The 118,854-nt window shown below is 33.1% G+C and overlaps 5 protein-coding genes and 1 long non-coding RNA gene across 11 annotated transcripts; 3 read left to right on the top strand and 3 right to left on the bottom strand.

Annotated features, from left to right (window-relative positions):
• Positions 1 to 15,353: 15,353 nt before the first annotated feature.
• LOC148620039 (putative E3 ubiquitin-protein ligase MGRN1) lies at positions 15,354 to 36,255 on the bottom strand. The gene is made up of 14 exons (XM_088580616.1): positions 36,078 to 36,255; positions 32,362 to 32,480; positions 30,883 to 30,971; positions 30,171 to 30,308; positions 28,547 to 28,664; positions 27,454 to 27,517; positions 25,862 to 26,025; positions 24,705 to 24,926; positions 23,954 to 24,068; positions 23,151 to 23,223; positions 22,014 to 22,169; positions 20,493 to 20,577; positions 19,443 to 19,647; positions 15,354 to 18,382 (listed from the first exon to the last, which is right to left on the bottom strand). The coding sequence occupies exons 1-14, from the start codon at positions 36,163 to 36,165 to the stop codon at positions 18,084 to 18,086; spliced, it is 1,935 nt and encodes a 644-aa protein (XP_088436742.1). The 5' UTR covers positions 36,166 to 36,255; the 3' UTR covers positions 15,354 to 18,083.
• Positions 36,256 to 37,698: 1,443 nt separating this feature from the next.
• On the top strand, positions 37,699 to 45,783 carry LOC148620038 (UBA-like domain-containing protein 2-A). The gene is made up of 3 exons (XM_088580615.1): positions 37,699 to 37,886; positions 38,016 to 38,102; positions 44,672 to 45,783. Exons 1-3 carry the CDS (start codon positions 37,779 to 37,781, stop codon positions 44,825 to 44,827), a joined length of 351 nt encoding a protein of 116 aa, XP_088436741.1. The 5' UTR covers positions 37,699 to 37,778; the 3' UTR covers positions 44,828 to 45,783.
• An 8,859-nt stretch (positions 45,784 to 54,642) lies between these two features.
• On the bottom strand, positions 54,643 to 65,979 carry LOC148620037 (large ribosomal subunit protein eL38). The gene is made up of 5 exons (XM_088580614.1): positions 65,935 to 65,979; positions 65,524 to 65,556; positions 63,515 to 63,575; positions 55,209 to 55,331; positions 54,643 to 54,695 (listed from the first exon to the last, which is right to left on the bottom strand). Exons 2-5 carry the CDS (start codon positions 65,524 to 65,526, stop codon positions 54,670 to 54,672), a joined length of 213 nt encoding a protein of 70 aa, XP_088436740.1. The 5' UTR covers positions 65,527 to 65,556; positions 65,935 to 65,979; the 3' UTR covers positions 54,643 to 54,669.
• A 6,334-nt stretch (positions 65,980 to 72,313) lies between these two features.
• Positions 72,314 to 73,664, top strand: LOC148620036 (uncharacterized). The gene is made up of 3 exons (XM_088576978.1): positions 72,314 to 72,518; positions 72,885 to 72,952; positions 73,463 to 73,664. The coding sequence occupies exons 1-3, from the start codon at positions 72,424 to 72,426 to the stop codon at positions 73,630 to 73,632; spliced, it is 333 nt and encodes a 110-aa protein (XP_088433104.1). The 5' UTR covers positions 72,314 to 72,423; the 3' UTR covers positions 73,633 to 73,664.
• An 8,834-nt stretch (positions 73,665 to 82,498) lies between these two features.
• LOC148620035 (folliculin-interacting protein 1-like) lies at positions 82,499 to 106,173 on the top strand. Of its 6 annotated transcripts, XM_088580607.1 has the most exons (21): positions 82,569 to 82,655; positions 83,088 to 83,202; positions 83,614 to 83,667; positions 85,404 to 85,521; positions 90,827 to 90,922; positions 91,617 to 91,720; positions 92,164 to 92,244; positions 93,149 to 93,252; positions 93,870 to 93,956; positions 94,273 to 94,534; positions 95,055 to 95,175; positions 95,852 to 96,024; positions 96,484 to 96,601; positions 97,718 to 97,770; positions 98,482 to 99,735; positions 100,451 to 100,561; positions 101,832 to 102,000; positions 102,625 to 102,686; positions 103,030 to 103,156; positions 104,508 to 104,629; positions 105,005 to 106,173. In XM_088580607.1, exons 2-21 carry the CDS (start codon positions 83,153 to 83,155, stop codon positions 105,081 to 105,083), a joined length of 3,345 nt encoding a protein of 1,114 aa, XP_088436733.1. In that variant the 5' UTR covers positions 82,569 to 82,655; positions 83,088 to 83,152; the 3' UTR covers positions 105,084 to 106,173. The 6 variants fall into 6 exon arrangements, with proteins under 6 accessions (XP_088436734.1, XP_088436731.1, XP_088436733.1 ...); XM_088580605.1 differs by lacking the exon at positions 83,088 to 83,202 and having other exon boundaries at positions 82,537 to 82,655; XM_088580610.1 differs by lacking the exon at positions 83,614 to 83,667.
• A 285-nt stretch (positions 106,174 to 106,458) lies between these two features.
• Positions 106,459 to 114,203, bottom strand: LOC148620034 (uncharacterized). The gene is made up of 2 exons (XR_015921691.1): positions 114,148 to 114,203; positions 106,459 to 106,670 (listed from the first exon to the last, which is right to left on the bottom strand). It is a non-coding gene; the product is annotated as an uncharacterized LOC148620034 (long non-coding RNA).
• Positions 114,204 to 118,854: the final 4,651 nt, after the last annotated feature.

Genomic DNA, 118,854 nt, shown 5'->3' with positions numbered 1-118,854 from the left:
TTCCAATATAGACCTTATATACCTAGAAACGATGTTTTTTTACTAAAGAAATCAAGATAAACAAATGTCAACATATTTTAACAAATCTTAGCTAATGGGTTTTGACCCCCTAGAGTGGCTAGATGAGAAGTTTTAGTTTATTCACACTCAAATAAACACAAATTTGAATTTATACCTTGATTAATTAACCAAGTACGATAATAACTATAAAATAGCAAGTTTTTCAATAAAATAAGATATTTATGAATCATATTGTGTCATTGAGAGAAACCACATGTGATTTGCAAACCTTGGAACTGAGTTTGATAAACATACAAGGTCGAACAAGATCTCATGTGACCCCCTTGTCTGAAAGATATATTCAAGGTTCCTTAATAACTTCAGAACAGCTCCAGTGTGTGACCGCACGCTCCTCCAATTGTACTGTATAGCATGTGAAATGGCAAAGAAAAGCCGACATGGAATAGACCACTCAGTTGTGGATCTGTGAGTCTGAACCCCCTTTCTTGTTGAAAAATCATGCTTTGTAAATTTTGTACAGAATTTGAGAAAGTATTAGACTGGAATCCCCATTAGATCCATCCCACTTTCAAAATCGCTGGACATACCACTGTCAAAATCTTAGGTTTGGGTCCCTTTGAGTATAATCTTGATTCTAAAGGCCTGTAACATAAAATGCCTACCAGATAGCAAGGCTGATTTTTATATTGATTTCATATACATGTACTAGTAGTCATGATTGGATATATCGAAAACATATTATAGTGATAACAATCATTAAAGTACTTTTTTTTATGAACTCACATCTTTGCATGGAATCAATTAATATCGTAATTACATCTTGAAAGTGAAATTCGAAGTCGTTAAAATTGACGGACCAATTATATGCAGAAGTAAAGTAGATTACATTAATATCCGACTGGCTTCATTGTTAAATCAATAGATGCCATTTTACTACTCGTGGCGATTTATAAATCATGCAGAAAATAGAACCACCCAAGAGACCGTTATGACACAGTAAATAGTCACATTGCATGACGGTTCTAATTTGGAATGGACAGAGATTTCCTGGCAAATCACATAACAAACAATGGCACTGGTATGTGACAATTTCTCCTTATTTGAAGCTGTCAGCATGAGATGTAATACTATAGTTAAAACATATTGAGAGATGTATTAGCGTAATGGGTTGAAACGGGATAATTGATATGCACGAAGTCTGAAAAAGAGCAACGAACTACGGAGATAGACAAAAACATAGTTTAAAGTAAAATAAGAAGGTTTTCTAGGTATTATATGAAAGAGAATGGTGTGATTTTTTAGATTAATACCATGTAATCCATATTTTTGATACAATATGCACTCGGGAATATGTCTTTAATTTTCGGTGCAGGTATCAGGACATTGATGGACTCTGAAGTGACTGGCGGTGACTGATGTTAAAGGTGAAGGGTGCCACTCAAGTGAGGTCTTGTTTTTTAGGTGGTGTTTTTTTTTTCTTTTTTCTCTAATCAACGAAACTTTCCGAGCATAAGAGGGGTCCCCCATCCCCTATTTCTGTCTGCCTCCTATGAAGGTGAAAATGAATTGTAAATTATACCTTAAGGCAATAGCGTTTAAAACTGTGTAGCTAAGCGCATTAAAAATCCAGCTCAACGTATCAAACAAATACCAAGAAAGTTACAAAAACCAGGATTCGAATGGTAACCAAAATTAAATATATTATCCAAGGATAACGACTTGACTAAGAAAAATAGACAGACACAACCATGAAATAACCAAATTAACAGACACATCGAAACAAAATTGAATGAGCGACCCGGACTCTGATAATGACTGAGAGCTAAGTATGGACCATGCAGGTGCATCGGTACGGTTAGCGTCTTCTGCTTTTCTAGAAACATCCGCCGAGATCTAAAGCGGGATCTGTTCGATTGAACAAACGTTTTCGTCCTGAAATGCAAGGAAAATTTGTTATAAGACTTATAAATATGCTAGGTTCTGCGTATACTTGTTAGTTGATGACCACCGGGTGTTGTTGGCAAAACCCAGCCTTCAGAAATTTGGTCTGAGTATGTCTTACTAGCGGCTTAGCTGCTGCAATCAACCATGACAACAGTCTTAATACCGGCTTCACTGCGGAAGCTATTTTCTTTGTTTACTCAATTTTTTTTTAATAAATAACGGCTTTAGTTCTCAATTAATGATTGACTGGGATTAACCTAATTTATATTTCACAATTATGTGTACTGACTTCCTTCTTTGCAGCGTAATGTCAGCTTTCCCTGACCGAGAACTCATATATTTCGATCATGTTTTTTTTACGGTCAAAGATTATTGTATTACATTTTGTTTACCGAAATGAAATTACATTTACTTTCTACAAACCTAGCAAGTTGTTTTTTAGTCTTCTTATTCATGAAATGTACCTATAAACTCATCAAATATCAAATCGATGTAAAATCATTAAGTTTGGCGTATAAATATTTCACAGAATGTCCATGTCTTGAAAAACAGGAAAAGAGATTGATAGCAGGCAATTTATACAAACTACGTCATTTTTTTTCTCAGAAAATCTTATAAATTACTTGTCAATATCATTCCATCTCGGTTATAAAAAATATGTACAACCGTACGGTGTATGTACTTAAACCAAAGACAGCAGTCTTGCATCAGTATAATCTCCACTTAGATCTTCGGCAATCCATCTTTAATATCAGATTATAAAAGAAAATTGGTCACTTTATAGTGAATGGTAAGGGCAAGCGAACCTTATTTCTTTAGAAATTTAAATAATGAAACCGGAAGCGTCGTATATCATTTTTATTCCATATAGGATTTCGGAACATTTCAGGAGTTTCTAGATTCATTCAATTATGAGTATGATTTTCATGGAATTTTTGTTGTTTGTTATTTATAAGACAGGAAAACCAAACACAAGGGTTGATGGCCTGGCGACTATGTCTAAAGACATTTTGACGCAAACATCACCGAACTAGGGAAAAAAGACTATATATTCAAGTATGCTTTCATTTTATTTCACAAAAATTAAGATTTTGAGTTTGTTTTTTTTTATATTTTTTGCCATTCACAGTTTTTTAGGGGTTTTTGTTTGTTTTTGTTTTGTTTTGTTTTGTTTTGTTTGTTTGTTGTTGTGTTTTGTGTTTTGTTTTTTTTGTTTTTGTATTTTTTTAATTTATCAGTTGGAAATAAATGTTACTTACAATACGGTTACAAAACCCGTACATAAATTTTCGTGAAAAAAAAGAAATATTTAATGTGATACAAAATATTTCTCTCACGGATTTAAGCTATTTGGGGCTCATTAAAAACTTTGAAATCACAAGATTTCATTGTGGATACTCCTTATTAATGTCACAAAACTTTATTGCTTACATTTTTGCTAAATAAGATACCGTTTTAACCAGGAATCAGAAGATTCTCCAAATATGCTGTTCATTAATTTGTGGTTTTGAATGTCCCTAGTTGTCATACTTGGTGGGTCCAATTATTTTTTGCATTATCAGATATCATTTATGATTAGATTTTTTCCTAAGTAAGTGCTTCCGGTTGTCCGACTGTTGTACTCGAGCATCATGTTAAATGACGTCATTTCCCAATTTGACGACGTCATAATAATCAGTCCGACGCTCTGGAAAAATAGTCATCAAGTTCTGAAAATGCGTCTACTGGAACTTTTTGTTATTTTCTATGTAGTTATTGGATCTAATTTGTGTACAATGGACCTCAACTTTAAGGAACTTCAGTATATTGCTAGTGAACTCACACATAAGGAGTGCAGAAAACTTGCCGAAGCACTTCACAGTACGGACCTGTTTATGCTGCACAACAGAAACTTCACGGGTAGTCATGAACCGAAGAAGACATGCATGTTTTTACTTCTGAAGTATGATCGGAAAGAAGGTAAAGGAGAGTCTTTCATAGAGCTTGATATTCGGCTTCGGGAAATAGGACGTAATGACTTGGCTGAAAAACTGTCAAAACTTGTTTACCATGAAAAAGCATTGGCATTAAAAGAAAACTTTCTTGATGACCCTTTCAAGAAATTAACTAAGAAAAATTCTTTCCTTCTAGAGGACGAAAAGTCAAAAACAGTACTAGTAAAGGAAGAAACTAGTAATTCCAACGAAACGCTTTGGATTTGTATGGCAATTTTATCGATGTTGATTTTAGCTTGTGTCGGTTTGAGATTCTTTTGTCCTGACTTCGCAACATCGCTGTGGCAACGTATAGGTTCAAAGGTTGCCGTTGACCTCTGTGATTCTTGTGATGCCGAGTTCTCCAGGTGTTGGAAGAAATTCAAAATAAACTACCAGAGACATGTCATAGGCCTTGATGTCGAAGAATTCAAGGAAGACGAAGAGGCGTTAATGAAAGAGGCAGGATTAAAAGAAAGTGACCTTAACGAAATAAACCGAGATCTTATTCGGAAATACAGTCATCTCTACGTACCAACTACGGGAATTCAAACTTGATCAAATGTGTGGTCATTGTGTTTTAATAGAACGTTTTTGTAAATGCCACCAGCTCAATAGATAAAATATAATCGTACACATTAACCTTGTTTTTACTGTAACATTGTGTTGCATGTAAAGTGGCTAAGAGGCAATCATTTGACTTTCATTTGGTCTTGGATAAAACTTTTAAAAAAAGCAGGACTATGGTGTTGCTACAAGATTAAATTCATCACTACAAAAAGTTTAATGGTCGTCATACGGAATTCGTGGATCGTTATGGTTTATCTATCTGCACTGTATCGAAGTTTTCCACTTTCTTCTTCCCGGGACGTGACATTTTATGAGCAACTTGCCGGATGTTAATAGAAAAGCAGAGAACGCATCTGGTCCGTGCTCCATTTTTTTAAATGGAGTCCAGTTTACTCATTAACATTTTTTCGTTGTGCATATTATTTTGAATATTTTATGTACTTTGTTGTTTGTGTCTATTTTCTTTGTCTAGTCCCTGGATTATATTCGTTTTTATTACCGTTCGGATACTAGTTCACTTGATTGCCTTCCCTTACCAGCCGATGGTAAAAACTGTAGTTTTTTTTTAACCACAACCCCAATAAAACTAGGAGTTTAAACTGTTTTTGTTGTCTTTATTTTTCTTTGTTTTGTGGTCTTTCGTTTTTCTTTGTTAATCTTTTGTTTGTTCGTTTGTTTGTTTTTGCTTTGTTATGGTTTTTTAATTTTGTGGCTTAGGCTACATGTTATGATGTCATAATTACAATTTCACATACGAAAAACTATGTAATAATGAATGTACTCACTAAATATAAAAAAAATTACGGAGAGAACTCAATGAAGTTGTGAAACTTGTGTCTTATCCTTTTGTTCCTATTTGAACAATTGAATATGTTTAAAATAAACTAAATTTGCTTCAAACATATTTTAAGGAATGTGCATGATACATAGGATGTCTTTATGACGTCTTAACTTGAGACATGTCTGAGATAGCTTCGAGACACAACCTAACATTGTCATAAGATGATTCTAACTCCATCCTAAAGTTGGTCTTTGGACGAGAATTAGGACATATCTTAGGATAGCTTCGAGAACCCCACCCCAGGTCAATAAGAGTCGCTGATGCCGATTCTCCTTTTTTTTTTTTGTATCACCGTCAATATAAGACCTGTCTAATTTTGATTCTTCTGTTTTCTTATTTCTATGGATTCAAGTCTCCTAATTCACAATGCTGTCATCAGCACTTGATTAATTTTCAGTTGTATTTCAGCGGTGGATTTCTCGAGGCTACCTTAGGAATAAGCCGTGTTCTAAGACTATCTAAGTAAAGACGAGTCGCAACTTTCATTCTACTTTTGGCCACTTATTATACAGTACATGTGAATCGTCAATAAACGTTAAAAGTTTCCTGAGAGAGGGAAAAGTGCTTAAAAAACCTTAAAAGTTTAAAAATACAGGAGAAATAAGAAATTATTACTCTAAAATATATAGTCCAATTTCATAAAGATCTGTCAAGAAACCTGAAAACACATCTCCCAAAATCTGAACTTTAAAGTAAGGAAAAATTTCTCAGAGATCCATATTTCTATATTTTTGATGAAATTCTTTTTGGTTCTTAATTCCTTATAAACGGTTAACCCTAGATATGTATTCAAATGGATATGAAACTTTGAAAAATTTGTCCAGATCCTACCAATTATATCCAACGTATGTCAGTAAAAACCAAGTGCCTACGGACGAAAACAGTCGCATACCTTCATTCGATTAACAAAAAAAGATACGGTCGTATAAAAACTACATTCGAATGGTATAGTGTTACGCTAAAAGAGCAATGTTACTTGTCTAAACCGAACCCCACTAGGAGCGAATACTAGTAATCTGTTCTGTTATAGCAGTTTTTCGGTTTACAAAGGTTCCAAATCCGAATTTAAATGAGTGGACATGATCAGATGTCTGGTTTAGAGATATTTCTGGTTTATTCAGGGTTTGGTTAAGACAGGTTTCACTGTATAACAAATAATGAACGCGAGAAAAAGCTTTTTTAAATAATATAGAAGGAAAGCAGACAAGAAGTATATCCGACGGTAAAATTGTCTTAAGGTATCTGATAGAAAACGGGTTGAAAGTTGCCTACTCTTAAATTGGCGAGGAATTTTACAAAGGCCGAAAGAGTTTGTAGTTTCAAAGATTTTAGAATAATTCGCCACCAGATAAAAGAGATGGTGTACAAGATTTTACACAGAAACATCATCAGGGCCTTTTTACTGTTTAGTTCATCGATAAAGTTGATAGAAAACACAAAATATGACAGCTTTATAGACATTAAGATTAAGAGAACAAATAAACTTTGCGAAAGGCAAGACAAAATTGATTTTAAATACTTTAATTTGTTAACTTAAATTTTCACGCGAAAGCTAACAAATATACTGCACAATTCGTCAAGATGCACTGAAAGTTACTCATATTTGTACTTAGTTTTTACAATCATTTAAGAGTACTGTATCTTGTTATACAAAACCGTTTGTCATTTAAAGAAATTGTTGAGGAACGGTATGAAAAATACTAGATTTTCTAGCTTACATCCGTTCTAACAAATCAGGGCACTCATAATCATTTTGTATGGCCTAAAACATGAACTAAATAAATTAAAAAAATAACTGGTTTGCACTAATTTGATACCTTTTCGTAACTGTCGATTAGCAGTTTACTTCAAGCGAGATGAAACTCTGTTAAATTATAATTTGAATTAAAATTTTCATTTTTTTTCTCGCAATAAAATTAGGAAAGTTATGCTTATGGTGATGATTTTTTTCCGCTGGCTTGCAGATGCACTAAGTGAAAGGGTAAATCGAACGCTCATTTTTGCTGATGACTGATGTATATCTTCTAGTACTACAACATAAATTAGTAAGCAATGCAAGGAGTGTTTTAGATACATTCCTGCGACTAGTCTATATTTTAAAAATGACGTTTCTTCCTCCCATTGTTTATAGTCCTGCATTCGGAAATTCCCCTGAATTATTTTTGATATATCCTGCTAAAAGGTTACTGTCCGTTTGCTTCCGAGATAGAATGGAGCTTTCGGTGCATGTTCTTGCATTTTGGTTCCGTAAACGACTTTTTATCTTTAAGATCGACTTTTCCTTTAAAAGATTTCAGGAGGTTCCTGGCAGCCATGTTGTTTTCAAGTAATTCCAGCTCGTCCGTTGAATTTATTTTGTATCCTTTTCTATCAAAATCGTATGGATTTATGTTGATTTTACTTGCGCGGACCTGGTACACGACTTGCATTTCAAAAGGACGGGGTTTTTTTCGCCTTCTTTCCAATTCGGTTTTCCTTTCTACAAACTTTTGATATTGGGGCGACCCGAATTTAGGAGCGAATCCGTATTTAAGAGAAATGAAAAAGCTATCATCACCTGCTTTTTTTCTCGGTTGTAATAATGCGTCTGGATCTCTTAAAAGTTGGTTTGCTGGCAAGAAGCTTTCTTCATCGTAAAGCGAGTTCACACCAAGTACACGAGTCATCTGAATAGATGCTGGGAGTTCCTCTAAGTCGGCGCTGTTAGTTGAACTGCAGCTGCCCATTGCATCACACTTTATTTTTTATACGATTAAGCATAATGCGTAACTGCGACCCCAGCACACGCACACCCTTCCTCCCCCGGTTTTACTGCACTAACGTTGCCATAGTGTAAATTCACGCCGTTGACGAACAATGCAGGTACCAAAGCTACAAACATCTTCTGACGTTCGAAACGTGGGTCTGACGTGACCTGGTATCCTGGATCTGATATCTTCCGTTCGGTTAGATACTTAAAAAATGTGTACGTAAGGCAACTGGCCGCCTATGATATTGAGGTTTCCAGATAACGTCGACCTAACCAGACGAGCATGGTACCGTGAAAGTCATTGCTAGAAACGTTTTATCAAAATCGCTTAGCCCCAATACATACGCCTTGAGAGATAAGAAGTTCAGACAGTTAATGATTTCCAAAAAGGGTGTAAATAATTTAGCGTGTGCTGATTTGCAAGAAGGGCGTAAATAATTTAGCGTGTGCTTAGTTTACTCCTTAGGGTTATATTACCGATTGTTACTGAGTAGAGGTTTGTCGTTGAAATCTCTTAAAATCCCCCAGAGACCCATTGTTGCTTGTTTGTGCATGCATTTGAAATGACAACAGAACAGAAACGAAGTGGAATGTCATGTTTTGCACTTTTATAGTAATTTTGATCATTTCGCGGCAATAAAGTCTAGTACTGTATTGTAGTTTATCGTTTGAAATTAATGTTTGCGTTTACAAGGATGTAAAATTCTTTCTAATGCATTTTTACCGTTCATTATCTGTACATGAAAGAACAAAATTACCAATTCTGTAATGGAGCACTGTACCACGCGTGATGGAAAGTGGGGCTCATCGAAAAAAAATCCTTCTCTATTCACAAAATAGACATAAATTCGGTATTTATTTCCATATGCAAAGATAGATGACTTTTATATAGTCTCTGTTGATGATAGGTTTACTGGCAAAAGAGTTTATCGACAAAGTTACTAAATAGCTCTAAAATAGCTCTTAGTGTCCATGCAGAATGAATGTTAAGAAATAAATGTCCATTCTAAAATACAAAAAAAATCACAAAAAGCAATAAGCAAAATGCCACTTATTTTTTATTACTGAAACGTTTATTTATGGTCTTTCGCCATCTAAAATGTTTTCTTGCTGCTCCTTTGAGTAAACAATGGAACTGATTACCATAATAGATTTCATTGATGTATGAAATGACTTGTTGTATATTTCAATTCTTGTTATTGTACCGTAGGGAAGACTTCAGTATTGGCTGTAGATTATTGGGGTAATGGACTTTTATTAACACAGATAAATCTTAGTTGGTTTGAAACGCCTTTTCTGTGCAGTGACCGAGTTTGAATGATGATATCGCTCATCATATTTTCTTATTCAATATGCAAATTTAAATTCTTCCGGTTTTAAAAGCTATAAAGAATATAAGAACAGAAATAAAAATATATTCTTTTCTGTAGAATTGCACTTCCTATCACAAAAACTAATAAAGAACATTAAGAACCACATTTCCCATTATAATTCATAATTTCACAACCTTCTACAAGAAGAGTTTCGAGTTGCTAAGCTGTTTGGTACAACTTAAAAAACACGTGCTATAGAGCTCTGATCGGAACATGCAAAGAAAAATAATATTCTGATGATGGTAGTGAACGCATTTCATTAAGAATTCAATTTTGTAGGCAATTGGATATCAACTATCTACTATGTACTTCTTATTGGTAAATTACATTAAAGATGTGGATCTCTCTGATGTCATATTTTGTTTTTATTTCGATAAACTATATAAAAATGACCAAATGATCGTGAAGGGGGTGGTTAAGCAATTTTTAAATCGTGAACCATTTATTTGATATAGTGTGAAACTACAAAAAGATACATTGGCTTCTGTGTACTTTAGTTAATTAACATATTTTATCGTGAATACAACAGTTCCAATTGAATCAAACGCAGGTAATAAGACCTAAAACTCGATTACATTACATAAGTTATATTCCAACATATTTTACATAATATATACAGCTTTTACACTTGACCGTTCACATAATTACTATCCATGTCGTGGAGCATATTTTTGTTAGGTTTCTGCTTCTTGATATTATCATCAGTACATGTTTTTCTCAAACTAGTACTGATTGTGTTGGACAGCAACACAGATGTTTTCCAAACGCCAGTGGCTTGTCCAGAGGGGTGCAAGGGGTTGGCACTCCCCTTTTTATTGGAAAATTTGTCATTTTCATGTGTAAAATTGACAAAAAATCAATAACCGATATTTAGTGACCTGGTTGAAAATATTTACATTTGTTTGGTACCACTGGGAAAAGTAGAAATGGATACTAAAAATTTGGTAAATTGACTCGACTATGATCCCATAAAAGTCTCCATTAATTCGGACCAGTCTTTGTCTTTGTTAATCATTAAATGAACTTGGTCGCTACAGTGAAAAAAGAATTCATTGTGTACGATCGAATCTCTATCTAAGGGAGGACCTTGAACTTTAATTCTTAAAGGAGTCTGACCACAGGGGCTTGTTCCCACTATCAAATATGCAGCCCACCTAGTATAAACCCCCACTGGTGGGTTGCATATTTGATAGTGGGAGCAAGCCCTTGTGCTCTGACCCAGAAAAAAAATGTTAAAAGAAAGGTTTCTAGATACAATTAGCTAGGTTTTGCCCAAATTTTGCACAAAACTTTTCCAACAAAATACACCCCCGGACCACACACACACATCGGGATTCCCCATTGTATCCTTCACTGATATCTCAAGCTCCGAAACAGCGTCTGACGTTCGAAATTCACTCTAGACGCTGCAGCCCAAACGGTACATCCTCGGCCAATCCCGGTAATGCTCGGAATCAACGTTCACGTGTATATTTGTTAGTGGGAGCAAGCTCCCGGTTTTTTTTTACAATTAATTTTGGGAAGGCATACAAAACTTGTTATGAAAACAGATATATTTTTTTCATTATGTTACCATGGCTGCAGATTTTCAAGACAAAGTAGAAAAGAATATTTATCTTTTGTTCATGGATCGCCATATTGTAAGGTTTTGCTGTTTAAATGTTTTAATATGGCATTATTTTCACAAATTGTCATAAAGTGGAACCTCAGACGGAACATAATTGTTGTATATTACATAACAAAAACTGATATTTTGATTACAACTTTCTACACTCTGGAGCAAGGCACCAAATGGCACTGGATATCAAGTTTAACCCACGACTCCAAATTTAATTAAAGATTAGATTAACCAAAATACATTCATTGACTTACTTTGCAAGCGAATGTAAGCTATATTTTGGGTCATGGATAAAAGTAGTATCTCGGTCCCGCTTAGTATCAAGTAAAACAGCGGATGGTGATAAAAGTTTACGCATATAGTTTAAGAAGTATACAATAAATTTAAAGATCGAGTTGTCTTTCAGGATAGGAAACTCACTCAAATTCTAGCCAGTCCTGAATACAATTTTTCAATAAATTTACTATATCGCTATATAAATTTTTGCTAAAATTGGCCAGTCCTGCCCAAAAATGGCCAGTCACGGGCTGGCGGGCGGGTTACTATTTCTAACTCTGGTATTTTTGAACAAATCAAACTCAATGATAAAAAAAACGTACCCTTTTAAAAGGTTATTTAATCAAGAACTCGGACTTTTTTTGTGTGTGGGAGCCCCTTTTTTAAGTTTTTTTTTTTTGGCTTTGTCTTGTTTGTTTGTTTGTTTGTTTTTTATTTGTTAATATAATTATTATTATTATTTTTTTTTTTGCTTTATTTGTTTTTTTTTTTAATTATTATAAATGTATTTGCTTGTTAAATCGGGCTTTAACAACTATGATACCTAAAGTGTAAGTCAGCACGGAAGTGACATACTAAGAAAGATAATTAGAAGTTTTTCAAATACATAAATATTGCATATGATTTTGACTGAAAATATCTCCTTTTTAAAGTTTGTTGTTAAGTAAATTATTCAGTTCAATTAAGTAATTACCGGTAGCTAAGAGATACATTCAAAATTAGAGGTAATCAGGGGTTTATCACTGAACACTCTTTTTGGAAACAATAATCCTTTATCAACATAAATCAAATGTTTCGCAGGGCACAGCTTGATACAACAACCGAGTTGAACCCCGTACAGATAGGACAAGTATGAACACATAACAAAAGGCTTTCAGGAGCCTTAATTGCTCACCTTGTTCATTTTTTGCCTTTCAAGGGCAATAACTCTAACAAGGAGTTGTCCAACAATTTTGACTCAAAAGAAGACCCAGGAAGGACATATCATAAGGATCATTTCATCACTTAAAAGTTTCTTTTTATCTATTATAGTGTTCAAGATATTTCAATCACTAACCACTTCTAACGTTTCCATTACTTTACATGTTAAAAAAGTAATTTTCAAAGTTTCACTGTGAATTCCCAGGAAATATCACATCTTATAGTTGCATACCATTGCAAAGCTTGGAAAATAAGGCTTTCAAAATCATTATGCCAATTGTATGATGATAGTAGAAATTCTTCACAGAATTTACTTAAATGAATAATACTGAAAATCCACATTTTTACCTTTTCTGCTAACTGACAGCATGGAGGCAAATTACTCACACATGTAAACAAGTCATACACTTTTGTAGTAAATTACAAATATGATTTTAAAGTACACTTTCTCAGCTTTATTTTGACTACTTTTGATCAGAATACACACAAATAATGCACTAACAATGGATAGATCTAGGTTCAGTGTGTTTTGGTACTACACGGGGTCGCCATTTGACCCGGAAGTGGTTGGTGAGACCTTAAGAACATTTAATGAGTTTTTATTTTTTTATTTTTTTTTTTTTACATTTTATGAAAGCTTGTGGTATTGCGAGTCTAATGAGACCAAAACTATTAAAATCAGACATGGGACTACAAAGAAATCATGCCCCTCCGTGATATTTTCCCTAAATTATTTAAAATGACAATTTTAGCTAACTTGGCATACCAATTGATATCTATGATATTTCAAGAAGTTGCAGTTAATAGTAAACATCATTGATCATTATGAAAAAAAGGGACAGATTTTAACAATTAATATCATGCCTATTTCATCACTGTGTGATTCTTAGTCTGTGCTGTATGACCATTTGAGTACTTTGAATATCCAAAGCACTGACATTAGGTATTTCAGGGATGATGTCAAGTTATGAGTCAGTTTTACTGATAAAAATCTTGTTTCTATGTTTTTTACAATATCTTGCACAATGCACCTCTTAAAGTATAGCCAGATTACCAATATCACTATACTGATATTATGTGAAAATGGAAATAATGACCAGGAAAGGCTCTTTCATCAAATTATGCATTTCTCTGAAATATGTCATAATTTAGCTTATCAGATTAAAACGAAAATATGACCACTGACAGATCTCATCATGCTGAACACTTTTGCCCATTTGGCTGAACCTAATGGTTTTTGTCTGACCCCTAAGTTCTTTTATTTTAGTAACAGCAGCCATGTTTTTTGATGGATCAAAAATCCCTACACAAGTTCTATGCAGAATATCCCAAGAAACATTTATACCAAGTTTGGTTCTTATTGGTCTTGTAGTTTCAGAGGAGAGGAGTTTAGAAAAATTAAGGATGACGACTGACGCCAAGTGTTTGCAATAGCTCACATGACCAATGGCCAGGTGAGCTAAAAATTTGACCAAAATCTAACTGGTCTCTTTTGCCTCCTCATCCCTAAATAGTTCAACTCATAACCTTCAAAACCAATCTCTGCTTATGAGTATGGCAACTTGTGGTACTATTTCAAGCAGATCCATTATTATTGTCCAGACATTATGAAAGTGCTAGATTCTGGTCTTACTTACACTGAATCGTAAGTCATAAATAGTCAACAATTTTCAAATTTCATTGTATTTTAATGGCAACAAAATCTTGCATTCATAATCAATGAATGCTTAAATACAGACAACAAAACATTTAAAAATTATAACAATAATTGACATCACATCTTAACAATTAAAATATTTGTATTGGGTTATATAATTTTAACTTACTATAATAATATAATTATAATATATAATAATAATACACAATTCATTACCTTTCTTCAAATATAAGTAAGGTATACATTAGATACCATTTATAAGATAATAGCAAAAAAAATCCAGATTAGAGTACTGTCAAAGTGACCATCGTGAATTACATTTTGAAGTCTGTTATTAAAGAGGCTTGTTCATCACTCTCAGCGTATGTTTTCCTCATCTAGAAACTTGTTTTGACATCCTCACAGAAAAAAATAAGAAATAATGCCTGAACACCAAAAATGTCCTAACACTGCATAAAAGTTCATGAGAATCCAGCCAGTAAAACAGAAGGAGTTAAAGACAATGTCATGTTGGACAAAGGCTGCAAAGCCAAATTTTTAATATGTATCTTTGTTAAAACCAAAACTCTTGACACAAAGCACTTCTCCATATAGCAATCTAATACTGTATAAAGTGTCCAGAATCCAAAAAGTTATGGAAAAGGATTGGCAGAAAAAGTTTTATTTAAATCCAGAAAGTTATGATAAAGGATTTGCTGAAAACGTTTTATTAGACAAATAGATGGATAGATGGACAAACAGAATGAAACCAGTAAATTGAATTTGTTATTTCACAGAGTGTATTTTGGTATGATCTACTTCAAGAGTACAAAAAAATGGCACACAGACCTGTTAATGCTATTTTAAGACCATCCATATTATTGACTGCATTTTATGAAAATGATCAGCAATACACTGACCTCTGTATTTTTAACACGGATACTAAGGAGAGATTCACAATTCTGCAGAGGGTAACTTGCATTCGAAATTCGTAGAAACTATGGTTACAATTAACACAGTCTGTTTTCTATATTTTGCAACTTGACCTTTTTGTGTATATTATAACAGGACAAACTACCAAGTGCTATAGATAAACCTGGAGATGTTGTCATAGAAAAACTGAGGGCAAAGGTCAATGACTCTGTAAAGAACACATACATTAAATTCAAATAAATAAAAACCTTAATAATGAAATCAAGGGAAATTATGATCAATAATAATACAATGTACAAAATTACAAATCATATTGCACAAGATCAATTTACATTAATTATAATTACATGTAATGCTTATGTACAACCATAATAAAAACAATCAACAGTCATATTAATTTGTACAAATGCCAGTATACAGTTTCTGATTATTAAATATAGTAAATTCAGAAATTATTGTGTGTTTGGCCTTTAAAAAAAAGAACTCACATTAGTTACCTTTTCTGTTGTTTTTTTTTTTTTTTGCTTTTATGTTGGGCACACCTTTTGGCAATATGAATAAAAACATTGCAAGATTTTGAATTTTCAGTACAGCAAAAAAACTTTAACACATCCTGAAATGTTTTCATACAAACAGCCAGACCAAAAACATTCAGTCCTTAAGGAGGTAGACCTAAGGTAAGGGAAACATGTCTTGAAATCAATGATATGTTTGTATCATATTCAATTTCACAAAAGCCTATCAAGCTTTCATTTGAATGAAATCAAAGTTACTTTGATGCTTACATGAGATTGATGTAAAATGCTGAATACAAACATTCCAAGGATCTTTAAGAGTTGTGTCCCTTACCCTAGTTCTACCTCCTTAAGTAATTTCAGGAGTGATATATCTTATGAACATAGGTTTGTGGTAATTTTTAATGGTGAATGCAAATAGAACTTCTATTATTTTGTTGAGTAATCACTCATTCCACATTTTTTAATAGTCCTTTTTTCACATTCACGACTTTGGTTTCATTTTTTAAGACTTTAATCAAAGGGGAGTAACCTTCTACAAATTTGACATCCAACAAACTGGTTTACTGTCGAATTGCAGCAACAAACAGCAAAATACTTGTACTTCAAACTTAAATATTCAATTTATTAGAGCTGACGTTAGTATTTGAATATTTCTAAATAACTTATTTCAAACCATTCAGGTACTTACTGAAGTGAAAATATTTAAAGTCCTCAAGAAAATTATTTACTGTTCTTCCTTTCCCCGAGATTGCCAACCAGGATGTTGTGTGGTGGTGGGTTACATCCCTTTGAAAAACTTTGAAAATACGTAAATATGAAAAATGACTATTGGTATTACATACTTTTGTTCCAATTCGAAATATTGTCATTATTCATTTTGATTAAAATTGTTAACAACTTGCCTCTGTAAAGATTAATTACAGCTACTAATATAATTAACTTCATGGAATAGAGTTGGTCCTCCCTTGACAATCATCTAATAAACTTCCTTCAGTTGTTTAATTGACAACTGATAAAGTGAATGAAAACATTCTTTAAAATTTATTATTAAAATACCTGTGAATAAGAGTAAAAACACTATTCTGGATGACAGAAAGTCCAGGTAATTATCTGAGACATTTAAACCATCAGGTTATGATGATTTCATCAAGGGAAGACCAACTAAATTCCATGAAGTTAACTATATTACTTGCTGTAAAATTAATGCAGAAACTAAGAACTTGTCTTCTTGGGATATTTGGTTTGAAAATAGAGAAAAAAAAATACAATAATAGCACCAGATTCTACTCCTCTATACAAAAGGCCTTTCACAAATAAATATGTACATGTGTGTAAATAATCCATATAAACTAAGGGATGTTTACATTAACAACCATTGAAATATTAAAGAATCAGGGCTAATACATGAGTCTTAGAGCTGACTACAAACATTCTAGAGCTAGTAAAAAAATATGTTCATGTGAAAGACTACTCATCCTTCAAACAGAATGCCACTGGGTTTAGGAAAAAATGAATTTAAATTATTAATTTTGTTTTTATAATTTCCTCAATTGTTGGAAGTATGAACGAAATGAAAGCAAATTTTTTTTTCTGATTGCCTGTTGTTAACATCATACCTGTCGAATTTTAATATAATCGTACGTTTATGGTTTCAACGGAAAAAATCTACATGATAGTCAAAACATTTTCAGCGTCAGGCACAAATAAAACGTACCTTCTCGTAGTGGCCAATGCATTTCCGCAACTCTTGTATTACTATGATTTATAAGCTTGATGACAGTATGCTGGGGTTCAAATAAGTGGTGGCCCAAGCCCTTTTAACTGACACTTTGTTCAGTTTTTTTTTTTATTTTCCTATAAGTGGAAAAATAATTTGAAACTTAGAAAAGTCATGGACCCTCTGGCCACACTACTGAAAGTAAATATAGACCACTGGGTATGAAAATACAGCTACCATATATACATTTGTATTTGTAACTCATGTTTGTTGTTTGAGTAAATCCTACTCAAAATGAGACTATGAGTGTCAATCAAATGCCCATTTATCACAGGTATTAGGTACAAGTCTCTGTAAGAATTAGGCAAAATTGGAAAAACCTGAAATATGTATGTCAAAATCTCACTGATCTGGCAATATAATTTCACTTAAAGAGGTCTTCATTTTTTAAATGATTAATATTTGATCTTGTCATCACCAGATACGTTGGAAATTTAGAATAATAGAAAATTAAGGTTTTTGACAGTTATCTGCCTTTGAAATGTTCATTTGCAATGCATTTCAATGAAATTATAGCACTATTTACCAAAATGATATGGCACATTTTGTCGGTAAATTAAATCAAAATTGTCAAATAGATGGTTAATTTCATACCATGTTTTGTTTTCCAACTGCATGATTCTTACAGAGACTGAAACTAAAAAGACAATGTCACTACTTTGACTAAAAGTATGTCTGTCAGGTTGATTCTAATTAAAGCTAGCACATTGACAAAAGAGATCTATTTCCATAGATACAAAACACTTAGACGAACTTGTTCCCTCCACAAAGTAGGATTCAGAAGTCAGAAACAATTCAATGGTTACTTGAAAAATGTGTAATTTCATCTCTTTTTGACTCCTGATAATCTGTAATCTAATTCTATGACTTAGCAATATGAAAGATTTCCCAATACTTGGGATAATTCGAATATGTAGGTAACTCCATTCAGATTCATGATTTGTCATCATCAGAAACTGTTCCTGGTGGTAACAAAGCACCTGAGCTATGGTTACTACTAAAACTGGATCCCTCAGTACTGGAACCAGTTCCAGGTAAAGATAGGTCACTTCCAAGCTTTAGTGGTTCATAATCACATGTGTTTATGTTCACAGCACCCTCACTTTTACTCAATCCTTTGACATATGTAATTTTTGCTTTAGCTTCTACTGGTTCCTCTTCTGGTACAGAACCAACAGGATAACAGTCAGTAGAAACATATCCATCACTATCTGCCAATCTTTCAGGCTTGGCTAAAAGGATATAAAATGAAGATCATAATTCAGTAGAAGGAGACAAACATTGGTTTGTGTACAGACAAAACTTGAGTACTGAAATACTATAGATTTAAAGTGTTTTAAACACAATGTTAAAAAAGAAACTCTGAAAATGCACTGCTGAGTCAGTGTTAAGTCTAACGAACTCCATAATGTCAGTAGTAAAAAAAATTATATTTCAGACATAACGTTCTGTCAAAGTATTATTGTTCGTGGGGTACCAATTTTCGTGGATTTTGTGGGTAAGTTAAAACACAAAATTGTATTCCCAAGGAAAAGGATTATCTACTATGAATAGTATGACAGGATCATCAAAACCATGAATCAACGAATCCACGATATTGAGCTTTTCCCCTAAACCATGAAAATTGATATCCACGAATACAAGTACTTTCACAGTAGTACATATCAGTTATTGACATGATGTCCGTTACCAGCATGAAGGGTTGAAAAAACAACACAAAATATACAACAACAATTGGTTGTGGTTATTGTTTTAAGTAGCACTCCTACTAAGAATCATGCAAAATGTGATTCATGGGAGTAAATCCCACATATTTTTATTTTTGATATTTTATTTGAATTGCCATAGAAAACAGAAATTAACATTAGGTTTTCCATATAACCTGTGTTCTTAGGAGATAAAAATTATATAGAATGCATTGTAGATTTCAAAATTAAGGGAGATAACTCTGTAAAAGACACTCAAATACAATAGAAACTATTGGATTTTCAATGTCGATTATCTTCTAAGAGCAGACAGATTTGAATGAATAATTACACATTTCATAATATAGACCCATCAAACAACTTAATTACATAAAATGAAAATATGGGTTGTATCACATTTTTACAGATTTTACATGATTCTTACAAAGACTACTACTTAATCATTATGAGGAAGGCAACAGTTTTAAATGTCTGGGAAGCATCGAAATTCAAATAAAATTCCTTCTTTGAGAGGGTTAAAAACGATTACTACAAATTTCTGTGCAATTAAGACCTTTGTTTCCCTTGCCCATTAACTTTCACATACCCGTTGGCTCATCATCGTCATCATCATAATCAGGTTCAGGTTCTTGTTCTGCCTCAGATGTATCCTCACGTTCATCGTCAGCCAGATCTTCCGTTGAACACCTTGTGGTGGTTCCAGCAATATATTGAGGTTTAATATCATAGTCGCTGTCTGCTTCCGATTCATTCAGATCATATACTCTTAAGTTTGTTACATTTGGGGTATCCTGCAAAATAAACCAAACAGGTTGTATTTGTCAATGTTTTTTTTTGTTTGCTACAGTCTGTATGTAGATGGTCTCTGTTTCTTGTTTTAATGTTTAGGCCATTAACTCAGTATTTGTCTTATTTTTTTACTGTACAGAATTTTTGTTGATATTCTTAAGGCTTATCATTCATGCACATTTACGTCATACGACCTCATTGTGATATGAATTGCAAACTTGTGATACATTTATGGATCATTTTTAACTTTTGAACAATTTATGCCAAATAACCAACTTAGTGGCAGTTTATACATCATGAACCCAAAAGTGGTTTATGAACAAGTGTAAACTTTCCTCAAGTTGGTTATGCAAGCATAACTTTGGCCAAAAATTAAAAACATTTCTGATACTAAAAACACTAAAAATTAAGATACATTCCTTCATCAAATATATGATTGATTGATTGTTGGGTTTTAATGTCCGAACAGCAATATTTCAGCTATATTCAGATGATCATCAAATATAAGGTAATCAACAAGTAAGTTGTAAGATGTGAGCAAAACAGCCATGATACAACCAGCATAGCATATACAAAGAAAAAGAGAGTACCCTCTTCTACCTAGTTCATGGTGAGGAGCTAACACTACACAACTGAGAGGTATTTTTATAAACCTGGATACAATGCATGAATTTTATTGAAGGCACTTTGAAAGTTAATACAGGTAGTCCTGTCTGATCACCACAAACATGTACCAAAAATATATGAAAATGTACTCTCAAAATTATGAGTCCCATTGTGATTTTGACTCATATGTTCACATAAGACACTGACTTAATAAAATGACAGAGACTAGTAGAGAACCCACCTTGCTGTCCAGGGTATCAGAACTGTAGTCGTTCGACACATTTACAACCTTTGATTCATCTGTACTGTCAGGGTCCTCTGAAAATCTGCAGAAAAATGTGAGAAAAAATGTGAAATCATCTTAACTCATCATTAAATTCAGGCATCAGTTTTCCAGAAAGTAACAACGTCTTTGTAACATGGAATTTCATTGGATAAGAACAAAAATTTCATTATATCACTTTCCACAATTGACTGTCTCCAGTTTTAAACTTATGCACAAAAGTCATTTTTAAAGATCTTTCATTGTTATTTTCACAGAAATATTTGATAGTTGCATTAGAATGGAAATAATCATATTGCATTTGATGATCTGTCATCATCAATCTAGATTTGACAGTGGAAAATATGCATTTACTGGCAGTGCTTGTGTGTTGCTAGTAAACTCAATTTGCCGCAATCAAATCTACATTTAACTTCTGCAAATCTACAGGTCTCACTAACCACTTCCGGGTCAAATGGCCACCCCCCAATGTAGTACCAAAAACACACTGAACCTAGACATATACATTTTAAGTGCATTATTTGTGTGTATTATGATTAAAAGTAGTCAAAATGAAGCTGAGAATGTGTACTTTAAAATCATATATATAAATAACTACAAAAGTGTATGAATATTGTTTACATGAGTGAGTAATTTGCCTCCATGCTGTCAATTAGCAGAACAGGTAAAACTGTGGATTTTCAGTATTATTTATTCAAGTAAATTTTGTGAAGAATTTCTACTATCATCGTACCATTAGCATAATGATTTTGGAAGGCTTATTTTCCAAGCTTCGCAACGGTATGCAACTTTAAGATGTCATTTGTCCTGGGAATTCACAGTGAGACTTTGAAAATTACTTTTTTAACATGTAAAGTAATGGAAACGTTAGAAGTGGTTGGTGAGACCACAACACAATACAGTTGTCTCCCATTGTGACAAAATATAGTACACTTTTTTTCATTAAAAACACTGTTTCTAAGAAAGCCGTTTTAAAGTCAAGATTTTTAATTTTCTGCAAATCTAACTTCAAATTCCAGTTAATTATTTAATACAGCTACAGATTAATTTTATAAACAAATTAACACAGCTCTTCAAATATGATAAATCAGATTTGTATTTTAACATAACATTCTTCTTCAATTATTATTATTACGTTTTCACACAAAAAACAACCTTTTAATTGTACATTTACTAAAATTTATAAGTATAAGCCATGATAATTATTAGAAGTTAAGGAAGTAGACCTAGGGTAAGGGACATAACACATGAAATCAGTGATATGTTTGTATCATATTTAATTTCACCAAAGCCTCTCAAGCTTTCGTTTTATGCAGAATAAAATGAATCCAAGTTAATTAGATGCTTACATAAGATTGATGTAAAATGCCAAATACAAACGTTCAAATGATTCTTAAGGGTTGTGTCATACATAAGTATAAACAAGTTTGTAAGTTCAACTTTACAAATTTTGTGACAATTCATTCTAACTACACTTACATTTTTGGAACATGTGGTTTAAGTTTGTCTTTTGTTTTGACAACTTCCACAGTATCTTTCGTGCCTTTGATCTCCTCTGTTCCCAGTAACTTCTTATCATCTAACTTCAGATTAGCTGTAACTACTGGATCCTTAGAATCATTCTGTAGTGTTTGTCTGAAAAAGAAAATTAAACAATATTCCTCATTTGTTTTAACAAATTCCTCATAAAAAAAAAAATTACATAAAAAAAACAGTTACTGTAAGTACAGAAATTACTGGGACATAGTTATCTTTGCAAGCAATGAACCTATGTAGAAGTAAAAGGCGTGCTACCAAACTTGAACACACTTTTCTGACACAGAGCTAACCAGTTGTTACTCTATCTCCTAAATATTGTGTGTTTGGCAAAGGAGTAGTGATCACCAATACAAAAGTGTTTTGGGTGTCTCCTCCTGGGATCAAACCCATGACCTCCTGCACTCAAGGTCAGCAGGCTTACCCAGCAGACCACCAATGCAGTTTGTATGTTTGATGACAATGATGGATGTCAAAAAGTTGTCTAAAGCTACAAGATATCAAACTGTACAGTGAAACCTGTTTAAAAAGAACCCATTTTGGACTTAAAAAGACTTGTTCAGTTTATACAGATGTTTGGTTTACACGTTAAGTACTTCTCCATCTAAGAATCAGGCAAAATGTGTATAAGGTGTGGCACATGAAGTAAAAATACACAGAGATTTTATTGCGTTACCCAAGTATTTATACCTCATAACCTCCTCAAGAAATTACAGTCAAAGCGTTTGTAAAGTTTGCCTTTTTAAGTTATTGATATGTCAAATTTAGTTGAAATGCACTGTGGAAAACTTTCCCAAACTTTTTCCTTATATAAGCAGTCAAAAAATATCTACATCACCAATGCTTCAGGATAAAGTTAAATAGCTGTTCAGTTGTTTTCTAGATGTATTGAATGTATTTGAGGCAAGAAAAGACCAAATTGAGAAATATGATGTGTCATCCATTGCCTGATTCTTACATTGAATGGTACTTAAAATCTTAAGAAAATGATATCAACTTTAGTGTATGTCTAATTTAACAGGTTAGGGAATATAAAAGGATTATTCTAGACAGGTTTACTGTATAAACACATCAGCTTACCTTTTCCTCTTCTTCTCCCTGTGATGAGAATCTTTTTCATTTGATGGTACAATCCTGACAGATGGGTAATAATCTAAAAAGAATCATTTCATTAATTCTCCAATGTTAAAATATCCTGGGATTAAAGGGGCCTTGTACCATTTATCAAATTCTAGACAAAAAATTCCCTTTAAGTCATACATTTTTACTAAAATTGTCAAAAAATGGCCAATTGAAATAGACGATAATGGCAGTCAAAATAGAAAATATCACTGTGCGCTTAATAGGGTGAGATGTGATGTTCTGTCAAGATGTTCAAAACTGTGCTGTCTTTTTTCAACAGTATAATGAATTTGGTATTTTTGCAACAAAAATTTATGAGGCAGTCAAACACATTAAAATTTTCAAAATTTCCACCAATGCCAAATGTTGCAACTTCTATAAAAATTCTATGAAAGTGTGCAATAGATAATCTTTCAAATTCAGAAAAAAAAAAACTCATTGATTTAGACTTTTCCCCACTTCCTGTAAAGATTATTTTGGGGAAAGGGGCAGGTCACACAGTGAACAGCAAGGGAGATATTTACACAGGAAATTATTGATAACGATTTTTTTTCAGCAGACCAACAATGTTTCAGACAAAACTTTTGTTCTATGAGTATATTTATTTTGGTACCAGTTTTTGTCCAACAGGGCTGCATAATTCTGAAACAATTCTGAATTTCCCAATTTGGCAGGTCTGTTTCATTTTCAAAATTCATCCAAGTTTAAATTTTACAAACCTGATGAAATTTTGATAACATGTTCCATAATTATAACCTTACCATCACCCATGAGATTCTGATTACATGGACCATTCAGAGCTTCAATCAGAGAGACAGCATAGTAACCACCTGGTACACCATCTTGATTAACTGGATTCTCTTCATTATTGTCTCCCTACAAAATAACCACAACAGTACAGTATTTGCTAGTCTTTTCTTGGTATTTACATGTATCATCTTAAAAACTTAACCCAAGTATCTAAATGAAATTTAAGAAGAGTTTGTATGTGAATCAGGCTGAGTTTACAAGTCGATAAATTCAAGGAAAATTGTATCCCATACTTATAATTCCTAACTAGTCAGAAAACAAAATTCCTGGGTATCAATTGTAAACAAGCCTCCAATACAAGTACATGTACATGAAGTATTCTCAAGATGTCTTTTTCTTAATTTTAATTTGTAAGAAGGGTTTATTATTTTATTGACTTAAAAGTGTTGCCATTTACAGCTACTTGATCATAGGTTTGAATTATATGTAAATAATCATTTAAGTTGGTTTATCATCATCATTTATTTGCAGTGTAAATAATCTCTGAAATTGTATAGAGCTACTGCTTATCTGATATTTGTTGTTTTCTTGTAGTAAGGCAGTTACATTTCCAGAATAATTTTTGCTTTATTGTCTTGAGTATGTCTTTCTTCAATGCCTATGACATAAGCTAGATTTTATTGTGATTTTTTAGCTTTTAAGAAGTAAGAGAGTGTCATACCAGTTAACAATGGCCCACCATGCATTTGTTCCTGAAATTACCTGTACAAGCATAGCCTGCTTCCTCCTCATTGCCCTGATCTGTAGCAATGCTCTGAATGGTGACCTACATATTGGACAGTTGCTGGCCTGGTATCTAAGTGACTCAGCACAGGAGGAGCACAAACACAGGTGACGGCATGGTAATATCAGAGTATCCCTCATGTCAGACATACAGATAACACACTCAGCTCCGCTATCATCTGGTTCATCGTCTGGGTCAATCTGAAAAGAAAATGAAGATTGTAAAATTTTTACACTACTCAACTAATAGTCACTTTCAAATTTGGTCAAAATCTATCATTAAAGTGTACAGTAACTTAAATCTTGTAAATAAAAAGACTTTCAAAAAGATATATTAGTTGTTACCTATCAAATATTTATAACAGTGATTAAAGGGGCATAATCACCAAGCATGTTTGTGCAGTCTATGATACACCATGAAGTCTTTTATAAATTTATAATTACAGTTTTTGCAATATCAAGAAAATCTAAAATCTCAATCCAATAATTTAAAAAGTTCAATATAACAAATTTTGATAATTGTGAATACAGCTCACTTAAATTTTTTACAATAAAAACACCAAAAAAATCTTAATATGTAACAAAGTAAATCAAAAATAATTTTGCAGTGATTTTTTCCACACTTTTTTATTCATCCTACATGGTGCAATCTTAAATTTGTTATTGTCTGCCATATCAAATATTACAATATTTTGTTAAGAATATTTGTGACATTTTATTTTCACATTACAAGAAATTAGGGGAAATTTCCTTTGTCTATAAACAATCAGCCCTTTATCTTAGACCTGTCGACCTGTTTACTCCCTGCCTACAATATCTATAAACAATCAGCCCTTTACCTTAGACCTGTCGACCTGTTTACTCCCTGTCTACAATATCTATAAATAATCAGCCCTTTACCTTAGACCTGTCGACCTGTTTACTCCCTGCCTACACTATCTATAAACAATCAGCCCTTTACCTGAGACCTGTCGACCTGTTTACTCCCTGTCTACAATATCTATAAACAATCAGCCCTTTACCTGAGACCTGTTTACTCCCTGCCTACAATATCTATAAACAATCAGCCCTTTACCTGACACCTCTCGACCTGTTTACTCCCTGCCTACAATATCTATAAACAATCAGCCCTTTACCTTAGACCTGTCGACCTGTTTATTCTCTATACCATAGATCTCCTGGAGTAGGTAAGACAGTCCATCTACAAACTGTTTCTGTTTCAATGGCTTCAGTATATATCCACTGTCTGCAGAACTTTTCTCTACTATACCAAAGGTCAAATGTGCGTGGTTTGGATGCTCTGAAAAAATACAAAATAAATTAGGTCAAATGTGCATGGTTTGCATGCTCTGATAAAATACAAAATAAATTAAGTTCAAAATTGAATTAAGGAAATCCAATTAAAGCTATGCAATAACACACTGAAGGAGGTAGACCTAGAGTAAGGGACATAACTCTTGAATTCAGGGACATGTTTGGATCATATTCAACTTCACCAAAGCCTATCAAGCCTTCACTTGAAACAGAATGAAATCAATCCAATTTACTTTGATGCTTACAAGAGATTGATGCTCAATGCTGAATACAAATGTACAAATAATTTGTAAGAGTTGTGTCCCTTACCATAGGTCTAACCATAGGTGTTTCTAGAAAAGCAGAGGATGCTTACCGGTACCCTCCCGGTGCACCTGGTCCATGCTCCCAGTTTTTAGTGGAGTCCGGGTTGCTCATTTACTTTTGTTACTTTGTATGTATGATTATAGTTACTTTATATTCTTTGTTGTGTATGTCTGTTTTCCATGTCTGGTCTTTGTCCCTGGATTACATTCTTTTGATTACCGCTATAACCTTGGTTCCCTTGATTACTCCTTAACTTGTCTTAAATAACCAAACATGAAGAAACCAATTAAAGAAATACTCTATAGCTGGTAATTTTCATGTGGTGCTAATTTTGGCATATTTTAGTGGTCTAAATAAATTCTGCAAAATATTTACTTTGGGGTTCAGTACTCAGTGCATAAAAGAGCATCGGGCAAATTTTTTCTTATATGTTTTTGCCACTAAATTGCAAAATTTTCACCTCACAAAAATAATCTGCCATATGGTATTATCTGTGGGGTATGCATTTGTGGTTTTAAAGAGTTATGTCAACCATAAAATTAAAATTCCTAATACAATGGAAAAATTTTCATTAAAAACTGTGATGCTAATGTGAAATCCATGAGTTAAAAGGATGATAAACTAACAGAGTTTTTTAAACTATGAAAATAAAAATTACCTTTACAGAAATAAGTCATTGTTCATGCAATGTTATATATACATGTAATCACTTACAAAAATTATCACACTTATTGAAAAAATACATTAAACATAGGAGCCATCATAGCACAACAAAGCAGCGAAAATTTGGTCAATTATCAGCTTGTTTACAGCACATAGAATAATGATCATTATGGGTTAGAGTTGGCCTTCCTGAGGTTATATAACAATATACTGATGAACTGCTTCAAGTAGACAACAGGACAGCTGAAAAGGATATATATTTTTTTTTTATTTTTCTATCAGACAGATTCAAATACTTATTGAATTCATAAACAGGTGAAATAAGTATCATTTTCTACTTCTTAATTGGCTAGTTTGTCATCATTTTAAAATTGGAAGACAAAATCTATCCCATGAACATCATCATTGTATGCACTGTAACATCAGCAGAGGGAAAAATTGATACCTTCATCTTCAACGACACAGTGTATAATAACTGGAATAACATCCTTGGCTGGATCATACTGCCACTGTAATAGGAAAATATATTACCTTTCAGAAGTAACAAGCTTTCTGATTGGCTAAAAACAAATTGTCTATCATCCCATAGACCAAGTTTTATTGTGCGACTGTGACATCATCTACCTTTTTTGAATGTCTACTCTTTAAATTTTGTACTATTTAAAGTAATGACTTTTTTGTCTATTTGAAATAACCTCATCACCCATGGTGCACACTTGGAAATGAGATACTTTGCAGGTTATTTCACAAGTAACACAAGCACCACATACCAGTTTCTGGTGCACAGATCGTTACATTGTCAGTAATTTCTCGGTTGTCAATTCAACCATCAATTTTTATATTAATTTTGTCCTATGTTGTAAAAACTATTTAAGAAGTTTTGTTTTCTTTTTTGAATGTGTATTCTTGGGGCTTTTGCTAAAAATAATTCAAGATAACAACTGCAGACTATTATAATTGACCAGTTCCAGCATTCTTCTTTAAAAAAAAAATGATTTCTAGGGAACATATAAAAAATCTTTTTTCCCTACAAAAGTAACACATGTAAAAACTTCATGTTGTGTTTTAAAAATATTTCAGTCTTCATATTTGATAAAATTTTTCTGTAATGATCTTGTTTAAAATATATAAGAAATGTATTAATGTGACAGTCACTGTTTGAATGCAAGACATTGTTACATCCACTCACAGTTGCAAATTAGACACTAAAAGAATCAAATACTTCTATATTTTTCTCGATTTAAAATCCTTCAAGGCCAAAAGAAGGACCTCACTGTCACTACTCAGTGTTCTAGGATTTTTCAGAAATTGATGTTTCCTCGGGAAAAATCCATATAAAATCAACTTTCCCACAGTCAATGACTGCTTTCCTGACAAAACAAATTCTTACAGCATATGAAGTTTTCAACTTGCCACGGGAAAGTGTAACTAAGTACCAAACTTTCCCTGACCCAAATTTCACTCGCCCCAGGTAACGGGAAATAGGAATCCTTGAACATCGACTACTCCTTTAGACTATCCATAACTTCTACACATACCTCCTCATCAGAGTATACAGATGGGTCTACAACATGCCCAGCTTGTGAGAACAGCTGATTTGCTCCCTTCTTAAAGTGGAAGGTCTCTGACTTAGATCCAGGGTATTTTGATGAAATTCTGAAATACAAAAAAGAATCATTATCAACTGTATTGGTGCCTTATCCCCATGCTGGAATTACTGATCAAGTAAAACAACAAAATTTACTTAGGATTTCCATTTTTGTTGGGGGAATTTGAACAAGTCAGAAGTACATGTACATGTATATTGCATGCATGAGAAAGGTAGTTTTCTTGACATTCTGTTAAATGCAATTGTGATCTATGCAATAACAGTAAAAGTGGAACACATCAATATGTTTATGTTTGAAACATGTGTATAGCATATTGAAATTTGCAATATTTATGATTGTTATTTTTGTCACAAATTGTAACCTATAACTACTTCGATGCTATTGCTGATGGGCCTAAGGTCAACGTGGGTATTCACCAACCCAGTAGTCCGACTCCAAATTATAAAAAATTTAATTTAATCATATTTATCAAAATTTGCACTATTATAAATTTCAAAATAAATAAAACACTGAGAAAAAAATGTGCTACAACACATAATACAAAACACATTATATATGATACCATTATACTAATTCTTTAAAATGATAATTTTTAAACCAATGAAAAGAGAAAAAAAGGAGCTTCCTTCCACGAAAAAAACACTGTACCAAAAATTCATTCAAATCAGCCACAATGTTGAGTTATATTAATCATTCTATAGACCTACTTATGTTCACATATTATGATGTACATTAAAATTTGCTACTGTTTATTTTAACGACTTTAATTTGAAATAACATCTAATTCATAGTAGAGGGAGTTATTCCTGGAAATACATTTTCATGATTTGTTCTTTGTATACTGTAAAGTGGGAATGAATGGACACTTGTAGATCATAAAAAAGACAGGTGTATAAAAATTTATTACTGGATTTCTACATTGAATCAGCCAAAAACCTACCTCCACTATTTCAGTTTGTATACGTAACATATTGCAATTAGGGTTTGTAAATCTTGATTTAGTTTCATTTTCCTTGCCGTTATTTCCAATTTAAATCATAATGAAACCCGAAGACCGATCTGCATTTCATTGTTTACTGCTGGGCTCTCAAACTGCTACATTACAATGCAAAATCTTCTATTTATTGCTTTTCTTATCACTTGTATCATGTAGAAATAGATTTAGGTCATTTTTATCAATATTTTTACACAGAAAGTTGTTTCACTTTCAATACTGACCTTCATGCTCTGTTAATGACAAATCTCCATGAGTTTGAATGGTAGAATAAGACCCATTCTTGTGAAACCACGGAGTCATGTGATGTGGCTTATATATCCTATACACAGGAAAGATTTTACGAGGTTGTCAAACAAAACGGAAATTGGTAAAACCGGAAATAAATAAACAGTATAAAAAAAGGATCATAATAGTAAAATCCGGATTTCAATTAGCAAAATTCCACTAAAAAGTGGAAAAAAAATTGTCCCTGTATACAATAACATTATGTTACAATATAACAAGGTTTCAGCAACCATACATAAATAGAATTCAACTTATTTTGTGAAATCTTACACAAGCTGTCCATTGTTAAACTCCTCCATAGCAAAGTAGTAGACAGTAATACCACATTTGACATCACTATCAAAGACAAACTCTACATTGTATCTCTGCGTGTTCTTCTGGTCCCCCTGAACCTCAGCTTCATCAGCTCTGAAAAAAAAAATAGATGAGATTGCAAATGACAAAGTCCCTCAAAGCAGGAATTGATATCAGACAGCTCACAAGGTATATTCCATCTATATAAAACCACACACCAATTTTGAAATCAATCCTTCAATTTGATGTCAAGATAATTTCAACAAAATTCAAATGGACGGACAGACAGACAGACTGATGGACAAAGTGATTCCATTTACAAAACCACTAGTTGAATAGAGGTACATGTATAACAATCTGGTCTTAAATTTAAGGATCAATGCATGTGATTATTTGCTTAAATAACTCATTGTGCACGTGTATTTCAAGTAATATGTGATGATGTATGAGGAATAAACCATCTCATTATAAATAAAGAGTTGAAAATGAAGTAACCCTTAGAGTAATATATCTTATTTCAATAGAAAGCATTACATGTAGCGATGCCCTAGAAATAATCCCTTATTCAATATAGAAACATACTTTCAGAACCTTTTTTTTTCAGATTAAATGGTAATTTCAAAAGATCAAATTTTTATTCATATGCTTGAGCAAGCTCACTGTATAATTAATAACTAATAAAACTTACTTTACAAAGCGAAGAGAATCTTTCCTAATATTGACCAGACTCTTCAGTGTTTTAGTTGGTTCGTTTCCTGACGAAGTAGGATAAGGGTACTGAAAGACGAAATTATAGCACTGTTCGATTTTGTACAGGTAAAGGGAAATCAGTGATATGTTTGTATCATATTCAATTTCACCAAAGTCTATCAAGCTTTCATTTGAAACAGAATAAAATCATTCCAAGTTACTTTGATGCTTACAAGAGATTGATGTAAAATACTGAATACAAATATTCCAATGATTTGTAAGAGTTTGATTTTTCTTTACAGCATTTTTACTGATTATTTTAGACAGATCTGAAATATCTTTTTTTTCTCAATGTATGACAAATCTTAATTTAATTTTTTTTTATTAAAGTCTGGAGTGTAATATTTGATAAGAATTGTGACATTGGCTTCTTGATTTTTCTCCAAATATACATTCATCCCGGTGGGGTTGTTGTCTCTTTGACATATTCACCAAATTCATTCTCAGGGATGAGTCCAGGTGAGGGCATAATGGGCGTATACCCCCACTTTTAAAAGAAAAAAAATATATCCTAATCTTTTAAATATTGTATTGAATATGACAATTTATCATCAGGGATGATTTTACAAGGGCAACAAACAAAGTGGAAATCAGCAAAATCGAAATACGATAAAAAAAAGAATCATAATGGTAAAATCTGGATTTAATATAGCGGAAATCTGCTAAAAAAAGGAAGAAAATCGACCCTGTATCATATTCATTTTTTAAACACGTCATAATCTGGTTTCCTTTTGTTCTGATTCTTCCCTACATAAAAGCCTGGATCCACCCCTGATTATCATTATATACATATCTTCATTAGTAAAATGTTATGATTCAATACAATATAAGAGAGGATTCATTTGTTTGGACAAGGATATTACATGTACATCAGATTTGTTATAGAAGAAGTTAGGAATTTACATATGTACCTGTATGTATTTCAAGTAAAATTGATACAGAACTTAAAAAAAATATGACACAGACAGATTATGATCCACAGCACTAATTTTTTATATATGAATCAGAGCCGAAATAAGGCTGTTTTCCAATGCTAAAAGCATGATTACTCCCCTAAATTTCCCCCAAAAATTCCCAAATGCTGTTAGTGTTTTTTTTTTCAATATGACATTTCACTTCAGGGCTAACCAAATGAGGTGGAAAATTTTCTATTTTAACTCCAAAATAATTTCCCACTTTTTGCTAGGGAATATGTCAATTTTGGGACTAATGTAACCTGTATGACAAAATATAATTTTCTTACAAATTTTCCAGTTTGTTGCATATTTCGATATTTCTTCCCATATTAAAAGCACAGGCACCTTTAAAAAACAGTTGTAAAAATCACTGGACTCAAGGATAAAAAAGTAAAAACAATTCTGATCCTTTTAAAATGGTATGCATGACTTTTAAAACATAATTGATAAAAGCAACCTACAGCAACTGGCTTTGATCCGAGAAAATTAAGGTCTAAATTTTCTCCAAAGAGATAGGCCTCAGGTTGGCTCATATCAAACCTTTCTCCTCCCATGATGAAATGACTTCCAAAATAATTCCCTGCAAAAGACAAAATGCAAACATTTTTACAATGTACCGGTAATTCGGTATATGATAAATTTGTTCCTACGTGTGTTGTATGTGTGCATTAAATTTATGTAATTCATTTTTGTATTTGCTAAAGAAGAAAAAAAAGTACTTTCTCAATTGATTTGTTATTGACAATGTTCAGGATATAAACTTCGTGGAGCAATATCAAGGATAATAGGGTTTATTTTTCTTTTGTGCAATACATATAAACATGTTTACAAGATTGGTTGATTGATTGTTGGGGTTTAACGCCCAAGCAGCAATATTTCAGCTATATTCAGGCAAGTTTACAAGATAGGAAAAGAAGTAGTTTGTATAAATTAGGAATAACTTATTTTAATAATAAGGAAAGGTTGTGCTACTACCAGTATATTTTTTTTCTGGACTTTAAGTATTCCAATATTACATGTACATGTACATTCTAAAACTTATGTAGCACTCCACATAAGAATCATGGAAAAATGTGATTCATGGTTGGAAATCCTACATATTTATATTTCTGATATTTTGTTTAAAATGTCATAGTAAACAGAAATTTACATGTGGCTTTTTATATAAACCTTGTTCTTAGGAGATAAAAAAATATATAGAATGCATTGTAGAATTCAAAATCAGGGGAAATAATTCTGTCAATGTCACTAAAATCCAATTGAAACTGTTGGATTTTCAATGTGGATTATCTCCTAAGAGCAGACTGACTAGAATGAATAATTACACATTCCATCATGTAGACCTACATGTATAAAGCAACTTGATTTTAATCTTACAGCTACAAATGTTCAATGTACATTATACATATAGAAACTATACAAAAATATGCTTGGTCATACAAAGAAGATAAGTTATGTGCAGTTGGGACCAAAATGATGGATGAAATTTTCATTGTAAGATTTTGAGAAACTTCAACCCAATACCCATACTTGTTAACTGTAACCACATTAGGGTGAGACTCCCATAAAATCAATGAAAATTCAGTACATGTATATCTCCCACATAAAAATGTAAGAGTTGTGAGATGTTTTTGGTTAAAATTACCATATTTTCTTTGAAACATACTAAATAATGAAATTTTGAAATCAAAAATTTGTTTTTTTACATTAAAGCCTCTTACAGGAGACAGTATTAATGCGGAAGAATCTCCCACATTAACTGTTTCAAAGGTAAACAGGTATGAATACCTGCTTATCCACCCATATTTTCAGTGAGAAGACATTTGCGCTCTACTTCCCAGAGTGTGTTTCCTGTGTGGGAGACTAATCAAAGTGCTGATAGCACTGGTGGTTTTTGATTCTTGTGAAAATTGTAGCATGAACAAAATTTCAAAGATTATATGATGTTAAATAAAATTGTGACCATACATTGCATTTAAAATACTATTAAGAACTGTCCTTTTTTAATATGTATAATCTGAAAGTCAATCTATACTACTGATCCAACTTTATACACATTTACAAATTTTTGTTCCATTTCACCTTTTTCCTGCAATTTTAAATCTATCCAAAAGTTAATGTGCATTTACATTCAAAAGCTATATGTAACAGAGTATTTATCCTACATAACAATTATACTGAAATTAAACCAATATCAGCTTAAGAAAATAATTTCTTAACACAAGATTTTCAAAATCTAGACACTTTAATCAATTTTAATTTTCCTGCCAAATTTACTTAAAAATCACTGCTCTTCACTTCCTGTTTATAAATGGTAAAATATTAATGATAGGATGGACAATTCGACTTTTAAGTGTGCTAGAATGAAAATATTAAACACATTTTATCCTTCCAGACACATTACTAAATATTTTTCAAGGCCAAAAAGGAGTCCCTTAAATCTTGAGTTGATATGAAGATTAGATCTTAATTTTATTTACATAAATAATACTTTTTTGAGCAGATATATGTAAATTGCAAGAAACTTATTTACTTGTTATAAAAAAGGTATTCAATGATATAAAAGGAATTACATTTGGACTATATATTTGTGTAGTGTTCAGCAATAGTAGGGAAGTTCCTGTGATAGACTGGTGACATAAGGTATTTTGATCCTGAAGGATCAAAAACCAAAAAACTCCCACTCCTCAAGATTTCTCAATCATTATATAACTGCCATTGAAAATTTTAAAAATCCCCCAACTGAAGACCATTTGAACATCCCTCAAATGTGCATCCATTCATGAAGGTTTTGAGTCTTTTCGTCTCAATTATCTGTTCACCCTAGATTAAAGCAATTAGGATTATACATTATTTTGCATAAATAGCAAGTGTTCCTTTTTACATTTTGATGTGTGAATTCAGTAGTGTTTTTCATAGAAAAATAAATTAATAATTTTTTATAATATACATGTACATGCACTTATAACTTATTTAAATAGTACTGTTCAAAGTAATACTTACAATATTTCAAAATATTTGCAATGTCAAAGATTGTTGTGATCCCAAACAAACAGGATATTTTCTGATCAGTTGATCAGTTCCAGTATTTGAAGAAAAAGTAACTAGTTGAATAAATTGCAATTAAATAGTGAGGTAACTGATTAAAATAATAATCAGTGTCAAACTCAAGAATTAGTCTAACAAGTCTATTCAAGGTGGAAAGACTCAGAGCAAATTGGAAAAGGGGCGGAACGATTCAGTTAGGGAGCTTTGAACTTAGTTTTCTTTATTTTGTTATATGTTTTTTTTTTAAATCTTAGTTTTTACCCCAAAAAATTGTGATCATTTAAAGTAAAGTTGTCAGACGATTAAGTAAGTACGAGATCTCATTCCCCACCATATGATAATGTGAGGTTTCAGTTAGTTGCAAATCTCTTTAATTATAGGTCTGTACACATACTCGTTGAGATCCTAGGTTAACTCAGGTACTTTATATTACATATGAATACACATACATCTAATTCACACAAATTTTACTCCAACAACTTTGGGTATAATTTTATATGTTTCTTCGTGAGCATTTCAGGTTGCACTTGTCTCGGTCATATTAGATTTTCACATTGTAAAAGCCCCGTGCAGGTCCAGGTGTTAAAAGAATAGGCCTGCAGCAGCGCTAAGCTTGTCGTAAAAGGCGACTAAATAGTGCTCAGAAACCTAGCCGGGGGCTAGGCGCTCTGCCCACAGAGCAACTGGGATGTGTGCCCCAGGTGGTGGAATGGGGTACCCCTGGCGTGTTACATGCCGGGGTTGTCAGGCTGTATTACGGAAAACCTGACCGCAAACCATAGTGGTGCACCGTGTTGGGAAAGATGCCACGTTCCTCGCACGTTAAAGAACCCTGCTGTGGTATTCGATAGGAGTAGAAACCTTTGCGCTCCGCCACAGGAGGCTAAATTGCCCGACCTTGCCCATCCCTCCTTTTTCCAGTGGCAATCAAAATTTGTCGATCCTATTATCCTTGTGTCCCACCCTTTTTTTCATTTTATGTTCATTTAATCATCCATTTCATGTTGTTCATCGTCTGAATATAGCTGAAATATTGCTGCTCGGACGTTAAACCCCAACAAACAAACACATTGTAAAAGGGCAATCAACAATGGTGGAATCGGTGTTCGGACATGATTGGGAAATTTACCAGCTTTTGGGGGATACCGGTACACATTATTACATCCAGCATCCACATCTTCGCTGCCATCAGTCTGGCGACTAGCAAAAGTTCCCATAGTTTGACAGAAACCCAAACGTTTTAACCAAACTTCCTAGATCCAGGGAGAAAGAAGTGACGTAAATAATACTTCTGAATTAAAGTGTAGATTTTATTTTCGGGACACTGTGTGGATGCCACTGAAATAAACAGTTACATGTGTCAACCTGTCAAATAAAATTGCGGAAAAGAATAAGCGTGTAAAACATAAAATGAATAAGCATGTATAACATAAATAGACTATCATAATTTATATTACAAAATTTCAACCAGACAATATTTTTACAAATTCATACAGTGACTATCTTATCTCATACAGGTTCACCACAGAAATAATTTTGGTTTTAATTGATGCATGAAGTGTATATTAGAGGGAGTAATCGGCAAACTCGAGTGACTCCGCTACTCTACCTCAATCCCTCGGATGTGATGCAAGATTTGATATGTGTCTACGCGCTACATTTATTCGCCGGAAGTTGACCGGTTCACCTATGACCATTAGAAATATGGCTCGCTTGACCTAGCCTTAAAATGAACATTAAATACCTCTACATAGAAGATTTCCGAAAGTAGTTTCAATGGCAGCTGACGTAATACAGACGAGGTATGAGGAGGGTACGGACTCGGCCGAAGTTGCGACGAGTGTTAGATGGAGGGAAAAATCTTTCTTTTTTATGACAATTTCATAAGAATCATTATTATGCTCACAAAGGGAGCTAAATTTTTGGTAAAGAGCAATAAAAATGGTGAAATTTGGAGGTCTCATCTTTAAAAAGCCCAAAAGTACAAAATGTCTTAATTAAGTCTGGCTTAAAAAAACGTGCTTACCCTACCAGCATATCTGGTCTATGCTGTATTAAAAAGATAAAGAAAGAAGAAAAGAATGAGAAAATAGACACACACAACATAGAACATAAAATAACCAAAATAACATGTGCAAAGAAACAAGAGGAAATGAGCTACCCAGACTCTTTTAGAACCTGCAGGGAGCATGGACTCAGAACTCAACTTAAATCTCGGTTTCCTTGATAACTTTATCATTAAATACAACTGAACATTTAGGACATAGGCAGCCTCTAGTAAACAGTTAGTTTAATTATAACTATTTTTTTACCAAAACGTCTGCATTATTCGTTTTTATAAGGAAAAAATTATGTCATGAGTTGAGTACATAGTGGATAAAATATACACTTCATCGAAATCTAATAATATGCGACTGGATCCCTAAATGTCCTTTGTTCTTTGTAAGAAACCAGTAGAAACAAAGTTAAGACAGTTTTTACAAAATGTGAATGAACCATGCAGTGTTTATATATTACAACATGAAAAAACTCAAAAAACAATAATATGACATTGCAGATTTGATGATTGTCAAATGTTTTTGCTCATATTTTCAAAATTTAATAGATACTCGGGAGTTTTCTTGGGTTTTGTCTATTTAGAAGAATAACGTCCCGGAAGTATCGCTTCCGAATACTGTTTTCATTATAATGTCCCGCCCATTTTACGTACTGTCGACCAATTGGTGATCGTATATTGGATTACGCACTTGTCAATATCATTGATTACCCACACTCCTCTATCACAACATCAACACAAACAACGATAGGGTCGACTTTTGTCGAAATAATCATGGACAACTTACGAGAGCATGTCATGGTGAACCATTTTGTCTCAGCGACAGGGTGTCATGCAGAACAAGCTAAACAGTGTCTGGCAGCTTCAAATTGGCAGTTTCAGGTAAATTGTTTTGAAGAAATTTTGATATCAACATGGCGCTTGTGTTTACTTTCATGAAACCGGCGTGCTTCACTTCTTCTTTCGATTTGATACTTGTTTGTGTACATTTTCCCTTTATTTCTATTTCAGACTGCCTTAAGTTTATTTTTTCAAGAATCATCCATACCCACATGCAGAACGTGCAATGGAAACCACACACAAAACGCAAATTATCCCGTAAGTAATCAGGCCACCATTTTGATGACATCATTATTGTTTACAAAGAATCGAAACAAAAAACAAACCCAAATATTGCCTGTTAACTGTCAAGTGTTTTTTGTTTTAACCTCTTTTATGTTAAGACATTATTTTATTTGCTAACACTCGAGATTTCTAATCATGCTTTTTTTGTATTTTATCTTCTTTGTTATGTTCTGACTTGTGTCGATTTTGTTATTGATTCCTAGGTCATGCATTTATTTAGTGATGACCTAATTTCTGGATAAGCAGGGCAGACAGTGTAAAAACAATAATTTTCCCCATGACAACTTTTATTCAACATGGCTTTTGTTTATGAAATTGATTCACTATCTTTTGGAGGAATTTTTATCACTTATACTAAATTGAGTGCAGAAAGTTTTGTTAACAACTATAAACAAATATTATGCTATCTGTTTATCTTCTTCACCTGAGGTCACACCCACCTACTATTTATCATTTGAAAACATTTGATATGCAAGTAAAAATAGATTCTCATGAATATGGAAGTACATGTATGGAGACTGTGAAAGAGCTAGTCTTGTCAGAAACTTTCAAGCTATCAAAATACACCGCCTTGCTTTAATTGACATATTTCTTTAGAATAGTTTTGTCTTCATCTGAATGGTTGGCTGGTCATGTGAACTAAAGTTAAACATAATGTAGAGATTGCTCAACAGTTACGATGAATTATGTACTTGTTATTTGGTTGCCATCTTTTGAATGTGTTCATTAATACTTTATTAGTCCAAAATTTGCTTGTCTGGGCGCCGTGCTGTTTGAATCCATGACTTCAATGATGTAAACCTATGTTAAATACACATGTACATATACCATGAGTTACTGGGAAGGAGTTATTCAGCCGAGTTATGTAGTTTTCTTTAAAGTTTGCATGAATTCAGGAATATATGTAGTTCACTCTATCAAGGTTACATTGTTTTTTCAAAGTGATAGGTCAGGACAGTTCAGTTTGATAGAAATAAAATAAATACCTTTCCATCCATAGATGAAATGCAGAAAAGAAGGTTGCCTGTTAACAGCCATCTCATAATAGCTTATCAAATTGAGGGGTTTAATTTTGATAAAGAACAATCATGACAAGAAATCAATTGTCAGAGAAAAAGGATTGTTTGTCCTTGATCTGAAATGTCATGACCAACTACTGTGTGCTTTCTCAAATGATACCTAATGTGTAATGAAGTTTTGAGAAGCCACTGACATGGGATTTACATGTCCATGACATTTGAAATTTTTAAAGATCGAAGTGGAACATACATGTAAAAAGAAGAAAAAAATTAACTTCAGTTTGCACAACGTGACAAGTCTTACTCAAATATAGTAGGAAGTAGAAACATGTATGAGAAGTGTTGTTTTTCCGACACATTCAATATAGTTTCGTTTTTTACCCGTTGACCTTAAAGACACTCTTCCATGGAAACGCAAGTCACTTGATGGCAATTCTGTTTCCCGATTGGCCAAATACTGATAACTTAGTGGCGTTCGAAAAAAAAAATTGTATCATGATTACATGCCATGTGTTACTTTCTTGAATGAAATGTAGAAAATTATAAGTAAAAAGAACAAGATTTTACTGTGTCGGCTATCATTTTTAAAGATGATACTTATTTTTAATATGGAGGAATATTCTTTGAAACTTGTTAATAATCAACTACCAACATAACTTCCCTGTTGTTAGTTGACGTTCTACTGCTTTTAATGTACAAGTGTACTTAGTGGTATTGTTACACAAATATCCTATTTATACCTTAGTTAATCATTTCAAAATCAATAGAAATTTTCAAGACCTGGAATTATTGCATTGTCAAAGGTCATTTTTAAACATTTAAATTTAAAATCACTATGACAATACTGTAATGCGAATATTTTCTTTGTTGTCATTGATCAATGCAAGTAGTTTCATAGTGTTTACCAATAAAGAAAGGTTTAAATATAACTGACATATTTGGCTTTGAGCCATACTGGAAATATATCAATATTTGAAGGATGTTTATTACAACTAACAACAACACCGGCAATCTGTTCTCAGGTGATTCATTAGACTTATTTTCATGTTTCAATGTATTGATTCAGAAATCGTTCTGTTAAAGAGGGTATTAGTTTAGTAAACAGCTTAATTAAACAGAATTTCTGTTAATTGCCTGATTCAATTGGTAAACAAGAGGTTTGACCTTTTCATCCAGGATGAAGAAGCAGATGGTATTAGTTATTTTTGTTCAAAATTAAGAGGCAGTAACAAGGTGATAAAAAATATTCTATACCAAAGATTATATTGGTGTTGTATCTTAATTCAGCCTCGCAGATGGTTTCATTTTAATTTAGTTGGTAACTGATTTGGTTGGAACCAAGCCCCCATTACTGTTTCTTGGGTTGGTGCCACCCCTTTTCTTTAGCAATTTGGTAAATTTGTGCCTTTGATAAAAATTGACAACTAACAGCCTGGAACATCACCCCTTCCCCCACTACATGTATATGTTAAAAATCTCTTGGTCTGCATCTAACCAGGTATTTAGGGCTGATGAAGGTCCTGTTGTTAAATTTGTTGTGCTTGTGTTTGTTTGGTGTTGAACTAACTTTTATTGTATCATGGGCCTTTCTATAATATTATGAAAAAGGTTCCATGCTCTAACATGTTTTGAAAACTAATTCATCGGAAAATTTAGAAGTAATACACATACCAGGACATGTTAGTGACTTTAAGAAGTCTTGTCAAGCATTAATGATCATACATTAACAATAAACATGTCCCTTTATGTACAGTCTAAAGTTTAAGTCCAGTGAAAATTATGTCACATTGTATGTACGCAAAAGTTCAACATAAATTACATCAGTGCTGAAACAGATGTTGGGTTTCTGTTGAAGAAAAGTACATGTACATGTATTTTTAGGAGCCTGATCTATGACAATTTTTCAAAAATAGTCATAAAGTGATAATTTCATAAGTTTTGATATCACAATTTGTTTCTCCATTGCACAGCCACTGCTAGACAATAACTATTTTATACTGAAGGTTGGGTATGAAATAAACCACAAATTTTGACTTTGAAGCAGTCCTGTAAATCAAATGGTCTATTATATGCAGTGTTCTCCCCAGGGTCTTTTTATAACTTTTTGATTTGAGGTGATGCTATCTGAACTGAATTTCCTGTAGATAATGTTACAAATGCCATGCTATAATTTCAAATGAAAAGGTGCCATCCAAACTTTCTAGTTCACCAGGATGCTTTTTGAATTTTCTAATGAGAACACTAACATGACTTATGATTAAGGCAAAAAGATTACCAAATTTGAAAATAACAAATGCGCCTCAGTCATCTGGGTTGCATTTTCCTTGTATCATAACTATGATTTGTTTTCTATGAGATAGTTTGATTAAAAAATTTTCAAATCATATCCATGCTTGATGCTAAGGGGCAAAACTGACTCCCTTTATTTTAGGCCATTGGACAATGGTGGTTTTTATATAATTAACATTCAATAGGTAGCTGATTATGTCTAAATAAAAGAATTAAGTACTGACCTCAATATGCCCTTCAAAGTTCATATTAGTTCATGGTAAGAACTTTGTTGAGATCAAGTCATGTAAATTCTTAGATTAATTTTATGTACATGTTTGTCTTGGAGCATTCCTTTTTGTTTACATTGCTTTCAAATTTAGAAACAAAATAGTTTTGTAATGATTTGCAATGTAAAAAAGTTTAGAATAAGAGAGAAAAGTGATTCTTTTGCATGGCTTCGATAATATGCTCAAAAGATAAACATATAAGTGGAATTCACTGGAGACATAGTTAGTCTACCCAAGTGCAGATGGTGCAATAAACTGTCATGTAAAATTCATGGAAGGTGGAAATTGTTTGAATATTTAATAATCTTCTGGCTTCTTTTTGCAAGATTAGTGCACACAATAGAAATTGCCTTTGTTCATCAGTGACTTTGCACTTAAATGTACATGCATTGAATAGAAAATTCTAAAGCGGACATAAGTACATGTATTTGTACACAAAAAGGGTTTGGTCTAGAAAAACTTAAATGTAAATTGACAATTTGTACATGTACATGTAAGTACTACATTAAAAAGATATACTTTTTCCGAGTAATGGGCGTTCTTTCTAGCCATAACAATATGACTAACTACAATTATGTCTATACTGAATATACATGTAGTACTTTGGCAAAAACATGTTTTTTACTGTATCTTAATTGAGATCTGTTAAAACATGTTTTAAGTCTAGACTTGAGCAGTTAGAATGTGAAAAAAGATCATTGATATATAAAAACAAAAGCATACTCAAAGCTAGATGGTAAACCACCCCCTAAATAATAAAATTGAAAGCATTAAAAACTGTTAGAGAGCTTACAATTGGTGTTTAGCATTATGATATTTTGTTAAAATAAACCCCCTCACCCCTCCAAAAAACATACCCATCCTACTACCATGAACTAAAATGAATATGATTGCTCACTGTTGTCAGTGCAGGACTACAGCAACTAGCATTGATATTGGATGCAGTCTTCCAGAATGTTAGAAAAAAAAACTCTACTTGGTAATGAGTGGTAGTTCTGGGTTGATACATTTTTTATTTCATCATCTTTTGAAACCCACAGGTGATTACATCGCTAGCTTTTATTAAAAAAGATACAAAGCATATAATATACCCCGGTAATCGACTGTGAGTTTTACAGAAAGACTGAGCTCTTACATTTTATCTTAATATATGTAGTTTTTGGTTTTCTCTCAGAAGATTACTTGCATCGCTAGTTTTAGAACATGGTTGGTCCTATCGGTTTAAGTAAGCACTACTCTCCTCCTTTAAGTGCAGATAGTGTGTATGTACATTTGCTAAGTTATTTTACGTAGAAATCTGGAAACCTGGTGAACTGTGCTATATTTATAGTACTTAAGGATAACATGTGAGTAAGCTTTGGATGCATGCCCTGAGAAAACAATAACATTTGAAAATGTTTGCACCTCAGTGCTAATTTTATTCCACAGCACTCTCATACTGAACATTTCATGTTTTATGCAATGGAAGACAGGGTATAGGGAAAGTATGCCTAGTTTTTTTCCGTTTATTCATTATAAATTTAACCAAATGAATATAGAGAGAGTTTATATGCACCATGCTGTGAATTGATTATTCTACAGATTTTTTTAATCTAGTTCATTGCCTTAGTTGCCCTAGAAATCAGACAAAGTAAATGCTGTTTTGTTTACAATATTTTTGGATCATGTGTTTTTAATTATTACTATGAAGTATCAGGTATATGGGTTTCTTGTTCCCTATACTGTTTAGTTTATTTTCCCCTGTGACCTACATTAAATATCACATTGAAATTCATGTACATGTATACGGAACAAGTTTCTGATACATGTATCTACATTTTGGGCCTGTGATGCATAAATGTGTCAAGTTTCTAATACTGATTTTTGAGTTTTTACCTCTTCCTGTTTTTCATGTTGATTTGGCCTTTAAGAGTAATTTCTTCTCACAAGATGTATGGTTTCTTGTAGAATAAAGCAACTTCCTTGAATTTCATTTGATATCTATTATAAATTGGACTAAAAGGTATTTATTTTCCAGGATGATATTGCTTTTTTCAATTGAAGTTTGATAAGATGGTTGTATGTGTATATAAATCAAATCATTGCTAGTGAGTTCAAATTCTTTCTACTCCCACCAGTAAAATTAATGCTTACATGTACACGTATTGTTCATCATACAAGTATTTACCAATGTATTAAACAATGGAGTACACCCTGTAATTTCCTTGTTCATGGTGATAATGGTGCGTTTGATTTATGATCCATTTATATGTAAGAGGGGATTCTCATTATCCTATGGGAAATTTTCCATGAATATGATCTTATACTTTTCCAAAATTAGTTGCGGTAATTTACGTTATTAACTAATACCTCATAATTCATAAATTTAAAGACATGCTTTAATGGCTATATATCATACATTGTAGACCCTTTTTTTACATGTTTAAACATGTTAGACCAAAATTAAAAAAAAACATATTTATGATGGTTAAAAATAGACGTGAAGTAGCACTAGAGAAGTTTTTCTTGCAAACAGAGTCACTAAACCATTCAGTCATGAGAGAAGGAATATAAAAAAAACTTGTACCTGAATAACCTTGTCAATGAATGCATGTTCCAGTACTTGTACATGTACACATATATCTTAATATAGTTGGGATGCGCATACATATACATGATACATACACCAATACATGTACCATATTGGAATTTTGTGTATAAAATTACTTTTAAAGATTGAATAATTTTGAAGCAACTAAATTTATAGTACAAAGTAAATGTACATAAACATTTTTGTTGTCAACTTGTGGAATTAATTTTACACCGTCTGCCTCCATGTTTTTATGTATCTGTAGTGTACTCATGGGTAGATTGGTTGAATGAGCAACAGCAGTAGACAGGAAACCAGTCAGTTTCTGTTATCCTTTTCCTTGTTCATTGTTCATTTAAGTATGTGAATAATTATTGTTTATTTTGTCTTTTTCAGTTGTGTGCACCTGCTAATACTCCAGCAACACCTCCTAATTTTCCTGATGCATTATTAGCGCTGTCCAAATTATCTACCAGCTCCTCACAGTACGCCACATCACCCAAGCAAGTTGCTAATTCACCGAAAGGGCTTGAAATGGAGGTTCAGCCATAAATCAGGAAATGACATCACCAATCTTTGGTATCCATGAAAACTAAACGGATGAAATACTTTCTTGACAGTGTGGAAGAACTCTTGGAAATGTTTACAATTTCCAGTACCGAAGTTTGGATTTTTTTCATTCATTAGGAATATTTCCGCATGTCCTGTTTATCTGTTGTTTAACGAAGTGCTTTATTGTATTATTTTTTTTTTTGGGTGTTCATGGCCACTTAATAGTACAGACTATGATCTCTAATAACATTGACGCTGTTCTGCATGATTGGCCTAGTTAAACTTGCTGAACTGGCGCTAGGAGGATTTTTTTTTTTAGAATTTAACAATTGTTTTGTTTTATTTTACATGTCTTTCTATAACACTCATTGAACCTCTGTGTTGCTTAAAATACATTTGATTCTTGCAGGAGAAATTTTTGTAGTTAAATATTTAGTTTAATGCAAGCGATCAAAGATCAAATTTTACTATGGCTGCTTTGTTTGTTTAGTTCATTAATTTTTCTAGATTTTATTTCTCTTAAATATCATGTTTTCAATGACTGGGAAGTCAAAATGAACGTGGCGTTTTTATCCATTCTTCATTCAAAATTTCATCTTGTAAAAACTGCCACTATTTAGGGCCTCATTATGTTTTAATAATGATAAACAAACCCAAGTCGTTTGTAGTCATGTGAAATGTCGTTTTTTGTAAAATATTTTGTTAACATTTGCTATTGTCTCCCCATACATTTGTGATGTAACTACCTATTATATGTTAAGGTATTAGTTACATTTTCCATATCCCCCCCCTCCTTCACTATTTTTACACATTTTGCGTAATTGATGACATTTTGTACATACCTACTTTGTTTTTTGTACAGTTATAGTATTGTATTAGTTGTGAGATTTTAATCTTGCAGCACAAGTTCCAGGTAAAATTGTTGATTAAAATCTACTCAGGAACTTGATAAGAAACATTTGTGTTTTTATCTTATTTCTACAGCCTCTTGTTTCTGAAGTATCAATCTCCTTGACAGAGTATATTCAGTTCACTATTTCAAAGCTTCACACTCAAACTCAGTACAACCCCACCTTTTATGCCATTTTGTACATTAGGGTATATTTGCTATTTCAAAGTGTTACTCCTCTGCCATACTCAGTTATCAACCCCTGCCTCTACATGTATATGCAAAAGTAAAGAATGGTAACAAAGTTGCTGATTTATAATGAGTAGTACTAAAGCATTGTGAATTTTTCACATCCTGTTTAGCAGAGCCTATAAGCTAGCAGAGTGACGCATAGTAAATCAAGAATAAAACGAGAATGGATGTGGTGAATATGTCGAAGAGACAACGACCACACTGGGATGAAAAATGTCTGCTCAAGGTCACCCATGAATTTTCAATGAACAACGAGGTGCCATGCCACAAAAAAGAGGCTTAGTATAATTTTAGTGGTAATGACTTGAACCAATTAGGGATCATAAAGAACTGTTTTCCTCATGGCTAGGCATTGACTTGAGGAAAAGGCAATGGATCTCATTGAAATTTTACTACAAAGAGAGGTTTGGTTCAATTTTTGAGGATTTTACTGGAACCATTGGACTGGAGAATTAGGGTCCAAAAAAGCGTAAAATTATTGTCCTATGTCTAATGAAAGTAATTTCAATTCAAAGATGTATCAAGACTGAATGGTGTAACCATACTTGTCCAAAAGTCCGGGGCTTGGTCGTATCGAAATGCGCCCCGCGAAGCGTTAATATTTTATGATGACCCATATAAAAGGGTATGAATCTCTTTAATACTGTACAACATAGTGCCATACCCTAACAGCATGGTTGGGATTGATTTTGGAGATTGTGACTGGAACCATGTTAAGGAATTAAGGGACAATTAGAGGCCTCTTCGATTCTGGTCATATTCTTACTATGTACATTGCATTGAAACTTTAAGCGCTATGTGTCCATACTTGCCCAAACTGTTCAGGATTCGACATCTGTTAGCGCCTTGAAATTTCAAAGCGGTTGAAAATAAGTAATTTCGTGTAAGGATGTGATATTTAATGTCAATCGGTATGTGTGACATTCAATTTACAGTTTTCAGTCCCAGATCTCTGTGAACGCTTTTCCAATCCCACGTACACTGAAACAAAGACGCCGGAATATCGTAATAATGTTAATGACAATCAAAAAACTGTTGAATAATTCTGAATGTGTATATCACTACATTTTTCACTTGCCGTGTCTTCTGTCGCGTTCACTTCGGGATACCGACGAGCATGCTCAACTTAAACTTTCGTGAGGTAATCGACTGTCCTGCAGTTAACACGGAGGGTCTGTTGCAAGTAACAACCACAATGGACAAATTAAACGATGCCGTTGCCCCAGCTATTGTATTTAACTCAAATTTTGCCAAAAGTTCCCATTAGGAGATCCCATATATTCATGATAAGTAATCCTATATTTTTTAGTGTATGACACAAAGTTTTTTTTAATCGTCAAAACAAAATAACCAAATTAACACCTACAAAGAAACCCGGACTCCACAAGAAACTGGGAGCATGGACTAGGTGCACCAGATCTGATTTTCTAGAAATACACACCGAGTTGCTCACCAGATATATATATATCCATTTTCATTCGTTTAAAACGATCGAGTTGTTTTGAAAAACAAGTCGTTTGCCTTGAAGTTAAGTCATCCACGAACGTACTGGTTGAATATTGTCGTCAAAACAAGTCCCATATACGGAGCGTGTTTTGTTTGTAAACAAGTTTTTAAACATGAATAATTTATCTTCTTGTATTAAATACCTGGAAACCGTGTTACTTCTATCTATTGAAGGATAACCGCACTTCGATGAACTAGTTTATAAATGAGGAGACATTGATCACACGGCTTGCTTTTGTGTTCATATATAGTCGGCTGCATATTTAACAGTGAGGACAAGCCCTTTTGTCTTGATATTGAAGTAGACCACAAAAGTCTACAGAAACAGGTACTGGAAGGTAACAGTCGATTCTACTAATCCAGAAATTCCGGAAGCGGGGGCACCTTGGTGATTTGCTGTTTTTTATACAGTATAATCAACAAAATTTCAAGCATAAGGGGACGAGGGGCGTACCCCGGGGTCCCCTGTTGTGTCCGCCTATGAAATCCTGTACAGTAAAATCTTTGATTAAACATTTGTTTCTTGAGATATGTCATAGCCGGCTTTGAGATAAAAGGAAGTCGGTCTAACTCTCCTATATGACCCGGCTAAATGTCAAGTCAGGACAGATAAAAATAACAAGCGATCTCTTTCCACAAAATAAGATAGTACCTCTGATATCCTGAAGCAATTAGCTAAATAGTTCAAAAGAACAACGGCTAAATGCATGCCCGAAGAAACCTACATGTATATGGTAACGTAAGAAACACACGAAGAAATGTTTTATGTTGTACATACTTATAAATATAAAATGCATATACGGATCTAAAAGGGGAGATCCCCGTTCGTCATGCTTGAACAGTTAGGTTGATTTAAAAAAAAAACTTGAAATCACTGGAGCAACCGTCAGGCCAATTGGTACCCCTTTTATAATTTCTGGGTCCGCCACTGGTGACATGCATTATTCCCTTTTGCACATTTTGAAATATTTTATTGCAGCAAAAACTTGGAATAAGATTACTGATTCGTGTTCGATCATATAGCCGATTTTACCTTTTCCTGAAAGTACTCTTTTATCTTATGAACGTCGGTTGTTATACATGGTGGAACTAGTATTTTATTCTAAATCTCGAACAAAATGAAATAAACCAAGTAAAATATATCTCTCAAAGATTTTCTAGTTTTTTTTCTATAGAATGAGTCAATCTTCACGAGCATAAGGAGGAGCGGGGCTCTTCTCGATTGGATCCGTCAATTGGAAATTGCGATGGAAATTTATATTTCAAATAAAATCAGAGAAACTGTATTACGTAACAATGCTGTAGTGGAGCCAAAATTCGGAAAGGGGGAGCCCACTGATGACTTAAAGGGGGGGCACTCCAATGATTTTCAATTTTTACCATATAATCAACCGGGTAGCCCACCTTGGATCCGCATATGCAGGCCAATTAGAAGGTCAAAAAGTATAACATTCATTTGTAATGCTGTCTTATCTGTCCTTGAATTGGAACAGTTAACTGTAAGCTTATTGTAGGTCATATTAAGTTGACCATTTAATACAAACACTTTTTTTCACGGGCATTCAGATGAGATTATCCTGTTTATATTTGAAACTCATGTTAGACCATGTGATTATCAGACATATATAACACATATTCAGGTAATTTGGATGTGCAAAGATAGCTCAGCAAACAATATCACAGTATCAATTGCAAAATTATGCAACTAATTTGTGTTCACTGATATGATTGAAAAAAAGAGGTTTTGTGTGTTTGTTTGGTACGTATTTATTTGTACAATTTATTTTCATTATAAAGAGGGTAGAATTCTGGTCTATTGCTGCAAGTTGAACATGTGCATCGGAAAAGAACAACTCAATGCAAGAATAGAGCTCAAGGTAATTATCGATACGATCACCAAACTACAGCTGCTTCCGATGCATCATGTATGTAACATAAAAATTCGGTCAAATGAAGACCCAGAAATACCCCTTAGCGGAAAAATTCAGTGAAGTCAACCATTTACGTATAGGTATACATATAGGTTGGGAGATAATAAAAGATTAATGTACTTGTAACAAATGAGAGAATAAGTCAATATTTTATTGGTTAGAATCAATCTGATACCAGCGATCAAATATCATAATGCGAATACAAAAGCACGTATACAAGTCGAATTCGTATATACGTGTACCATGTATACATGCATGTACATAAATACGACGTGCATGGGCGGATACAGGATTTCAGGTCTTCAGACCTAGATAGAATTAAAGGACGGGCGAAGAAAGGCTTTTGCGGATGGAATTTGTGAAAAATGTACGCCGGGACCGCCCCATGAATTCACACTTGAATAACTTGACATATAGATGGTAAAGCTTTCAGATCATGTTCTTCAAACATATTTCCAAGTTTTGAAGCTATCAGATAAAATCCATGAAAGTACAGATGCTAGAAAAATTCGAAAGACGATGTTCAAAGCAATTAACTGCAACATATATTGCTAAAATATATTTGCTTGAAAAGAAGTACAAGTAAAGCAAAATGTCCGAACTATGTTCTGTTTTGTGTGTGAAACTTCTATGTGACAATTTTCGTAGGTGTCAGAACTAGTGAGGTCTGTAAATTCACAGACACTTGTTTCTATCAATGACCGGTCACTAAAATATTAAATATAGAGGCTCTATTTCATTTTTGATAGTAACTGGCCACTGATAGACACAAGTGCTTGAGGCTCAATATTCATATTTGATAGTAACCGGCCATTGATAGAAACAAGTGTTAGTGGTAGTAAAAACTACATGATCTAAAAACACAAAATGGCCGGTGCAACCTGGATTCTCATTTAACTTATTTTGGCTCTATATTTATATTTGATAGTAACCGGTCATTGATAGAAAAAAGTGTCAGTAGTTAAAACTACATGATCGAAAAATACAAAATGGGGCAAACTTGATTTTCATTTAACCTATTTTTGCGAACATTTCTAAATCAGTACGAAGCTGTAAAGGAACATTACAGTTGAATAACAAATACATGTACTTGGCTTTCCGATAAGAACAAACTGTGATCCCTATACAATTTATTGCGGTCGACTATTTATCTACTTATTTTGCCGGTGATTTAAAGAAATGCAAATATATACTTTTTATTCAAAACGTTGCATGTTTTCAGCCAACATTCCATTTAAGACCGGTAACGGTATATATTGGGTCAGGTCTTTAAGTTATGATGATGTAATTTCAGTAAACAATTCATAATTCCGTGAGGTGAGGTGATTACCCGTCATCGTATCTCTAATCGGCAATCCTCGGGTGACTCCGCTACTCTACCTCAATGTGGACGTTACGGACTCGACCGAAGTTGCGACGAGTGTCTACAAGTAATGAGCTTTAAAAGGCTCAATACAGACCCACAAAGCAGTGCATTTGAAGTACATATAATCATGGCCAAAACGAAAAAAAAAACAGAAACAGGAAACAGAGATTATCTAAATATATATGTACAAAGTCTGACGAAATAGTGTGATAGAGCAAAAAACAAACAAAACAAAAAACACAAACAAAACAAAAGAAAAAAACAAAAACAAAAATAAAAATGTGGATTCATGGTAAACAGGGACAGTCCCACAGATTATGAAAAAGGTGTTCCGAAGAAAAGGGTTGTCGGCTGTTATTGTCCCATTCTGTCCCAAAGTTTGCACGAAATTAACAAACTTTTCCAATTAAAGAGAAACTTCCAACACCAGAACCCCCACTGGTGAAATATTAAATACATAAAAAATTGAAAAATACATGTAATTCTAGATCCCAAAATATCAAAGTATTGCTTTCCCTGTTCTAATAGAAAATCATATTTTTGGCAACTTAAATTAGTATCCTGTGATGTTGCCTTACTGTGCATATACACCAAACAATGACAAGTGTCACGAACTAGTGGCACACATTTAGTTCTTCGGGTTAAATAGGTCATATGGCCTTTATCACTATTTTGACACGGTTCTACTCATTAAAATGAAAAGGTAGAATGTCAGCTGTTTGCCACACTAAGACACTTCAACTTGAAATCCAGCAAAAGTATTTTTTCTTATTGCATACCAGGAGTTAAATATAGAAGGATACAACAGTCGATTTGAATTCTGATTTACCCACTTATGCTTTTCATTACCTGTCAAGAAATTCTCCCCTTTTACCTAAAACTCTGGACCCGCCCTGCTTTCACAAGGCAGCACGCCGGGATCCATGCAAAGGGTGTATTGGGATTTTTAATGATTAATCGGTATAGGACAGAAAATAATGCACCCAGTGGCGGAAACCAAGGGTAGATCCTTAGGTGGAAGTGGTGGAGGGCTTTTTGTTGAAAAAAAGAATTGGAATAATAGTCTGGAACTCCACTTCATTTTCTTGACCTGTCCGTGACTGCCGTCTGTCTGTTCCATGCCAAGAACTCGCTGTCTTAATTTACTTATCTTTTTTCTTGTCCATATTTATAAATTGACTTATGCCTGTTTTTTTTTTTTTTACATATACTAGTAAATATAAACTTTTTATATTGCCTTTCAACGACTGTTTCAATCACTCTTTAAAGCATATTATGGAAAGCCACACAAAATAAGACACCCGTCGGTCATCAATTGAATTTCTTCTGTCCTACCAAAGTGGTTTCATGTATAAAGCAGAATTAATTATTATTGTTGTTATTCTTATGATGAATCGTTCGTCAAAAATCTTCTGGAGTCCCACAATTTTGTAACAATTTAACTTTTTAAATTGACAAACAAGTAATTCAAATTACTTTTGGAAACTGTCTTCCATCATTCCAGATAAACCCAAAAGTGGATGATTGAAATATTAAACATGAAATCCTGCATTCTGAGTGTATCATGACTAACTGTTCAACAATTTTTAAAATATGCAACTTTTTAAAGGGGACCGGGCCTCACTGGATCCGCCATTATTTTGATAATTCACACTGTGAAATAATTCGGTGATTTCACTCTCGGACTTTCTCCCACCAACACATCAATATCCGCCAATCACATAATTCATGTTGAAAATATCCATAATTTATGAAGAAATTCTATTCCGGTATAATAAATAGGATACTCAATTGGTTATCGTGAACAACCAAAATATGACTTGAAAATTGAACTCTTGCGCGGAACAAGTTCCGCACACGCGTTAAATCTGGGCGTTCTTCGGCGCTCGTGATAACATTCGCTCTTTCCAATTAATTATCCTATTGGCAACTCAACCAAGTAGATAGATTTGTTTGTTCTATTTTACCCCTACTGTCGTTATTGAGTAAATTGCAAAAAAAAAAACGATGTTCGTTACCTGTTATTTTTTTTTAGCAACGAAAGCCCTCTTTAAAAAAAAAAAGTGTCCTGATATATTGATGACAATCTTGCATTAATAATGGGCTATTTGCACCCAACAATAATTTACAACACGTTTAAATTCCACGTCCAAAGGGACTTAAATCAAACCTGTGTACCTAGAAGTAATTATGCCGCTTTAACAACATAGAACCATCTGATCAAGAATATTGTTGCGAAGTGTACTCATAAAGAGCCCAATTATGCTCGAAAAAAGTTAATTATAAAGAAACAACTGGACATTATATCGAGCAGGCATGTCTACAAGCACCATTGATATAGAGGCCCTACTGTCTCTGAATTGCTCACCTTAATATCATTTATTGGTATTTTCCTCATTTTAATTGCTGTCGGGAGTAAAATAAGTTACAACAATTGAATCCTTTCCTGTATCTGCAACAGTTCTGAAGATTCGCAGGACACCGCTTGATACGACCGCATATGTCAAACCTTGAACTGCTGGGACAAGTATGGACATACCATTCCATTCAAGCTCGACAAAGCTCTTAATTTAGACAGTTATTTCGTATTTGATCAGAATCGAAGTTGCCATTATTCCTCATTAAGAACCTCAGTTCATTATCAGTTCAAGTCAAAACTAGTTAATTATGATGCAATATTGAAGAGACCCATTAACTTATGTGATGTTTTTTGCTTGTTTTGAACCCTCCAGATTCAAGTTCCAAGTCACTAACTTCCAAATCAATACAAAGCTTCTTTTTGTGGTACAATTTCAAGAATCCATTCATTTACTCAAGCTTTCATCTGGACATTAAATATCCATGGACAAAGAGATAGCATGATACAATTATACAGTGCCAATTGGTTGCAGTCATTTAAAATATGATATCCACAGCTCTTGCACCTGGGGAGCATTGCAATACATGCTGCTATGGATTTTTCAACACCCAAATTCCTAAAAGATTTACAGGACTGTTTTCTCCCCATATTCTGAATGATTTTAGTGTAATCCATTGCAATTTTCAGGATGCTTTTCTAGTTAAATGTTTTTACATAACCTATAGTATAAATATCATTCACTGCTACATTTGTATTTCATGTTTGATATGTACAGTATAACAAGTAGACCAACCCAGGAGAGACTAGCAACCTGTGCAAACCAAACATCTTATGAAGTCACTCCATATCGTTTCAATACATTTTGAACATGAACCAACACAATCTCTCAGTCAGTAAGGATTAAGATTGAGAGTTTTCACTGTACTTGCATACAAACACATCCTATTATTTGTTTTCAATTTCTATTCACAACTAGAAAATAGCATAGAAAAAATTATGTGAGTTATGTAATTTTGAATTTGTAGAGATTTATTGCATTAACCATAAAATCTGGACCCTAGAAGGATCCCAAAGAAGCTTCCAGTGAGTTGTACCAGTTGCTTCTCAACTTTCACACTTGGGTCACTGTTGTTCAAAATTTCAGTTAATTGACTGATATGGAGCATATGCATGAAACAGATAGAAATGTAATGTAATGTACTGTAGAGATGGTAAAGCAAATACACACCAAATATGACTGACATACAATAGCAGTTAATTTTAATGTGGACACTGAAGCCATGGATTGAAAATCAACACCCAAGTCTCACTAGACATGACAAAAATGGTTGTTTCTGAGTAAACAACCAGTATATATAAATATTCATTTTAGCTTGCTGCTATACAGATAACTCCTTATCTCCATCTCTTTCAAAGCTTACAACACAAATGCAGGAGAAACAGAATTGCAGAATGAGTCTATAGCATTATACTTTTTTCATTGATGAAGCAGTCTTATAACATAAAACCCACTTTGCTTTTTTTCATTTTTTTATTTGTTTACTTTAAGTCTTTCACAGCCAGACCTACAAAATACAAAAAGAAATTGGTAAGATAAATATATCAAAATTCGTCAAAAAGCATGATGCTGAGTGTGCTGTAGTTTGTATAGTCCAACAACTTTAAGCAGCTCTGAATTGCAGAAATCAAGCAAGAAGTGAAATTGTCATTCAGAAATGAGCTTTGAACTTGTTACTGCAAGTTATCATTTTCAAAATTTTCAAAATACATGTGCAAGTATAATATGTTTTCATCTCTTATGAATTTCCATTACCCGTTATTATTCTCTAACAGCAATGCTACCTCATATTTAATATTGATATTTAAATAAGGTCTTGTTCCAGTGTTATTTCTGGAGAACTCTTTTAATTTGTATTTTGGAACAAAAATTTGTAACAATTAAGGGAATTTCAATATATTTCAGAGAGTAAACAAACAGATGCAGCACCCACCCTAAGAGCTTCATTGCATAATCTAGAGTATTGTTTTACTTTCATTTAAATCTAAACATATTTGTGTGGATGAATATAAAAACCTACCTGGTGGAAGAGATTGCCTGAGTTTTTCTGCCTTTTCTCTGTCCTGAATGACAAGGGTATACAGGTAACGACTGCATCGTACCTTGAATTTCACATTTTCTCTGTTCTTCTTGATTTTAACAGCTGCAAAAAAAAATGGTTAAGAGGTATTTATGAGCATGTATACATGTATTTCTTAGTCTATCTCCTTTTTACCTATTATATCTATTCTAAGTTTTTTTCTTATTCCCCATTGTATCAGAAACATAGTAAGCTTGTTATATTCATTGTGTCTAACACTCCCATAAGAGGTGTCAAAAGCTCAAGTCATCACTGCAATGGGAGACAGAGGTTACAAGACTTATATCACCATCTGGTACGTAAAGACTAGGCAGTAAGTAATACTAACTGTAATAAAATTCACAAGTTTTAACAAGAAACTTACAGATGAAATCACTATATATATACATTTCAAACTCAAAGTCCACTCTCCAACTTCCTCCTGTCAAATGTCATTAACACAACATGAATATCAATCTGCCGATTACAAAATTAATGTAGAAAATAGCAATAAACTAGGGAGAAAATCTATTAAAAAATATATGGGAACACACTAAGATTTAACTCCTGTGTGGAACAAGTTCTGCACACTCATTAAATCTAGGTGTTCTTCGGCACTTGTGATCATATTTTGGTTATTCACTCTCGAATTTCCTAATACTAAAACTTGAAAGCCTGAATCATAGATAAATGCTCTTAGATATTTCTTATATAAACCATAGAATGAGAGAAAAAAAAATATCACCATTGCTTCAGAATCACAGTAAGCTTGTTATATTCATTGTGCCTTACACACTCGCATAAGAGGTGTCAAAAGCTCAAGTCATCATAGCAAAGGTGTATACTGATCACGACTTCTTACATACATGTACCTATACCTTATTTAAAATCAATTTGCGCATAAATTTTTGTTTTTCAAGAAATGTATTAAATGTTTTCTTCAGCCAATTTAATTGTCAACTCCTTGAATTTTTTTTTTGTTACATGAATCTAGTACTGAAGTATCGTGTACACACGTACATGTACATATTCACAAGTCACGACTTACATATGTACTTCCTATACCATAATTATTATTCAATTATTTTGTTGTTGATCTGATAATTATTTGTATAATTACATCAAGACAGATATTTACAAATCAAACCAGGCTGGAGGGGTGAGGGGGTGATAAAGACCAAGTTTGTTACCCTTGTTTTCAACAGTTTCACATGTTGTTTCAAATTGAGCTTGCCTGCTTGGCCACTTAATTAATGACCATTTTCTGTTAAAAATATATGAGCAAGTAAACCCTGTGTGAGAAGCTAATAATATACCAAAGCATCAGAAACACAGTAAGCTTGTTCTATTTATTGTGTTACACAACACAAAAGAAGTAGCAAGTACACTGAGAAATTGAAAAGCAGGAGAGTAAGTGCTCCGGAAGAGTTAGCAGTTCCCCCTTAGTGATTGGGATTACCATGCGCCATGTGCCATAGTCATATTTCCTCTTAAAATGGCACATTGAGTGACTAATGTGTTGCATCATGTGCACACCTTAAGTTTTTATCATTGATGGTGGAGTGTTGTCAACTACTTGTGACTGTAAAAAGAGGCATGAATGTGTCTTTTAACAATGTTTTTATTAGCTGCAGCGGATGTTTTGATTCAGTGATTTTCCAAGTGCTCGTCATTTTCGCCAATGACGAAAGACTTTCCTGAATGATGAAAATAATTGAGTTTCATTTCATCACCTGAAATCCTTGAACACACAAAAAACATTAAGAGCTGTAAGCCCAACACAGGTTCAAGTGGTGAAAGTGACAATTAAATTACCCCAACTTAATTACAACTCTCAACAGGTGTCAAAATTTTGTGTAAACAATCACCTTATTCGCCAATTACACTAATCAGGCACCGCACGTGGAGTAAATGTTGATCACTGACCACTCAAGTATGAAAGTTCAAATGCCAGAAAAAATTGCTGCTTTGAAAATTCCTTTACTTCTCATTAACTTTGTCTCAAAATGACATAAAAAGTAATTTATCATTTATTTTTGTACATCAAACTTGAGTGTAAACCAAATGTGGGTAATTTTGTCACTACCCCAGAGTCACTACATTTGTAGTTGCATGTCAGCAATATTTATCTGGCAGTCCCATTTGAAATTGAAAATGCCACCAAAGACATTTTAAGCTAGACCCAGAACAGAAGAAATTATCTTTTTCAAGGCCTAAAAAATATTAATGATGGTAATTACATGTGTACCAGAATCAAACTGCAATTGTTGTAGAAACTTACTTGGAAGCTGGACACGATTATGAACCCCCTATTGAAAATATTGATAATGGTGGGGTCATATTTTCTGGTCCTAAAGCACCCCCTCCCCAAAAAAATAAATAAATCCCAAATCTGATTGCAGCCAAACAAAAAAAAATTGACTCTTTCCTATCATTTATGATTAACTACTTTAATAGCAAAGTTAGAGTCTAACTGGTGGGGAATCTGTGGACTATGATAAAGCAGTAGACAATACATCAGTATAAAAACTCTATCAACAGAAAAGAAGTAATTTGATGTGACAATTAATTGACACATTAATTGTTAACTCTTAATAAACATTTGAATGGCCCATTGGAATTGAAAATGTCCCATTGAATTGAAGGGTAAGGGGGCCATAGTCCCATTGGCAAAATTTTAATCCCAATCACTGCCTCCTACTTGCAAGACAGCTAGAAGAGTTGGTAGTTGAAACACTTCACATGACGGAGGAGCAGGAATTGATTTGATAAGATTTGATTCCATATTTAATGGTAAAAAATAAAGAGAAAACAAGAGGCTCCCAGCAGCCTGAATCGCTCACCTTGTTGAATTTTGCCTTTCAAAGGCAATTAATTAAACAAGAAGTTGTCCAACAATTTTGACTCAAGAAGTCTTTGGTAGGACTTGTCACAAGATCTTTTCAACAATTGAAAGTTTCTTTTAATGTATCATAGTTTTCAAGATATTGACTGAAAACTATTAAAAAAAACCATTTTTCCCCTTTCAAAGGCAATAACTCTTACAAGGAATTTGGATAAAACTAAAGGTTTTGGAGATATATGTGAAAAACTACTGTCTGACCCCTATGTTCTATTTTTAGTAAAGGCCGCCATGTTTTTTGACAAATCAAAAATCCCCACTTCAGGTCTATGCAGGATACCCCAAGGAACATTCATACCAACTTTGGTTTCAATTGGTCAAGTAGTGTCAGAGGAGAAGATTTTTGAAAGAAATAACATTAAAAATAGCAAAAATTGTTGACAAAGGGCAATAACTCAAACATGGTTTAATGAATTAAAACCAAAATTTGACCAGAGATAGAGTTCATCATGCTGAACACTTTTACCCTTGCCAGAATTCAGCTACACTGAACGGTTTAGGAGATGTATGTGAAAAACTACTGTCTGACCCTGACGACGACGGATGCCAAGTGATGGCAATAGCTCACATGGCCATTGGCCAGGTGAGCTAAAAACAAAATGCTTAAGATATTGCTAGGTATTACCAATGCATCAGAAACTAAGTAAGCTGATTTTATTCATTGTGCCTTACACACTCGCATAAGAGGTGTCAAAAGCTTAAGTCATCATAGCAAAGGTGTATATTGTTCAAGATTTCTTGCCAATATTGATATACTTTCAATCCATTTTCACAAATCAAACCAGGCCAAACTTCAGAGACTTGCAGGAGGTTGGGATGGGTACAGGGGTGGTTAGGACCAAGTTTTCCAAATTAAATTGTTAAGCTTATTTTTAAGTTTTACATGTGTTTCATACAGAGCTTGCCTGCTTAGCCAATTAATTAAAGTTTTTTTTTGTACAAAAAATGATAAGAGCAAGTAAACTTTATTTGGAGCCAATTCAGTTTCTGCAAAAATTGCCTGCTTTACCAGTTGGAGAATTATTTTATTTTTAACACTGTGTGAGAAATTAATAATACCAAAGCATCAGAAACAGTTAACTGATTTTATTCATTTTGAGGATGTCTTCTTTTCAGGAAAAAGTTACAAGTTGTAAAATTTCTCCCATTTAAGGAAGTTTTATCCTTGAGGAGTAGTCCTTCGACAAACAGTGCAGCGAACAAGAAAAGGATGATGGGCAAAAAACAATTTGCTTCTTTGCTCAACACAAAAGAAGTGGCAAGTACACTGAGAAATTGAAAAGCAGGAGATAAAGTGCTCTGGAAGACTTAGCAGGTCCTCCTGTTTGCAACACCTAGCAGATAGTTGGCTATTGAGAGAAACACTTCACATGATGGAGGAGGAGGAATTGATTTGATAGATTTGATTTCATATCTAATGGTAGAAAATAAAGAGAAAAAAACAAAATGCTTAAGATATTGCTATGTATTACCAATGCATCAGAAACTAAGTAAGCTGAGTATATTCATTGTGCCTTATACACTCGCATAAGAGGTGTCAAAAGCTTAAGTCATCATAGCAAAGGTGTATATTGTTCAAGATTTCTTGCCAATATTGATATACTTTCAATTCATTTTCACAAATCAAACCAGGCCAAACTTCAGAGACTTTCAGGAGGTTGGGATGGGTACAGGGGTGGTTAGGACCAAGTTTTCCAAATTAAATTGTTAAGCTTATTTTTAAGTTTTACATGTGTTTCATACAGAGCTTGCCTGCTTAGCCAATTAATTAAAGTTTTTTTGTACAAAAAATGATAAGAGCAAGTAAACTTTATTTGGAGCCAATTCAGTTTCTGCAAAAATTGCCTGCTTTACCAGTTGGAGAATTATTTTATTTTTAACACTGTGTGACAAATTAATAATACCAAAGCATCAGAAACAGTTAACTGATTTTATTCATTTTGAGGATGTCTTCTTTTCAGGAAAAAGTTACAAGTTGTAAAATTTCTCCCATTAAGGATGTTATCCTTGAGTAGTCCTTCGACAAACAGTGCAGCGAACAAGAAAAGGACGATGGGCAAAAAACAATTTGCTTCTTTGCTCAACACAAAAGAAGTGGCAAGTACACTGAGAAATTGAAAAGCAGGAGATAAAGTGCTCTGGAAGATTTAGCAGGTCCTCCTATTTGCAAGACACCTAGCAGATAGTTGGCTATTGAGAGAAACACTTCACATGATGGAGGAGGAGGAATTGATTTGATAGATTTGATTTCATATCTAATGGTAGAAAATAAAGAGAAAAAAACAAAATGCTTAAGATATTGCTATGTATTACCAATGCATCAGAAACTAAGTAAGCTGAGTATATTCATTGTGCCTTATACACTCGCATAAGAGGTGTCAAAAGCTTAAGTCATCATAGCAAAGGTTTATTTTGTTCCAAATTTCTCGCTTCAGAACCAATATGGACCTGAAATTCTTTTGGTTTTTTTTCTGAAGACAATTAATTTTTGAACTGCTACTATCTAAAAATAATAAAGTGAACTGGTTCACAATATATAAACATTTGAGACACGAGTTTTTATATACATGTATACAGACATGGCTTTACAGGGCCAAGAAAAAAAAGGAACAAATTGTCAAAATCGTAAGTAAACATATTGTAAAAAAGAAGTGTATCAGTAAATTCTGCATTTGAAAAAAGTGGAATTCTGCTTTCAAGCCGAAGAAAATGATGTCTGTAAATAGAGGAAGGGATTTTTGGCTTCCACTCGTTACATTATATCCCTTTTTTCATGTTGATCTGAATTTTCACTTCTGATGATTAATAGAAAACTTATCTTCACAAATCCAACCAGACTTTTGAGTGGCTTGGTAGTGTTAAGAAGTAAATTGATTGGGACAAAATTTCCCAATTAAAATTGCAAAGCTTCTTATAGTAGTTTTAGATGTGTTTTAAAGAGCATGCCTGCTTGGCCTTCTAATTTAAGACGTTTTTTAGTGTTTTATAGTGTTCGAAGTATGATTACAGCAAATTAACATTATTTAGAGCCAATTCAGTTTCTGCAAAACTTGCCAGTGTAACTAGCTGGATAAATTCACTTATTTGTACTCCTGTGAGAGAAACTTATAATACCAAAGCATCAGAAACACAGTAAGCTTGCTCTATTCATTGTGTTACACACTCACTTAAGAGGTGTCAAATGCTGAAGTCATCATGACAAAGGTGTACTTTAAGTTCCAAAATTCTTCTTTTGACTCTGAAGAATCAATATGCAAGAGCATTTTTGTTTTTCAAAAATAGTTATGTTAAAGTGACAGTATTTCCCTCTTTATATAACAGAAAGCTAAATTATAGGTTGGAGTCAAGCTTTACACTTCTCTGTCTTAGTCAACTATCATCTATGTAAAATTATTTAGTTCTAGACAAAATAAATTCAAAGAATTCTTTTATGTATTAACATGAAAGCTGGAATGTTCTATTGGAAATGTTCCTAATATTAACCTTACAATGGGATAAAAATTATTTAATATAAAAAGAAAATTCATAAAAATGAGAGTTTCACCTTTAGAAAATCATGTCCCAATAGCAGAGATTATTATTACACACAAAGATGATACAAGTTATCCTTAACCAACTATCAAAAAACAGGGATTCAAATTTACACTTCAAGGGAGATGTCCAGGATTTGTTGTGTCCTAACTGAAAGTTTTACTCATAAAAACTATAAAGTCTTCAAAGATAGTAAATGTAAAGTAAGGTAGAGATAAAACCCAAGTAAATGAAATCTCATAAATTAAGCATCCCAGACACAGGCCTTTCATTAAAAGGCGGTACCAGGTACTTTTACCCTCCTAAGCTACTGAAAGGTACCTCCTGAATTTTAAAATTTCATATATTTTTATTAAAAAAAATGATGAAAAGTACTTCCTACAAAACCAAAACTAAATGCATTGCAAAAAGTTAATGAAACCCCTGCAGACCATGGACCAGTGTTAATTTGAACCTCTGAAGCTTTTGTAGATACAAGTCAGGGTATGACATTAAAGGCTGACCTACAACCTGAGACTAGTAAATGTTCAATGCTACCTGCCCTAACGGACAACTTAATTTCCAACATGGATTATTAGTAGAGGACAACCTAATTTTTACTTTGGGCAATAAAAATTTTCTTCAACCTGCCTGATATGACAAGGCTCTTCAAAAGTAGACGTTGGTCCTTGCAAGTCTTTGGCGCCATTCAGGAAGAAGATATGTGAAACTGGCAGAATTGTTACTAAATATATGGAAAAATCGTATCCGAGTTTGATTGATTGATTGATTGTTGGGGTTTAACGCCCGAGCAGCAATATTTCAGCTATATTCAGGCGATGAACATGAAATGGATGATAAAATGAACATGAATGATGATGAAATGAAAACAAGGGATGGGACACATGGATAACAGGGTTGACAAACTTCGATTAACACTAGAAAAAGGGTGATGGGTAAGGTCGGGCATTTTAGCCTCCTAAGGTTCCTACTCCTATCGAATACCACAGCAGCAGCGTTCTTTAATGTGTGAGAATCTGGTATCTTTCCCAACACAGTGCACCACTATGGTTTGCGGTCAGGTTTTCCGTATTACAGCCTGACAACCCCAGCATGCAACACACCAGGGGAGCCCCATTCCACCACCTGGGGCACACATCCCAATTGCTCTGTGGGCAGAGCGCCTACCCCCTGGCTAGGTTTCTGAGCACTATTTAGTCGCCTTTTACGACAAGCTTAGCGCTGCTGCAGGCCTATTCTTTAGACACCTGGACCTGCACGGGGCCCCCAAGTTTTGAAAAAGTTTTGTTTATTCAAATTGTGAGTGGATATGCACCAAAGCATCAGAAACACAGTAAGCTTGTTCTATTCATTGTGTTACACACTCGCATAAGAGGTGTCAAAAGCTTAAGTCATCATAGCATGGGCATAGGAACTTGACGGAAATTGCCGTAGTGAGCTGTATTATACCATTGGCAAAAGCACTGCACAAAGTATCATAAGGAAAGTATAATTGGTCTCTGACTGGTGCAAGTTCTTCTAATTTGCATTAACTTCAAGACCACTGTCTGAATTTGCAGACAACCAAAGTTTAACAAGTGATATTTGTTGGTATAAGAGTCATTGCAATAAAACCATATTTCAATTGAGAAATAAGTTATGCTAAGGTCGAGACCAATTTCCAGAATGGTTCTGGGGACTTTATACTTCATGTAAGTATGCACCAGTGTATTTAATTCTGCTCAGTAAAAATAGAAGTTATATTGGATCAATTGTACTGCAGCAAATGTTTTGCACAGACTTTGTTCGTAGTGGTAAATACAAATGTATAATGTTTGATTACTCAAATTCTTACATTTAGCATCCTTTCGTCTGGCTGTCAGCAGAAAGTCTTTTATTTCCATAATCTGTTTAGGCTAAAAAAAAAAAATAGAATATTGCTATTCAAAAATATGTACCGTATTTTCCTGACTATAAGTCGATGTGGTGTATAAATCGAATTGCCTAAATTTGACCAAAATCGTTGAAAAAAATAGATACGTCGAATTCAGCAGATAAGTCAGGGGTCAGACATGTGCATTTATATCATACGTGTCAGCGGAGATCCGAGATGAGAGGTTTGTTTTCAACAGCATGTTACTCCAGTGATGTTACTAAGTATAAGATTTCTGAATTAAATAAAAGTGTTTTTGTTCAAGTTTACTTTGTCCACAAGTTCATTTATATTTATTGAATGGCACGTCAATGGCTCTGAAGCCATAGATCAGAAGTACGAAATAGTAAATGAGGGTGACCATGTGTGAAATAAGCAGGAAATTTGTTTGAATTGGTTATAATAATGAGCGGTAATTAGTAAACAATATAACCTGGTATTACGAAATAAAATACAAAATAATTGTTACCCGCAAATTTGGTTGCAATTAGGAATTTAGATAACACCTAAATTGAATTATAATTTGAGCTATTCCCATGTGTGAATGTATTACGTCATACCATAAATGGGTATAAATTAGCATATTAAAGAACTGATAACTCCAAAACACTCAATAATGTTTTCAAAGTTAAAAAAGAGTTTTGTTAACATGCCTTCTAGAGTTTATTTTTTATATTTTAAGGATTTCAAAGTCCCAGACTTTTTATTAACATAATTGTATTCATTCATAAACAATAGTGGCAATGATCAATATTGTTCAAATTCAATCACTGGTTTCAGTGTTTGAGTGACGGCCGTGACGGCTTTCGTTGATTGCAGTTTACCAAAAATTTTGAATTAAAGCAATCGAAAGTGAACAAAACAATCTGATGGAAAGCATTGTCCATAAACATTTTTCTTGAAAAATCCTTAGATAAGTCGAGACTGACACTTTGCTGAAAAAAATATTGACTTGTAGACTGGAAAATATGGTAACTACAGGATGGCAATTGTCAACAGACATACATGTACAAATATGTTACAAAGTCCAAGTTTTAAAGGATTATAAGTTCAAAATTCTATAGCACTACTGTACATTAACTAAACTCTTAGGCCATAAAACATAAAACACCTGTTCAAGGTAATATTTGTAACAAAAATATAGTTGGTAGGTCTGATTTTTCAATTTATATTCTTTTTTTTTTAATTCAAATTGCTTGTCTAGGAGTAAAATTATGCAGTCCTGTTTGTACCATTCCTATACATATGCGTGTATCATAATTCTTTTACCATCTGCTGCAAACTAATTACAAACTTCGTGTCCATATGACATTTACTCAATTTCAGGGATGGCCGACATGGACCTTGACATGCTTTGTTTGTAACTGGGTGGCCAGTACACTTTTAAAATGGCTCAGGACACTGTAAACAGGCCTATATCATTTTGCTGGCTAATTCATACTATTTTTTTAACCCCACTGGCCTTTTATTTACTTTTGCTAAAAACAAAACAATTTCTGTTTGATAACAATAGGGTTTGATACTAACTTCATTAGTTTGGTGGTCCAACTGGACTACTTGAGAGGAATAACAGGTAGTATGCAGATGGTCATTATGGTTCTATTCTTAGACCTTATGAAAAATAAGCCAAAATTTAGATAGACCATAGGCATAGGACTACCATGAAATTTTTTCAAGTAGTCCTCTCCAAAATTAGGGTGGCACAGGATACCAGTCAAACCCTGAAAATTCTCCATCTAGAGCAATTAATTGCTTACTAAGACCACAATGTGTATGCCATGTGTGCCATGCCACTTGCATGATTTATATCAACTATACCATTACACATTGTACACGATTTTTTTAGTTTACTAGTTGTACACAAATGGAGGCTGTTTGAAAACCATACCAGGCCATAGGGTAGTCTTATCTGAAGAGTTTAATATCCTTACCATCCTGATTTCAGGTTTCTGCCTTCTTTTTTACTGAAATAGAAGACGAAATTTTGAGTTTGAGTACTGTATCATACGTACAGTTACCATTTTTCATTCCCTTCAAAATATCAAGACAAAAATAAATATTCAAGGGAAATCACAAATTTAATGCTAATATTTTACGTGGACGTTCATCAGTTGATAGTGTAGACGAGTTACTATTTGACCATTCGAATATGTAAAAAAACACAGTTGGGTCATTCGACATCGCTGGCTGCCCATTCTTTTAATTAAAAAATCATGTAATACACGAAAATAAAACGCTCAATGCTTTCATTTATCAGATGGGGTGTGAAAGAAGAGGGGATGGGGCAAATGTAGTGAGATTTAACACGATCTTATGAGAGATAAATATTTTGCAGCACTAACATGCAGAACAGGAAGTGAAGAAAGACTGAATGAGGGGAGAGCATTCGTGACATAAAACAAACAACATTTTTTTACTCGAGAAAGCACCACAACGGTCTCGGAAATGCGTAAAATTCCTTGTTTTACATTTACGTTTAGTTGACATATTTCCATAACTATCTATATAGTCACCCGCTTATGATCAACAAAAAATCAAACAAAAAACAAAAACAAACAAACAAAAATAAAGATACAAAAATACAAGTAGAATAATAAAATATGAACCAGGGTGTGAAATCACTCCCGCTGAAGAGGTAAATGAGCCCGTGAAATGAGAATGATACACGAATAAGAGTAGCGATTGACAGAAAAAAAACGAAAATTAAAATCAATTAATTATTTTGATAAACAAATCAAATATAATAGTAACTGTTCTCCGGGGATTTTCAATGTAAACCTGCTCCCTGTGTACTTTTCCTTTAAATCTAAGAAAACCCTTTATGGAGCAGCGTCCGGCCCAAAACGAAAAACTTTATTTTGCAGATATGTTGGATACATCGTTATCTTAAATTCTTAATTCTAAGTGTCATAAATGTGAGTTTCACGGTGTTGTTTTGCTGTAAACAGATCTAGACCTATAGTTATAAATTTTAATACAGGTCTATGCTGTATTCCAGCAATGCTAGAGGTTTTCTGGCAAGCTATTTCTCTGGCTTGGTACCATCCTAACCTCTAGCATCTGACATGTTGAAAGCCACCGCAAATGTTGATTAACTAAACATGTGTTTTAAAATACTTTATGCCAATTATTTACATAAAAGAACTTTAACCTACCAGAAATCGAATGATAAAAATCATATATATTTGTTAAATACCTAGAAAACATTTGTAATGAAGCCAGGTGTCAAAATGACCAGCAATTTTGAATTAGGTCACTAATTTTACGGAATACGATATATTTTTGACAAAACGAACTTAAAGGTTTTTAAAGGCAATTCGTTGGTTAATTTAATATGTTCGTTTCGCAAAATTTTAAAATCCGTAACTTTATCAACCGGAATTACACAATAACAAGCTAAAAACCAAATATTAAGTTCATTTTAACTGCTTTTACAAAGGATTTCCAGGATTCCTGGATTTTCTCATCGGGTAGGTCATTGTTTTTTCTTTAGTTAAGTCACTTTCTTCTGTGTAATGGTAAAGAAACTTTATAAAACGTTTTAAATGGAAAATAGTTTACTATAATTCTGCCGATTTCAAGGAACAGCGGAACGAGCGTTATGCAATATGGCGCTCGGAAGTAAGAGTTTGGGGTATGGAGGAACGGAATTCCAACCTCTTACGCTGTAGGAGAAGTCTATGCTGTAAATGAGCATATCTACATCTGTTTTTATAGAGGTAGGGTAATATTTTCATTTCTTTGGGAAAATTAGTAAAAAAAAAAATGGTTTTTTTTTCTTTTTGTTTCATGATGTAGATAGAAAATTGAAATCTTAGTAGAAAAATACCAAATTTGAGACGTTTTCGTCGTGCAATAACAATTCTTGTTTAGCACCGCCACAAGTCATGATCAAAGTACTCATGTACTGAATCAATTTATATCGAATGTTCGGATTTTTATACCTCAAACAATTGTCAAATGGCAAAAATAGGGATAAGATAAAATGCAAAGAATCGGGATAGACTTCAATAATACCTAAACACACGCTTCTTGCTGTTCATGTAATTTGTTAACATTAAACTTAAATTCATCCTTCTGATTACGAAAGACTCCAGAGTATTATAAAAAAAAAACCACGTAGCATCGTAACAGTGTGCAAGTTTGCGTAATATTCAGGTTCATTATCAGTTTACTTCTAACACCTAGATAAATGAACACAAAACTCTTCAGCATATCCTGCATCCTCTCATCTAGCTACAACTATTAGTATTTTTCAATAGATATGCTTTAGCTCAGGTGATATAGACACTTATATTTTCTATGAAAAGCGCTTATATTTCATTGAGACATAGTTCCAAAGACATGTACATTAATATAAACATTTAAGTTTAGAATATGATTTCAACAATAACGTCTGATGAAGGAAACACAAGCTAAGCACTTGTAAATACCTTGAACACATACAGCTCTATTATATCACATATAATCAGAGAAACATCTAGTTTTGAAATCCCATACATGTATAATTCCTTAAAACATTGCCAAATAGCCAAGTAGAATGATTATTACACATAGCAATAGCACAAGACGGCAACCTGAACACCATTCCTGAAAAAAATGCATTATCAATATCACTATACCACCCACAATCTAATATAAGCCAGGTTCTAAAATATTTTTATTTGTCACCTCTGTCCGATGTTACGATGTACTAAATATCTATTAAGATTAAAATCACTACACAATTTGTTTTCAACCTAGCTGTAAGTTTTTTTAGTTAATTTGGATTCGGCGTAATTTTGTATTTGCTTGTGTTTGTTTGTTTTGTTTAAGTTTTTCTGTTGTTTATTTTCGTTCAGAGGAATGTTGGATAAGAATGACTGCATTCTGTGGTCATAAATAATATAACGTACCCTTTCGTAATAACGAAGTTATGCAAAGAATGGCTTCATTTTCAGTTCACCAGGTCAAAGGTCATGTGAGCTATTAACATCACTTAGCGTCTGTCGTCGTCGTCGTTAGCCTTCTCCTCTAAAACCACTCAGTGGATTACTGCTTAACGTGTTCACCAGCATCTTTAAGGTATCTACTTTGAAAATTATGTCGATTATAACAAAAAAACATGACCGCTGTTGCTATTTTCAGGTCACAGGGGTCAAATCACCAATTTCTACATATATCTCAAAAACTATAAGAAATATTGGAAAATAAATGTGACGTATCTTCTTCCTTGAAGAGCTCTACAAAAGTATCCAATGGTTCGAAGTTGTAAGATCATTCTTTGTTAGAGTTAATGCCATTGAAAGATAAAAGCGACGTTTTTTTTGCATTTTTTTTTAGCCTGGAACCGTTTCTTTATCGGAACCACTGCCCCTTGTTTGTAAATATTTGGATCCGCCCGCATGAAATACGTCGATAGTTCTTTCAATTGGTATTCAGCATCCCAATTTATCGTAGGTCATACGAGTGCTTCTTGTTACCAAGGCTTGCAAAGCGTATTGCTACGATCAATACTTAATAAAAGAACTAGGAATAAAAAAGGGTAATCAAGGATGAAATCCTAGCTATTGACATGTACCTTATGGTCTCGTTGAATATTCTTTCTATGAAGAACAAAACAAAACAACAAAAACAAAAACAAAATAAAAACCAAGTACGACATTGTTTGGGATGAAATAGCATGCATATCACGTCAAGGCACGTCTGTCTGTTTTATCCTTCCTCTATCGGGAATAAATTTTATAATGTTATAAGACGTTTAAGCTACTTAATTCCAACACTTATTGACAGACAACAGGTATCAGTAGTGTCGAATATAGCACTCCGTGGAACATGCTACTTGTACTTTATTTTACTTTCTACTTCATTGCATAGGTTACGAGCGAACAGCAAGTCTTAGATTGTTTAGTGTGGAACAGGGAGCATCCGAATGGTGGTGAGTAATAACCCCGTTTCATTGATACATCGCCCTGTCAAAGGTGGATTCTGTGATGCTCGAAATGTTCGGTTGATTATACAGAACAAATGAAAATATTGAAGTGTTCCTCCTTTTGACCAGTAGCTATAGATGGTCCCGCTTTTCGGAATCACTGCCTGCCGAAATAAGACTCGAATACAAATTGATGTCAAATAACTACTGTAGTAGTAGCTATGTTTACAGTCATCTAAGACGACATTCCTTATTGGAATTATCCCCCTTATAGAATTGGATGGAGTTCATAGAATCATCGAATCAGTCGGAGACTAATGATTTTTTTTTTATTCTCTCATTTCGTGCATGTCGTTTTAAATGGTTATTTACGTGCATTTGTTTTAACTGATGGCTCTGTCACATCTTAGTTATTGATTGAGAACTTATATTCCCGTCGTATTGAAATGACCCTCAGCTCCTGAAACCCGCTATAATGAAGCCAAATTTTTTTTAAACCCAATCACTACGACCCTATATTTATATAATTCTGCAAATCGATCCGAAGTATTATCTGATAATTTACGAAACGCCCAAAGTGTGAAAGATAAGAAACAAAAATGCCCATATATGACCTGGCCCTGTAGCAATTAATATTGATATTGTGAAGTTTTCTTTTGTTATTGCATTTTGGCTTCTACATGTATATTGGTACCAGTATCGTATTGCATATCCCTAAGCAGGTGTACGTCAAAACATGGATGCTATAAAAATATAATGCATTTTCTTTTTGCCTCTCTACAAACTAATATTTTGTCAAAAGATATGAACAATGACTTATAAAATAGAGCAAACATCACACTGTAAGATGAAGAACTTTTTAAAAAGAAAATCTAACATAATATCATAAAAATGTTCCACTGAAAAGGTTGGTTTGGTGAGTACAAAACGAAAGTGAAAGTAGGGAAAATGGCTATTTATAGTTCGAGACTACTTTTCTGTCCGATCTTCGTGGACTCACCCTATTTTCTTTGCGGGAAATTATTTTTTCACATGTCCTTAGAAATGCTACATAAGTGAAAGTTTTATTGAATCAATTTACATATTTTTTAAAAAATCCTAAAAATATGCACTTCACTATAGAAGTCTATGGGAAAATTAATACGATACTGAGACCTATTCCCGACTTGCGGACCAACATTTTGTCAACATTTATCTCCCTTTGGAGCAGGTGTCTGTTCAGAACACATAAGATTTTCCATCCGATATCGACGATACTTTAGAAAATCTCGAAAGTCAAAAGGGAATTTCTCGTTCTACTGACCCTGCCATAAATTTTCTTTACCCTGGATACAAATGAAAACCATCCTTATGTAACCTACCAACAATATGAAACATCCTGTAAATTTTAGAAACACCGTTGTGTTTGTCTGCTGGGGATTCCATTTTCATTCGAGTTACCTCTTTTTTTCTGCATCTGAATCCGAACATCGATTGGAGAGACTTCGAAATTACACCTGCTCTTACGGGAGGTAACTTTGCAAAAACAGGATAAAATATGGCTGCATCCCGAGCTTCGGAAGTAGGGAATATGACTTTGAACATGATGGAATTGTGGAAATTTATACCCATATTAAAAAAAACCTCCGGGCTCAACTAATGTGTGACTATGCTGCAATTAACTTCAGAGTTGTTTTTATTTCCCTAAATATGCCCCTTTGTACATTGTACTTCAATCCTTAAGTACAACATAAACATTCATGCCAGTTACCAGATTGTCTGAAGTGTGATTTAACTACTTCCGCCCACGCTACAACGTTAACATTTACACTTTCCACGTCGTAATGTCTATGACGTAACTGTGGGCGGAGGTAGTTAAAGTAACTGTCAGAAGAACAGTTCTATGATAGATTTAGAACAGTCCAAAGCCAGCTGTTCGGACAGTACTAGCAGTAGAACTGTTCTCGTAGGGCTGGCTTTGCTAGAACTGTCAGAAGAACTGGCTTTAGAACTGTTCTATGACACTTTTAGAACCAGACTCTTCTGACAGTTCCTCTGAGAGGTTAGAACTGTTCTTATCTGTACGTATTGGTCCTGGCCTGCAACATGTTGTTTTTTAATAGTTTAGGTTGGTTGTTTCGTGAAATCCAGAGATCCATAATTCCATACAAGGGTGGGGGAATCCATAGGTTAGTGCAAGAGTAATCAAGAAAACCAAGGTTATAGCGGTAATCAAAAGAATGTAATCCAGGGACAAAGATCAGACATGGAAAACAGACATACACAACAAAGAACATAAAGTAACTAAAATCATACATACAAAGTAACAAAAGTAAATGAGCAACTCGGACTCCACTAAAAACTGGGAGCATGGACCAGGTGCACCGGTAGGGTAAGCGTCCTCTGCTTTTCTAGAAACACCCGCCGAGTTGCTCATAAAAAGTCAAGTCCGGGGCAAGCACGGGGGCCTACTCCCACTATCAAATATACAACCCGACTAGTAGCTCCCATTATCAAATGTGCACTCCGACAAGTGTATACTAGACGGGCTGTATATTTGATAGTGGAGCTAGCCCCTGTGGTCCACGCTACCATTTACTCATATTTGGCCAAATTTTGCGCAAAATTAACCAAATTTCCCAGCACCGAAGGAAATATCTTAATACAGAAATGACTATAGTTATGTAAAATATAGCATATGTAGACCGAAAAAGTAGCGGTTGTTCGGTGGGTTGAATGTCTGAATTTTACATGGACTGGTACCTAAAACACGCAACATCCATTACAGAACAACGTGTGTTTATCTTTGCAGATCGAGTGGAAATCAAAGTCAAAACTCTATCAACCTGGGATTATAAAAATATACCACGTTCCAATGTGTTCCGAAAGATACTTGATTAGCGTGATCAGCCGGAACCGATGCCATCCTGGAAGAAGATAGATGCGGAGACTCCCCATAGTCTACGACAGAAGCATTCTGGGATGCGTGCTCACCTGCTTTGACCTATGGAGGATAGAACGGCAGATATACGACGAGTAAGAACATGTAATAAGTACCGTCCTGAACATTTCAAAAGTACCCATAAATGTAACGAAAAAGCTTAGGAAAAAAGAAGTAATTAACGTTTCTTGATACGCTAGATGAAAACTTTTTAAGTAAAAGTGCGAAATTTTATTACTTTTCAAGGAAAATTTAATTTTTAAAACATATGTTTTTATTCAGTTAAGTTTTGACAATCCACTGGGTCAAAGAAAAAATGGACTTAACTAAGGATGTTGATGAAAATTGAAATGGGCGAAAAAATACATATACCAAGCCCAAAAATGAATAAAAATCAGATCATAGAATGGATATCTCCATTAACATTCTCTGCCTTTTAAATATTTTCATGTCATTTTCAGGAAAGTTTATAAGCTTTGTGAAGAGCTTCTCTTTGAATTTTTGGAGTGGAACACTGCCCACACTTCAGGTAAGTCTGGTATTTTACCAGAAACCATTTCCTAGAAACACAGTCTAAAAATGTTCATATTAATACTTGCAATTAAGTTCCATTTGAAGAAAATCAAAGTTCAGGTTACTTTTGGATCAGCCTTAGAAAACTTATTATGCCTATCCTCTTAAGAACCATTATGTGTAAGAATCAGGCAATAGGTGGCACTTATTTTTTCTCAATTTGGTCTTTTTTGTTTCAAATATATTCAATTTATCTAGAAAACAAACGAAAACCTTTTTTAAATTTATCTATAAGCATCTGCGACATAATTATTATTTGATTGCTTATAAAGGAAAAAAAGTGTGGGAAACTTTCCCGCCATTTTCCACAGTGCATTTAAAATAAATTTGACCTATCAATATTTTGAAAAAGGCTAACTACTAAACACTTTGATGGCAAATTTTAAAGGTCACAGCTTACAAACATTTTTCGTGATTCTTACACAGAGTAGTACTTAAATTTGTAAAACATTGTGTCTATTATTAGAGCGAATCGAATTCTCCATCAATACTCCAGACACCTGGAAACATGATCTGATCCAGCCTACAGTGGGCAATGCCTTCAGAATCCTTTGTGACATTCCAATATGCAAGGAGGATGAAGAACGAATTTCAGAAAAAAAAAACAGCTACACGAGATATTTGAGGCCAGGTTAAAGGATTTGAGGTTCCAAGACTACCTTCTAGGTATCGAGTAAGTCTAAAAATAGCGCACAGATTATGGAAGACATCACTTTTACAAAACTTGTTCGACTCGATTTGGTACTTGAGAACAATGTCTTAGATATATTTTCATTTGTTCATACATATTGTCCATATCAAAAAGCTCCACTGATCACAATTCATTTTAATTATAATTTTAATTATAATTAAAATGAATATATAAAAATGAATATATAAAATGAAAGGGTCGTCGGAGAAGATGAAGTTGATTCAAACGAAACAATAATGGAATTTCAAATATGTGGCAGGCCAAGTGCCCAGCCAGACTTAGTGCCGTTACCAAAACCCCATAATTCGGGTACAATTGTTACAAAGTACAAAGTACATGGCACAAAACAACAGTGTAATGGCTAGTAGTCCGGAAAAGTTCACATTTGACGATTCTGGTCGTTTCATCGTACCAAAGAGAAAATGGCAACTTCAAGCAAAGTCAACATGCTTAGCAAAAGAAATGGCCTTTATGAAAAAGTACATGCCAACTTACTATCGAGAAACAACAATCTTACGTCAAACTGGGCTGCCACCAGATCTCATCAATATCATGTTCAGAATAACACCCTCTCCTCCTGAATATGTAAGTGATCTATAGAAAGGAATGTTCTCTTCACCATTTATAATGGGCGAAAGGTCAATGCAGTTCAGGAGAGGGGGTAAAATGGTCGCAAAACACCCTAGACCTTTGATGGTCCATTGCATCGTTGAGGAGGAGAAGCGACGCTTTAACCTAGCACTATATCTAGGAGTAAGAGAAATTCTTCCGGCCTTGAAAGAAGAACACGACTTGGAGCGTTTCCCAAGGTTACCAGTAAACAGATCATCAACTAGTTTGGGTGACGTCAAAGCTGACTATTCAATGGTTGATTGAAAGCAATATGACATGGAAGAGAAGATAAGATCTTTAAAAGAACTCCATAAAGAGCTCCAAGCGTACCCGGAACTCACTGAAGAGTCAAGCACCAGTGGAGTTAGCCAGACCATCTGGACAACAATGAGATATAGAAAACTACTTATCATTAAAGGCAGAAGATTTAACCGCCGGAAACATATTCGTATAAAGAAACGCGTCATTGACCAAGGATTGCCACAGAAAGAAAAATATACAGCAATACGAGAACTCCAAAATAACATGGATCGGCATATAGAACTTACCGAGACAGATCTATATTTCCTGAGAATCTAATAGTTACCCATCTGTTCTAAATCAAAATGGCCTCACTTAGCAATCAATGAAATTGTGTATACATGGACCTTGTGATGGAAAAACCGATTGTATTGATATCAGAATTAACAGAATGGCACTTTATCTTTTCCTAGAGTCAGTTAAGAGTTCAGAAACTATGGTAAATATTCCTGAACACACCAACGTCCGCGTCGATGTCAACTGGAAAGGTTCCGAAAAGAATTTTGAATTCGCAATTCACACTACAGTCAATGACAACATCACGAAAGAAGCTGAAAAAAAAAACAAGTTACCAACACACACTGCTGTCATTATTGATACCAATACGAAAGAAAAACATCGTTTTCTAAAAGTGCAACTCTGTCAAGGAGCAACTTAAACCAAATTTGAAAATATACCTGAACGGAAGGGCTTTCCTGCACAGAAATATCGATGTCAACAGTGGTAGCGATCATGTTGTCAGTATGACAGATGGAGATATTGTGAAATTAAACGACTGTGTAATTCCTACAGAAAATCAAAACCTCCAGGATACTGAAGATGTTCAAGCTGCAATGGACAAAAATGATGATGATGATGAGCCACAATTCGTCGACAGAAAAAAATGTAAGTTAAATGCAGATCTTGGCCTTCAGCAGGGAATGGGTGACATAGCTTTACAAAATGAACCAGGACCAACTGATGATTTGGAAAAGGCCGTCGAAAGGTTACCGTTATCGCAGTCCGACTTGCGCAAGTCCGGGTTGGAGCAGCTTTTGATATTAGGTTCGATGCTCCTAGAAATCTTAAAAGGAAACCTGTCCTTTCATCCAACAGGCATTCTAAAATGAAGAAACCCAATGATACAACACAGGGAAAAGATGCGTTAACTGTCGGATACAATGCGAACATGATCAAAACTGAACGGCATGGCGAAATCAAAGCTGACTATCTAGACGCATCGGAGCATTGTCTTTTCAGTTATCGGTCTGTAGAAGCACCGGTTGGAAACTATAGCTATACTGCTAGAAGAGAGAAATCTGAGCACATGCTTAATACAGCTAAAGACCGGTTGTATTGTACAACGGGCATTCAAATGCATGACCCGAAGCCGTTAGGTCTTCAGGAGATGTTCGAGAGAAATCAGAGTAACCTAACGCATTTAAAGCTGGATTTGTCAACAACGTCCGACGATAGATATGCTGATAATATTGGATATGGCAGACCCATCATTAGAACTCTGACTCCTGTAAATGGCGAAGATACGACTTCACAAAGTAAAAAGATAATTGAAATTGAAATTGAAATTGATGTCCCTGTAGAAAATAGAAGTAACCTTGCCACTGAATTCACATCCAGTTATCCAGTTCCGTCAGAATGGCTCGATCCTTAATCGAGCGAAAGCGAAGCTGAAGAAGAGGTATATTGTTCTCAGGAACAACGCTAGCGTTACGAAGACTTCGAGATGGGACTGGAAATTTTACAGGCATCAATGGACATTCAGAAGCAAGAGGAAGATTATTACAGCTGTGGGTATCGTCCATTGTTCGCTTTTTATATGAAGATGAGGAAGAAGAATTGGGCAGTGAAGATGATAAAGCCCTAGATATGAGGCAATCCGATGAAATCACAGAAATTGAAAAGGCCATCGAGATATATGACGCCGACGCTGCCCAGAAAGTCTTCGTTGCAATTGCAGAGAAGTATTGTGCAAATTTTGATAATACCCAGTGTGTTAGCGGAAGGTCAGTTGAAGCTCCAAATGTCCAATTTTGTAGAAAAAAATGATAATTGAAGTTACAAAGAGTAATTACATTAGCGAAATATCAATGAAAGCCGTTAGAGGTCGACATGATACTGAAAGCTTTGCTGAAAGTACTAGGGATCAGTATGCTTGCGAAATATCGATGGAGGCCAGAACAGGCCAATGTGCGGAAGAAACTGCAATGGAAGCAACACCAGGCAAATATGTTAGCCAAATCCCAATGAATGATACAGGAGGCCAGTATACTCTAAGTACACCCAACTCTAAGGAAGCAATAAGAGGCCAATATTCAACTGAATATGAAATTAACACGGTTGAAAAAATAAATCAGAGAATCATGAATGAAAAATCTCTAGAAAAAAATTCTTGTAGCAATGTTGATGATGACACCATTGTAAATGGAAATGTGCAAACGACTGTCTCGAAGAAAGCGAGTGCATGGAAAATCACATTAAACAGTTCTCCATCACTACGCGAAACCAACAAGGAATCAGATAGCGATAAAGCACTGGGAGAATCGAAGAGAAAACCAAAAAAAAAAAAAAAAACAGTCGACTCCCAACCCGTTTCACGGGACTGATTAGGAGAAATATGCGTGGGAAATCAAGGGTAACTCCAATCAAACCTAGTCGTGGTAGCAAAATACCTATCAGAGTTCATGTAGGTTGCCACCGAACTATCAGGATTGATAACAATGTACCGGAGACACTCGGCATTTCCTTAAACTAAAAATAAAACTGAGCAATGCTCACTAACTTACGGTGGTACATTTAAGACACATAATATTTTTAATTTTCCACGTATTATGTCGAGCGCTCGACTTATTATGGCCACTTATTATATAAATAGCAGTGTTTTATCGAATGTTCCCAGTATAATAAATAACTCACACTGTGAAATAAATTCGGTAATTTCACTCTCGGTCTTTCTCCCGCCAAAACGTCACAATTTTTATATCAATCCGCCAATCACACAATTTATAGTTCATGTTGGAAATATCGATAAAATATGAAGAAAATCTATACAATAAATAGGATAATGAACTGGTTATCGTGAGTAACCAAAATACGATCACTCGTGCCAAGAACACTTGAGGATTTAACTCGTGCGCGGAACAAGTTCCGCACACTCGTTAAATCTTTGCGTTCTTCGGCACTTGTAATAATATTTTGGTTATTCACTCTTTCCATTTAATTATCCTATTATCGCTCAACTTTTTATGTCGAGCGCTCGACTTAATTTTAGGTAGTTATTTCGTTTCTTCGGCTCTGTTTGGGGCGTTGTGGTTGTCAGTCGAATGCAACAGCAACTTAAAGGAAAATTTATAATACAATAATCACTAGAATACTTAAGGCAGAAGAAAACCGAAGAAAAAGAAGCCATAATGTCAACTGAGAAAAAATAAGTCCAAATTAACAGTTAGAAAAGAAAGGGGTCAGGCGAGTAGCTGAGGTCAAATTGAAGTGTAGGCAAAATTACGGCAGGGGGTCCGGGTCACAGGGCGGCGAAGCCCCCCCCCCCCCCGAAGCTCCGCGGAGATAGCGTTTTAGAGCATCATTTTTGCCTCTCCTGGATTTATTTTATCTAAAAAAAAATGGCAAAATTAAGTGCAGGCAAAAGCTTTTTTGCCTAACGGCAGCTACGCGACTGGGGTGTCATTCTTAACTCTGAAAATTAAATAAAATAATAAAGATAAACAAATAACATTAAACATGATTAAAGAAAGATATAGGTTTTCAGATTGTATAATGATAAGGCATTTCAGAAATCATTTCACTAATTTATCATATTTTGAAGGGCATCTTGGTTTTAAGTTTCAAAACATGCAATGTATAAATGTAGGTGGTTCTTTCACGCGTTCAAATGAACAAAATAGGGACGGTGTCAGACTGCAGCATGATGCAACACAATGGGAACAATATGGATATTTTATTGCCTTGGACACATGCAGAAAGTGGTGAATTGTCTAAGCATCTTTTGACCCCTTTTTAAATTGTAGGAGCCACATACCTCGAATTAATACATCAACCTTCCTTTAGTGGTTATTAACATAGTATCAAATTTTCAAACAATTGGTCGATTACAACCAACATAATCCTGACCAATGTAATGGCTATCCTGTATCAGGTTTAAGCTAATTGCAACGTTCAATGTCTTTTGAGTTATTAGCAAAAATCTGCAATTTGACCCTATGTTCTATTTTTAGCATCAGGGACATGTTTTTCGACGGATAAAATTTCCCACAATAATTTTGTTCATAACACCAGGGACTTTAATAACAGGGATTGGAATCTCATGAAATCTCACAATATTATTATCTTGAGTGACGAAAGTTTGAAGCATGTTTTTAAAACTATTAAAATCAATACTTTCTTTCAAAAAAAAACAAGCATGAAATTTCTTATATACATCAACAATGGTGTATATTTTAAAACAAAATTTATTTCATGGAAATAAAAAAAACATGACGATAACTATAGTTACTGCTGGTCACAGATATTGCATATCAATAAGCCACACAAAAAATAATTGTTCTTAAGATTTGCATTTGCTTTCAAGTCAATTCTGAAAAAAAAACGGCTTGGATTTATAGTGAGAGACCCAGTGGATGTCTCCCCACCCCCAAGTGAGAAAAATGTTTTGCCCGAAATAAGTAAAGCTATTTATACATCCGAAAGAAACTCCTTCTACTCATGAATCAATGTTTTTGAATCTTTCTACCTAAATCAAAAATTCAAGAACTGCCTTGGGACGTCGTGTTTTACTGATTAAAGACTTTTTATTTGTAAAATATAAAACTTGAATATTCAAATATTCAAGACTATGAATAGTTATTCTACAAAGACTTTATTTTTTGCTGTCGAGGCTACCCCCAAATATACTTCCATGATTTCCATCAAAACAACTAAAACCAATATAATTTAAAAATCCTTACAATATTCCAAATTAAAAAAAATGTTATTATTAGAGAAAAATAGGTTTAATAAAAACTAACAGTCTATTTTTAAATGTGACCATAACACAGTCGTGTACTTTAAAAAAAAAAAAACCAACTGTACGCAAATCTTCAAATAAATGTTCATGATTAAATGCCTTCAACTTCATGGTTTATTTATACACTTTGATTTTCATTAATAGTGACAGTAACATGGATAACTTCAGGAAATAGAGTTGACTATTACCTGATTAACTACTGGATAATTGATAAGGAGATTTAAACTTCTGTCATTCCATAGGTTTTTAAATCTGTGTCTAATAGAAACTTTAAACCTCCTTGTCAATTGTCCAGTCATCAGATGACTGTCATTCAGTCAAGAGAAAACTAATTCCATTTCCTGAAATTAACTATTTTACTGGCTGTAATTCATTTTATTACAAGCTTAGTCAATAAATAGTCTGTGATTATTTCCAGAACACATGAACAAAGTTGAATTTAAATGGATGTTTCTATATTTACATAGTTAATGATCACACTCACAAAACATCATGCAAGTGTGAACACCGTTATTTGTCTATTTTTCGGAAAATTGTCGACATTCCAATAGATATTAATTGCGCCCCTATCTTAGCCGTCCCATTTCTTTATTCATATGAATCGGAGTTCCTTTAAAATCTTGAGAAACTAGATCCTTTAATTTCTCATATCGATGTATATATCGATATGTTGACTATGATTATATTCTAAATTCCGTTTAATATTTATCTTCTAGGACTAGAACTATGGACCACTGACACAGCTTCTTCCGCGTTATTTTTAGACCTTCACCTCGAATTCGACGACAGCGGTCTTCTCGGTACATAAATATGCTAGGATGACAAACGATACGATTCTGATAGTAAAATTATAAATTACCAATTCATGTACAGTACTATATTTATAATATATACCAGTTTCCCGTGAGTATGCTGTATATCTTTCTCAGTTGTTAAGGTGTGTAAGAGCTAGTATAACCAATGTTTGGCTTAACTGATGCTTCCTGAGAGACAGACTTTTTTTACCAAGGTTACAAAAAAATCTCATGCGCTGCCTAGAAAGTTTTATTTCCGTTGTCCAAATTTTATTGAGAAATATTCTTTTTCCGACAAGAAGATTTATATCATGGATTTTCCGGGTGCCAATTTTATATGCCGCCTGTTTAGCATCATACCGGAAAACAACTTACTATAATGAAAGCTGGAGATTTACCGCGCTACTTCGGTATCAAACCTAGTTTTACCAACCAATTCCACCGGAAATGCCTTTACCAATCCGGAATCTTCACTGCATGGGACCCCCTTTTTCGAAATTTAATGATCCACCACTGTGCAGTGTTTTATTTTGATATGAAGCGCATGAGAAAATCAAATATAACGAATTTTGAAGATGCTTTTAGCAAATGAAAAAATATACATAATAAAAACTTTTTAGACCGAAGATCAGAATTGATACAGCGGTTGCCAGGGCCGTAAGATTTGTACAGCCTTATAGCACCTGCACTACCGCTGGAAAATAGTCCCATTGGCATACCAATTAAGGTTCAAATGCAGATAGTTAGGTCCACTTTATAGGTATTTCTAATATATCACATTTAATTCTATGTTATTTACGACAATAAGCAAACCCAATAAGCATTTTTTATTGCCATTAATTTGGTTTGTATGAACAACGATCCAGTTAAAAATAGTTGACCTCTAACCTCTTATCAGTACATGTTTATTTCGATTGAACCAGTCTTTCATTGTTTTAGCTAGAAATGAAACCCTGCGAGACAATAGAAATAGGAATGTTGAGTACTAATTGGGAGAGCTGTCTTCAGGTATGTCATGAGGCTCTGGTAGATCCAAATATTTACAAAAACAGGCAGTAGATTCGACCAAGAAACTTATATAAAGAAAGGGGTTGCAAGCTATTATTTTCCGCTCATTTTTTGCCGAAAGAGTAGCATAACCTCCGAAACCATCCTGATATATCACCCACTGTATCGTTTATTTTTATTACGGTTACCGCCTCGTGACATTGGGAGCTCGGGTATGACAAATAAAAAAGAAACTTTGCATAGACGGTGCCATATAGGAATTCCCGGGTATTGTCAGTCTGTGGTCTGGTGTGTTGCTTTTGTAATAATCATTCTATTTGGCTTTGTCTCTGGTTATGATATAAGAGCTGTAGGTGCTCCATGGGTTTTTATCTGCGTTGCTAATGCTAATGTTTCCTGAACCAGACATGATTGTTGAAATTATATTATAAAACTTTGGCGCTTATGTTGGTGAACGTTTCTCTGGAACTAGGTGTCCAGAAACTAAGCGGTTTTACGGCATGGCACATATATATATAGGTGTCTATGGAATAACTTGTATCACTTGTGGTATAAAGCTTATCAACTGCATGAGAAATGTAGTATGTTAAACGGTAGATGTATCTAAGGATATGGTTTATGTCAATGATTGAATGATATAACAGACAGTTTCGACCTGGAGGTCGATAAATTGAATTTCGACCTAAAAATTTAGAACTGGGAACGGTTAACTAGTGTTCCACGTATATATTAACCTGAATACTACGCAAATTGGTGCTGCTACGATGCATCATGAATTTTGGTGTGTATTTTTTTAATGTCCTTCGTAATCAGAATGGTGAATTTAAAAAAAAAAAATAAACCAAAGAGTTCAGTATTAACCATTTACAGCAATAAGCTTGTGTTATGACGTTTGAAATTTGATCCCCGTTCTTTCCATTTGTTCTATGCTTTTTGGCAAATGGCGATTATTGGAAGCGTAAAAATTCAAACGCTTGATTTCATTTGATTCAGTACATGAGTACTTTGATTAGTTGTGTAGTAGCATTTGTAATACGTCACATGATATTGATTAACCGGAGGGGGTTTTCCACAATTAGCCAATCAGAGCTCACTAAACGAGACTCATCATCAAAATTAGAGTGGGTCATGTGAGGAAAATCCAATGGAGAACCAATATGGCACAACAATTCTTTAAGAAGCTTTTCCCTAATTCAAGAGGGAATGGGGATAAATGGCGAATAGATTCGAAATCCGAGTAAGTTTATAGATACTTTTTTCAATCAGTTTATCTCCTTTGTCCTGCTCATCTTGAAACATGACACCGAACACAACTTTTCGTTCTGGAATCTCCTGTTTTCTGAGAGTTTTTTCACAGCATTGGAGCTGTCCTGAAATTGGAACAGTTGTTTTTTTTTCCATAAAATGGTCTTTACACCCGAATTTACGACAACAAATATTTACTTGAAGAAAATGTAAGCTGTGTAACACGTATAATCTTTGTGCGTGTACGCAGGTAATATGATTAAGAAATGTAAACAAACTTGTGACAAGCATGTGACTTATAAGGTCACACTTAAACATGTCATAAAATTACAATCGTTTTATTGTCATAACCATGTTAAATCGGGTTGATTCATGAAGAACTTGACATTCATTCCCATGTGAAATAACTGTTATTTACTGACAGTCAGTGGAATATGTGCAAATGAGCATATTGTGCAAAGAGTTGAACAACCAACCCTTAGCAGCGGGATGTTTTCTGTTACAGCATTTTGGAACAGTCGTTCCAAACAGTCTAACAGGTTTGATAGTGTTTTAAATATTGTGAAAGACATAAAAGACACAAATACCTATATTTGTTATGTTCGAAATACATACACAAAATGTTTATACATGTATGCAATTATACATTGTATATAATTTACCATTCTATTTACTGAGTATTTCAGTTAAGTTCATGTATTATACATTGTCCAGGATTTGTATATTTTGTGTACTCATAACATTTAAGTAAAAACAATCTTTCTCTTACAAATGATAAAGAGATACATGCACATGTACTTGCATGTTTGTTGAAATATAAATGTATTGGATACTATTTCAAGTATTCTTTCAATGCAATATATTTAGTAAAGTTTTAGGGGCAGTTTTAAAACTTTCAACTGGTATCTTCTATTCAGAGACATATATTCAAGTAATCATAATGATTTCAGATTAACTCTTCAGCAAGATATATCTTCAGCTACTACAGAAGTTAAGACTGCTACGTAAGGGTCCTGTCTATTTTCACATGAAAAATATCCTAAAGCCATTGCAAAATCTGCACTAAGCTTAAAAACAAAGCATAAAATAATCCCCATATATTTGCAAGCAATTATCCTGCAATCTATGTAAAAAATTTCAATAACTTTTCTTCCCAAGTTCCATTTGTGATTTAATGCTTTCATGTATTTGCCATCTTGAATCTGCTCTAAAACAAAATACATATATACATGTACATGTATTGAAATCATAACAATTAGCTTACTGCCAAAAGATTAGGACAGTCCAATGGATGATTTTCATGTACATGTACACATACAAAAATATGTAATAAAAAATAACATGCACACCAAAAATCAAGAATAGATGTAGTATAATTTTTGGGACTAAGAACATGTATATTTAGTGTTCTATTATGGTTATGTACAAAATGTACACTTGTACATGTACATGTATGAAGGGATCAAGGTATGTTTAGTCCTCATGGTCTGTTTTTCATAAAAATTAGTGAAGGCTTTGTATTTTTGTACTAAGAGGACACATACATGTACATTTGTATATGTAAATGCTTTAGAGGATAATATTGGAGTTACATGTATGTACATTTTTTTTACCCAACCTTAGAAATAACCATGTAAATTTTCCAAATCTATCTCCTGAGTACTGTGCACTAATATGTTATTTTGCCCCTTATAGCAAAAAGATACATATATGTATTTATACTGTATATGTTTTATTAATGTAATATGAAACAGTTTTAAGTATAATAAAGTTTTTTCGTCATCTGGACAAGTGCAATTTTGGGGTGGGAAAGTTGTTCTATTACATGTTTATATTTATTTTCCCTTTGGCAAGTAGAAAAAGGATTTGTGAGTTTGTATCGTCAATTTAATTCTGGGAAAGTTTCATGTACATGTAATCTTCATTTGGAGCTTTCCTATGGAAACCTTAAATTCTAAAATTAATCCTAGGACACTATGCTAATTTACGTCTGCTAAAACCATTTATGTTAGCTGAATGCCTTACAATGATTCCTGGATTTGTACAGATTCTGGATTACAGATTTCCATTTTTTTCTTTGACAATGACGATACACATGTAGATGTTTCCTTTCACCAATTTAGCATGGCACTGCATCGTGTCTTGATCTTTTAGCACCATGCTGTCCTCATCATGAGTTCTACAATGGGTTGTCAGAACCCAACTTTAATTTAGAAATTTATTATTTTTAACTGATTTGCATATAAACCAGACCTGATTTTCTTCTACTTTAAAGCAGAATTCTGCTTTTTCAAATCAGGATTTTACCGTAATGATTCTTTTTTTTAAAAGAGATTTACTTCTGTTTTTGCCAATTTCCGCTAAATTTTTTGACCTCGTAAAATCAAGTCTAATAAACACATGTCCAAGATGCTTGTTTCCTCCCTTACTAACTGAAATTCGTGGGTGTCCATTACAATCAAACTCCATTTAACAATCAGTCAGATAATGTCACAAAAAGTCATTCACCTTTTTCTGACTTAGCAAGATTCTCGCTTTTTCTTGGAGGCTGTTTGCAGTGTGTAGGGTTAGTTTCAAATGTGAGATGCTGTTTGTAGCATGTAGGGTTAGTTTCAAATTTGAGATGCTGTTTGAAGCTTGGTTACTGATATCATTTACTTTTTAAAATTTACAAAAGAATTAATACTGACCTATCATTTTGCTTAAATTGTGTTGAAAATTATTTTATTCTGTATTTTAGATGGAAACCACCTAAATTGGACCGTAATAAAATAAGATTGGTACTATATCTTGATAATGACCAGGATCGTAAAATATTGTATGACTCCATGTCAGTGAAGAAAACAGAGGACTTACAGGTAGGCAACATTTAAAGATGCCATTTTTCTATTCATGGAGGTGTCAGAGTTAGAAATAGTAACCTGTCCGTCAGCCCGAGACTGGCTATTTATTGGAAGGGCTGGCTAATTTTAGCAAAAATCTGTATAGCCACATAGTAAATATATTGAAAAATTGTATTCAGGACTGGCTAGATTTTGAGTGAGTTTCCTACCCTGGAGGTGCACATTTTGTAAAAATGTAATATTTTTATCAAGAAGAGATTTGGGAGGGGATAATGCTATTTAAAACATAATTTAATGAATTTGTACAAATCTTGGTAGCATTATTGAAAATACATGAATATTGCAATTATAGAATTTAGGCACTCTACTTAAACACTTAATTGATGTTCAATGCTTTATTAGAACAGTGTCATCTTCACATAAATATTGTTGTCATGCTGTTTAAGTATTAATGGGTGCCCATCATTGGAAAATTTAAAACTTAATGAACATACATGTATTCAATATCCACATAATTTTTTTTATAGAAAGTATATAAATCCGTAGTTGAATTGTTTACAAACTCCATTAATATGTATCAGAAGACAGATGTGGAACCAGAATTTCAGGTTGGGGGTGTAAATAGAATTGGAAAGCAATGCAAGATTATGTTTTGCACCACCCCCCCCCCCCCCAAAAAAAAAAAAAAGAATTACCTGATATGTTTATTTTTATTTAAGGGTGGTATATGCCCTGTAGGATTTCATGCCTGGAATATGTACTAACAATGTACAATGCTATTTCTATGCAAAATTTACATTGTATGTGTACTTATAGTTAAGGAGTTGTGGACTTTGAATGTTTATTTTATTTTTTTCCTGCTTTATGTGTATAAAGCACTGTGCAAATTGCCATAAAAATTAAATGCAGGTCTCAGTTTCATTAGGTACTGGATTATATATGATACTTTTAATGTACGTGTACATGTATTATAAAATAGAAGAGTCATATCTGATACGTTCTACTTTTTATCAGCAGATCAGGAGATAAAAGATGTCTGAATCAGAAGTGTCAAACTTTCCCCTAATACAGTTTGCTATGTTTAGAATAACTAAAGATTACAAAATTATGGTAAATCCCCTAAGTTTGTTGACTATATTTGGAATCAATAGAGATAAAGATAATTCATTATAAAATTGTTGTTAAGCCAGTTATCTGACTAAATCATAAATTGAAGCTTAAATGAACCTCAATCAAAACAACCCATGCTCTTAAGGAGGTAGACCTAGGGTAGGGACACAACTCTTAAAAATCATTGGAATGTTTGTATTCAGCATTTTACATCAATCTCATGTAAGCATCAAAGTAACATGAATTGATTTCATTCTGTTTCAAATGAAAGCTTGATAGGCATTGGTGAAATTGAATATGATACAAACATATCACTGATTTCAAGGGTTGTTTCCCTTAACCTAGGTCTACCTCCTTAAATACCTTCATTTATGAGTTTCTACCCATATAGAACCATTCATTACTAGTTAAGGTATCTGTATACGTGTAGAAAAAATACTTGAATGAAAACCAAACAATTTTTAGCACTGTGTATACAGGTATTATACATTGTACATGGGTTCTGCATATTATCAGTAAGTTTGATTTGAGATTTTATGGCATACCACGTTTGATAAGGGAAAATCCCCTTTGTACATACATATGTATTTTCTCACTCAGTGATGAATACCGGTTGCATGTGACTACCTGACATGTAACCACTAAATACCAGATCCTCTGATTGGACATCTCAGATATGCTTATCTATACATGATACCATATGATCTGTACAGCTGGTAAAATTACAAAAGACAAAAAATTCTTGTGAATCATTGTGATACTTATTTTATCACTTTATCATACTTGTACATGTAAAGATAGGTTCCAGATAAGAAATAAAGTAGTAAATTTTAAAGTACAGTCAAACCTGTTATACAATGTAGAAACCACCTGTATTCAACACAGTTACCTACTTTTAAAGACTAGGATTGAAATGTCCCTGTTAAGTATATTTTCAGTGGCTGATCCAGAGTATTACCTAAAAGGGGGTCCACAAAAAATACTTGATAAACACATTCTAATGCACACATTTACACATAAAAATACACTATTTTCACAAATTTTGTAAATTGATTAAATATAGGTGAGGCTGGGCCCCTGCCCCCCTTTTGGATCCATCTACATGTATGATTTTATGTGAAATTTCCCTGTATATAAAGACCACCTGTCTCATGTCACCAGATTTTTCTCTCCCTTGGAAAGGTAATTTAAGACAGGGTTTCACTGTAACTGAACAAAACAAGTACAGTAGACTGAAAGTTGATATCCTGTTATAGTTAATACATAAAGTCTTTTAATTGGATTTGATTTCTTTCTCACTTTTAAAAAAAAAAAAGTTTTCTATCATATGATACCCTGTGATTATCATTTACATTTGTAGATTATGTAATAAGTGAGCCACTGTGCAACAGGCATACAAGATTAAAGTACTTATTTGTAATTTAAATGTATAAATAGGTATTTAGTTACATATTCTAAGGGAAAAAAACCCATGAATTTTGTACTTCAATGAAATATGTTTCCTTTTACGAGTACAATGTACATATAGTATATTAAATCATCATTTCAATATTGATTGTTTCAGTAAAGTTTGACTTAATCATTATGGGTACTTAGATTTGTAACAATCCTTATTTCTTCATGAATAGAAGTGTGATAAAGTTCATATTGCTTAAGTGTAATAGTCATAATCATGAATTTCCCAAGTTTCCGTAGTCATTGAACATGAATCAGAAGTTCAAGTCGTTTTTGAATGAAAAAAAATGGAAACGGAAAAAAAAATTCTATTTTATTTTTGCTCAGTCTTAATTATCAGAGGCGGTTATTTTTACAGATTCTCTGTAGTTTCTATGAATTTTGACTACGAATTATGTTATATGGATTGTGAATCTTTCTGTAGTATCTATATTAAAACACACAAAGTTAATGATTTTACTGATCATTTTGTCTAAAAATTATGGCAGTGAATACTGATTATTTTAAGGTAATATTAACAGGTCTGGGTTATTGTATCACATGACCTACATTTTAAAGTAGAATTCATTTTACATGTACATTTTTGTACAAATATACATCTACATGTATATACAGTGATACACGTACCTGACTTCTCTAAACCCAACCCTGAGTAATCTGAGTACCAGATACTTTTTGAAGTCCTGTTATATCAATTCAAATATATTTTTGACCTTGGTTAACAACCTATTTTAAAGGACAAAAAGGAACGATTTAGATAGGGTTCACTGTATACTGACCCTGTATTGAATTCAATTTTCAAATTATCATTTGTATGAATGTATTCAGTATGGACCAGGGTACATTGTATATCATGGCCATTGAATCCTGTGAAAGTACTTTTATTTGTGGGTACAAGTTTTCGTGGTTTAGGGGAAAAAGACCAGTTTGTAGATTCTTGATTTTGTGGATGTTAGTACTATATCATACAAACGAAGGTAAATTTCCATTTCGTTGGGTACCAAATTTTGTGGTTTACCAAACCCACAAAAACCTTGAAAATTGGTACCCCACGAACAATAAAACTTTCACAGTATAGCAAGAACGGATATGGTGAAAAATGTATGATACATGTATGAGTGCTATTTTTAAAATCATGAAACTAAATTTTTGTACTGCTATGGGAAAACTTCCTTGTAATTAAGACGTATCTTTCATATAGTCTTATATAATACAAAATTACATACAAACACCCTGGTAAATTCTTTTGTGCCTTTGGTTTCATGTACATGTGATTTCTATTGAAATCTAGATTTTTTAAGTACTTCTTTATCTAATAATCAGGCATACTGTGTATAATGTGTGGCACAAGAAACACAGACACAAATGTATTTTATTGCATTATCCAAGTACATGTATGTTTACCTCATAACCCCCAGAAATAACAAAAAGTGTTTCTAAAGTTTTCCTTCTTAAGATATTTAATCATGTAGTAGAAATGCACTATGAAAAAAATGGTGGGAAATTTTTACTGCACTTTTTCCCCACATACATATAAGCAGTAAAAAAATATCTGTCACAGATGCTTCATGATTAATTTAAATAGCGTTTTGGTTGCTTTCTATATGTATCCAATACGTCATACAATGTATGCGAAAGGGACTAAATTGGAAAAAATTATGTGGCTCTCATTGCCTGATTCTTACACAGAATGATACATGTACTTACATTGTATGTATAAAAGTGTACTTCTATGCATATTGTTTACAATACTTTATCTTTCACACACATGACTACCGGCATTAACTTTGACCTCTTGTCTTGCTTTTGATCAAAGAAAGATATACATGTTGGCCATTCACCTGCTATCACATGCTTGAAGGTAAACATGAAAGCATGTGATACGAAAAAGTGTGCATTTTTATATAATGCATATTTTTCTGGTTCATTTGACTTGTAGAAATATTTCCATTATGACTAATTCTCTATTGACTCTATTTACATGTACATATACATGTATGTAGGAGGGATTTGAGATGATTAAAAACAAGATCTTCATGTGATTTTGGAGAGTGGTCCAATTTTCTGAAGAATACTAATACAGTGTATTATGCATTGTCATTTAATATGGCTCTTGTTGGGGGAAAATTCCATACGATCACATTTATATTTGTGTCATGAAAATTAATGTTTTTGCCGGGCAAAAAATTTGCACTGAGTAAACTACAAAAATTTTAAATGGTGTTTAATTTATGAAGTGCAAGCTCTGTAAGATTCAGCAAAAATATTAAATTACAAACATGCATGTCATTGAGCCACTGATTTCAATAGCAGTGTGGTATATTTATATACATGTATACTGTACCAAAAATCCCTGTTTGTACCAATATGTTTTATGCAGTTTAGCATTAATATTGAAAAGTTTTCTTATATGATGCAAAGAAAAAAAAAAGCAAATTTTGAGTTATCTAACCTTGAATTGTTTATTTGCAGTCCATTGTCAGTACTCATTTCTACAAAAAAGATATCGATTGTAAATTCATTATACAGTCGAACCTTTCATAAGGTCCTTTCCAAGGGAAAGCAGTTCTTATAACATGAGACAGGTGGTCTTTATATATAGGTAATCATTCATTTGACATAGAACAATCTAAGGTTTAGCCTTTTAAGTCAGATTATTGCTATATGTATATACGGGTGGGTGCATAGACAGATTATTGGTATATGCAGGTTGATGCTGAGGCTAGTTTTCTTTTATTTATTATTCTATTTTTAGATATGCCAGAACAAGAAAAGATGTCTACAGAACAGATTAATTTGCTCAGACGGCGATATTTCGTTAACCAAGAAACCAGCAGGGTCAAAATACATAGTAAGTTTTGCCCTTCTCTATAATCCACACTATGCATGATCATTTTGTCTGTCTGCCTGTTAGTCCACACTTTCATTACAGATTTCTCAGCTTTAAGTGGCTAAAATCTTTGAATTTTGGTATACAGTGTAACTTTAGCTTTGTAAATTGCACCATGTCTGCCCTTTCCAGGTTTTTATCATGCGTACTTCCTGTTTACAGTGTGATTTAGAACTTTTCATGTTCACTGTATACCATTTTGTGGTATGCAACAATGTGTGGAGTCTTATTTTGATTGTACTCAAATGATAGTTACTTTCAAATCAGGCTTAACCTTTAACATTTGTTTTTATATACATGTATTTAGTTTTTTGTAAAATAAAAAGATATGATTTCAGCCTTATATGGAGTTTCAATTTTGTTTTTATGGCAGTTCAGTTTAAGAAACCTAGGTGTTAAGAACATGTTCCAATTGGAAAGGAAAAACAAAGTTATTTAAATCAGAAGTAGTCCATAGTTTTTGGATGATATCGTAATGGATGTCACAAGGGAAAAAAGCTACATGATTCTGGTTTTTAACAATATTGTAAGCTATACAAATGTATAAAATTCATAATACATGAGTGTACATTTAGTTACATTTTTTTTTGTATTTTTGGTGGTAGTTGTACATTTTAAAATTTTTTTCATTTGTTTACTTTATTTTTAACTACAGCTGACGACAAAGATGGGAACAGATGTCAAGTCCCTAGAAGAGCTGATGTTTGGATCCGTGGGCATGGCTTACAAAGGACCATCTTTCAAGGTCCACTATCCTAAGTAGGTGTTGCATATTGATTTTATGCTTTGCTCACAAAAAACAGGGTTACATAGAATTTTTAGATATCTGTCTGTCTGTCTGTCTGTCTGTTTGACCTTCTGTAAATGAAGACAGGAGCCACATAATCATGAATCTTGCTACACAATTATGAATTTTTATGTGATGAGCAATTCTTCCTCTGTTACATTTGCTATGTAGGTTTGAGTAGGCATTTCTATTTGAGACTCACATCTGATGATTATAAAACTTGATACACATGTATATGTACTTTATAATGAGAAATAATTTGCGAAGTAAAGAATTTTATTGTCACACTACTTTTTTTATTTGACATATTTTATCTGAGTTTCGGGAGTTGGAGGGTTTTGCACATTTGAATCTCACAAGTAGCTACATGTAGAAGTCTTATATTTTTATTGTAAATTGTGAATTTTTCTTCTAGAAATCCATCACAGATGATGTTGACCAAAGTGTTTGTACCTGAAAACCATGAGCAACCAATGAAAAGAGAATCTGTTGCTAGGTGAGTTTCCAAGATTTTTTTTTTATGGAATTTTTTGGAAGATCAGTTTATATAGTTTATGGAAAGTTGTGAAGCAATGATATCAGTAGTAAAATAGCAATATGGCGTCAAAACCTGTGAGCATATATAAGTGACTATTGAACTATATCTGAATTGCTTCATTATAAGGGTTTCATTCAAAATAAGTAGTATACACAGAAGAACAAGGGTACATAATTGGTTGTTTTTCTGAAACATGAAATACAGTCAAACCTGTCTAAACTGTGGCCCGAATAATCTGAAAACCTGTCTTAACTGTAGCCTGAATAATCTGAAAACCTGTCTTAACTGTAGCCTGAATAATATGAAAACTTGTCTAAACTGAGGCCTGAATAATCTGAAAACCTGTCTAAACTGAGGCCTGAATAATCCGAAAACCTGTCTAAACTGCAGTCCGAATAATCTGAAAACCTGTCTAAACCATACATTTTATTAAAAAGTCCCTTCATAAATGAAGAGGTTTAAATGTATTTTGAACCTTGGCAAAATAGTCACCTGTCTTGGACAAACAAACTGTACAGTCTTAAAAGTGGTTTTTACTGTATATGGTGATCCATTTCATTTGTGATCTATTACTAAGTCTGACTAATTCAAAATTAAAAAACCTTGTATTAAATAAATGGTAATTTGATTTGCTTGTGTGACTCTTGCTACACAATATAAACAGATCAAAATAATTTTCATTCAAGTCTATTAGTTATTATCAAATCAAAAGTGCATGTAGGTGGTGTTTTAAATTTCCAGAAAACACAATTCTGAGTTCAGTATATTTTACATTGAAATTTTTTCAACATCAAATTAAATGGTTTTTACATTTTGTATTTTAATGAACAAAATTACATTATAAACTTTATTATATTTACAGTGACCTTGACTCAATGGATTCCTTCAGTTTACACAGTAGCCTTGACCTTTCAATCAGTGACCCCAAACAAATTTCTCAACATAACAAAGAGGGTCTCAATATAGGTAAGTCAAATGATAGTAAGGCCATTCAAAGTTGATATCTTGGTTCTCAGGCCATTTTTTGGGAAACCCGATGAAGGGGGAAGCATTTCTGTGATACATATTTCCCTTTGATATGATGATGTTTTTTACATATATTTTTTTCATATCCAGAAAGAAAAAAAGAATAGGAATGCTTTTTTGTTTTATTGGAAATGGGTAATGAAGCACCCTAATAAGAGAAGAACAGGACAGAGAACCCAAAAAAATATTGAGTTGGCCTTACTATAGAAAAATGAAATGATTTTAAGTACCAATAAAAAAATGCAAAATGGTTGGCCAAATGAGGTCTTTTTGACTCCCAACAAATTTGCTTTATGTTATATTCTATAAAAGTTAAAGCTTGATTGATTACTGGTGTTAGAGTAACATTCATAGTTTAGGCATTGATTGCCACACCTGGATAGCACCCCCTTAAATTGGGAAAAAAATTTTTTTTTGCATGAAATCTTGATTTTTCACAAATTTTACTGTGAACAATTTTCTTGCCTTTCATCGTTTGGCATTTCGTTTTATTGACATCCCCCTAAAGCTAAAGTCCTTGATATGCTTCTGTAGTTAATGACTTTGTATTTTTACAGCCCAAAGCATCCCTGTAGATGTTCCTAAGATGGGTACCAAGAGAGCTAGTTTTGATTTGATAGATGAAGACAGTGGTTTGTCTTCATGTAAGTATGCAATGAGAATTTAAGCTAAAGTTTTAATCAATATGCACCATAACCCACTCCATCATAATAAGAATAAAATCACACACAAAAAGGGAGAATATTTACATCTGTCAAACATTACAGCACATCGTATTTATTAATTTAAAAAAAAATGAGTTAAAAAAGTGTGTCTGAATTGTATTTTTTCCTTTCGGTCTATAAATTTTCATGGTTTTTTAAAGGAAAAGTACAGCTTGAATTTTTCAAATAATGCATTTGTTTAAATTGAATTGAAATGTTACAATCTTGTCTTGATAATAATATACTATCTTTTTAGTGACATCTAGTGGCAGCTTCCGTACATCATTCCCATCTCCATCACCTGGTAGTAATTCTAACAGTTATACAAGTATACATCGTCGATGGATGAGAAGCCAGTGCATGTCATTAGAGGGATACACGATACGAAAAAGAAATTCCCATGAAAATCTGTTGACACAAGATACAGGGAGTCTCCCTGCAAGGAGAAGAAAGAGTAAAATAGCCATGGGGATTCTCTTCCAGCTGAATGACAATGCTAAAGATCAAGAACAGAATAAGTAAGAAATTTTCAGACTTGTGAAAATTTTGTAGAATCTTCCATCTGCTAGATTTTTGCTAATTTATGCTTAAAATTATTGTCAAAGCTAAAAGAAATTTTAGTACAAGTTTATATATGACCACGACATTGTATTAATGCTGTGTAGGTGTTCTTCTTGTTGTTGACGTTTGCAGACACTTTTGATAAAAGATATAATATATATCAATTTTAATTATATTTTCAAAAAATGGACTTCTTAATTAACAATACGAAAGAATTATTATCATCAGGAGGTGTCACCCAGTCCATTTAACAAGGATGTGTCTTTACAATTAACTTTGTATCAGTAATTTCTACATCACAATTCTAACCAATTTTGTATTGAAGTATCAACCATCAAACTTTACATGCAAAAATTTAGTTCCTAAAAGGCTAGAAGGATTTGATTTTTTTTTTTAACAAATTTTTTAACTTAAAAATTGTACATCGATTGAAAATACAATTAACATTGATCAGTCCAATTACTTTTAATTTTTCAGGACTTTTGATAACTTCTTCTTCTCCCACATAACCTTACTAGAATCACACCTGGAGAAGTTAAAGTTAGCCGTTGAGAAGGCTCATTACAACAGGAGTCGATTTGTTGACATTGTCACCGAGGTAACACAATAATTAACATTACAGTTTAATACAGATTTGGTCATCGAGAAAACTAAAATAATGTAGATATTGTAAATCTTATTGAAACATCAATTTGGAAAACAAAGAATTAGAGCCTGTTACGTAGTTTAACAGCAAGTCCTGATTGCGTTAATAAACTCAGCAGACCCCATGAAAAATTTAGAAGAAAAAAGTCATAAATCAATCTTTTGGTTTAGCTTTAAGTATATCTTGTTGACTATAAGCATGCATATAAAAGTACCATATGCAATTTGAGATACAAAGAATTCAGTAACAAGTTTTTGTGAGCTTATATTAATTCATCTCCCTAAATAATTACATTTATCTAAAAACAAAAATACTTACCCAACATGACAACATGAAGAAGCTTTTTGGCTTACTATAAACGTATTAGTTTTCCTGGTGTACTAATATTTGCTATTTTTGCAACAGACAGAAAAGCGTGACAGAAGGTACCCACAAAATTAGTTTTTAACACCATATATCACTAATCATTTTTTGAGACGGTGAACATTTATACCCGCAAATATGTTCACTTGTTGACAGAATCCGCAAAAATTAGGAACCGTGAAAGCTTATACATTAACAGTAGTTTGAGAGTGGACTAAAACATTTTAAATAATTATATCATTGACCATTATTTTTTTAACTTCAGGCATTGGAGATATTCCGGGATGATGTGATAGATTTATATACAACAACAAGACTGCCTGACCCGGTGTGGCTAAACATGATGTCCCACTCAAACTATCGCTATCCATTATGTGAAACATTCATGAAGGATTTTATGTCACTAGTCACAAAATATGATAATAAAAATAACAATTTGTAAGTACAAATTCATTTTAATAGTTTTAAGTTATTGAATGGAAGAAGTTAAAAGTATGCCCAAAAATTTTAATTTGCAACAATTAAAGCAACAATAAGGAAGTAAAACTGCAGCTACAACAGGAGTTTCTTTTGGCTACTCACTTCTTTAAGTTGAGTATAAAATAATATTACATATTATGTACGTATACCATTACATGCACATCAGAAAAACAATTACTTGATCAAACCTGAGTTAGGTCCCAGTTTCCTGAGGTAGAACCCAGCCAGGATAGGACTTAGATAAAAATCAACTTGCAGATATTTATTGTCATTGATTTATATATGATTTCAAAACTTATTCACAGCTGAAGTTCATTGAAAGCAATGGCCATATTAGACAGCACTTCAACATGTACTAATCTGCTTTTACTAAAATTTGATGCTAAAAAACTTATGAAAATTTGTCTTCTATTTCAGTTTTATAAGTACATTAATCACAGCTGTGTTGACTCATCATTTAGCATGGGTGGCTACAGTAACTCCAGCCGGTGCTACAACTTCAAAGACTTATCTTTATAATCATTCAGCTAAGTGGGTAAGATATTAACGATATTTTGACTGGTTGAGATCATTTTGTTCTGATAATCATCATTAAGAAATGTGATAAGTTAAAAACATTTTCACCAGTTTCCAATTTATAGTCTAAAGAATATGTTCACAAGTCTTATTTGTTGAGATCAGAAAACTATCGTTACGTATGAATGAACAGTATTGTGGACACATGATTTTTGGGTTTTTGATTTATCAAAATACCTTTTGTTGCCTTATCATGCCTGGAACTTCTCTACTGTTTTTGAACACTACACAAAAATATAGTCCAAATGTTATTCCTTTTAAATCATTCAATCCACCTTTTATACCCTGTAAATATGTTTCTAGCAATTATTCATCTCAATGATATTCTATTATTTCTGTAAATAAAATTAAGGTCTAGTCTTCAAATGAATTAAGATATAAGGAGCTCCTTTCTGGAGTCAAAAAAGTCAATAATTCACACTGTGAAATAAATTTGGTAATTTTCTCCTTCCAAAATGTCACTTAATGTCACAACATGTATATCAATCAATCATTGACAAAATTTAAAATTTATGTTGAATATGTAGCAACGAATAATGGAGGAAAATATGATAATTGATTGGAAAGAGTGAATAACCGAAATATGATCACTCGAGCCAAGAATGCATTACTCTTGATAAATCTAGGTGTTCTTTGGCACTCGTGACCATATTTTGGTTATTCACTCTTTCCACTTTATTATCCTATTATTCAATTCTTTCTGAAAGTTGCTACCATACCTATGGTCATAAAAGGTATATTTTGAAAATCAACCTGAATCAGGTACCTCTCTGACTTATTCGGTATTTTACATAATCCATATATGGTTATGTCCTAGAGCCACATAACTGATGAATTGAATTGAAATAAAACTATAAATTTCATGAAGATGTCGGGGAATACTGAGAAATCAGTAGGATGTAATTTGTTTTTGATAAGGGACAGGAAATAAAAGTACAATATTGATCTTGTCATGAAATGATGTCACATAATAAAAGTTTATGATAAAATTGAGTATAGTTAATGCCAGTATTGCTTGCCGACTTTGTACTAGTCAGATATTGACAGGTGATTTGAATATTTTCTGTCATTACAGGTAGATGCTCTAGCCAGGTCACATCCATATAATCCCATGTGGGCTCAGTTAGGGTAAGATTCTAATTGAAAGTATTAAGGAGGTAGACCTAGGGTAAGGGACGGAACTCTTGAAATCAGTGATATGGTCTCACTAACCCCTTCCAGGTCAAATGGCCACCATCCCTATGTAGTAACAAAAACATTGAACCTAGATCTATGCATTTTAAATGCATTATTTGTGTGTATTCTGATCAAAAGTAGACAAAGTAAAGCTGAGAATGTGTGTACATATCATATTTGCAATTTACTACAAAAGTGTATGAATATTGTTTACATGTGTGAGTAATTTGCCTCCATGCCGTCAGTTAGCAGAAAAGATAAAAATGTGGATTTTGAGTATTACTCATTCAAGTAAATTTTGTGAAGAATTTATATCATTATACCATTAGCATAATTATTTGAAAGCCTTATTTTCTTATTTTCCCAGCTTCGCAATTGTATGCAACTTTAAGATGTCATTTGTCCTGGGAATTCACAGTGAAACATTGAAAATTACTTGTTTAACTTGTAAAGTAATGTAAACGTTAGAAGTGGTTAGTAAGGCCTATATTTGTATCGTATTTAATTTCACCAAAGCCTACCAAGTTCTCATTTGAAACAGAATAAAACAAATCCAAGTAACTTTGATGCTTACACGAGATGGATGTAATAAAGTTTATCTTTTGTTTCAGTATATGATTTCAGTACAAAACTTTTATTATGCTGCCACCTCAATTTTTTCAGGGATCTGTACGGTGCCATTGGACTTCCATTAAAGGTAGCTAGAACAGTTGTTGTTGGAAAAAAGGCAGACCTTGTCAAGAAACTGCTGTATATTCTGACATATTTTATCCGGTGTAGTGATGTCCAGGAAAATACCAACTTTTCATCGCTGATGAAATGTATTCAGGAATTAAATTTTGAGGCTGATTCCGACAAGCAGGATATCACTCCAATTAGGGAAGACTGTAATTCTAACTGTTCCATTCCATTTGGTAATGAGGATGCGTGTAGTGTGTGTTCAAATGAAAATGCTATTGGTTCAGTTAAAATTGATCTAGAAGCAAAGCAATCCCCTAGTCCTGGAAATCCTAAGTCTCCTTTAAAAGGAAAACTTGAGCCTGATTTAGGAAACGTTATAACAGTCACAGGGAAAAGTATATTTTATGTATCACATGATGATAATGAGCCAATCAGTGCATCAAGCAATAAAAACTTGACAAAAGTGCAAGTTGACTCTATCCAAAGTGAAAATAGGAATTCTACTTGTAGTATGTTGGAAAGCCTGGATTCTATTTGTCCATCGACAGAAGATGAAGGGTATGATTCTATCATTAGCAGTGGAACATTTGAAGAAACTCACGTGAAACCTTGCCGTTTATCAGATATTGAAATAAAAGAAAACATCCCAATTGAAAATGTTCAGCTTGTTACCAGAACAGCTGTTGACTCTCAGAGACAGAGGAGGTTACCTTCTGTGCCTCTTGTATTTAAATTTCCTTCAGGTTGTGCTGATTCAAGCAATAAAGGTTTAAGCAAAGATAAAGCAGAAGTCACTAGTCCCAAGAAAAAATCATTACTTTCGGAAGCTTTATCAAATGATAATCTGAAGAACAATTCTCCTAAAGGTCAACCAAAACTATCAAAAGAGCAAGTACGAGCAAATTTTCTGAAGGCTGGGAGTAACAGTTTGTTTAATGAGTACTTTGATGACGATTCCATCAAAACTCAAACTATTGACGAAGTTGATGAAAAAGATCGCGTAATCAAGCATCCGTTAGCATGTCCATATTCAAAATCTTCAAACAATCTTGCAGATGCCTGCAAGCGTGATGAAATAAGCAATAGTCATTCAGAACAAGAACTCTCTCATTCATTGAGGTTAAATTCTATAGGAGGTGGAGTCTGTCCAAGAATTTCTTCCTTTTCACGCCAGCTTAGTACAGATAAAGGCCAAAGACCAAGTCGACCTAGTACTTTAGCTCCTGGCAGATGCAGGTAAGATTTTAATAAAGAATTATGGTTTTGTTTATCATAATGTTAAAACAATATTTTTTGCAGTCCACTGATTTGCATGTAATTTTGAAAAAAGACAACAAAGTAGTATCTGCAAACCTACCTTTTGTAATTAAACACAGATCATATTTCCAAACAATGAAATACTATAAGAAAGCATAGTAATTGGTGAATATGTTCATTTTACAATTTTCATCTTCATTAATTACTATGCTTTCTTATAGTATTTCATGAATATGTTCATTTTACAATTGTCTGAATATAGCTGAAATATTGCTGCTCGGACGTTAAACCCCAAACAAACAAACAAACATCTAACAAATTCAAAGAAAATAAGAAATAATAAAAGACCAACAGTAGGGCTTTATCATTGCCAACCCGAAATTATTTAAAAATGCTTAACGTAAGGTAGAAACTTAAAACAGATGACAAAAGGAAATATATTTAATATTTTTTGAAGCTCCATATAGTTTTTTCAGTATTCAATCAATTTAGCGCTTCAATCTTAATAGAGTTAGATCACTAAATGGGTAGCAAGTTAAAGATCTAATTTTATTTCAATTAACTGAGATCTAGTGAGATATCTGATTTTAATTAGACAGGATAATATGTGTATCTTTTTTAATAGAAAATGTATATTACATTGATTCATTCTTACGTCAGAACTTAATTTCCTTTAATTTTGTGCTTCTTACAGATCTGTCACACCAACTGAGTTAGGTAGACGTAGACATCTGTCATCTACTGGTAGTTTTGAAGTTGATCTTTCTGATCCATTACTTAATCTCAAGGAAATTGACTGTCCATGGTATGTATTATATTTTTACATTGTTAACAGAACTTGAATGATCCCGTTTTGTTCCCTGTAGCTTTTGAAAAGGGGTTGAAGGGTAATATAGGAAAAAAGGGGGACTCTAGATATAATATATTATAATAAATGATAGCATATTAGAGGCAAACTTAAAACTTTTTTTCAGTGATTGAAGTGGTCAGTATTTTTAAAAAGAATAATGAAAATGAAACAGAGATTCTTATTAAACCTAAATTGCTTAAAAATATGGACTTATTTTAAAGAAAAGCAGGGCCTAATCTAGAGGGAGAAATGAGCAAAAATTTTTCTCTGTTAGTTCTCACTTCTCCCATTGGTCTTTGACAGGAAGAAGTTTTTGTAAAATTACGTAGACAAAAATATGTCAATATTGTTATTTTCGAACAGGGTTCAGTAAAACTTCTTGTTATCAAAGTCTAGATTAGGCCCAATAAAAGTGTTTAAACTTTTATTTAAAAGATTGACAATGACTAACAAAGCACTATGTGCACTATGTAAATGGAGGAAATGTTTGAAATTTGCAGGTTTACTGAGAAAATACTTTAATTTGTGGCTACTAATTTTAGTCAATTAGGGAAGAAATACAAGTTTGTGGATTTTTAAATTTGTGGTTGTTAAGGTTTTTAGTATACACATCAATAGATATCTCCTTTTTGTTGGTTACCTAATTTTGTGGTTATGGCCTACCCATGAAAACCATGGAAATTGGTATCCCACGAACAATAGTACTTGTACAGTAATTAATATTCATTACAATTTCAATTTATAACATTTCATATATTTCTTTTATTTTATTTCTATTTCATTTAAGATATACACTGAAAATAGGCAATACACAGTGATCAAAGCAGTCTACGTAATTGTGGGTGTGGCCTATTATATAAATAGCTCAAAGATGTGTTTAATTGACTCATGAATCATCACATGTAAAGCCAAGTATCCAATGAGATTAGCGTATTTTAATGATATGCAAAGAAAATATACATGTAGTTTTGTACAGTAAAGCATGTCTAAACAGAACTCTGGATTAATTGGATACCTGTCAAAATCAGCATCCTGAATAAGCCAGATTATGAATAAGAAATAAATTATAATGTATTAAAGCACCTGCTTTAATCAAACATGTACATTTAATACAAAAATCAAAATATTAGGTTATAAGTAGTCCAAAGACCCTGTCATGCTTCGATAAACATCTAGTGTTTAGAGAGTAAAATTTTGTAATGTAGACTTCATTTTTATTTTACAGTATTTGTAATGAGGTGGACTGTAGTAGTATTAAGCTGTTTGACAGAAATTTTGGCCGATCGTTGTTAGCTGGATATTCTAATCATTACTTACCTGACTTTGTCTTACACGGTACTTCAGAAACTGGTTTCCATGGTAAACTAATCAACGATTTACAAATGTCTGCCCAGGTTTGTAGATTTTTGTTTTACAGCAATCACAAGGTCAGTTTTTGCTTTTTTAAAATTCTTATTTCTTACTAGGAATTATGGTATTATTGCATGTAAATATATTTGTGTTATTTAAGTGTCAGTCTCTGTAAGAATCAGGCAGAAAAGCCTATCATTTTAATAGTATAATTTGACTATTTGCATTGTCAGAAAAAGGAAGATTTCTGGTATCATTTTAGTAAATTGAGTTTTAATTTCATTGAAATGCAGTGAAAATGAACATTTCAAGGACAGATAACTCTGTCAAAAACCTCATTTTTCTTAAAATTCTATTGAAAATTTTCTGAACAAATTCAGTGATGCAGGGATCAAAAAGTGGCCGTTTCATATACAGAAATTGGCCTTAAGTAACATATACTGTCAGATCGGTTGGTTTTGACATGTTTCTGATTTTTTGCCATTTTGCCTGATTCTTACGAATACTTACACTTGAATAAATAGTAAAATACTGTTAATATGAAATTCATGTGAATTTCGCATAAAACAAGGTGACTTTCAACTGCAATTGTCTGTATATGAACTTCATTTTGGAAAAAAAAATATATGACTTTTCATGGAGCTCATGTTTGGTATTATTTTTTTCAGCATTCTGTATTAGATGAACCAATTGCCGAAGCCGTAGGAATAGTAGCCGACACAGATAAATGGTACGGTATAGGAGCAATTCTTTGAGTAATTTTATACTTATAGATACCTTAATGTAACTCTATATGGGGAGCACTGATATTGTATTGCTGTTTTTTGCTCTCTCTTTCATTTTAAAAATCATTGTCACAATCAGTATTAATTTTTGGTCTAAAATTCCAATTTAATTTTCATATACATGAAATTCAGTTAAATGATCTGATTGATTAATTTCTAAGCAATGAATTCTCTGGAAAACTATTGTTTTTATGGTTGTTTTCTCTGGTCTAGGATGTGCACCTATTAATAGTTCAATTTTCTCCTGAAAAATCATGTTAATGTTTTTTTTTTTTTTAATTCTTGTAGGACAGTGGAAATTTGTAGTAGTGTGAATCCAGAGAAGTCCCCTCAACCCGTGGTTGCTTCACAGTTAGTCTGTAATCTGGTTGAGGCTGTTCTCCAACTGTGGAAGCTCAAAATGAGCCCAGAATTTGTAAGTTTTGCATCTAAGTTTTGTCTTATGAGTTACCTGTACTTGTATTATATAGTATTAAGTCATGGAGGTTAGCTGCATGAAATTTAAAAAAAATAATTTTATTTTTCCCATTCTGTTGTGTTAAGATATGGTTTATAACCCAATTTCGTTTACTTTACTCACAGATTTACAATTTTATACTTATGACATGAAGTTTAATTTTTCACCAATTAATGGATGATTTTTTTTCTGTTTTTTAATTGGTTTCCACTTTTTGAAGTATGAATTCTCCAATTCTTTTTTTTTTTTGCTGTATACAGTAAAACCTGTCGAAATAGAACACAAAATGATCTGAAAACCTGTCTAAATCAAACGTTTTTTTAATCCCTGTATATCAGTTTAAGTAATACTCCAGCTAAGAATCATGTAAAATGTGATACATGGTTGGAAAGCCTACATATTTTTATTTTTGATGTTTTGTTAAAAATGTCATAGTAAACAGAAAGTAACACGTGGCTTTTCCGAGAACCCTTGTTATTATATAGATAGTAGTGTTTTATTGAATGTTCCCAGTAATAAATTTTGATAATTCGCACTGTGAAATAAATTTGGTGATTTCACTCATCTGCTTTCTCCCGCGAAAACGTCACAACTTTGATATCAATCTGCTAATGTCAGAATTTAAAATTCATATTGAAATTATCGATTAATTATGAAGAAAATCTATATAATAAATAGGATAATTACTTGGTTATCGTGAATAATCAAAATATTATCACTCGTGCCAAGTATGCTTGAGGATTTAACTCCTGCGCGGAACCAGTTCTGCACACTCGTTAAATCTAGGCGTCCTTCAGCACTCGTGATAACATTTTTGGGTATTCTCTCATTCCAAATAATTATCCTATTAGGAGATAAAAAAAAATATATAGAATGCATTGTAGAATTCGAAATTAAGGGAGATAACTCTGTAATTGGCACTGAAACACAATGGAAACTTTGTTTTTCTACATGGATTATCTCCTAAGAGTAATCAAGGGAACTAAGGTTGTAGCAGTAATGAAAAGAATGTAATCCAGGGACAAAGACCAGACATGGAAAACAAACAAGACAAATTGGAATGAATGATTACACATTTCATTATATAGACACATAAAGCAAATTAATAACAAAAATAAAAATGTGTAGCCTTTTTTGAGATGTATTTGCATGATTCTTACAAGGACTGCTACTTAAATATTTCTAACCTTGGTAAACCACCTTTACCATCCAAAACAGGTTTCACTGTATATCCTTTTCCCAGGTAATCCCTTTGAAATCAGGGATGAAATTACATCAAAATAACAATTTGTTGTTCTTAAAATTGCAGTGTCTGATGCATTTGGAAGACAGACTGCAGGAAATTTACTTCAAGAGTAAGATGTTAGCAGAATATGTTAACGATAGTAGTGGGTCTCAGATATGTGTTCGTGAGCTGACTCAGGTTTTAGGGTAAGTTTTATTATTTTTTCCTTAGTAGTTGAAACAGTTTTCTTGTAAATAGAGTAATTTTTACCTTTTTGTGCTTGACAAAAATGTATAAAAATAAATACCATTCAATGTTTTTTTTTTACATAATCTGCAAAAGTTAGTTACTTTTGGGTTAAAAGATATGAAATGAAGTCAGGGGTCATTTGGGAAACATGATCTAATGAGACAGTGACCCTCCAGAGTAATCTTGAATGGGTTTAGCAGAAAATAGTGTGAACAAGAGCACTCAGACTGCATTGTTTACCACATATTTTTAATAAAATGTCATGTTTCATTTTCGGGTTCATGTTGACTCTTTGACTGTATTTAATGGTACAATATTATTTCACCATACAGGTTTGAGATAGGTGACTTGCCATTGTTAGTTGCCATAGCGGGTACTCACTCCTATATATCCCCCTGTCTGAAAAGCTGATGACCAGTATGGTATTGGAAGCATAACCAAAGGTGCTGACTGTTATGCACTTGAAAGTAGAGTAGAAGGTCAAGGTCAATCATGGAATGATCTGATTGGAGGAAAAGGATGACACCATTCTGACTGCTCGTTGGTGTTGCTTGGATATTGGTTGTTACTGAGCTGTTAAGCAAAGTGTGTGGCATTTTTTTTTCAAGGAGAGTTTTTTTTTTTTGTGTGTATTAATGGACATTGTGTAACACAATGTAACTTTGCAGCAAGTAATTTTTCAAGTTTTGTTTTTATCGTTCGTATAGTTTCTATAGAATTTCAAAAGGAGAAAATCTTATTGATGGATAATTTGTACTTAACAAATCTTTATGAAAAAGGAAAAGATATTATAAGAAAAAGTAATGTCATTACTAAGTAGAGAACTATTGCTTAGAATACTGCACTTGGCCCTCATGATGTTTGATATTTACTTCAAATCCTGCAGACGGTTGTTTTGGAAATTGCAAGAATCTTGCAAGGTCATGAAAAAGTGATTGATTTTACACCACATTATATTTCATTGTCCAATTCCTGCAGACGGTTGTTTTGGAAATTGCAAGAATCTTGCAAGGTCATGAAAAAGTGAATGATTTTACACCACATTATATTTCATCATCAATATTGTCTCATTTGAATACTTTCCAAACTGTCATATGAAAAAGAGGAGACAAATGTCTGCTGCTGCACGGAGCTTGATACTTTTATCATTTCTTTCTTTTGCTAATTTGCTCATTGTGTTACAAGATGTTGTATTTGGTTAAATTATTTACATGTGCTTATCATTATATTAGGAATGTTTAAATGTTTGAATAAGATGCTGGTCATATTTTATTGCATAATATGTATACATGTATATGTAGAAGAAAGATGGAAATAATGCAGGAATAGATCTTTGTACTAGTATTTGTGAATCAGAAGATCTAAAACCAGGTATGGTTTGAAAAGAGGGAGGAGAAAAAAAATTCACGTCAAGTGGAGCAAGACAGGAATTTTTTTTGGGTCTCTATTTCATAAAATTTGGGGCATACACCCCATCTGTCTACCTTTGAATTTTTGACTGCAGCCATTGAGATCTGCAGAAAATAAAATCATCCTGTCCCTTTTAGTTTTAAGTACTAGTTTGCATGGTTTCTCAGAATTTTGTTAGTTTAAAATTTGATGATTTATAAAGACACCTTCTGGCAGGTATTGATAACTGAAAACTTCATTGGGAAATTTGAATTTAACATTGTCTCACCGCACTCATTCACACCTGGGCTTGGTCTTTATATTTGATTATTTTATACAGAGCCAACCTTGTGTGTAAATGAGTACAATGCCATACATAACAGGAATTATTTTTATCTTGAGGAGGTAGACTTAGGGTAAGGGACATAACTCTCGAAATCAATGATATGTTTGTATTATATTCAATTTCACCAAAGTCTATCAAGCTTTCATTTGAAACAGAATGAAGTCAGTCCAAGTTACTTTGATGCTTACATGACATTGAAGTAAAATGGGGAATACAAACATTCCAATAATTTGTAAGAGTTATGTCCCTTACCTTAGGTCTACCTCCTTAATAAGACAAAAAGACTATTTCTGCATCTGAATCGCCCAAGAGTAGATGTATCAAGTAGTTAATCCTTTCACATTTAAAGGATGTCATAAGAATAGACAATCAATCTTTTTGAAAAGGATTCAACTGAAGTGAGTAGCAGTGATTCGGCATCCATGATAGAAAGGTAATAAAGAATGCTACTCCTTTTAGTCTTAACTTATATAATTTATAATGTCTATGTAGTATTGCCGTAGGACTTTGCTTAAGTATTTAAGTTGACTTTATTTATTTTTGGCAGCATAAATTGTACATTTATTATTTTGATTGTGATATTTATTTCATTACATTTAGAAAATATGTCTGTGATTTTTTTTTTCATACGAATGTTCCCCCTTTCAGTTTTTACAAAGTTAAGATTTATAGATATATATTCTTACTGTGTTCACCTTCTATAAACAATTGTATTCACAGTTTTTTTTTTCTGTAGTACTGGTGGTTCAGTATCTGTCAACTTAAGAATCAGGCAGAAAGTGATTTATTGGTAAAAAATTAAGATTTAGAATTTTTTTAAATTTGTTGTTTATTACATGCTCAAGAGTATTGAAATTAATTGTAAGTGTGATTTTATATGTTTTTGTTTATGGCAGTTTTGCCTTCTTAAAAGAGAGCTAACTGTTAATTTGTTTGCACATTCTAGTACAGAATGTTCAGTAATTGTACAGTACCTGAATTGATCCATGCAACAATAATTGTAATCATTCATTGATCACAGATCAGTCACCAGTCCATCAAACTGATCTGTTAAACCAGGGATCGCTTCCCTTTTACATCACAAGCTGGATGTCCGGCTTTTATATTTTATGGATTGGTACGTTTTGGTTTTCCATTTTTTATGCACATTTACTAACTTATATAAAATTCATATATCAATTAATTTACTTGTCTGTTTATACTATTTTTAATGATACAAAATGGTGATTTATTATGTATTTAAAGCTCAAGGTAAATTTGATATGGTACTTTATTTTAATCATTCCAATCAAAATGATGTTTACATGAACCCATCATCTATCATTTTACATACAAAACCATGATCAGATCGGTCAATGGTTTTTGGTCATTCATTGTTCATTCAATCATCTATCATTGATCCATCAAATAGTTGCAGGGATTTGTTCAGGGACTGTACAACTTCAAATATCTTGTATTGGAAGGTGTCCCATAAAAAATAATTGCAAATGCTATTAAAGAAATGCATAACTCTTACTTAAAGAATTAAAAAGAGAACAGAAATATTTAACTTTTTGTCAGATAAATAATCTAATTTCAATTTTGCAGAATTCTTATAAAGACTGATAATGTAGAAAGGTATTGACATACACTGTTTAAAATACTTTTTACATTTCAACTCTAGATGTATTGCTTTATATTAATAGATATTAATGTTACAGCATATTCAATGATTTTCAGTTGACAGAGATGGCAGTCCTTTTGATTAAGGAGGTAGACCTAGGGTAAGGGACATAACTTTTGAAGTCAGTGATATGTTTGTATCATATTCAATTTCACCAAACCCTATCAAGCTTTCATTTGAAACAGAATGAAATCAGTCCAAGTTAATTTGATGCTTACATAAAATGGATGTAAAATCCTTAATACAAACGTTCCAATAATTTGTTAGAGTTGTGTCCCTTACCCTAGGTCTACTTCCTGAAGTAACAATCCGTTGGTGTACTGTTTGTGGTAGTTTGAATGTATGTTTGATAGCAGTTTAAATCTCCTTCTCTGTCATCAGTTATTTGTCATTTAATCAATGGAAATTACCAGTATATGCACTTTAATGTATCTCAATATTTAGAATCTAGTCATCATTGCTAAGTTTATAGTTGTCTGAAACTGTGTGCAATATTAACAGGAATTTGCAATACATATATTAAGGCATGATCTTCTTCATCAGTTGTCAATGTCAATGGATACAAATAATTTAAATTGCAACTGACGAAGGTTGTATATATATATATTGCAAGTTTGTATTAATATTGTTTTTTTTTCTTCGTGAAGAGAATTAATGTTTGAATTTATGTCATTGTATGAATACAATATCTACCTTATATTTGTTGCAATATGCTTCAACACAAGCTTTATTATTACTCAGAAAATTGACAGAAAAATTATCTCAAAATTCTTTGATAATTTGTCTAACCGTTAACTATGTTTGTCTTTGTAAATTTCCATTTTTGCTAAAAGAAAAACATATCAGAACTTCCGATAATTTTCAAGTTTTCTGTCAAAACAAAAATTTTTGGTTCAAAATTTTGTCATAAGTAGAAATAAATGTTTCTGTGATATTGTCTTATACCTGATAACCTTTGGAACAGCTCTCCCTTACAGACAAGGTCTCATGTAGGGGATCTTCACTTAAAAGCAATTTTTTTATGTAAACAATCAGTTCTAAAGTATTTTTCACTGAAAATTTAGTAATTTTAAGTAAAAACTGCCTACAAATCTTACATTTGTATGTGAAAACCTCTGAATTTTTCATTGATTTTGTCCAAGTCTCCCCCTTATGTCCAAGGGTTAACAGGTAGTTTTTTTAAGGAGGGAGACATAGGGTAAGATACATAACTCTTAAAATCAGTGATATGTTTGTATCATATTTAATTTCACTAAAGCTTTTCAAGCTTTCATTTGAAATAGAATGAAATAAATCCAGTTTAATGCTTAAGTGAGGTTAATGTAAAATGCTAAATACAGACATTCAAATGATTTGTAAGAGTTGTGTCCCTTACTTTAGGTCTACCTCCTGAAGAAAAGCATTGAAATCAAGTGAGTATAGTAAATATGCCAGTTAATAACATTTATCTGTTTTCCATTTTCTATGTTGCTGGTGCACACTATGTGTAATTTTTTTGTTAACAGTGTCACAAATATTTGTCGTTATAGTGCAAAATTTGAATAACTTATAATAACAATAAATTCCTTTTAAAAATTAAATAGTGTATATTTACCAGCCATTTGTAAAGTTCTTTTTGTGATGAGAAATCAAGGGAACCAATATTCCAAAAGAATATTATCCAGGGATAACATCTAGACAAAAAAATAGGCACAAAAAACAAAGAACATGATATGACCAAAACAACATCATATATACTGAAGAAAATGAGCAACCTGACTGGGAGCATGAATGACATGCACAGGTAGGATAAACATTCTCTGCATTTTTACCAAAGCCTCTCAAGCTTTCATTTGAAACAGAATGAAATCAGTCCAAGTTACTTTGATGCTTAAATGAGTTTGATATAAAACGGTGAATACAAACGTTCCAATGATATGTAAGAGTTGTGTCCCTTATCCTAGGTTTACCTCCTTAATATAAACACTGGAGAAACATCAAGTCCTTTTTTGGTCTAATCATGAGGGTTACCATGTTCTATTGTGTTTGTAAATTTATGAATTGTTTTTCTCAACCAATGAAAATATATAATCAAGTCTAAACTACACTCCAACTCTAGAATTGATGCGGGGTTGCAAATTTGCGATTTAAATTTGGCCGCATCAGCGGGTTTGAACTCCTTCTCTTTTCTGACATCTATGGCAACACCGACAGCACTACGTCCAACGCTCTAGACCACTCGCCTAACTAGGCTATATAAAAATATAGCTTTTGTTAACGGAGGGATACGTCCTCGTAAGTAAATCTAGAGCGCCAACATTAGCACATGATGTAACTGAATAGGTCAACCTCTGATCAAATTGGTTACCAGTAATTTCAACATCATAACAATCGGGGCATTGGAGAGTCTGTTATTTTGTTTAAAAAAAAGCGAGTTGATATTTTGCAAAACATGTATTTAATTTTCACGAGTCATTAAACCTCATTCTCTACCATTCCTCAATAATATTTTGACCGGTTGATATTTAGTATGTTTTGGTGAAAATTCTAGCAAGGTCACCAATGGTGTCGAATGGACAATGTTAGAAACGTCACAATGTTGCTTTTGACCAATCGGGTTTTATAGATCATAGTGCTGTAAGCACTGGAGGTTTTTTATTCTTATGAAAATTGTAGCATGTACAAAACTTCAAAATACATTATCGAAGTGAAATAAAACTGATCACACATTTACATTTTTTATATTACTTAGAAACATTTTTTTCTCTAATATGCATAAACTGAATGTCAGTCTTTATTATTACTGATTTCTTTAGTATGAATTGTTCATCAATAGTTCAACAGTATCAAAATTCACTCACATTTACAAATTTTTTGCATTTCACCTTTTTCACAAATTTTTAAACTTCTCTAAAAGTTAACTTGCATTCATCTTCAAAAACTATATAAACTTAGTATTTATCCTACACCAAATTATACTCAAATAAAATCAATTTCAGCTTATGAACATAAGATCAAAACTAGACACTTTTTATCAATTTAAAATTTCCCGACAATTTTACTTGGTTAAAATCACTTCACTTCCTTATTATTAATCATAAAATATTGATTTTAGAACATTTTTAACACATTTAATTTTTCTTGACACATCACTATAGGAACTAAATACCCTAAATGCTATTTTATTACTTTAAACATCTTTCAAGGCCAAAAAGTAAATCTTCAATCGGTTTTAAGACTAGATCTTAATTTTAATTTGCAGAAATAATAGAATTTTATTGAGCTGAACAATTGCCAGAAAAATATTGATTGGTTATAAAAGGGATATTATAGGGTTATTAAATGGTTATTTTCATATTAATCCTGTATCATGTCCAAGTACAGTCGTATTGGGTTGAGATCACTTGTATTGGCCCGAGGCAAAGCCAAGGGCCAATACAAGTGGTCGAAACCCAATACGACTGTACGAGGACATAATACAGGATTAATATGAAAATAACCATTTTATGATCCCTTTATTAACTGATGACTTAAAATAACTTTTATACAGGGCCAGAATTAATACAGGGCATGTGCCCTGTATTAAATTAATACAGGGCAATTGCCCTGTATAAATTATGGTTGCTAAAACCTCCTGTTGTATTAAAGGGGCAATTTACATTGTATTTTAAGTCATCAGTTAATATCGAATGATATAAAAGGATTTACATTTGGACTATATTTTTGTGTATAGTTCAGAAAGGTATTATGATCCTGATGGATCAAAAACCCAAAAACCCAAAAATGATACAAAATCAAACAATGGCAAATTTTTCATATCACTACTTTGTATCACATTGTGCATAGTGTGATACAACAAATATCTAATCATCCAAGTTGATTAAATGAATAAATCATAGAGAATTAGAGTTTCGCAAATAGTACAAAAGATTTGATATTTTCCAGCCATGTTCATGAATTGATACCTGTGTTACCAATGTAAGCCAGGTCTAGCAGCTGCTTGACTCTGTCCCTCCCTCAATCCTATTAAATGGGTACTTAATTTAGGTAATCTGTAACTCAACAAGTATTGAACAAATATTATACAAACTTTGCATATTATTATTATACCCCCCCCCACTTCAAAATCAGAAGGGATATTGTGATAAGGGTGTCAATTCAGCCTTTTGTCTACCATACTTCCTTCCTCCCCCCCATTACACTGGGGTGTCGGTTCTGCCCTCTGTCTACCATACTTCCTTCCTACCCCCCCCCCCCCCCCCCGTTACAGTGGGGTGTCGGTACTGCCTTCTGTCTACCATACTTCCTTCCTCCCCCCTTTACACTGGGGGTTTCAGTTCTGCCTTCTGTCTACGATACTTCCTTCCTCCCCGTTACACTGGAGGTGTCAGTTCTGCCTTCTGTCTACCATGCTTCCTTCCTCCCCCTGTAACACTAGGGGACAAATCTCTTATCTGTTACTCCTCCTACACCACTAAATGGAATTTAATGGAACTAACCCAGAATCTTTAATATGTGTTCCCATAGTGCACCTCCTATTTTGGATTTTGATTCAAATCAAAATGGAGTTAAAAAGGTGCATGATATCAAGTGAAAGATTGGGGGTATCAAGTCAGTGAGCATTCTTCACATTTTTCTGACACAGTCAGTATAGTTTGCTTTTTACCCTTTGACCTTAAAGATGCTCTTCCATGGAAATGCAAGTCACCTGATCAAAATTCTGATAAAATGCTGATAACTCAGTGGCATTTGAAAAAAAACTATCCGAAATTGAAATTGCATGATGTGTTACTTCCTGATGAAATGTAGATTATTATAAGTAAAAAAGAACAAATTTTACTGCATCCACTATTTTTTTTTAAAGATAGTACATGTTTTAGTTATTATACAAATTGAATATGTGTACCTCCTATTAAGGTTGATTGATTGATCGTTGGGGTTGAATGCCTGAGCAGCAGTATTTCAGCTATATTCAGGCACCTTGTACATGTTTTCTACTTATATGTTGCTAAAAACAGAATAGGTCAACAGGAGCAATATTGTGCTAAAACAAAAATACATGGTCATCATCACTGTGTTGATTTTGGATGGCAACAAAAGTATCTAACATTGTACGCCTCATCTTTATAAACCACACACCAAATTCAAAATCAATCAATCAATTGGTAGCTGTCATAATTGTGGCGAATTTCAGTGGTACAGACGGACAGACAGACAAGGAGATTCAAAGTATAATATTACAGTGGTATATGTGGCACCTTATATTTGTATAATAGAAAACATAGTTGCAGTTACATTAGTCCATAAAAATTAAGAATGTCACAGTGATTCTTTTTGTCCAATTATTAAATAATTTAATTTGATTTGTAACCAGGTTTCTGATTGGATGGTTGTCTTCGAGCAAACCATGTTATTTTGTATAACCTGACTTGGTACTATTACATCATTAAGGTTGATTGGTCAGCAAACTGGGAATTAAATAATACCAACTAAAATACAGGTAATATTTTGATTAGGAATCAATTATCAATATTTGGACTATCATTTTATGGTTTTTAAATGTAAACTGCTGCAAACCACGTTATTTTGTATAACCTGTTCAAAAATTAAAAACATTCCTTAAATACATAACTAACTAAGACTAGAGACAAAATATTTAAGTTTGACAATAGATTTATTGAAAATATCACATTACAAAAGACAAGAAGTACTGCATATTTATTTTCAATAAAATAATTTTCTTACAAAGTTCTAACAACTTGTGACAACAAAGACTTTAGTAGTAGTCTACAAGCATGAAGAATAACCACAAAACAAGTACACTTAAATGTAATTTGTATGTGGTATGTGTACTCAAATGGAGTTCAAGTTGAAAGTAACTGGTTTTTGAAGGAGGTAGTTATAGGGTAAGAGACATAACTCTTGAAATCAATGTTATGTTTGTATTATATTCAATTTCACCAAAGAATATCAAGCTTTCATTTGAAACAGAATGAAATCAGTCCAAGTTAATTTGATGCTTACATAAGATTGATGTAAAATGCTGAATACAAACATTCCAATGATTTGTAAGAGTTCTATCCCTTACCCAAGTCTACCTCCTTAAATTTTCTTTTGTATCCTGGAGTTTTTCCTCAAATTTTTAACTACCAAGTAATCTGACTGCTTTAAAATTGAGTTGATAAGGAATATGAAGAAATCCTCAAAGTGAGATCTTTAATGAAACCTGGGTACAGTTTCATAAAGAATCTCAATTTAGGATTTTTCTCAAATCATTCTTCAGATCAAATTCTGACCAATCAGATCACATGAAATTGCAGATTTGACAATGAACTCAAGGATTTGAGGGAAATCTAAATTTGAGATTTTTTATGAATTAGGCCAGCCCTAGTACTCTCACTTGTTAAAGTTACCAGTACTGCTAAGAAACGGGCAGTAATTTTGTGTGTGTGAAAATGTTTAGATTTATTAAATGAAGAAAAAAATCGAAACTAATGACATGTGACAAGGCAATGAACAGATGAATCAAAGTTGAGAAATCTGAAACACTAATGTATCACAACTTATAGTTGCACAGTCTGAAAAAAAAAAAAAAAAAAAAATGAAATGAAAAAATAGGATCGTAATTCTAACTGCCGGATTCTTTCAAAGACTAGTATAAGGAAGTACAACTTCCAGATAAGAGTATGGAATATAAATCACAAAAGATGGTATGATTAATTGCACTGGCTATGACAAAAATATGAATTACAATGCAGTATTAAAACCCTACACTTAAAATTAGAACAGCTCTCCATGATATATGGCAAAGTCCCATAAAAAGGACGTTGAACCAACAGCTCTTACAAGGTATGCCCCATTGATATAAAGCCACACATCAAATTTAAAATGAATCCATCCATCAGAAATTCAAATAGATCTGGATGGATGGAAGAACAGACTGACAAGGTGAAACTAATATACCACCCACTTGTAAAAAAAGGATTTATAAAATTTTCATGATTTTTGTTATGTGTCAAAAATAAGTCCATGATTCATTAATATACCTTATTTTCATCTAGCTACTGAATAAAACGAAACTATGGAATACAGAAATTGTCATATTCTGTGTGTAAATTGTTCTTACTATGGCTGATTAGTTACAAAAATGACATACTTCAAAAAATATGGTCCAGAGTATTTTGACTACCAGTAATACCCTATCTAGATTACATAGATACATTTCACTAACACATTGTATGACTACACTCTGAACATGAAATGGACATTCATACAGTAATCTACATAGTAACAAGTATAAACAATATGGTTTATAATTGAAAACACAAAGACAGCACAAAAACAGGGGACATAACTAGCACAAACAGGGGAAACAATTTTCACTCAAGCAGACTCAGATAACAACAGTTCTAGTATAATAACTATGCCATAAAAAAACATTTGGCATGTTCATCAATGGTTTGACTGGTATATTAAGAGAAAAGATTGCAGACTGAAAACCAGTCAGGGAGCAACCACTTGATTTTAAAGGACCCCCCCACCCCACTCATATTCAAAAAGTTGCTCCCTTTACAAGTCAAACTTTTCTTCATTTGCTCTTGACAAACCAGTGTAACCTGAGGACTCAAAAAACTGAACAATACAAGTACTTTAAAATCATAGAATGCACAAATTTAAAATGTTTACACTGAAAAATACACCAGAATGAATGGATCTCATATCATGGAAATGTAAAATATACAATGGCACTGAATTTTTTTTTATCTACAGACCTTCAGCGGTAAAATAAGCACTAAATAACATTTATATAACCTACTGAAATACATAGGTAGGTCAATGATACATACAGTGAAAACTGTCAAAACTGAATCCTGGATAAACTGAAAACCTGTCTAAACCAGACACTTTTTATTGAAAGTCCCAATACAAATGCATTTTGAATCATTGCAAACCAAAGGTCTGTCTAAACTGAACTAGTTTTAAGTCTGATAGGGATTGGTTTCAACAGGTCTCACTGTATAAATAATATCATACTTTAAAGAAGGCGTTCACACAAATACCAGGCAGTGAGTGGCACATGACAAATTTCGTTTTCCAAATTTTTTCAACTACTGTGAAAGTACTTAAATTAAAAAAAAAATTGGTACCCCATGAACAATAGTACTTTCACAATACATTTTTTTTTGTATTTCATATCACAAACGCATCCTTTCTCAAAGTTGAATGCTGGTTTTTGATTGACTCCAACAAATAAAGAGAAATTAGTATCAAAGAAAAAATTGAAATTCATTGAAAAAGGGAAATAATTCTTTCAATTTGTGCAAAATTTGGTTATCTTCTTAGAGAACTTTAAAATCATTTTTTGAGCCATCCATTATCTTCATACTATTTGACATACATATGATGTATACATAACATTTAAACGAAAAAATTCAGAGGGATAAAATTTACCATGTGCCACCTATATCATAGGGTCTGCTTAATTTTTACATGGACAGCCTCTTAATATCAAAACAAGAAAACCAATGCTTCATTCTGTATACATGGCAGTTTTTTTGTGATCGAAAAAAAAAAAAAAAATGAACTGTACCAAACCGTTTTCATTTTTGGCATAATGAGTCTGAAGTTATACTTTTACATAGGCAAAATTACAAAAATTAAGTTTCCCTGCATGGTTACTTATTTTCAAGGGAGATAAAAACATGCTGATGTAGGTCAACATTTGAAAGATGGTAGGTACACAAAATATTGTAACTGTTCGATAGACCATTTGCTAGTTAGTGATTATTTGTCTTATTTCTAATCAAAACAGCATAAAGGGAAGTAATCTTTACAAGGATAAATATGCATTATAAACAATCCTCAATAAACAATTTTTATAAATACTGATGTTTAATTCATATTTGAAGTAATTTGTATATTTAATAAAATTTAGTAGTTTGAATAGCTTAGGGTAAAGTATAATCATTAGGAATATCCATCCCATCCAACTGCCACACAATTACTACTTGGATGTTTATAATGCATTTGACTCTTGTCTGAATTGTATAGCAAAAATGCTGTTGACGCAACTACAAAACTCAAGTTTTAACTAACTGGAAATGACCAGAAAGTATATAAATACAAAAGAACCTAGTAAATCAGCTTTTCAAAAGCAAGCAAGAACAGCTTAAGTTTCATGAAATTCAAGATGCCATGGTTTATACATCTGGAGAGGTGTTGGGATGAAATATAGATAAAATACACTTTTTGGATCATTCAGGAGACTGTATGTTTTTTTTTTCAAATGAGGGTTTATCGAGGCACTGAAAAATAACGCTCTTTCAACACCTTGAAAAATGGTTAATGGTGAAGATTGACCACTTGAAACAATAAAAACAGGTTGATAAATAAATTAGGTTTTCATGACTCAAGATAGCTACTTATTTATTGCACTAACCTCTTTTATATACTAGACTATACACCTTACAAAAAATCATGTTAACAGGCTGTCCATGTAAATATCAGGCAAATCCTATGATATGGGTGACACAAACTTAATTTTTTTCAACTGAATTTTTGGTTCAAATGTAATGTTTATATCATACCAAAAAAAAAATATGTCAAAGATTTTTTAAATTGACAATAGATGGCTTTCTGTAGAAAATGATTTTTAAAGTTCCTTAACAAAGCAACCAAATTTTGCCAAAAAAAATAATAAGGAGTTATGTCCCTTTTTCAATGAATTTCAATACATTATATATAATTTATTATGCTTCATCTATTGCAGTTAATCAAAAACCATCATTCAGTTTTGAGAAAGGATGTATTTGTGATAAAAAATAGATGAACTTTTTTTTTTTTTAGAAAAAATTGTCATGTGCCACCCACTGCCTGGTTTTTGCTTGGACACCTTTAAATTTTTAATCAACACACTATACATGTATCTTAAACAAGACCAAGTACATGCAAAAAAATTTAAACAATACACAAGGAGGATTGAAATAATGGTTTTTTTTTTACAATTATGGTTAAAATCAGAATGCAATACAGTTTCTGAATCAGTCAATTAGCACTTATATTTTGGTCTAACTGATGGAGATATTTTCCAGATTATGATAATTCATGTTTTAAAAAATGTGTCCACATAACATGGAATGCTCAAGTTAAGTCTTAAAAAAAAGTTCCTGTGTTTCCGGCAACCCAACCTAATTTTTTTATGGTATCAAAAATCAAAAACAAATATAATACAGATTTTCGGCATTTCCATCTTCAATTATTTACTAGAATTGCCTTGCTCTCCAATGTGGAGGTTGAACATTCATAAAAAATGAAACAACATGGTGTTAGCTACGAAAAGTTCAGTATTCACCTGTGCAGCTGTGTCTTATTTAAATAGATGCAGCAAAACTGGTAGGTTTCGATGTCCTGCAAACTTATAAATTTAAAAAAAAAACAAAACAAAATAACCTACATACAGACCGTAACTTTGAAGGAGATGTTACTGCAAACACAGAATTTTTTTAGGCCTAACCTATATGTAGAATGGCATGATGCCAAACCTAGCAAAATCACATTCCATACTACATGTACAGTAGATTGTTAATTTCATGACATTATAAAAATATACTATGCATGTGTTTACAAAGTTTCATTAAGATGGATCCAGCATTTCCATTAGAAAAAAGCTTTAAGACAAACCTGAGGAATGATGGAATGATAAACCAACTGTAAATCTACTTGATTTCTACCTCTGATGGGTAGTAAAAAATCAAATATTATGAAATTTTTGACTTTCTTGAAAACCGACTTTTTTTTAGATTTGG

This window comes from Perna viridis, chromosome 4 (genome assembly GCF_037379345.1).
Source record: "Perna viridis isolate PV_CMFRI_1.1 ecotype Kerala chromosome 4, ASM3737934v1, whole genome shotgun sequence".
Classification (NCBI taxonomy): domain Eukaryota; kingdom Metazoa; phylum Mollusca; class Bivalvia; order Mytilida; family Mytilidae; genus Perna; species Perna viridis.
This window is presented reverse-complemented; position numbering and strand designations above follow the sequence as displayed.

Bases quoted from the DNA above. Each gene is read 5' to 3' on its own strand.
- LOC148620035 (XM_088580605.1), top strand. From the start codon at position 82,576: ATGGCACAACAATTCTTTAAGAAGCTTTTCCCTAATTCAAGAGGGAAT. The intron at 96,602-97,717 runs GTAAGATATTAA...CTGTCATTACAG, and splicing joins ATAATCATTCAGCTAAGTGG to GTAGATGCTCTAGCCAGGTC. The intron at 97,771-98,481 runs GTAAGATTCTAA...CAATTTTTTCAG, and splicing joins CCCATGTGGGCTCAGTTAGG to GGATCTGTACGGTGCCATTG.
- LOC148620038 (XM_088580615.1), top strand. From the start codon at position 37,779: ATGGACAACTTACGAGAGCATGTCATGGTGAACCATTTTGTCTCAGCG. The intron at 37,887-38,015 runs GTAAATTGTTTT...TTTCTATTTCAG, and splicing joins CTTCAAATTGGCAGTTTCAG to ACTGCCTTAAGTTTATTTTT. The intron at 38,103-44,671 runs GTAAGTAATCAG...TGTCTTTTTCAG, and splicing joins CACAAAACGCAAATTATCCC to TTGTGTGCACCTGCTAATAC.
- LOC148620036 (XM_088576978.1), top strand. From the start codon at position 72,424: ATGCGGAGACTCCCCATAGTCTACGACAGAAGCATTCTGGGATGCGTG. The intron at 72,519-72,884 runs GTAAGAACATGT...TGTCATTTTCAG, and splicing joins GAACGGCAGATATACGACGA to GAAAGTTTATAAGCTTTGTG. The intron at 72,953-73,462 runs GTAAGTCTGGTA...GTCTATTATTAG, and splicing joins GAACACTGCCCACACTTCAG to AGCGAATCGAATTCTCCATC.
- LOC148620037 (XM_088580614.1), bottom strand. The intron at 55,332-63,514 runs GTAAGAATTTGA...TTTTTTTTGCAG, and splicing joins CAGACGAAAGGATGCTAAAT to CTGTTAAAATCAAGAAGAAC. The intron at 54,696-55,208 runs GTAGGTTTTTAT...TGTATTTTGTAG, and splicing joins CAGGCAATCTCTTCCACCAG to GTCTGGCTGTGAAAGACTTA.
- LOC148620039 (XM_088580616.1), bottom strand. From the start codon at position 36,165: ATGGGAACTTTTGCTAGTCGCCAGACTGATGGCAGCGAAGATGTGGAT. The intron at 26,026-27,453 runs GTATCAATTTTT...GTATTTTTTCAG, and splicing joins CTGTGTCGTTGAAGATGAAG to AGCATCCAAACCACGCACAT. The intron at 20,578-22,013 runs GTAAGTGTAGTT...ATTTTTCTGCAG, and splicing joins AAACCACATGTTCCAAAAAT to ATTTTCAGAGGACCCTGACA.